The sequence below is a fragment of the Carassius carassius genome, chromosome 10 (genome assembly GCF_963082965.1).
Source record: "Carassius carassius chromosome 10, fCarCar2.1, whole genome shotgun sequence".
In the NCBI taxonomy this organism is placed as follows: Eukaryota; Metazoa; Chordata; class Actinopteri; order Cypriniformes; family Cyprinidae; genus Carassius; species Carassius carassius.
This window is the reverse complement of record NC_081764.1, coordinates 33737340-33881518: the sequence shown is the minus strand read 5'-3', so window position 1 is coordinate 33881518 and position 144179 is coordinate 33737340. Positions and strand designations below refer to the sequence as shown.

At 36.2% G+C, this 144179-nt stretch overlaps 4 protein-coding genes and 1 pseudogene across 7 annotated transcripts in view; 2 read left to right on the top strand and 3 right to left on the bottom strand.

The window, feature by feature from the left end:
- LOC132152204 (disks large-associated protein 4-like) overlaps window positions 1-17518 on the bottom strand; it is a 132769-nt gene extending 115251 nt beyond the window's left edge. For 3 of the 4 annotated variants that reach the window (XM_059560994.1, XM_059560995.1, XM_059560997.1), the window contains exon 1: window positions 17308-17518. The gene's annotated coding sequence lies outside the window, so the exon portion shown is untranslated. The remainder of the gene's footprint in view (window positions 1-17307) is intronic. The other variant, XM_059560996.1, reaches the window with a different exon arrangement.
- A 26448-nt stretch (window positions 17519-43966) lies between these two features.
- Window positions 43967-80994, top strand: LOC132152203 (uncharacterized). The gene is made up of 23 exons (XM_059560993.1): window positions 43967-44308; window positions 56138-56335; window positions 57234-59136; window positions 59934-60107; window positions 62271-62394; window positions 63281-63374; window positions 63492-63578; window positions 63651-63767; window positions 63919-64014; window positions 65040-65188; window positions 65505-65643; window positions 66983-67105; window positions 67274-67468; window positions 68585-69615; window positions 71496-71745; window positions 72954-73043; window positions 74066-74296; window positions 76792-76962; window positions 77040-77217; window positions 79484-79600; window positions 79675-79884; window positions 80316-80497; window positions 80657-80994. The coding sequence occupies exons 1-23, from the start codon at window positions 44306-44308 to the stop codon at window positions 80696-80698; spliced, it is 5904 nt and encodes a 1967-aa protein (XP_059416976.1). The 5' UTR covers window positions 43967-44305; the 3' UTR covers window positions 80699-80994.
- Window positions 80995-83442: 2448 nt separating this feature from the next.
- On the top strand, window positions 83443-94863 carry LOC132151449 (protein-glutamine gamma-glutamyltransferase 2-like). The gene is made up of 13 exons (XM_059559545.1): window positions 83443-83520; window positions 85584-85791; window positions 87893-88111; window positions 88239-88357; window positions 89253-89381; window positions 90170-90350; window positions 91093-91228; window positions 91395-91498; window positions 92271-92510; window positions 92593-92868; window positions 93299-93459; window positions 93539-93675; window positions 94556-94863. The coding sequence occupies exons 1-13, from the start codon at window positions 83443-83445 to the stop codon at window positions 94704-94706; spliced, it is 2139 nt and encodes a 712-aa protein (XP_059415528.1). The 3' UTR covers window positions 94707-94863.
- A 2459-nt stretch (window positions 94864-97322) lies between these two features.
- Window positions 97323-111027, bottom strand: LOC132151448 (V-set and transmembrane domain-containing protein 2-like protein; annotated as a pseudogene).
- Window positions 111028-125959: 14932 nt separating this feature from the next.
- Window positions 125960-135751, bottom strand: LOC132151389 (protein-glutamine gamma-glutamyltransferase 5-like). The gene is made up of 14 exons (XM_059559503.1): window positions 135664-135751; window positions 135060-135239; window positions 134038-134280; window positions 133387-133505; window positions 132549-132677; window positions 132289-132466; window positions 131606-131741; window positions 130673-130776; window positions 129901-130140; window positions 129239-129271; window positions 128942-129148; window positions 128167-128330; window positions 127332-127465; window positions 125960-126434 (listed from the first exon to the last, which is right to left on the bottom strand). The coding sequence occupies exons 1-14, from the start codon at window positions 135668-135670 to the stop codon at window positions 126284-126286; spliced, it is 2025 nt and encodes a 674-aa protein (XP_059415486.1). The 5' UTR covers window positions 135671-135751; the 3' UTR covers window positions 125960-126283.
- Window positions 135752-144179: the final 8428 nt, after the last annotated feature.

Below are 144179 nucleotides of genomic sequence, written 5' to 3'. Positions count from 1 at the left end.
TTTATAATAAAAGGCAAGCCTAAACAAATGTAATTAAAGAAAAAGTGAAACTTTTATTTATTTATATAATAAAAATAAACTTCTGTCATTCAATCTACATGGCTGACAGCTCTCATAATGCGTTAAAACATGCTGGAAATTTCACATGCTGGAAATTTCAAATGCTACATTATGATGTTGTTACTCATTTACATTTATTAAATTAGCAGACTAACGGATGAAGGAAAAACGCAAGCAATTTACCATGAACGAGCATATAAATTAGCAACTAAGGCTACGTTCACACTGCAGGGCTTAATGCTCAATTCCGATTTTTTGAAAAAATTAGATTTTTTTGCAAGGCCGTTCACATTTCCAATTAAATGCGACCTTTTGTGATCTCCTGTGTAAATGTGAAATGACCCAGAAGTGACCCGCATGCGCAGAAGAGTACTCAACGCTCAACGACGTCACTCGTTGTTTGCGGAAGTAGCTAACGTTAAACATGGATGTCAACAACAGTGCAGTCAACAGCGGAGCTCTTTTTGCAATATTAAAGTTATTTTCCCAACGGAGCCAGCACAATTACAATCTTCTCGTTTTAAGAAGAAAATTAAAAAGAAGGAGGAGAGCAAGGTTTTTGGCCATTGCGTTTTGTGGAGCAGTGTTTGCAACGTCGGTACAGAGAAACGTGTGGGTGCGGAATCGCAGCCAGGAGTGGTGGGATACTGATGTGAGTGGCTTCACTAATACATAATTCATCAGTTTATCTTCTCGTTCCCGCCTACTTCAACGCAGACGTATGACGTTTGTAGCGTATCAATGACGTACGGGTCGGATACATGTGGCCTGGCCGTTCAGACGGAGGTCGCATTTCAAAAGATCGGATACGTATCGGATTAAGGACCACATACCCAAGTGGCCTGGGTCACATTTGAAAAGATCGGATCTGTGTCGTTCAGACTGTCATGAAAAGATCAGATACAGGTCGCATAGGGACAAAAAAAATCGGAATTGGGTCATTTCAGCCTGCAGTGTGAACGTAGCCTAAATACCTTTTATAACAAAAAATACATATTTTTCATTTTATGCTTACACTGGAGCTACAATGGTCTTTTCAGAGAAATGTTCATGTTTGTTTGCTGGTGGGTTTAGTGTTTAACTGAACTGAACTGTCTTTTGGGTGATTGTAATAATAATAATATTAAAAATCATAAAATCATTATGAAATTTATGGGAAATTCTGCCATTAAATGGTTATGAGGACATATCATCTCCCAATCATGAACAAACCCAAAGGAAACAAATATTAACTTCATATGAATCTCTAAATATCAAGAGTCCAAAACAAAGCAAGCAGCTCTTTCTTATCTTTTCGAAGGAATCTTTTCATTTGTAATGTTGACATACTGCAGATATTCCATACAAATGCTGATGTGGAAGAAGAGAGGAAAACTAGTGCAGCTGTTGACCTGCTCAGATCGGACACACATGCGTGATGTTTGACCGTCGGATAATCATTACAGCAGCACACAGACATGAATACATTGACCCGTGAGCACCTGTGACGCTCAGAGATTACAGCTGTTCCAGACAAATGAAAATGGATTAATATACCTGATCGTTTCATAGACGGGTCATCAGAGGTAAACAGTAGGACTGTGAATCTTTGGGAAGGCAGTGATTCAATTCGATTCACGATTCATAGGTTTTCGATTCGATGCAAGAACGATTCTTGCCAGTTTAGAACGATTCAATTCGTTTCTATACTCACTTAAATTCGATTCGATTCGATTAAAACGATTCGATTCTGCATTCTTTAAGTGCATTCACAGGATTATTTAAATATTTCCCCTAAATTCTTTAAATGCTTAGTCAGGGGGCAAATTACAGTAGCCTTTCTGGTTAGAGAACCATAGGTTAGAAAAAAAAAACTAAAAACTTTTGTCCACTGTTAAATGCTAGTTTAATGATGTGACATGGCATACGTAAAAATGTATGTAAGCCAAGATTAAAAAAAAAAAAAGCTTTAAGAGTATTAGGTATCAGCTAACATTTTGTCACACCAGGGGCGTAGCCATCATTTCAGAAGTTACAGAAATGTCAAATACAATCATTTTATGTATGTAGCCTATGTATTATCATAATTATTATTATATTTATTTATTTACATATATATTTTTTACAAGGAATTCTCTTCTTTTTTATTACTTTTAATTAGCTGTAAGAAATCTAATACACTGCTGGACAATAATCAATAATTTGTAATCAATATTTTTTTCCTAATGGCAATTTTAGGATTGTTTTATACTGTATATTAGGCTACATTTAATTAGAAATTATTTTAATCTTCTGCACAGAATGAGGTAGAAAATATACTTTTTTAGTTTCTGTACTGTAATAAATGATATGTCAATTAGCACTGCATCATTCATAAATTTTATTTATTGTGTTTTTTTCTTAACGTTTCATCAGTTCATTCTGTTTTTATTCAATTTAGCTGCAGATAAAGGCTGGCACGTCTATGAGAGCGAAATCACTTCTCTTTCAGTGTGAAAACATCTTCATCTCATTTTCACAAAATAAAACGCTATAGTAGCCATTTAACTTTTCCTCTCCATCAGCGAATGATGATTCTGAGAGAAATGTGCCCGATGTCTGTTTGCTAAAGCTACAAACGTTACTTTCATGCATCTGATTATCAGATAAACCTCGCTCTCTTATTTCAAGGTCATCATTAATGCTGTGGTTATTTTAACAGTTTCCTTCGTACATTCGGTTCATCAGCATTGTTAAAACCCATTTATCATTCAATGGATCTGTGCGTATGATTTAGACACTTAAGTTACATTTCTGCTCCATCCATGCAATAAATAAAGCATTCTACTGCTCAGGAAACACCGTCGGTAAGAAGCACAGAGCCATTGACTAACTACAGAAAAGTAAAGCTACTTCACTTTAGTATTACTGGCCATGAGTCCTATAGATCACACGTCAGCTGCGTCAGAGACGAACGGAGCGTGAGCACAATCCTGTGACAGTCTCGAGTGGTAAACAGTGGAGAATGTGAAGGAGAGATGCGATGCACAAACACTGTTCAAGGTCTCCATTAATCCCTGCTTGTAGCAATTTAATGTGTATGTATTTTGATAGCATTGAATCGCTATAGAAATCTCGTTTCTTAGCGTTTTGAATCGATTACGGTCCGAGATTGACGATTCACGATTCAAAAATCATGTTTCAAGGTCGATGCATTTGAATCGTCGGGGTTTGTAATCGATGCATGGAGAAAACGAGTGAATCGTTACACCCTTAGTAAACAGCTCTCAGGAAACACTCACACACAGTCACACACATGACTGCATTAAACATCAACAAACAAATCTCACTTTTCTTGTCAATATTAATGCTTTTGCTTAATAAGCTTCATTCAGCTCAAATCAAATCACTTTTGAATCAACGGCTGGAAAGAAACACTCTATATTAACTCTATTCATGATGGCACCTGAACTTCCGAACTAGCAGCTCATTTCTCCCACTGGGCTTTTCCTTAACCTTGAGAAGCTAATGGAGACACAGATTGTCTTTAATAAGTCCACAAAATAAGGACACAAACACACACAGACTGTAATAAATGAACGTACCATGTGAGCATGAATACATTACAACACACAACAGATACACATACCAAAAGAGAGCAGAACAAACAAACTGCACATAAATTATTCAACGTCCATGGGGGAAATTTAGAACATCTGAAAATAACAACATTCTTAATTTAGTGACATAGTTACAATATGACAAGCCATAAAAATTTGATGAAAGTCAAAATGTGGGAAATAAAGTGTTAGCATTGTGAGATTAAAGTCAGATTGTTTTCTTCCTCAATATTTATCAACTTTAATCTTGTATTGCTGAGAATTGTTCTATTGCTTAAACTTTGTTCTGTTAATTTTGACTTCATTCTCAAAACATAAAAAAATGTATCTCACAATTCTGCGACTTTATTCTCATGATTTTGACTATTCTAAAAATATTTCGACTTTATTCTAACAATGCTTTGACTTTATTCCTGACTTTATTTGCAAAATAAACTGTTTTGTCATAATCTTATTTATTTATTTGCTGAATTATGCTGTCATGTAATTCAGTAAGGATAAATATATATTTTTAAGATATTAGTACTTTTAAATCACAATGGATGCATTCAATTTATGAGTATTGACAGTAAAGACAGTAAAGACAATTATAGCGTTCTATCTATTTCAAATAAATGCTGTTCTTTTGAACTTTCTATACATCAATAAATCCTGAAAAATAAAATGCATCACATTTTTAACACATTTTCTACATTGGAATATTTAGCTTTGCATCACAGAAATAATGACATTTAAAATATATTGCAATATTAATAAACAAATATTTGATATTGAAAATAGTATTAATATTTTTAATTTATTATATTAAAAATATTTCACAATATAATTGTTTTCACTGTATTTTACATCAAATAAATGCAGCCTTGGTGAGCTGAAGAGAAAAAAAAATAATCCTCTGCTCCACTTTGAACATACTAGTGTTTCACTCAGGTCTTTAAAGTGAGATACCTGCTGTGCTGCACAGCTTGATTAGAAACCTTGAACAGCATTTCATATTCATCTCTTATCAAAAAAAAACAACAGTGTGTCAAGGTCAGAGTCCAAGCGCATAGTTGGCAAACATCACCAATTAAATAAATTACCAAGGGAAAAAGATAAGGTTATTTTATCATATGCTTTTCCATCCAAAGTGACATAAATGCCAGTATATTTTGATTTTAATTCATGGATTACTCTGGTAAAGGCATCCCAAACCATTTCAAACAATTAGATGTTTGGTTCTGCTGTAGATTTGTGCATGAAAATCAACTAGCCATGTATTTTCTGGTGAGTAATTTTGTTTCGAATACCCCCATAATTGTAATTGACAGTACACAGATTTAATTTGTGCTTGAGAATCACGAGTAGCCTTGATGTAGCAGCGCATGTGAAAAAAGCCAAAGCCGTCCAATTGAAGATGTCCCCAATCTCTGCGTAATTGGCCTGATTTGTCAAGTCGCACGGCGAGAGAAGTGAATGGAAGTCATCAAACTTTAATGTACTGCTTTTAATATGCTCCCAAAGGAGGGCCGAGCCTCTCAGGAATTAGACTCTGTGTCCTAGACTCGCCAGCGCACAGAGCGGCTCGAACCAGATGATTTTAAAGTGCAGCATGCGCTTAGTCAATTACAAGTGAAACGACTCCCAGTACGGAGGCCTGCAGGGTTCAACAGAGACACGACCTGAAGTAAACAAAATGGAGAAGATGCAAATCAATGGAGCAGCAGTTCGCAGACACTTGAAAGGGCTCATTTCATGAGAAATCAAACCTTCAAAAGAGAAATCAAAAGAGTTGACACACTGTAACTTTCAAAACTTCCCGTCTAAAAGCACAAAAACAGCTAATAAAACATTAACAGCTAACTAAATAAAATAAAAACAGTCGTCTAGTGAACAACTCAGTCTCTTTCAGACATATTTGACTCACAGTGAGTCATGAATGATCGTCCGATTTCATAATAAGCAGCACAGTTATATTAGTGATATTTCATTTGTGAACGACTCATTCATTTGAGTCAGAGCTTTGCAATGAATCAACTGAACTGATTAAACAAGACAAGACTGAATGTCCCAATAAAAACACTTACATAGACATGTATATCCTCTTTCTACTCACTTTTCATCTGTTCATCTATCTCATGCTCTTGTATAACCAAAGCCTGGCTGTTCTGACCTCTCTATCTCTGCCTTCTGTTGTCTGTTTCTTTCATTATGTTCATTTCTCTCTCCATCCATCCATGCATGACAACTGAAGAGCAAGCAGCTACAGAAATCATGCAAAATTTACTATTTATATTGACAGCGATGTGCTGGTAGAAGGCAGAATCTGCGATTGATTTATTAGAGCCACGAGCACCGCAGAAGCCATCACCAATGTGAAGGTCTACCGATGCATCAGTTCACACACACATACAGAAACAAACACACTGAAAAGCCCACCTTGAGATTGAATGCTCATTAAAACGGCACAGGTTCTCACATAAAAACTAATCACATTTGAATATAAAAAGATGATATGTGTGCATGGAAAAGAAAAACCTCTTTGGGAAGAAACTGATCATTTTGAATACCGTTGATTTATATCTGTTCATTTGCATTATAATTGAGTAATGTCATGTCTTGCTTTTGATTAGGCATTGTACATCTGGCCAAAAGCGTAGCTTCTGCATAATTAAATAAGAATAAAATAAACAAAGCCAATGTGCAAACATAAATAAGCCAATCAGCTGATTGTGTCTTGCTAATGTTGTGTTTCTGATGGTTCACAGGTGGCGTACAGCTCCATCGTTAAGCGTAAAAGTTAAAGGAGAAACAAAGAGCATTAGAATGAAATGAAAAGGATTAGGGAGACAGACAATTAGCACAGAAAAATGAGAAAAGATGTTCCCTGTGAACCAGGAACAACTCTGAACAAAGACATTCAGTGTGTTTCTTTTGGATTGCAGTGAAAGGAGATTAAAAGTGATTCAATAAAGAGGCAATTTAATTCAATTAAAGTGACATAAGTGTCAAGAGTGACCCTGTTTACTTACTTAATAAAATGTTCCTGATCTAAATGAACACGATTCATCAGTACACATTGTTCATAAAGTTCATAAAGAACCTGAAACAAACCAATCAATCCACCGATGGCAGTGAGTATTACCCAATCAGGGGCAGAATAGGACGAGTCTTCACAGAATGCCGGTGGGATGATCTGCATGAGATGCTGCACTGAAGACAACTCCGAAAATACGGGACAAACCCCGTCTCGTATTGATTCAAAACGGGATGCGCTATTTTATTCTCAAATATGGGACGATTCCGTATTTTAAGGGACGGGTGGCAACCCTATGAGAAATGCATCACATAATGGAGGTGAAATGGTGAACACTGTTGCATGTTAACCAGGTATGGTTCATGTGGCTCAATCCATTCTGTAGTCAGTTGGGACATTTATGTTTGTCATGTTGTTTTTCCAAGTACAAATGAGATGATCTTATGGATGAAGCATTTGTTCAGAGCTTCTTCAGCTAGTTTGAAAGTGTTTTCTCTGTAGCTCAGATGTGAGCCGTGGTCACGGTCAAACCGATAAAAATACACCTCCATCTCTCTCATTCTGTTTTCCTCGTCACGTCTTGTGTCTCCTCGGTTTCATACTGTGTCTTTCTTGCTTGAGGGCGGCAAGCTTCTGAAAGATTCATTTGTAGCTCCAGGGCTCGTGGCACCTTCATTGCTTTTAGCCAACAATTTTTTACAAAGGGAAGATTTTCCCTTGAAAAGTTCATGTTAGTGAACACACTAAAACTTTAACACGGGAAAACATGAATATGCCTGTCAAGCTGTGGAGATGCCATACACCATGTACATTTATAGTAAATTTTATAGTAAATTATATTTTCTATGGTTCAGGGAATCGCTAACTCTAAAAAAAATATATATATATATTTTGAAGAAAGTTGGGGTTCAAACAGGTGTCTCGATATACCAGTATTGACGATAATCATGATATTTAAATAATGAAATATCGTTATCATGGTAATTAGGGGTGTGGCAATATACAGATTATGGAGCATTAAATAAGTTTAGTGCATTTTCATGTAGTGAAAAATCTTATATTGTTCAAACAATATTGGACCCCACTGACTCTCATTGTATGAAAAACACATACTCCAAACAATTAAGACCTACAGTTAAGATATGTATTTGAATTGCATATAAAATTTACATTCATTTGAATTACACAGCTTTAACTAAATTTATGAAGTAATTAAACATTATCAAACTTAATGTGATGCATGCAGTATTTGTCAGTCATACTTAAATGAAACTAGGGAGTCAACAATACCATTTTTTCTGAACCGATCCGATCCGATCCGATACTGAAAATTCTGAGTATCTGCCCAGTTATTGAAGTTTATTAGCCTTTTTTATTTTGAGTGCAGAGACATTATTATAAATATTTTATTTTGGGTTCTGCAGAAGAAAGAATGTAAATGAGTGAATAATTGTCATTGTTTTGTGAACTATGTTATGAATATACACACACACACACACACACTGAGAGAGAGAGAGAGAGAGTTAGAGAGAGTTGTGGTTTCCCAATTCACTCTCAGGATGCATTTTTGATAATATCACTCCATCTGAAAAGGTACAGAATAAATAGCACTTATTAAGATTAGGCACAGGAGAGCAGGATGTTTGACTCCGCCAATTTGGTGTTCAGTTTAATTAAATGCCTGAAGTAGTCAGGCTGCATCCCAATTAGCATGCCATTATAATATGTGCAACCAGGATTAGAGCATCTCAAATAACACTACACTGAAAACAGTACGCCAAACATGTCCAGATGGCACAAAAATTTAGCGGATTACTGAATTATACATCCATGCATGCTTTTTGAGCTAATATTACCCAGTTTTATTGTGATTTGAAGGAAATATGTGACAGGAAATGTGATGCCAAATGTTGCCAGAGCCGTTTTAAAAAGTGAACAAAAGTGAAATAGAAATTCATTTTTAAGTAAAGATCTAACACTTACATGCAAACACAGTATGCAGCAAGGCACAATTTTCAAACATGGCAGTATTTCCAAATACAGACGGACTGTTAGTAGTATGTTCTTGCTCAGAGTACATTATTTAAGGCTAGGGATGTACATGGATATTGATGCAGTTCAAGGTAATTTAACAAAGCAGTTTGGTTTTTAATTAAACACTCACATCCACAAATTCCAAACTAATTTTCCAAAGTCATTTCCAGGATACTACTTTCTAAAACCAGAATTCATTAAACAGTATTCTTCTGCACAATAACAACAAATATCTACGGAAGCTTGTTTCCCACCATGGGATAAAAAATACAAATAAAAGTAAGTAATTGTACATTTTTTTATATATAAGTTGTTCCTTGCAATTCTGATATATTTTAGTATCACTGAGATACTCCTATAACTTTTTGTAATACTTTGAATTATTTATTTATTTATTTTCATTTTAATTTCACTTAAAGTTTTAGAAATTGCGTGATTCTTAACATAATTGTTTTATATGGAAGTTTATGTTCATTTTTAGTTTTAGAATAGTATTTTAGAATTTATTCGTTGTTTGTTTATTATATTCAAATTTTTATATGGCTTTAGTTATTAATAATAATAATAATAATAATAATAATAATAATAATAATAATGTAAAGTAATACATGTGACGTAAACGTAAACTGAAGTCTGGGTTTATCTCTCACAATTCTTATTAATTGTTAAATTTTCAGAATTGCGAGAAAAAAGTCTGAACATGACGCAGATAAGACTCAAAAGGATCTTCATATAAAAATATTTATTTTAATTGAAATATTAATACTGCAGAGTTTTTGTGATGAATGGTCTAATTGAAATGAAAGGTACAGTAAGCAATTTCTGAGAAACGCTGTTGATATTTGAAATCACCCATACCCAAAAGACTCACATCTTGATAGCTCCGCCTCCAAATTCACAAACATACAATGCAACACAGGCTGTAACACTGTGATGACTTCAAAACGCTGATCTGCTGCTTTAAGCCACCTGATACAGCAACATTAGCTCATCCAATGGCATGAGTTTGGGGGCGTGACTATCTGTTTGTCCAACCAATGAAAGATGTTTGGGAAACCTGTTTAATAACAGTCATTAGTATTGCAATTACATTTGGCATTTATGACACAATTCACCTGTAAATACTTTAATGAAATAAGAAAACATGATCATGTTTGCAAGAAATGAATTTTTATAAATATATATATTTTCTGCATTATGACATTATTTTCATAGCATTTTGCATTATGATAGCATTTTCATAGCATTATTTAAAATGCCGTCCTTTTGAGCTTTCTGTCCATTAAAGAATCCTGAAATATAAAACGAATCGCAGTTTCAACAAAATTATTCTGCACCACAACTGTTTTCAACATCAGAAATGTTTCTTGAGCAGTAAATCATCATATTAGAATGATTTCTGAAGATCATGTGACACTTAAGACTGGAGGAATGATGCTGAAAATTCACAGGAATAAATAGCATTTTACAGTATTTTCACACAGAAAACTTATTTCATATTGTAATAATATTTCATAACATTACAGTCTACTGTATTCTTGATAAAATACAGACAGACTTGGTGAGCAGAAGAGACTGTAAAAAAACTAAACAAAGAAAGACCTTAAACTCTTGAACAGTATATACAGTACGCATCATATATACATAAATGTAAATGCTCATTTTTTGAGTGATTATGCAGAGCAGGATGAAGATTACCAAACGGATATCTGAACAGCGGATGGGATTTAGGTGCATTTTGTGGACTTTATAGTCCATTAAATAACTTGATTATGAATTAACAGTATTATATAGGTCTATGTTTCTGATCACAAACCATGCAGCAGCTGCAGCAGATGCGATAAGAACAACTTCACTGTAAAACAACAGCTGAGCTACTGAGCGAATCTGAGCTCTACCAAAGCATCAAGCATCAGAAACACAGCCGAATCAACTTTTGAAGCTTGCAACTAAATTATGTATTTACCAAACCAAGCCTCTCTCTCCCTCTACCTTCTTCAAAAGTGTGATTTTTCATTCAGTGCTAATTTGAGAAAGACAAACAGCTCGGGGCTTTCAGGACAGCCTGCTTGACATTTTCACAGCTTAAATTATTCACACTTTTGACAATACAGCCGACAGCCCAAAAGGGTACCGCAGCTAAATGAATAGAGCGTGCTATTTTCTCTTTTCTTTCTTTTTTCAGTTTCTTTTCTCTTTTCCTGCTCATATGCTTCCTTCTGTCTATCAAGTATATATTCCTGCTTGAAATACGGGCTGTATAGAAAGGTCAGAATCACCGTATTTCACCATGTGTCACTACAGTATGTACTTTGAGTACTTTGCCTTTGAGCGAGGAGGCACTATATAACAGGACATGAGCTGTGATTTCTGAGCTATAAAGCCAACAGGAAACAGCCCATTACTTCCATAATGTGATGCATTTGAAGATGCATGATGCAAAAGCAGTGAGTAAATAGTTATGAATAACATTATTTTGGGGCTAAGTGACATCAGTCAAAAAACAGAGTTATTTCAGAACTGGCACAATTTCCCTGTGATAAAAGATTATGGGAACAATCTTTTTTCTTTGAATAATGTGCAATATGGAAGATGGTTTCCACCACATGATGATTAATAAATATTTAAATATGCATAGGTAAAATAAACAGAGGTAATTTTGACTTCACAATTCTGAGATTTTTTTTCTAGCAATTCTAAGTTTATATATACCAATTGTGACATTTATTCTTATAATTGCGAGTTTTTGGCTCTTATTTGCAAATTATAAATTCATAACTGGAGAGTTTACAGTATATCTCAGAATTGTTAGATATAAAATTCGCAAATTAACTTTTATTTCAGTACATTTTACAATGACAAGACAAATTCAGGATAGCAAGAAAAAGTCAGAATTGTAAGATGAAAAAAGTCACATTTTTTTTTATCTCAACTCATCTCAATACATAGATGTATATGTAATAGTAAGGAAAAAAGTCAGAATTCCGAGATAAAATTTGCTATTACTTTTTATTTCAGTATATCTCACAATTCTGACTTTTCATATCTCAATTTCAAGTGATAAACTCATAATTGTACGTTTATAGTATATCTCCCAATTCTAACATTTTTCTCAGAATTGTGAGAAAAATTTGCAATTGCCTTTTAATTCAGTACATTTCGCAATTCTGACCTTTTTCTTAGTATTGCGAGTTTATATCTCACATATTCAAGTTATAAACTATTAATTGCAGGTTCATAGTAAAACTCTCAATTCTGATTTCTGAATTCTGAGATAGCTCAGAAATGCAAGAAAAAAAGTCCAAATTGTAATATAAAAGTTTGCAATTGCCTTTTTAATTACCATTTAAATTTTTTTTATCCCACAGCAGAAACAGGCTTCCATAGGAGTCTGACCAGAAAAGTGTATTAAGAAAATAAACTGGTTCAGTTTGATTTCATGTTGACTTTAAGCAAATTTCACCATGGTGAAGCATCTTTTAGTGCTATTGTTCTTCACGCTCTCACGCTCTCTCTCTCACAGTGCAGTGGGGGTTCGAGAGGAAGATTGTGTCATAAAGAGAACAGAACACAGAGTTTCTACTCATTTTTTGCATCTCTTTTTCCTCCCGATTGATGCAACACATGGAAATCATGCAGCCGATCTCCAGAACCAAACACTCATCCATTTCTGCAGATATTCAATACAAGGAAGTGCATGAATAATGTAGAGGCCAGCGACGCTGTGCTTTATCAGCAGGCCGCTTCTGCCCATATAGTGTTATAGTCCCAAAGACACGTCCTTCACTCTCTTTCATGGCCAATTAGACCTATTTGTCCTCCCGTATGTAGGTTAGAACCATCAGAGCTGTGATTTGTTTTATATAAAAATCACTGCTGGGATTTAGAAGGTCATTTGAAATCTGAAATAGCTTGAGGACAGCATTTTCTCTGGGGTTTGAGTGACACATCAGAGAGCACAGTGACATTTAGGAATTAATGTAGTGAAAGTCTTCTCCGCTGATGGATTTAATGACGTGACTCTTGAAAACAAAAACACAAAGCTGCTTTACTGACGTCTCTGAGCTCCTCACTGCCTAATGCCTACAGAGACAGCTGCCCACTGAAACAACAGCTTTCATCCAATTCTATTATTTCCAATCACATTATTTGAAAGTAATGTACTGTATGTACATGTATGTAATATATATTATATTAGATATTATATATATATAAATTATATTAGATATTATTTATTTATATATTATTTATAGATGAATACTATTAGTAGTAGTAATGATATGATAAGTAATATGTACTAAGATTTTTTTAAAGAAGTTAATACTTTAATTCAGCAAGAATGCATTAAATTACTTAAAAGTGTCAGTAAAGATAATTTATAAAGTTATTATAACATATTTCAATTTCAGATAAAAACATGCTGTTCTTTTGAACTTTGTACTTTTAAAGAATCCTGAAATATAAATTTCAGCACAACAGTTTTCAACATTATTAATAATCAGAAATGTTTCATATTAGCATGATTTCTGAAGATCATGTGACACTGAAGACTGGAGGAATGATGCTGATGATATTTAAAAATATATTTACATAGAAAATGGTTAATTCAAATTGCAATAATATTTCACAATTTTACAGTTTTTACTGTATTTTTTATTAAATAAATGAAGCCGTGGTGAACAGAAGAGTTTTCTTTCAAAAACTTATTGACCCCATATTAAACATTGTAGTATTTTAATGCATGCATACTTAAAATTATTCTATGCATTTATAATAATCCTGAATTAAGCTTTTCCACTGAATGCATTACAAACATACTTTGTTTTAATCATAAACAACACTGCAGCAATATATATATATATATATATATATATATATATATATATAGAAATATAACTTATTTTGCCATTCTAAAGAAGCTCATGCAAAAGTCAGTTTATTTGTGTACCAAATGATTTACCCAAAACCATGTTTATCATTGCTAAAGTGAAGCTCATCGCTGATTGGTGAACATTCTTTAGTGACGTGCAGCTTTGACTCTTAAGCTATCATGCCACAAGACATCAATTGCCTCCAGTTCAGCTTCTCTCTTTTCTTTTTTAGCACAAGAGCATATTGAGGTCACTAAAGCAGTTAGGTGGGGCTTATTCAGGCCAATAAAAAAGCCTCCACACACACACATTTACTGAAATAGTGCTGCTAGAATGAATGTTAATTTGGTGGCATAAAGACACAGCTGGTACTGCGAGACGTGAACATTGTGTCACATTCAGCAGCGAGCGCACACAGAGAGAGCTCTCAGCCTGAGCCCTGTTTAAATATGAGTTAGCGCTATTGAAAAGGCTATTGATCTGCCAATGATTAGCAGTCCATTCATGGCCTTTGCTGTGGCTGTTGGCCCTCGCTTCCTTATTGACTCGCCATGATGGACTGACTTCGGCCCATTCAAGAGAAACCCGTTCACAGTGGGAGACTGAGATAAGACTGAAACTTCACTGCTGTTTGAGGGCTATCGGTTGATAAGATTGTTTGGAGGTTTCTAAAGAAAGCAAGAGTCAATCACTAATATAAATGTAAAACTTGGAGTCCACAGTAGATTGAGGATATACTTTAAGACAAAGTTGTACTGTGTTTAGATCATGCAACAGATATTGTGCACTAAAGTGAATACACTAATGCATTTCTACATTTATTTGATCTGGATTGTTTCAAAACATGGCAATGTGCCTACATAGGCAACATTATTATTTAAAAGATACCATTAACATGTTTCAGCATTAGTTAATGCATTAGGTATAATGAACTAAAGATAAACAACATTTTTGCATTATTTATTAAACTAGTCTAATGTTATGCATTATTATTAAATGTTAATTCAAGTTTGTTCAGAATAAATTCTAAATAAATGTTAATTTAGTACATTAAGTAAGATAGTCTCGGGCAATCTTTTACTTTATTAAAACTTTATTTTACTTTTTATTTGTCCAGTGATGTTTAATAAAAGAAGAGTTTGTTTATTTGAACATTTTACAACCTGGATATTTTAGAAAAAATGATTAATTAATTAACACAGATTAAACAAGATTAATAATTGTTGTAAAATAATTGTTCATTATTTAATGTTAATTGCTGAATTGCTGAATGTTAACACATTGAATCTTATTGTAAAGTATTATGGTTATAACACTTCAGATTAGGGAACACGTATTCATCATTAACAAAGATTGTGTCCTAATAAACTCCAAGTTTGCTGCTTATTATTAGTAAGTGAGTTAGTTAAGTAAGTTTAGTTATGGGGTTGATTAAGGGATCAAATACATGGTCATGCAAAATAAGGCATTTATACATGCTTTATAAGTACTAAGAAAACGCAAATATGCTAGTAATATGCATGCTAATAAGCAACTAGTTAATAGTGAGAACTGGTCCTTAAAATAAAGTGTTACTAGAATTATCGTGATCATACATGCCATTCCCCCCAGACACATCCTGGCTAGGATTTCTTTATTGGCTAAAGTATCCAGGTTTTGGCTTTATTTTTTAGTTTTCATTCTTGCTTAAGGTAATGATCGAAAATAGTTTGACCAATAACATACATGCATTGTACATAATCGACCAGTGGTGGCACGTGAGAAGGTGGGATCTATAGAGAACCAAATCTAATGCAGCACTGAATGCATCTTTTACAGAGAAGGCAAACACAGAATGCATTTTAATATAATTATTGTACATATATAAATAAGATTATTTCAATTAATTGAAACAGACTATATTACTTAATATTTGTGTGTACAGTTTTTAGAGTGTTGCACCATTATCTTCATAACTTCATATCATCATAACTCTGTTAAAATCAATTGTGCATCCAGTTTCCTGTTTGCTTCATGTGAGATACTATGTATGACACACATTTGTGCTCCAAATCTGTCACATAAGATCCTCCATTTCAGTAAGGATGCATGCAGATGATAGACAAAAATGCAGTGCACTAGGTTGTAGAAAAGAGCTTTTGTCGGTGGAGTTAAAAAAGTAAAAATAAAAACAAAGAGATAATATTAAGAAACACGGATCAGACAATGTGAAGAAAGTTTGTAGACTGACAATGCACTTCATTGTGCTCTACAATATGTCTTGTATTCTGTGTATATTGTGTGTTGTCTAAACTTTTGTATTATTGTCTTTTTTCACTGCTTATATGTGATACACAAAATGACCTTTCTATTTATTGTTGTCAACATTAATACTGAATCAGTGCCAGAACCTGCAGAGAAACATAACTTCATTCTCCCATATCTGGGCTGAATAACAATAAAATGAACATGAACGTGCATGTATTTGCAAGTGTCCCTGCAAAAGAACCTAACTTTTAATAGCTAATAATATAATATAGTTCCAATATTACTCAGATTAAAACACTAGTATTACTAAAAAAAGCATAAGATGAGGAATTAAGCAACAATCATACGCAGTGCAGTATAAAGCCAAGATACCTAGGTCTTCTGTGAGCATCAGCCTGTTATAGAGAGCACTACAGAAGACACGCACTGCACTAGATAAAAACTCAACAAATGAGAGCTAACACAACAATCTGAGCAGATCTGATGTATTTCTGAAGATGTTAAAACTTGTTGTGCAACACAGTGTTCATTTATAAAACTTGACAAACTTTCAAGTCATGCATAGACAAAAAATAAATAAAAATAAGTATTTTGCTTTAACAAATTCAGTTTTTTCCAAAAGGCAGACATTAGCAAGTAGTTGCTGAAAAACAGGCCAAATAATGCTTATATGAACCTCCTGCGATGGCTAAACAACACTTCTGACAATATCACACTCTATTTTTGCACCCTATTCATAGGAAGCGACACGTCAGTGTTAAAACTGCACATATTTGTATTCACACAGTGCTTTTTAGCAATGCAGACATTTTATTCTGGTTTCTACTGAAATTGTTCTTGACCTCATTATGGAAATGTTCCAGCTAGAGGTCAGGAGAGCATCTGAAACCACCTTTCAGCCTCAAACCGGCTTTACAATCAACATCCGTGACTCTCCAGCAGATACACAATATGAATTAATGTGGCTAGCATTCTTAAACAGTCATTTTCGTTATTTAATAAAACCCAAGTCTACCGCACACTAGAAAGTCATTCAAAACTAGAGCATAACCAACAATTATCACTTTTATAAACGCAGTTTTGACGACTCTGGGCCTGTGTTTAAACCTGGGTATATATAAGATAAGACTGACAGACAGTGGCCATTTAGGAACTAATTTCCCTTCAATAAGTGCTTATTAGCTAAAATGCATCAACTACATGACTAATAACCTCATGGCTGTGTTTCAAAACCCATTGAGCGTTTCGACTCAAAACAGACCTATGATTCCCAAAAACGCCTTCTATGTAGTCAGCTCACTAGGTTTTGAGGCACAGCCCAAGCCCTCACACTGTATTCCAGCTCATCAGACAGAAACACATAGGCACACTTATAAAACAACAGCAAAACACAGATACTGACACACATCTTAAATCAAAATGCACGCATAGCCTGACAGACTCATGTTATCGTCAGCATCTGATCTGAGACTAGAAGGTTCAGCAGATCGAGGAGTTTTACCTCAGATGGTTTCCGTCGCTCTTGAGAAACATTAAACTTGCCAACGCCGCTCTTCGCCTCAGTGTGAGCTCAGGTCTGTGTGAGATCAGCAGCACAGGAAACACGCCGCATTTCTCCTGAAAATCACTTTATCCCCGGCGAGCGCGAAAACAAGCCACTCTGAGCTCCATCACTGCGAGATTCATCCGCGTGGAAAGCAACACAAACACTGAGAGGGAGAGGTGCGCGCGCGCGCGCGTGTGTGTGTGAGTGTGTGAGAGAGAGAGAGAGAGAGAGAGAGAGAGGGAGAGAGCGCGCGCGATCGAGATCAGCACCACGGACAGCGACCCCATTCATTCAGTTCAGACGTTTAGCAAATAAATAAAACATGAGTAATAAAATCGGTAACACTTTACAATAAGTACATTTATTTACAATAAGTGAACAAACAATGAACAATACATTTATTAATCTTTGTTAATGTTAGTTAATAAGTCATTCATTGTTAGTTCATGTTAATTCACATTGCTTTAACTAATGTTAACAGGTATAACTTTTGATTTTAATAATGCATTAGTAAATGTTGAAATTAACATGAACTAAGATTAATAAATGCTGTAGAAGTATTGTTCATGCTTAGTTCACGTTAACGTAAGTAGTTAAGCAACGTTAACCAATGATCTTTATTGTAAAGTGTTACCAAAAAAATCTACTTTTTTATCTTTATTCTTTTTTCATCTTCAAAAGCTTGCTAATAATATACTTTTTAATGGCATATTTGTCTCAAAAAGTTAAATGTGTTGTCGTCTTAAAATTTTCGCTCTTCAGTGGAATGCAACAGACGTTTTGATAAAAGTAAAATATTATATTTCCTAAAAAAAAAAAAAAACAAAGAAAGAAAAGACTCTTCATTCTGACAAATTTCTAAACTTGCCTCTCAATGGCACATAAAATTAAAAACTCTTAACCGGCCACTTTTACATGTCAGTAACATGGTCTCTTCTTTTCTTGGTCCTGGGCAAAAGTGATCTTCATTGTGTGTTCCAAACCTTATACTGAAACAATAAAAAATACATGGCAGAAAGAACAGGGGGGACTCTATTATAAGACAGAAGCTGGAGCATTTTAATGTTTGTACATGTCAAGCTTGAATTAAACTGTTACACATGGGACAGAACACCATGCATGCACTCTTTTTGACAGACTCACTTAACATATTAATAATAGTTTGTTCTGTATATTTAACAGTCTCTTCTTCAGCTGTAGAGTGGAGTGGAACCAGAAAAAACAAAAACAAAAAACTTTCGTCTTTATTTACCAGCAGAAGCATGTGACACATATGCCGAAGTCTTCTGGGAGGAGATGTTGGGAATAATATGTCAGCTATGATCTGAGGCGGTGACTGAAGTATTTGACTCTTTTGAAGTGATTCAGATGCTTGATGCATCTGGATGCAGTTGTTATATCAGAGTGAACTGGGTTAAAGTAGATGCCTGAATTAAGTGCACAAACAAATCTGAACAACTATATCAGTCTATTTCCAGAGATCCTGGAATATTGCAGACATGTACCACTAACATGATACTCTTTCCATCATTAAGTGTCATGTTGGATTTCCTATTCGTATTGTGTGACAATTCTACTCTGCAACTAAAGTAAAAAGAGTACTGTATGCTCTGGTTAAGCCCAGAGACGTTAACTTATCAATTATAACTTAAAATTACAATAAAAAAATGAAGATATTTATAAAGTGCGAAAGTTACTATCACATTTTAAGCATCTTTTGAAATGCTATTACCACAATGATTGGTAATATTAGCAAATGATGTGTAATTTGATTTTTTGATCAAAAAGGATGAACGTTTTAGCAAAATACAAACGCCGCAAAACATCCCAGAATTAATCAAATCCATTTAGCATGTTTACAGTTTGTGCTCTAAAATGATGCCACTTTCCTGTTATAATGTCACTTCCTCAAAAAGTCAAAATAAATAAAATAATAACATTAAAATAAATAATAAAAAATAATATATATATAAATAAACAAAAAAATCTGCGGCTGCAGGACATCACTAGTTTCTCACACTGCGCTGGTGTGATCTTGATTCACTCTTCAATAATCTCTCCTGTAGTGAGTTTCTTAGCCATGACTTCCCAAAACCATGAAACTTCCTCCTCCACCTTGGAATGACTTCTTTACACACTCGGGGTTCAGTCTTTCCCCAGATCCTTGTGCGCTGAACCAACGAGCAATTCCAGCTGCAGTGCTGAACCGATTCCCCATTGAGAGTCACTGCATTATCCAGTCTTCTAGTGCATTTGTCTATCATGGATGACCAGCCTTTTTGAAGGACTTAAATGAATTAGGGTCATTGTAAAGCTGCAGTATTCCAGAAATAACAGATCTGGAATGATAGGCTTCTCTTGCAGTGGCTTCCCTTCGACCTCCTGGTTATCCCTTTAGCCTTCATCTGGACTGTGTCCTGTAGTAGGGTTTCAGTCACATTAGAGTCAGTGAAAATTAGAGAAATGCTTCCAATTAAAAAGGGTATATCAAATAATTAAGGAAATTAGAACCAGGTGCCAGATTAAAACTAATAAATTGGAAGTATCTGTGAGAGTTTTATTTTATTATTATTTTTTTTAAATATCTCATTTAATTTTTTTTATACTGTGCTTTATAACACCGTATAAGAAAAATGCTTAAAAAAACTGCCCTTTTACTCCTGTTAGGATAACTTAAAATAGGACTAAGCATTGACCTCGAAATGTAGGAAATTGTAGGTTGTTCTCTAATTTTGATCTCCACTGTATATGTAACATACCATCAAATGATCCAGTTAAGGACATTTGCTGTAAATGGAGAGATTAAAGATTAGAGAGATTGAACACATGTATGTCTGCTGCTCTTCTATCATCATGAAGGATTTCGGAGAAGCGTTTAGCCCCGAGCTGCCAACAGGCATCTGACACTGCAGTCTACAGCTAGTTGCTTCGGATTTAAAGTCTAACAAGTGGTACATTTTTGCATACTTATCCTTTACACTCCCTTTTCTGCAGAAGCTAATGGGATGAAGCGAAATTCAATCTGAACCTTTCTGTTTGAAAGAACACATTAAATCCAAATGCCAGTTCTGTCCTGAACCACACTCTTACCCAAACTGCCCTCAAACTTTCACTCTAGTCTGGATTATCCTGAAGTGACCTGAAACTTCTCATATATGAATGCATTTACGTAATAGCTTAAACTACGCATCTCTTTTTTGCTGAAGGCGATTATTAGAGTGATGGACATTGAGCTACTGTTCAGATTATATGCACTACTGCTAATGATAAAGAAATACAATGAGAAATTAATACGTTTTATTTAGCGAGGATTCATTAAACAGATCAAAAGTGACAGTAAAGACATTCATAATGGAAGATTTCTGTTTTACAAAAATGTTCTTTCCTGCTGTTCTTTAGAATTTTCTATTCATCAAAGGAAATAATTATCAACGTTTCCACAAAAATATTCGTCAGTACACTTGTTTTCAACATTGATAATAATCAGAAAAGCATGACTTCTGATGTATCATGTGACTGAAGACTGGAGTAATGATGCTGAAATTCAGCTTTGCATTACAGGAATAAATTATATTTTAACAATTGTGGCGAGTGGGGCGGGGCCGAGGGACGTGGGAACAAGGAGTGAGGCCGGCAATGATTGGGTAAATCAGGGACACCTGCGACCCACCGCCGGTCTCGAGTCCCACGTAGGAGATGGAAGGATATAAAACTGGAGCGACGACAGTGAAGGACGAGAGAGGACCAGGCCTGGGTTTTAGTTGTGTTTTGGGAAGGACGAGAGAGGACCAGGCCTGGGTTTTAGTTGTGTTTTGGTTTTTATTTGAGAGCACCAGTCGTCTGTGAGGGCCTGGTGTGCTGTTTTGTGTTTATTTTTGTAATTAAAATGTTATTGGATTGTCTGCCGGTTCCCGCCTCCTTCTAACCGATGAATAGGTAGGTTTAATTCTTTACAGTGGTGCAGAAGCCCGGGAGAAGGAGGGACGCGAGGAGGATGCAGCCATGGACGCTCGAGGCGGTGGACTGGAGCGAGTTGCCGGGGACGGGCGAGCTCGCTGCCGTGAGGGAGCGGAGGAGTCGGCGCCGTTCGCCAGGGGGCCGGAGCCTGCTGCCTCCGTGAAGGAATCCGGAGGAGCAGGGAACGGGGGACTCCTGCCGGCTGCCCAAAACCGGAGAAGCCGTCGCCGTCCACCAGGTGGCGGAGGGGTGTCGCGCCGTCCGCCGAGGGCCGTCCAGTGCCACCGCCAGGCACCGCGGAGGAGATCGCCCAGCCGGTGGAGGGCCGAGCAGCAGTGCGTCTGGGAACCGGAATTATTATTTTTTTTCCTCTCTCCCCTCTCTGGGGGGGGGGAGTAGAGCGCAGTCTCGAGGGTACCCCCCGGCCTGCGAGGGGCGATGGGGGTATGTGGCGAGTGGGGCGGGGCCGAGGGACGTGGGAACAAGGAGTGAGGCCGGCAATGATTGGGCAAATCAGTGACACCTGCGACCCACCGCCGGTCTCGAGTCCCACGTAGGAGATGGAAGGATATAAAACTGGAGTGACGACAGTGAAGGACGAGAGAGGACCAGGCCTGGGTTTTAGTTGTGTTTTGGTTTTTATTTGAGCGCACCAGTCGTCTGTGAGGGGCTGGTGCGCTGTTTTGTGTTTATTTTTGTAATTAAAATGTTATTGGATTGTCCGCCGGTTCCCGCCTCCTTCTTCCCGATGACTAGGAAGGTTTAATTCATTACAACAATATATTCATGTAGAAAATTGAATTTTGAATTTGTAATAGTATTCCTCAATTTTAAATTTTGTACTGTATTTTGATCAAATAAACGCAGCCTTGGAAAGCAGAAAAGCTGAAACTATGGAACATAATAGCATGAGGTAAGTGGTGATCTGTTGCTCTACATCCAATAATCGATCTTTTGCTCACACTTAAACATGCACACACACACACACACGTTGAATTCAGGAGTGTTTCACTGGATAATCACTGCAGTCAGTGTAAACTGTGTTGTATCTGCAGGTATTGAGAGTTGAGCTGCATCTCTCTCTCTCTCTCTCTGAGGAAGAGTGTAAGTCAGTAATCAGTGCAAACACTACCACACCAATTAATGCATTCAAAGACAAAAACAAATTCAAACAGATTCAAAAACAATTAGTTCAGTCCCACATAGCTACCTCTAAAACAAAAACAGTCCATTCAAACATTTATTTTTTTGTGCTTTTGTTTCTGTTTATCATGCAGATTTCTATTTACAGTATTAAAAAAAACTTTGCTATGCACCATGAATATTGTCATCTCTTATGACAAATTGCTTGTGATGTTCTTCATTTGTAAAGTGCTTTGCATAAAAGCATCTGCTAAATGAATAAATGCAAATGTAAATTCTTAAAGGGATAGTTTACTCAAAAAACTTTACCCAATAAACTTCTCTCATCTTTTTCTCACCCTCATGCCACCACAGATGACTTTCTTTCTTCAGATGAACACAAATGAAGATTTTTAGAAAAGAAAAAAAATCAATCCATATGAGGGAAGTGAAAGGGAAGTGAGTTACTCCTTTAACTGATGTAAAATCTCTTGAATACACAGCTTATTGCTTTAATAAAATACAACAACTGAAAAGTGATAAAAGACAAGTGTTCAGTAAACAAATGCATTAAATAAATATGTATATATTTTTAGAACAAACAACTTTATTAACCTAACTGAAGAATATTTACAGTTTCTAAACCACTTCAAGACTTTAATGAATGGTGCATTTATCAGAAGTTCTAAGCACAGATCATCTAATTAAGTAATTAGTGAAATTCTCAGTACTGTAGATGTTTATTCACAATCAAATATGCTTTGTTTTATTTGTAACCAAACTCTTTTAAATGTATTTTTAGCTCATCAAAGAGGGATGAGGGGTGATGTCAAAACCACATGAAGAGCTTACGTGACGTGGCATCTGATCGGCAGATGGTTGTGAGACACATGAGAACATCCATAGATGGGAACAGCTGCCATCCGCCAAATTCAGCCCAAATCCGTTTAGAAACAACAGCTCAAATGATCTCAAACAAACTACTTTACAGTAGGTTCATGTTTTTAGGATGAAAGATAAAGATAACATGGCCTAACTCCATATAGATTACACTCAGATTACTCAGACAGGAGAGAGAGAGAGAGATCAGGCAATGACCACGTGCATTTAAGAGGTTGCATTAAAACAATATTTTTGGAGCACCACTTTCAAAATGCGACCATAATTGCAACCATGGGATTAATAAACACAAAATACGGCTGGATAAAATTACTCGAGTGGAATAGTATTGTAATATTCTAGAACCTTTCGAAAAGAAAAGAAAAAAAGCTTCATGAAAGTATAATTTATCCCTTCAGATTACTGAAAATGTGATTCACTTTTCTTGTTCGCAAGACAAGAAATTATTCCTTTACACTCCATTCTATCTGAATGTCTCTCTCAGGATATCATATCCACCGTAAACCGGAGAAGCATAACAGTAGTATTGTTTCTCCATGAGCTGTCAGATCATTCGAGGTAAACCAGCTCTAAGCATTGTTTAATATTTCACAGATTTTAGTAAAAATGGGAAACATTCACATCTAGTAAATCATGACATGCTGTAAAACTGCTTTAGAAATAAAAGCTAAATACACTGACTTCTATTCTCAGCCACAGACGGCATATGTTTAAAGTGTTTATATGATCATTGTGGTGTTTTATTAATCTACTATGATCTATCTGAGATAAAGCTATGCTTAAATGCCAATATAAAATCTATGGTTGGACACGGTACACATCAGTCAAGTGGTCTCATCCATTAAAGTAAGCGTTTTTCCAGACTTAACTAACTTGTAAGGGCACTTTTGTAAACTCTCACCAATTCATAATGGGTCATTAATTGTCAAGAGATTGTCCAATTTACTCTAGGAGCCACAATGAAATCCCTATAGCTCAGAGATTAAACCACATTGGGCCTTGAAAATTAAGATGACAAAAGAAATCTTTGCTAAGAACCAGAATCTAATGGGATATTAAAATATTTTTAAATACTTCTTGAGTTACAGCCATGCAAACTTTCTGAAAAGTGCTATTTTCCCATTTTTGAATGGTCCCCATTGGCATATAAAGCAATAAGCACTGCTAAAGTCAACAGATTTTACTAACGGAGCTTCCAATCTCTGTGTAAAAATAACATGATGCTGCCATCTTTCTGATGTCATTTTACACCCTGTAATTTGGCTCCGAGTCACAGGTGAAAATAGTCATTTTGACCCCCATGACAAAATAGTGGATCACATTTTATTTAATTTTTTTATTTAAAAAAAATAAAGTTTTAGACAGGGAAAATTCTGAAATTTGTCACAGAATGTCCCTAATGCTATTGCCACCTAAAAGACCTCTTAAAAGGTCATGATGTAATTTTGTGCAATGACATCAAATTCACAACTTCCCATTTTAACTGGTCCAAATAAACAATTTTTAACATGTAAACTATGCCTAAAACTTTTCTTCTGCTGAATTCAGGAGATGTGCATCTGGTTGAACATTGGTGCTTTATTATATTGCTGATGCAGCTGTTTTATGAAGGCAATTAGTCATTTGAAGCTTTGATTTTATCGTGCTTAAGAACATGCTTTACCTCAAAATCAGCGTGAGCCACATTCTCTCACAGCTTATTGCTCTATTTAAGATATATATTTTCATTCTTTTACTTTTAAGGATGTAATAAAAGCAAGGTTTTGACAGATTTAACACCTGTTTTCACACAAATTGCTATTGCACATAAAAGAGCACTTACGACTTCACAGTTTAATATTGCACAGTGACATCACAATCATAACTTTGCATTGCTTATTTCTTGCCAGCTGCTTGTAAGACCGACCAAATCATCCATCTCGTCTTGTTTCACGGTTTGACTTTAAATTGCTCTCTCCACACCTCTTCAGGAGCTTTCAGAGGTCTCTGTGCTTTTCTCATTAATTATCACCTCCAAACATGCACTTTTGCAACTTCAAAACATCTATTCTCAAAGCCACAATTCACACGCATGCCAGAGCAAGAGACAAAAAACACAAAGAAAATGTTTTTTTTAAAAGAGCTTCCAGTCATTATGAGATGATTTCAGGAACATAATGGAGACATTATTGGTTTGAGTTTTCTTGAATGAACGTTAAATGACTTCCTGTCTTTAGATTAACACAGTCCAGACACTAAACTACTTCTGTTAGCAGATGAGTGCACTGCACACTGAGAAGATAATTAAATATGAGTGAAATGGCTTGGTACTTATAGCATATAGGATGCTTGGATTTGATTCCAGAGAAAGGTGTGTGTGTGTGTGTGTGTGTGTGTGTGTGTTTGGACTGAATGGACTGCAAAAATGAAGACCGTTTCCAAACACCAAGGGACCATGTATTTAATCAAAAATACAGTAAAAACAGTAATTTTGTGAAGCATTATTATAATGTATAATACGTTTTCTGTGAATATCTGTTAAAATGTAATTGATTTTTGTGATAAAAAGCTGTATTTTCAGCATCATTCCTCCAGTCTTCAGTGTCACATGATCTTCAGAAATCATTCTAATATGATGATTTACTGCTTAAGAAACATTTCTGATTATTATCAGTGTTGAAAACAGTTGTGCTGCTTCATATTTTTGTGGAAACGTTGATTTTTTTTTAAGATTCTTTGATGAACAGAAAGCTCAAAAGAACAAAATGTATTTGATTATATATATATATATATATATATATATATATATATATAGCAAGAAATAAAAAAAACAGTCACTTTTGACAAATTTAATGCATCTTTGTTGAATAAAAGTATTAATCCATTCCAAAAAAAAAAGAAAAAAAGAAGAAGTACTGACCCTAAACATTTGAACAGTAGTGTATAAATTAAATATATTGCAAATACATCATTTACAACAGATATTTTAACAGTGGCACACATTTTTGGAGCTTGTAAAGACATTAGATCAAGATGGAAGAAAGTACTTTAACTGACAGACACATTCAACATTCTTCTGAATCAATAAATCCTGTAAATGGCACGACCGTCTGTTTCCTCTCTGTCTCTACACATTTAATAGAATGAGAGGGTCGGCTTGCACTGTTGTCCACCGCAGGATTAACTGGGGAATTTTAAAAAGCAGATTATGGGAGGATTTTGGAGCAGATGAGACTTGTTCGGTTCTCCTCATGTTCCATTAACTAATTGTTATGTCTTACCTCGCATGCTCCTCTGATCACACCGACACCTGGTGCATGATGGGAAACAGGAAGGAAAGAAAGTGGAAAAAACAACCGGAGAAAGCAAATCAGAAGAAAATACTAGTGCTTTGAGGCAGAGAAAAAATATGAAGTTAAAGTCTGTGTAAGTGAAATGCTGCATTACAGAAGCCTTTCATGAAGTCGTAACATTCGCCTGTGCACAAGAATAACATGCATCATAAAGGTCAAAACAGTAGATGCTAAAACATACTAAACAACACAAATTCTAATGGAAAATTTGACTGCAATATTATAATAGGGCCAACATTGCCAGCTCGGTTTAGGATTATTCCTCATTTGACTCTACAGTATGTTCCATGTTTAACCAGCTCTATTTGTATCCACATGTTTACCCTTTTCCAAAAAATGTTTCCTCATCTATTTATCATGGAAAGGGAATGCATATTTTGACTAGGTTAAACTCCGGAGGTACAGCTTTCTGAAAATCGCAATTATGTTACATAATTCACTATGGTGTAGAATCTGTATCCAAACTAAATGTGCATATTATTATGATTACAAGAACTCGAGGGTTAAAGACATGCAAGTATATTTTTAACCACAGCTGCACCGTCAGAATGAGTTTAACTAACCGAACAATCAGTTAGCAGGACAGTCCACTGCACGCCATCTGGGATATATGTGTCATCTGTTCTGCACCATGTACTCCACATACTCTCTCTTCTGGGGGTGCATGAAGAAGAGTTCCCATTGGTGGCTTTCCCTCAGTGCAAGCGTGGCCACCCAGAAAGTAATTCAGCTGAGGGAAGGCAGCCAATCAGAGCTCTTCTTCTTGCAGTCTCCTAGAGGCACTTGACACATACATGCATTACAAACTGATGCACAGTCTGTTACACATTTTATGTGAAAAGTACAGTATAATGCTCCATGCATAAGGTTCAGGGTCTGAAACTAAAAGGTTTCTTTCTTATCCTTTTTTATTTTTTTTAAGCAAATAGGTAGTAAAAGAAGGTGCATTTAGAAAATGTGATTGTCATTCTCAGAAGGTCAAGCAAAAAATTCTACATTTTTCAATCCTGTCCTAAGTTTTGGTTTATAGTTATTTATAAATGTACATTTCCCATAAATCTAAAATAATTAACAGGACAGAATAGTAGATGCATTAAAATTCACAAATGCACAAAAAAGTTTTTAATTGTACTTTATCTTATGATAGAATAACTGATCGCACATGTAAAGTCCCTTTGGTAAATGGCTTCTTGTGGTAAAAACAAAAAAATAAATAAACAAATACATAAATATAATTTTACAGTGATGTAAAGGAAGGCTGTTTCCGACACACACTTAAAAAAAGTTAGAGTCTCAATAAAAATTGAGAGATATAAACTCACAATTATGAGAACAAAAAGTCAGAATTCTGAGATAAAATGTTGCAGTCACCTTGTAAATTTCTTATTCTGTGGCCGAAAAAAATAAATAGAATTGTGAGATGTTAACTCAGAATTGTGAGAAAAAGTATTCTGTCAGAATTCTGAGTTTATATCTTACAATTCTACCCTTTCCTGAAACAAAGTCTTTTTACATATTTTGATTATGTGGCAGGAAAAGGCTTCCATTCAAATGTCAAAAGTCATTCTGTTACCATCATTTTATCCTCTCCAGAAACATTTGGAACATTATTTCATCTAATTTCCACACTTCTGCACAGACAGCAGGTCATTAGAGGACAACACTATCATACACGGGTCCTGTATAGTATGAACATGACCCATGCAAACACAAGCAACTATATTCAGATTATTTATGAAGTTCGCCACAATCCGAGGGATATAATTAAGCCTGCCTGCGCATTTTACACTAAAATCAAAGGAATTCAAATTTCAAATTAGGCCAATTATCATATGCACAGGCTTTGCATAAGCCAAATAAGTTCACTATTCACGCACTCAGATCAAAACATTCACCCGGTGTACAAGAGAGAAACCGCAGGCATCAGTGAGGCGTACAGTAGGTAAACAAACTCAACTGCTGCAGTGAGCTGATTACTGAATAAAATAATAATCAAAACAAACCGGAAAACCAATAGTAATGGTGATCGCAATAATTGCAACTACTACTTATTCTACCTGACCTTATTCTACATCCCCATCTTACCCAATACTTAAATCTAACATCTACCTTACTAATTAAGCAAATAAAGAATTTATTGAGAGAAAAGTCGTAGTTAATAGTTAACAAGTGTTACCTATTCTAAAGTGTTACCAAAAATGGATATATATAGAAGAAAATTCCAGACTAATTTCGTTTCACTTTTCCAAATATGCACGAGTACACACACCCACCCACACACACACACGCACACGCACGCACGCACACACACACACACACACACACACACACACACACACACACACACACACATTTTTATTTTACAGTTTGAGCAATAAGCAAAAATTATGCTTGTGTTAGCAAACAAGTAAAAATAACAATGTAAATAACTTGCCTCTCTTCTCCAAATATATAAGGGGGCAACAGTGTAGCAGAACATTTTGCAGAGTGTTTGAAAGATTTGAACATCTCTGAAAGCACAAAACACTACATCTATTACAGGACATGAAGCAACCCAAGTGCAAGCTGAAGACAGGAGGAAACTTCAGCCTCAGCCGTTTATTCACAAGACAACAAAAGATCAGAGAGTTCCCAATTCAGCACTTAGCAGCGCTGGTACACAAGACATGATGACCTACTTAAGCCTATGATACACAGGCCAACTTTCTGAGCAATGCTGAATGAGACACAGGGCCCACGACCGATCTAAAGTATCCAGACAGAACTTTGTTGCCCACTCTCAACAGGAAAGTGCCCAAGTTACATTGCTTGAAAAAGTTGCGCGGCAACATTACAAAAATAAAAATAAAATACCTATGTATCATCACATTTAGAGTTTGGGCTCGGAGTAATTCTTCATGCTGGTCATATAGTGGACAATATGATAATGCAATGCTAAATGCAATCAGGCCAAGAACTCTTGGCTGCGTGTTAAACATTAGCAGTGCTCGCTAGGACAGTAATCACTACTAATAATTAGGTTAGTGATCTGAACAAGCTACAGCCCTAAATATTTAAACACTGTTAAAAACACCTTATCAGCTGCAAAGCAATGCACTAAACACCACTCAGAATATCTTAGCGACTGCATAGAAACTCCTTGGAAACCACCCACAATACTAGAGTTGTACATGAGAAAAAAAAGGGAAAAAAAACCCTTTAATTTTGAATATGTAATTCCTCATTCTGGACCTGACTGGTGTAAATGTCTGCTTGACAAAATTATGTTGAATACGGTACTGCAAAATGGAAATAGTGTAACAGTCAATGCTTTGTTAGTATGCATTAAAAGCAACCACATAAAACCATTCAGAACATCTAAACAGTGACGCTCTGCCAACAACCTACACCCCAACAGCATAACATTTTGGTAATGAGTTATGCATGGGGGGAACACCTTAACAAGCACGTTGCAACACCCTAGCTACCACATAGTAATACCCTTGGGGACTACCCCCAACAGAGTAACATTGTGGTGGTGAGATGTGCATGGGCAAGAAACACTCATTTAAATATGTAGTCGCTCATTCTGGACTAACTGGTGTAAATGTCTGCTTGAGAATATGATGAATATAGCAGTGCAAAATGGAAACAGTGTAACATCTCAATGCTTTGTTAATCATTTCCGTTATCAGCCTCATTGCCATAACAATGTATATATATCACTACATGGCTCCTGTATGCTGACGAATGCAAACAGGTCACCTCTCTTTCTGCCTATCTGCAGTGCGTCTTTAAAGAATCACCCACGGCTAGTGTGTGTGTGTGTGTGTGTGTGTGTGTTTGAGCTCTCCGACGACTCTCTGACCCAAATTCAGCTCCTCTCCACCCAGCAGACAGGTGGAGATTGGCTACGCTAGGACTGTGCCGCAGTGTTCCACATGCCATCTTAAAGCAGCTATATTTATTCAAAGGAGGACACTGTGCTGCATTTCCTCCTGGAACTTCTGATAAGTTGATGCTGGGCTAAACGGGCCACAGAAACCATCAGGGAGTCTGAATTAGGCTGAGTCACACACGCACAACCCGCTGGTGTGAACTCTGAGATATGAGACAAAAACACAATGTTCTCTTCTAGTCCCCCTTCTACTTCTACTCAATATATGATCACATGTTTTATTCAGAGGTCTTCTGCCACAGAACAAGGTCTCGTCTTGATTTGCACACATTACACATTCAGCACCCACACACAAATAAATAAACCTCTGTATTCAAACACTGCACGTTCATTCACTCTTGTCTGAATGAAGCTTTATTTCTCATAGAAATGGTTAGGAGTTTTGGGCCATGCTCCTAATGAGAGCTGTTGACTGTACATAGTGTAACACATGGCTCCATCCAGTGTACGACAATGGTACTACAACCACTAATAAATAAACATTTACTGTTCGTAGGAGGTATTTTATTTGACCAATGATAGATACGTGCAATTAAAGTTCAATAACTAAAATAATTAAATCAAAAACCCAAAGAACTGTTTACTTTAACTTGGGAAAACCAACCAACCCGAAAACTAAATAAAGTCCTACTGTTCTTTTAATGATTTATTAAAATAAATATATAAATAAAAAACAACAGTATCTCAACAGTACACTTCTCCCATGGCTGTAAAACTTATTAAAAATGCTTTATAAACTATTCTCTAACATTACATTAACATAATGAAATTAACAGAAAAAGTAGGTAATTTTAAGCACATAAAAAAAATCACTGTAAGTCGCTTTGGATAAAAGCGTCTGCTAAATGCATAAATTTGATTTAATTTTTATATTTAATTTAATTTTAATTTTATTTTAATTTTTGCTGTCTACAGTTAGAAACATACAACATTATCATTTTGACATAATTGTTTAAATTGATGTTCAATTATGGAACCTGTTTCTGCAACAGAATAAATACTAGAAAATATATTTGCGACTATAAATGTTTCCTTTTTATTGTTATTGTTGTAGATCTCAACGTAACAATATACGTCTAACATGAACACGTAAAACAGTTTTTTCCCCCTTTTCTTTTTTCCTTAAGTATTCCTCCAGTCACTGTGGCCGCTCTCTCCCTCCACTCTCAGTCTCTCAGTCTCTCTCTCTCTCTCTCTCTCACACACACACACACACACACACCTGTTGGCTGCAGCAGCACCTGCTGTTGTTGTGTCACCTGTCCGTCACACACACGGAGTACATCACTACAGATCACAGTACATGTGGAGCTACAGAGAACAAGTCCAGAAAACTGCCCAGGGTGAGTGAGAGCGTTTCTCTCTTTTACTCTCTCTATCAATGAATGAACAAATATACAAGTGATGCTGAAGTGTGTTTATTTGAAACCAGCAGAAGTATCAGTGCTCTGTTAGACAGTCAAGTGAATGTGTGTTTCTTAGTTTTGTCAGCCAAATGGTCAAAACTGAAGAGTGCTGATTGAAAAACTGAGAGAAAAGCTAAATGTTATACATAATATGCAATCACTCAACAGTGTCTCTAACAGTTATTCATATTGCAGTATTGAGATAGAAAATCAATTTGTGCTTCAAACGAACTAAAATATTTAAACTAGTGGCCTTATATGTATCTGAATGCCATTCAGGTCTGCTGTGACACTGAATATTAATATTAGCTCTCTATAGTATCTCAGCAGAGATTTATATAGTTTCTGTTCAATCTGTGATTCATGTGACAGACAAAAGGGGGCGCTGCACAGATTCATTTTAATAAATCATTCTAATAAATGCAATATCTTTGTAGATGTATTTGTAATACATTTAATGCAGCAATCAGCATCGATGCTATTTTATTGAAACCAAAAATGAAAACTCACATGCTAAAGATTATTTACGAGTCATTCTGTATAACTTCCCCTGTGGAACACATTAGGAACTTTTTAGTGTCTGTCAACCTCCAAAAAGGACAAAACAAATAAAAAGGACCACTTTTATAATACTTTTTAGTGATTTTGTTCTTATTCTCCTAGGAGCTTGACAGACACTGTTGACCCTCTATTACTGTTAACACCTAATAATAACTAAACATGCAGTAAAGCATCAGATCTAAAAGGAGAACAAATATCAGTATATTATTCCTTTGCTCAGAGATAAATCATGTCTCTCTCGCTGAGAGCATAACGAGAGCTCAGTAGTCTTTAGAAAGGGAAGGCCCAGGTTTATGTAATGCAGCTGCAGCTTCTCAATAAACCCTATCAATTCATTCTCACTGAGAGACTGTTGATTTTAGATCCAATCCATTCAGTTCATGTCATTGCATTAAAACTGATTCTGTTCTACATCAGTACATTCTGACTGAGCTCTTTTCTTCTCTGACTTATTAACAGAAGACACATAAAACACAACCGGGTGCCGAACACAGATGAATAATTGGAAAAAGAGCTATTCATATGGATGGGTGTACTTATTGTGTGAGAGAATATTACATTAGCTATGAGCAGACAAGGCACAGGTTACAAAATTTAACCAGTCCCAGAATTCAGTGCGACAAACTGTTAAATATAAAAGATTATGTGCGAGAAATGAGATTGTCAGGTTTCCTGACATTACTGTTCAAAGTTTTTTTTTTTTTTTTGAAAGTCACTTCTCTCATTAAAGCTGCATTTATTTGATAAAAATACAGTAAACAGTACTATAGTGAAATATTATTATTACAATTTAAAATAGCTGTTTTCTATGTGAATATGTAGTAAAATGTAATTTATTTCTGTGATGTGCAGCTGTATTTTCAGCATCATTCCTCCAGTCCTCGGTGTCACATGATCTTCAGAAATCAAAATAATATACTGATTTAATGATCAAGAAACATTTCTGATTATTATGTTGTAATCAGTTGTGCTGCTTAATAATTTTGTGGAAATTGTGATACATTTTATTTTCCATGCTTCTTAGATGATTAGAAAGTTCATAAGAGCAGTGATTATTTGAAACAGAAATCTTTTGTAACATTATAAATGTCTTTACTGTCACTTTAAATCAATTTAATTCATCCTTGCAGAATAAAAATATTAAGAAAGAAAAAGAACATCTTACTGAACCCAAACTTCTGAAAAGGGAATTGGATTGTTAACATGGGTAAATGTAGTTTGAACAACATGAATGAACCTGATCTGATGATCTAACATTAACAAAGAATAACAAATGCTGTAATAAATTGTTAGTTCATGCCGTCTAATGCATTAACTAATGATAACAAATGAGACTTTAATATAAAGTGTTACCAAGAATTCATTCAATACAGAAAAGTATTCCTAAAGAACAGTTTAAAATGTCTAATTGTCCATCGCTGCTTCTTAAGAAGAGAGCTATTTATAGGAATTGCTACCAAATCGTTCACTTAAATGTTTCTATTTCAGTCGGGATGTGCCCTTAAAAGGCAGCCACCTGTATAAGGCAGCTTATAAACCACCAACATGTGTAATACAACATTAGTATACCCCTGCTGAGCAAACTATGACTGCTATAATGACAGAAGCCATGTGGCGTTAACAAAATGAATATGGGTGGAAATTCTGCTTGTTTCAGGAAGGCGAGGTCAAGTTTAATCTCTCGTCTGCTGATAAACGTCTCTGACGGTCATAGAGCCAGACTTGATGTCAGTGTTATCGGCGGAGCCATGTGGGTTCACGCTCATGTCAAGTCTGCAGCGTGTGTTTGTACAGGAAGTTTAGTCTGACTGGCTGAAGCAGTAATGAGTGTTATCCTGCCTCTATGCTTGTTATCATAATGTCATACAGACACAGTGTGTAATTCATGTCTGGAGGGAGAACGAGCTCCTGGAGTGCAGTGTGATGTTTTTGTGAATCCTTTATGAGTCATTTGTTCAGGACACAGACTTCGAACCAAAACACTGAAGAATATCAAGGTGAAACACTGTTCAAAACCCCTTCCATATTTCATCACAGACAAACTGAATAATCAACAAGAATAACACAAACTGAGTTTATCGATCTTGGTGAGAAGTGTGTCTATTTGAAAGACTGTTGAAAATAAATAAGGATCGATGAAGTTAGATGAAAACAGTAATTTCAGAACTACATGCACTGATGAATTATGCACATTTTGTTAAAGTACTGTAAATACCCAGCTGATATAATGTTCATTTATGTTATGTTATGTTCTCAAAACATTAGCACAAAAGATATTATTTGGAATTGGACATCATTCATGGAACATTTATTTAGTCGGACGTTTATCTAGATTTTTTTTTTTAAATGCTACTGCTGGTTTTAGAAAGCTCCAAGAACACAAAAGTAATGTTGCCATAATGTTAATATTGCAAAATTGTAAATTGGAATGTTCCCTTACCATTCGCATAACCAAGAAGGGAAGAGAATCGTTTTTTTTTGTTTATATAAATAAATAAATAAATAATGGTTTTTGATTATTCAGAACGATTAAAAATAAATGTCTTGATGGGAATGTTAGCAAATGATTCACACAGCATTTTTGTTTTGCCTGTTTCAGCTTTTCAGAACAGATGATACTTTTTGAACTGTTTTGTGATTTTTTTTCTTCCTTTTATTGAATAATTTTCTGTCAATTTTAACTGATTTCCAAAAGAGAGATGGATGACATCAGATTAATAGGAAAGTTGTTTTGTAAGCTGAGTTATTACATTTTGATTAGAGATGCACAACATTAAAATTCTGATGTAATAAAAAATTCTGATGTTTTAATTAAAATTAAAAATGTAATATTTCATGTTTAAGGTTGCACACAGTGTTAAAAGAAGCACTAAACCACTCACATCTGTTGGTCACATGAATATAACACCGTGTATGAGAAAGTTTAATTTTGCACTGGATGTGATGGCTCAGCATATGAACAAATGGAGTTAGACAGAGGTGTGTGTGTGTGTGTGTGTAGCTCTCAGACCAATGACTGATAACACACTCAGTGTAAACACAGCAAATCTACTCACAAATAAAGAGACTCAGCAGTAGGTGTGCTCGCCTGAAACGTCCAGACATTCTCTCACACACACACACACACACACACACACACACACACACACACACACACACACACACACACACAGCTAAACTTAAGCAAACGCTCAGAAAAGAGATGACAGGAATGGCCTTCTCAATCTGACAAACACATCCACCACACACTCACTTGTGTTTCTTTCATGGTCATTAAAGTGATAGTTTACTCAAAACAGAAAAAGCATGGGAATGAATTATTATTTTATAAAAACCCTAAAAACCTGCAGTTTGCCATCAGCCAGTGGAGGGCACTGTTTTACATCTATCCTTCAGTAAAATCACAGCACTCATGCAGACATGAATTATATGTTATATTGGTGTTGATAATGCTGTGTAAGCATGTAAGTAAATGCATGTAAGCTCACTCATCATGTGTCTGCATGTGGATCGAGAATGTCCTGTGACTCGAAGCCCCTCGCCTCTGATTCAGTTTCCTGAATCTTTGTACAGACATAACTAGTCTCAGCTGCTCTGCTCTGCATCTGAGATTCATTAAAGCAGAGAAGAGGAGGAGGAGAATGCAGTATGACAGAGTCACTCATTTCTGCTGCCTGATCAGGGTCAGTGTGCTCTGGAGTAGTTCACACGGCATGTCCAGAAGCGACACTATATTTTTATAATTCTTGCGTAAATATTATGCAGTTTATAAAGTCAGATAAATTGATAAATTGCAAAACAAAGATATAAGAGTGAATTTTATGAAATCCTGTCAAGAACCTGCCAAGAGTTATATTTAAATATATATATATATAAAAAAAATAATAATAATAATAAAATACAATTAAATGCTGCACAAAGAAATAAATTTAGATTGTTTTATATATATATAAAAACTAAAAATAACTTCATGTTTTAATTAAAATTAAAAAGTACAAATATTAGCATGGTGGCAGCATTTTTATTTACAGTTATTTCATAATAATAATAATTTGAAAAACATCTAATTATTGCATTAACAGTAATTAGGATGGCAATATTGATCTTAATTATAAAACGTCTTTAAAATAATCTTAAAAAGAACAAAAACAAAAACATAATTGTCCTTAAATGTCTTTATTTTCTTTGTCTTTTCTTTCTCTTTGATTGTGGTGAGAAACATGACCCAGACACTTTCTAAACTTTCCTAGGTATAATATTATAATCTAAAATGAGGATGTTGAAAACAGTTCATGTTTATTTGTCATCTACCTTAATGTCATCTGTCATCTTAACCAGACTGTCAACACACTTCTATAAACAGTCCTAAAGCCAGCCGTGATGAACTACCTCATGCATATACTGTACATATTACAATTTTGAAATACGTAAAGGTCAAAGTCAAGCATTAATGTAATGTGATTCAGTCAGCAAACCACAACTACTAGCAACATTTAACACTGAAAGCGTACTCAGTAAAGCATTATTCATATTCAAGAATGCACAAAATCAAAGGGTGAACAGCTGCTGTAGAGTGTCAAAGGTAATTTAGACCGAGCCTCACATTACATCTGTGCTTTATAAGCATTCCCTCCGGCTGATAGCGTATACAGGCATTCATATTAAACACACACACACACACACACAAACACACACACACACACACACACATTCATACAAAGGATGGAGATCAGCTCTAATTCCATTTTACATTTTAAATTGTTGCAGATGCAGCTCAGACTGTCTGGATGTGCACTCGTGCTTGTGTGTGTGTGTGTGATTGGATGGTCCAGCCGTGTGTTTGTCCTGAATAGTGAATGCATGCATACTTCCACCACTGCTCAAGGGAATAGTATTTCTTCTAAATTCAACAGAGAAGAAAAGAGAAACATAAAAGATATTTCAATAATAATCGATTTTATTTCTGTATTCCCATATTATGGTCAGCAGTGGTGTAGAAATACACAGTGAATTTAAATGTGTTTGCTATGATTGGGACATCTTGCTCATACTATATTTAAATGGGGTGTGTCATACACACACACACACACACACACACACACACACACACACACGGAAACATTATTCAGGTTCTCTGTTGTGTCTCTTCTGCAAACAAAGAAAAATAATTTAAAAAAAAATCACTGTAACTAGCGCTTTTGGGCACTATCATGATAATAATGCCATATCTTTCACTTAAGAATCTTATACAGTGCTATGCTTTATAAAAAATAAATAAAAAATCCTTTTTTTTTCTTTCTACATCAGAGTTTCATGTTTAAATCAGTGTGTTACTTCCTTTTCATTATTTGTAATTATTTTACAATTTTCAAGATGCAGGTACATTTTTTAAGTACATGTAAATACTAATACTACTTTAGTAATTTTTGAAAGGTATTCACTATTGAAGCTCTAGGCCTGTATAGATTTTGTAAATCATACTAAAATGACTTTCTGTTTCTAGTTTGAGTACAGTGGTTTCTCCTCATACACACAGAAGGATGTAAATGGATTTGACAGATGAAGCGAATCTTTGTCTGCTACTGAAATAGATCCTATGAAAAAACCCTTTCACACATTTATTCATGCACTTCTATTGTCTCATTATTGAAACTGAGAAAAGACTTCCATTCAACTACACCCTACTCCACCCAAATACACACACACACACACACACACACACACACACACACTATCATGATGGGGACTTTCCATTGACTTCTATGTCATTTATCTAAAACGGACCCTTACACAGACTTTCTGCATTTTACATTTTCACTCAAGCATTATTTGATGTTTATCAATCTGTTTTAACATAGACATGTGGACTAAGACATCAAAACACACCCACGTTCACTCACACACACACACACACACACACACACACACACACACACACACACACTATTGAACTAAATTGACTCAACATCAAACTAAACCGAGCAGAATTCTTCTGCTTTAAAGTGATTTTGTTCTTTGCAAAACTCACACTGTTATTGAAACTGAATCTGACATTATTGTCTTCTGTGGAGCTGTTTATAGCTGAAATCTAAGTAATTTCACAAATTAATGAATGATTTAATTGCAAGACTTTGTTATTTTCCTGTTTATTTCTGCAAACCTTTAAAACAACATGTATTGTATAAAGCACTACACACACATGCACACACCCTGGAAAAAAAGGTCCAAAAGCTGTCACTGTGCCCGTATCCTTTTAAAAGGTACTAATATGTATAATTTAGACACTAATGTGTACACTTTAGGGACAAATATGTACTTTTACGGTACTAAAATGCATCTTTTAAGTGTAAATAAGGTACAAAGATGTATCTTTTGAAAGTTTTTGGACCTTTTTCTCTGCAAGTGTGCTGTGGCTGTTTGTTCTGCTGTGATGATTTCAGTGGGTTTATTATGTCGGCGTGACGAGGCTAACATAGTATTATTGTTTAAAAGTTTTATCCGTGAAGCCTGTATAATCATTACACTTTCAAAATAAGCTTAACTTCCAGGTCAAGCATGTCAAGCTGATCTCAAAGTCAAGGTTTACCAAAGTTTGTCTTGGGGCTTCCTTTTCTAGTCTAAATCCAAGAGAGAATCTTCAACTTTAAATGCCTCAATACACCACTAAGAGGTCTTTGCCTCTATAATATAAGCGTCTTACATGCTAGCAATGTGCAAAATCATGCTAACGGCATGAAAAGTCATGCTAGCATCATGTTAAGACCTGATTAAATCATTCTAGCAATATGTCAAACTATGCTAATAATGTGCTACAACATGCTTAATCATATAAACAACTTGCAAAACCTGTTAACATGTTAAGACATGCTAACAATCATTCTAGCAACATACTAAGCCTTGTTAGCAACTTATTAACTCTTTGAATGAGAAGGTGTGCAAACTTTTGGTCTGTACTATATATATATATAACTAAAACTAAATCTGAAAAAAAAAAAAAAAAAAAAAAAAAAAAAAATATATATATATATATATATATATATATATATGTATATATATATATATATATTTTTTTTTTTTTCAGATTTAGTTTTAGTTATTTTAGTACATCTAAAAATAAATAAATAAATACAAATGTTGCCTAAAAGCTGAAATGAAATAAATGTTAGTATTTTTTTTTGTTAACCTTTATTCCATTTCAAATAATGTGTTTTTAGAGTTTTAGTTAATTAGTTAAGTTTTAGTTTTAATCCTGCTGATTAGTGGATTTTGTGCTTTTCTTTAAAATAAATAAATAAATAAATTAGAAATAACACTGACTGACTTCTAGAAAATCATTTCTCATCACTTAACATAGTGAAATGAACAAATATAACTGTCTCCAAACCATACAAGACTTTAACATTATATGTGTTACAATGCAAGCTATACAATCATTTACAGACATTGTCTGTGCAAAGTTACCCCTCTAATAAACCCTCTATGATTCGACCACAATATGCAAGGATACCAGAAAGGGATGCAACCTAACTAACTGCATATAGCTAACATAACATTAAACAGCTAAATTTCTAACCAAAAGCACTCCACCTATAGTAAGCAATGCACATTTACCTGCCCTCCACAAAAAGGATGATTTAGTCAGTTTATAAATCAAATAACATATATTTCAGTGTGGATTATTATGTACAATAGCTTGAATAAAAATACTAAACTGCACATTGTTGCACATCCATTTACAAGCTTTAAAATATTTTCATCTTTCATATTAAAGTGAATTCTGACTTATAGACTTTGATTTCATGGATGCAGTGATGCTCTCATATGTCCACATCACAGTTCAAAAGCTTCAGATAACGTTTCCTCACGAAACGCTGAGGATAAAGCAGAAACAGATGATGGTGATCAGGTTACAGAAGTGTCTGGCTCTGCTGTTTAGGGATTAAAAAAGAAAGTGTGTGAGAGAAAGATAGAGAAACAGAAGAGTAAACGTGTTAAAGACAATGAACACAATACAGAAAATCTGCTTGTAAACCATCTTATACTAGTTCACATCACTCATTCACTTTTCAGGTTTATTTAACACACACACACACACACACACACACACACACACACACACACACACACACACACACACACAAATCATCCACAGCTGTCTCTATTCCAGATGTGTTCTTCATGCTAAAACTGATATCTAACTCATTCTTCTTCTTCTATTAGCAAAATTTTTCCATCTGTAAAAAAATGGATTGATTTTACATTCCTCTTAAGATTTATTTTTAAATAATGTCTGTGGAGCACTTAAGGAGAAATTTAGCAGAAATGTTTTCACCCAATAGAAATGAAGGATATCCAAGGGTTGTCAAGCATCATAATTGACAAAAAATTCCATATAGTATCATATGGGATATTGTTATGATATGCATTTTTTGTATTTTTCAAAGTTCTGTATAATTCAAACCATCTGATTAAAAAGATTTACAGAGAAAAATAGATAAATCTTGATATGATAACATTTTGCTATCTGTGGAGCTTGACAGCACCTGCACTTCATTACATCATTGCTGCCATTATTTGAAAATCAGCAGTGTGGACAACCTGGTAAACATCACTGAGGGTGGAAAAAAGTCAAACTGAAGTGACGTGGATGAGTAAATGATGAGAAATGTTCAAAATAACATATGATCTTTGGATTAGTGCTGATCTCTCAGGGATTCACTCAAATTATACTGGGACTGTAAACACAATGTACTATGTGCATGTATTTACATATCTATGAGAGAGGGATTATTGCTTTGTTTGTGAAGGGAAGGCATTAGAAAGCGAGGGAGAGTGTGTGTGTGTGTGTGTGTGTGTGTGTGTGTGTGTGTGTGTGTGTGTGGGTGGGTGGGTGGGTGGGTGGCTGAATGACCCTTAAATGAGGGTCAGAGTCAGACCCCTGCAGGTCCAGCAGCTTCAGGGTGTTAGCTGGATTGAGGGTCTTGTGTTCAATGCTACAGTCCAGATGAATATGCAGGGCAAAGAAACCACAGGTGTCTCTCGCTCTTTAAGATCTAACAAGAAGCATCAATCCTTCCTCTCGGCTTCCTTCCTGTTTTTCTCAGCATTATGATCAGAGCTCAACTGCCTGATGGCCCGGGGTCGGTGTGAAGGACAACCAAACCAGTGCTGCATCAGTACAAAAGTTTATTGAAAGTCTTGCCAATATAAACATTCAAGCAATTTTAATCCATTCATGCCCATGCAGGAATACCAGAGTTTTATTTTGCTTGGACAAATACACACATTAAAAAAAAAGAGAGAGATGAGTCTTGGTGAGTATCCACGTAAACAAAGATGTTAAGTCTTAAGAGAACTGAAACAGTTGAAAAATAAATGGGTTGTGTATCATTATATTAGATTCATGCATCAGGTCTTAAAGTGACAGCAGCCTAACAAACCTTCTAATTTTCGTCAAACAACAAAAGACAAAAAATTATCTAAATCAGTTTTTGTCATTTTAATGATGTTTAATCTATATTTAAAATTACCTTTATGCAGTGATTTATGCAATTTTTATACCTGAATACTACTGTAGTGAGACTACACGGAGTCAGACATACCGATGCGCATAATTGTTTTATTGCAATAATTTTTTAATTTATTTTAATAATGACTGTTCAGTTGCCTTTAATAATGTTTGAACTTTATATTAGGTTACATGGGTCTAAAACAATAAAAACAATATGTATTTTATATAGAAAAAAACTACTGAAGATTTAGAACTACTGGAAAACAGCCTTCAAAACAATCCAACCGAGGTGCGTATACCAAAAAGTAAAATACTTGGAATAAAATCCACACACTCCACAAAAAATCATATGCAAGATAAAAGTTTACTGAGAAGAACAAGGCAACATTATTTTTTGGTGTTGAGCCCTGTTATATTTTTTTTGTCCCTTTCTAAAACATTATATTTCAATAATAACCCCACTTTTATGGTGTTTGCTTAGTCAGCCATTACAGCTACTTTCACACATATAATTAGTGATCTGAACAAACCTCTTAGTATTAACATTGGGTTTGTAACTTATTCTGTATCTGCACATTTTGGGCAGTGTAAATAATAGCTCTTTCTGCTTGTGTCATCTGTGAAAGGTCTTCTATCTCCAGACATCTCAGCTTCACATGGCTTAGTGTTTTAGCAGGCTTTGATCAGACCCTTTCATTTATGATCATCTGATAAATGTTACAACATTACAGAGATCTTTCTATCTGCTCATTCCCACCAAATCTCTCTTTTTCTTCTTGACTCATCTGTCCATCAGTCTAATTTCTACACAGTACATCCAGAACGGCATTGAAGTGTTTCTGACCCTTTATCTTTATTCAGCAATTGCAGAGCAACACAAGGACTGTATTATCCTGTGTCCTTGATGTCATCCATGCAACGCTCCAGACTAACTGGTAAAACCATAATTCTTTCATCATTGTGTTTAATGTCTGGCCAGAAACATGTGTCATATTCTGTTGTACATGTTCGGTTGGGTGGAGGTTTGTTTAAGTCAACATGAAATCACAATGGACACAATTTTTTTAAATACTTGATTTATTGCAATTGATTTATAGATTAAATATAGATTTTTATAGTTTAAAAAAAAAAATTGTTTTGTTATAGTTTTAAAAAAAAATTATTTTGTTATTGGACTAAAACTATTAAAGACATTTCACATTACAGAAGTAAAATAGGTAACATACAGTGCAGTACAAAAAGGAAGAAAGAAAGAAAGAAAGAAAAAAAGAAAGAAAGAAAGAAAAAGAAATTAAAGAGCTGAGTGGTCTTTAAGAACTTTAACAATACATCACTTAAGTTGTTCCTTTTACATTTTTTTTAAAGAAAGAAAGAAAAAAGATTTGGTTTAAAAATAAAATAAACTGCTGTTGGTCACTGTACATGTCAATCAGATGGTGTCTTCCTGTCTAAGTGGGCGGTTCTTGGCTAGAATAAGCTGCAAATTTGACCAAACCTTCATGCCAATAGTTAGAAGTGTGTGTGTGTGTGTGTGTGTGTGTGTGTGTGTAAGTAATGGACATTCCTTCTACGAAACCGTCTGTTTTCATCCGTCAGTCTCCTCCTGAGAGTGTCTCTCTGTGTATAATACTCAGGTGTTTGTGTAACTACACATTCCAAGAGCCTCTGTATATTTCTGCCTCTCCCTCTCTCTAGAGTGTTTAAACGAGAAGAAACTAATCTGTACAAAGGAAATGAAAGAATTTAGGGAGGCTTTAGTGGTCTCTTTGTTTGAGTGTGTGTGTGTGTGTGTGTGTGTTAAGGGAGGTCCTGATTTGCCACTGAGAAAAGTATGAAAAGCCTTCAGGGGGATTTCCTCCGAAAGAAAGACCTCCTCCTACTCTTCTCTGACCCTTTACTCTCTCTCTCTCTCTCTCTCTCTCTCAAGCACTTTACAGTCGAGACAAAACGGTGCATTGAGCTGACGACAGACTGCTTGACACTTTGCATTTCTCAGCAGACATCCTTCTCTTGTACAAACTTGCAATAACTTGCTAAACAATGGCTGTAATCCACATTAGTCCAAATCTACCAGCCGTCTCAAACTGGACACCATGGAAGCACCTCTGGATATGAGATTATCATGGGAAAGCTGCATTTACCACTCCAGAACTAAACTGGGAAGTCTTCTCTACTGGAGGCACAGATCTTAGGATGACAACTTGGTAACCAGGATTCAGTGGTCAAGATGGTAAATAAGACTCGTTTATTTATGTTTTTACACATGGTCTGTGTTGTTGTGCCACTGACCTACTGAACCAATGATAACTGGACTACTGAACTAGTGATAGCTGACTGCTGTTGTACTGTAGGTGACCATAATTTAAGTCCTTTTCATGCATTAATGTTCATTTAGGTAAAAAAAAGTTGTCACTTTTTAGACTTTGTTTCTGCAAAAGTTTCTTTAGTTTGCATCGAACTCTTGAAGTTTGACTTAAGTTATGTTACTGATAAAAATGGGCATGCTGAAGTTTTAATCAGCGTTTTATTATGGACTTTAAAAGACTTGAATGTGGTGAGCAAGATGGACTTGAGATCAGTCTCTATTTTCTTATTTATTTGATTCTAGCGCTTGGTGTGGCGATCTTGCAGTAAGAATAAAAATGATTTATCATTCGCAGTTGTTTATAAATGAAAAACCTCCTAAATGTTCAGTGTGGTCTCAGATATTTCTTGAGATCCTCAGCCTGACCCACTTTGAGCTTTGTCTCTACAGTATATTGATGGTTTGTTTTGCCTCTCTGAATGACTGATGGTGTTTGGCTGAGAGTTGAAGCTTTATGTTGTGTTTTATTTGAGTTTGAGGAAGGTGTGTTTAATCTCTGATACTGCAGCGATTTACACACTAAAGAGAGCAGATCTAGGTGTGTTTGATGCATGTTTGAGGATTCAGACCTTTGGAGTTCATGGCAACTGCAATATAAACCTGCAGAGCAGAAACCAGTCTACACTCCCTTTAGATTATTATATTGTTTTTACTGTATTTATCTGCAGTTTCACCAATGTTCAGACATGTGGTGATTTTCCGATATTTCTGGTTTTATTGTCAAATGAGAAGTGTCAGATCCCATTTATGGTCTTCACCGACAACATAAAAACTTCACAACAGACATAAGTGAGCTCTGAGACTAGTGATGATATACTACCAATCAAAAGTTTGGGGTCAGTTAAAATAAATACTTTTATGTAGCAAGGATGCATTAACTTGATCAATAGTGACAGAAAAGACATTTGCAATGTTACAAAAGATTTAGAAAACATGTTTAATAAATGCTGTTTTCAAATAAATGCTGTTATTTTATACTTACTATTCATAATTATGAAAAACATGCATGATGGTTTCTGCATAAATATGAGGCAGCACACCAGTTTTCAACTTTGATAATAATCAGAAATGTTTCTTGAGCAACAAATCAGTATATTAGAATGATTTCTGAAGATCATGTGACACTGAAGACTGGAGGAATGATGCTGAAAATTCAGCTGCACATCACAGAAATAATAATAACAATAATAATTTCAGCTCTCTCCAAACTTTTGAACAGCAGTACATGCTGTATAGAAGCTGTAGTGTTCAATGTTTATTTGCCAAATTTTCAGAGAGAAAACTTAAAGTACACCACTCCAAAAAGTATTGTACCTCTGTCTTTTTTGTTGATGTTTCAATACATTTATCATCACGCTGCAATACTTTCATCTCAGTTGGTTTGGTTCAAAGCTTAGAATTTATTACAGAATGGTGTTGGAAAAAAATAAACACTAAATATTTATTTTTGTAGGAACATCGATAAAAGTCTACTTAATTTTAGCATTAAAGTGCTAAATTAAAACTCCCTACTGTAATTTTCTCATCTACACACTTTTCTGCATATGACATGCACAACAGATCGCTAATGTGACATTTAAAAGCATGTTACAGTAACACACATGGCTTTGACACTAAATACAAACATAGATGTGATCATGTAACATTACCTGACAGGTTGTAATATGCATACAGAAGTGTTGGGACGTCCTGTGAGAGTTGTTTGGAGAGTTGAGCAGGCTACTTACCTGCACACTTGATTTCTTGTGCAGGGGTTCAACTGATAGCTGTTAAACTAAACTCTCACATTCATACACATACCACAGTCACACTGTGCTCAGCCTGTTGCAGCTCTCACAGACCTCCACAATCAATACTGTTGTTTATCAAAGAACATTGAACTTGAGTACTATTCAATATGTAGCCTACATCTAAACAACATGTCGCTGATGAACACACTTTTCACAAAAACAAACGTGTGTGTGTGTGTATCACATATCATGAGTAGTAAACATCAGCAGTATGTATAGGTAAATTATTTGGTATATTCTAATTTGACTACACTTTAAAAGAACAATTAAATTGTTCACGTTTTTGTGATTTAATTTCATTAGACACCATTTTTATTATACATTTTAATCATTCAAAATCATGGAATTGTAAAAGAAGGAAAATATAGGGAAAGATAAAACATTTAATTTGGGCCTAAATTAAAAGCTAGCTTATTCTGCGGAGTTTAATTGTAAACAAACAACTTGTGTTTATTTTAATATTTGTTTATTTCTCAGGGTTTAAACACATGTGAAATGCATTTGCTCCCTATTAATGGCATAAAAAAAATATGAAAAATATTGATACTGAATGATATGGAAATAAATATTGAGGTAATACTTTTATCCTCCAGCCTTAGCACATCACTTAGATAAAGTGATTATCTAAAAGTGCATATTTACAAATCTGCATTTCCATCACTTAGTCACAATGCATTCTGGGATTGGTATACAGTACTAATGATGCTGCATAAGGATTTGGCTAAAGTAAGTTTTAAAAAAGCCTTTACATGAAGAATGTGCCTATGAACACCTAAAACACTGCCTATGTAGGGAGCGCACTAAGTTTTGGATTAAAGCCCCAGTGTGGTTTTACAGATTTGTTTTGGCATAATAAACAAGTGAGTGTGTTACAGCTGTTGAAAGACTGTCGGTGTGAAGCCTTAAGGATAGGAAATAAAATAAAATGGAAATAGAAAAGTTTTTTCTTGTAACTCTGCAAAGTTAAAACATCATTTTACTGAGGGTGACCACCCAACATCTGACATGTCATAAAATATATTTTAAGGGCTTTTTATAATCATCAACATACTGTGACAAGACTCTGATGTTTTGTGCAGTTTCCCCTCAAAAGAATCAGTCCTTTCTGACCTCCCCTTGAGTTGATGTCAAGCGCACAAAGAGAAATCTGAAGATTTACGGCTGTTTGCTACTAGCATGCTGTTCATCATCCAGATGTTCCCAGTCACGTGATGTCACAGTACCCTACAAAACATCCTGGAAAGAAAGGGGTTTTCTGAACGGCACATACACTGGGTTGCCAGATCTTACTGATTTTAAATCCAGATTTTTAGGGTGTATCTGGCCAAACTGTGGTAACATTCTCAATTCTTCCTTTCACTTTTCCACCTGACGCAATGCTTCAATCATTCTGAAGTTCAGGGAGCCGTAAGCAATCCGAGCATGCATGCTATAGAGCCGTGATACCTTCATAGACTTTCATGTGTTTTGGGTTGCCAACATTTATTTTGGAAACAAGTCCTAGGACCCTCAATCAAAATCAAACGAAATATGATATCCGGGATCATTTGGAGTCAGTTTTGCAGTCTTGGATCGCAGCGAGAAACCAGAGAGCATTGCTTCATCAGCAGGGCATACTGGAGAGAAAGTTAATAAAATATATAAGAGCTGTAAAAAATAAGTTGGCAGCGTGCAGAGACAGACCTGCAGATGTCTGAGGAGATGGCTGTTTAAGGTTTAATATGCTCTGGAAATAAATGCTCAATCAAGTGCTGCTAGAGTGTCTGTGAGAGATTCATTAATGGATAAATGGATATGAAAGAGATATTGGCAAATAAGCAAAGTATGATGATAGACAAATATGTTTCTTTATTTGTATTAAAATCCATGGAAGATTTCCATTCCACAAAAGGTTGTTTATAGTGGAAAAAGGTTCATTAGATTATTAAAATGTTGGTCCATATGATCTTATATTTAGGGAACCAAAAATGGTTTATGGCATCACCACGAAACCCCCTTTTGTAAACTTTATATTGTGACTTTAGGAGAACATCTACAGACTTGAGCGCCATATTTAGTGAAATGGTCTACACTTGAAGCATTCATTGCATTTGTATACACTTGCATTAATTCCATTAAGGCTTAATATATGTGGCAAATAGACTGCAAAAGATGCAAAGAATCCAAGAAATGTATGAAGACAATTATGAGCCAATGAGAGATTAATTATGCAGTAGAGATGGTGCACAAATTAAGCCATATCAGAATTCCCTTTTTTTAAATCCCCAAATACCATTCTATTCTATTCTATTCTATTCTAATACCATACTTAAATTTGATAAAACTGAATTCAAATACTTTTTTAGACTTTGAGGACCTGTGGGATCCTGCTAAATGTAAATCCATTTACATATTTATATATTATGTGCATACCTAGATGAAGCAGTACTAACTGAAGTACTAAAATAATTTCATTCTAAAACAAGGCATGCAAAGTAAATGTTTTATACTGTAAGGTCCGCACACTTGGTCAAAGGAAGGTATCATTTGCCAGAGGTTATGACTAATACTATTTAAAAGGGTCGCCCATGCTTACCATTATTTAAATAGTATTTCTGTTTAGTCCCCTACAGTTACCCATGTACAACTTAAAGCCCAAAACAATAATCAGTGGTTATGCTAGAACTCTTTTTCTAGCCCCCGACAGTTAAATAACTACGTACAACTTAACTAAAGCTGAGATAATAACCAGCGGTTATGACCAGTACTATAACTAGTCCCCCATAGTTAATGCAACGAAGTTCAACCTAGCTAAAGTCAAGCAGTAAGTCAGAAATCTAGAATCTCAGCTGATGTGCTCCATGCTCCATCTAGTCTAAGATCTGATATGCACTTAACCCTAGACGCAGATTTGCAGAAACATACACCTTCACTTAATCTACTTGAGAAAAAAATTTCAGAGTAAGTCAGAATAAAATAAAAATTTAACAATTTATTAACAGTCAGGTAAATATGTATTATGCCGATTACATAGCCAATTCAAAACAATATAAGGCATCAAATTCTCAAAAGGTGAATCTAAGAGTTAGACGTATACCAGACTTTTAGTAAAATACATAGTACGAAATGTGTGAACACCCTTCATTCCACGGGTTCATTCCAGCTACAGAAGGCCCTGATCCTTTTGCTGCAATCCTTAAAATACAAAACCAAGATAAAACATCCCCCAAATGGAGGCATGTACAAACAATTGGAATTTGCATCAACCCAGGCCCCACACCGGAGTAGTTTACACCTCAAAGGGAACAGAAGGTAATTTACATGAAGACTCTGAAAAAAGGGCACTTCTGATATACTAAGAGCAAAATATCTTAGGATCTGTACGTTCTTTTAAGATTTCGACCATTGGACTACTTGACCTGAGACTATTCAAATAATACCAAACATGGTTGAAAATATTACTTGTATTCATGTAGAACATTATACTATTGGCCATTCTGAGTGAACCAAGTGGAGGGAGGATAGGTGAGGAAGGTGATGAGAAAGAACTGATAACATATGTGAGAGAGGTGTTTCGGTGGGGTGTCTCAGAGATGCCAGTGTATGTTTGTATTGTCTGTTTCTCAGGAGATCAAAGTATCGTAGTTTCTTTTATTCTTACAATAACAATGGATTTCAAGTTAGAAATGAGCAGGATTGAAGTCTAGCTTGTGATAACATATAGATTTGAAGCTTGCAGTTTAGGCTCTGTTTGTTTCCGGACATTGTTTTTATGAAGTGCTTTCACTAATCCAAGTGTAGACAAATTACACATTGCACCAAAAGTGCTACTGTGAAAGTAATCTTAGAACCACTGAAGAATCTTTATTTTGAAAACCGCGTTCAGATAAGTGAGTTAATCGAGGAGTAGTTTGTCAGATGTTGTAGATGTTTGTATGATGAGTGAGGGCCATGGTGTGAGAAAGCTCCATTGAGACAAACTCCCTCTCTAAGGACTTAAAGCACAGTGGCACAGAGACAAAGACAACACTGTCCTGAAGAGGGAGGAGAGGAGAAAGAGAAGGAGAGCTGCTGGGAGAAACAGATCACAATTACTGGAATCTGACAGCTTGAAATAAGAGACTTTCCAAAGCTTACAGATAATGAAGAATCCCGTTTAGGTTAGATTAGTGTTTATCTCAAGAGTGCACATGGACTTTCTAACCTCAAGAACTTATACTTTTAAAATTTTTCTGTTCTTTGAGCAAGACTGAAGTGATTACAGAGCTTGAAAAGAAGGATTTAAAGCCTCGGAGTGCCTCTTTTGTCCCATGCCAAATGCACAAGTCAAGACTTCTTATTTGAGCACATAATGTTTTCAAACACTGAATGACATATTCTTTTTTGCATGTTTTTCATTTTGGCCCAGTGGACTTGAACTCCAATAAAAACAGTAGGGCTGTAGTCAACCAAAGAAATGCTTAGTCGACCAAAGTCCTGTCCTGCGCAACGATCAGTCGACTAAAAAAATAAATAAATAAATAAAAAAGACGCGATGTTTTGCATTTTGATTGAACATTTATTAAACAATTGTCATAGAGTATTTATAAAACAACAACGAAAAAACATCAATAATACATAAAACTATAATAATAATAAAATTATTTGAAAATTAAGTGATTTTTTTAACTGCAAAGTGAGGAGCTCACGTCTGGCCACTGACCGGATCCCTTCAGTAATTCCACCGAGAGCATGTTGACAGCGTTGTCCGTTACCACTGACACCCGCTTCTCTGGTGGAATGTGGTAAGCGTCCGCGACTTCAGTGACATTTTCTCCCGTGTGCGCTGCTTTGTTTCTAACACAACGCTATTCATTTTACAGTCCGCATCGATAAAATGGACTTTAAAGGCAGGGTAGGTAAAAAATTTTTTTTTTTCCAAATTTGTTTAAACTTTATTTATATATCAATACATAATTAAAATGTAAGTACTCTGAAAAAGAAAGTATAAAAATCGAGTGTCTGTAGGCCTCTCATGACTGTTTTAAAGACAGCTCATTATTTCCATTCACCCCACCCCCTCCCTTCTGGGCTCCTTCCAAAGCCTCTACTACGGCTCACTAAGTAATGTTATGTTAGCTATATTACGCAGCTACATGTGCTAATGACACATGCTTCATGAAAAAATAAACAAAAAAATATGTATGATCAAAATACAAAAAGAAAGATTTACCTGTCCATACTTTTCAGCCTCTTGAGTTCCCTCAGTTCTCGCCATGGTTGCGAGAGAGTGACAGTCGCCTAAGCCAATCCTATGTTTCGTCCTGAATGGAAAATAATGAGCTGTTTAATACAGATAAAACGGTCTAGAGTCACTCGATTTTTATCGAGTACTTATGAGTACTTACATTTTAATTATGCATTGATATATATATAGAAAGTTTAAACAAATTTGGAAGAAAGTTGTTTATAAATTTTTTACCTACCCTGCCTTTAACTGTCATGTATGCCTCCATTCTAAGCGAAGATCAAAAATCAGATGCGAGACCTACAGCCAGGGAGGATTGGAGTAACGGTTTTGTCATTTTTTTTTTTTTTTTTTTTAAATGCAGCCAGACAAAAGATTTAAATTCCTTGGACATTTTGTCGACAAAAGCCAAAACAAGTAGCGTTCTAACTGAATGAATACAGCAAACCTACCTATATTCCTTACTGAGCGCGAAGCAGCAGTGCAGCCAGCCACAGGTACGGTTCCCGAGTGTTCACGTGGTGCGCCAAACTCTGGCGCTGTTATGTCTAAATTAAAGCATTTAAAGTTTGGGATAAAACATAGGCTAATTATATTTAGAATGTAGTAATATATAACTGGTAATAAAAGGAATAAATATCAAGGAGTAAATCAATGAAAATTTCTTCATTGGTGAAAAAAAAAAAAAAAAAAATATGCAACAGGTCGACCAGTATAAATGTCAGTCGACCAAGAGGTCATCGACCGATTAGTTGAATAAATGACTAAAGTTGACAGCCCTAAAAAACAGCTCCCTTAAAACACACTTTTACACTCTTTCTAGTTTCATTTGTCAACTAATAGAATTCTGACATAATATTTTGTGCAAAGTTTCACCCCTATCTGATTTCCACCAAAGGCATTATTTTCACACCCGTGTTAGACACATATGCCCATGCACAAACAATTATACAACTGTCATGAAAGCATTAAATCAAAATGCATGCAACTGGCCATCTGTTGGTGTATATGGGGGAAGCCCATGTAAATGAACCTCTTCAAGAACCACACCTAATTTCTAAATAAAGTCTAAACTCAGTCTGTGCATTTACAGTTGGACTCCATGTCTAAAGACTATGTCTAAAGTTGACGTTACAGCATTGACTCTTGGCTATTACAGTCAAAAATGGCCTTTACATTTTAGCGCACTAAAGTTCACCAACCCAGGCATGCCTGAAACCTATACTTGAAATGTAAAGTACTTGCACAGAAAATAAAACCTCCTTGGCCGTGTTTTGACTTTGTACATGTAGACAGATACTTGCAGGGCAGAAGGCACTGTGCTTAAAATGTAAGATTCTTTAAACAGGGACCCAAACCTGACATGATGTAGCAATCCTGTGCTGGAAATGACATTTTAAATATTTTTGGAATGAAATGGTCAAAATAGTCTTGTTAAAACAAATTTCATAGCATGCATTTTATATCCTAAATACACAATAAAAATGTAATTTACAATTAAACATTTTCACACTTTTTGCATAATGAATAATAATAATAATAATGGTATTAGTAATGATTACATTAATAATAATGACTGGAAGACACACAATAAAAATCTTAACTGACATTGTTGATTCTAGGGCTAGTGCGAAAACTATTTTTGGAGCTTCGAAGCTTCAGAAGTAATCAACACCAAATGTTCGAAGCTTTGGAGGGAGTGGCTGAACATATTTTTCTCTCTAATAAATGCAGGATTCTCTGTGTGTCTGTCTGTTTTCATTTTTATTATGTCGAGAACAGTCCATCCAATCGTCTTCACGCGTGGCTGGTGTGTTGCTGCGTACCCAAGGAGTGAAGTGTCGCATTTTGGTGAAATATGGACACGCCACACGTTCAGAATTAATACTCTTTTAATAAACTACAGAACAGCACCGCACGCTGATGCCAGGTGTTTGAAAAAAAAAAAAAATAATAATAATAAAATAATAATAATAATAATAACATGTGAATCTCAAAATTGAAAATCGAATGCCAACACACAGAACGAATATTTGAATAATCAAATATTCTGGTCCAGCCCTAGTTGTGACTTTAGTAAGTGTGTAACCTATATTAGTGATGCTTTCCTTAGCAAACCACTAAATACAAGACTCCAGGGAAACAGGTTGTATACGGTGCATTTATGAAATCATCTGCAAAAAGCTTCAGATTTAATGACAGCTGAGCTTTGGTGTGTTTCAGACATTATTGAAGCTTACAATTACCTGTTGACCTCTGTTTCATGTAATTACAGAGAGACGTGTACACTGCCAAATGAAAAGAAGTTTTAGCAACAGATATTTATGTGTAGATTTAATTGAGAGTTGTCACATCAAAACTGTACTGCTGAAATCAGGGTTCTTGCAGGTGAGAAGACAGACATCATTTTTTAAGTGCTTTAAAGTGTTTCTACACACATTAAAAAAGACCCTCCAGATATCAAATTAACTTTCCAAATTTCAGCCAAGGGCTAAGGGTGATATTTACAATATCACTGAGAAACACTGAGAAATGCAATTTACATTCTCCTGAATGCAAATACCAAACTACAGGAACAATGCCAGGCTCCAGATATCCTTCATTTGGGACCCTGAGGATTTGTTAAATGAAGTTTGACTTGGATGTGTTTGGAAATCCGAGGTGTGGACAAGTAACAGGAGACGTAACGGGGGTTAAACAGAATGATGGGCCCAGAGCCATGAAAAGACAGTGATCTGCACCATGCAGATGTGTTTACTGAAGAAGAAAGGCTAAGGATGAGAAAGTCAGCCAGAAGAAAGAAGAGGTTCCACATGCACCCGAGACGGACCACCCAGAAAAAGACGCAAGCTTGGGCCAAAACTACTTTGGTTAATGATTAAACAAAAAGGCTATTGCGTCTTTCCACAATTGTTCAAAATTATTAATCATTAAACACATTGTGGAAGGTCCTGTTATAATTCTGTTCAAGATCATAAATCATAATGCACACTGAAGATTAGCTTACAATTCAAATGGCTTCAAATCACTGCAGAAAATATCTAGCAGAAAATGTTGAGAAGGTGAGAAAGTCTAGTGCAGATAAACACCAGTGTGTGTATACTTCTTTGAAGAGCAAATGACAAAGCAGACATCTAATGTTTGTATCATTCAATGACTCAAACTGGGGATTATCTGGTAATTCAATAAACTGCAGAATTGGATGAATCATTCATGTATAGAAAATACATAAATAAAAAACTCAAAATGAAAGTAAAACTTTAAACTAAAAACTAATACAGTACTGATATAGCACTGACACTTTATAAGTTTTTTTCCCCTAAAAAGGAAGGGTGTTGTTTATGCTTGTGTTTTCCGAAGCAGACATAAACTTCCTCTTTGAGATCACACTGTAATCATCTTAACCAGGAAGCCACTACTTCTGTTAGGCTAAAAAATTAATAGACTAAACATACAACTTAACATGGCTAAAGCATGCATTTCTCAATATGGTTAATCATTGCACTAGGCTTCATAAAAATTGTTTTAAACATGCGGTTTAAGAGTTTCAACCTCTAACTGGCAGTACACAGTTATCCATTCTGGATCCATTTAAGGTTTAAACCAAGGTCATGTAGACTGGAGGAGAACAGATTTCACTAGTTTTCCAGACACTTTTCCCTGTGCTTTCCCCACATCTGCTTTGTACATTATTCCAATTCCGACACATGAAAAGTGAACCCAACATCCTCATTATGGAGGACTGGCTAAGAAAAGAATATGAATGTTTTTATCTTACACACATCCTCGGTCCATAAACACTTGCATTGCGATGTGGGGATCAGCCGTGGTCTAATTGGTAGAGAGTCGGACATTACCCAAAGTTCTTGGATTGTGTGTGTGTGTGTGGGGGGGGGGGGGGGGGGTACCGGGTTCGAGTTCACGGTGTGTTTGTGCGCTTGAATGGGTTAAATGCAGAGCACAAATTCCCTCACATCATGTCACTTTTTTTCAGCCCATGCGTTCTATGTTCTACCTTGTATTACCTGTATGCTAATAACACAAATCTGTTCTGGTTGAGGTAAACCATCTAAAATAAGGTGTATCTTTCTTGGACAAAACTCACACTTTCATGTCCCAGAAACATTTTAAGCACAATTAGATGGCCACTAAAGGGAAAATAAACAGGAGAAATTGTAATACTCATTATGGCTTGTGTAGATGCCTTTCTATCTAAATCACCTTTGTTCAAAACATGAACATTAAGAAGGTAAACAGACTGACTGCCTCTTTAACTGCAAGGTAATATATATAGGGTATACAGGATACAGTAGCATTGTGATTTCTTCCATGCATATATGATAACCTAGCCCATCTCTTCCGCTTAAATTGCCTTAGGCAAGAGACACACTGCCTTCATATGGTGGACAACAGAATGGAAAATGTGGATTTAATTAGGCCAGAACAGTGAAACCTTGACATGACACAAGCTTCATTGTCTTTTTGTCTGGTTCTGTAACAAGTGAGATTTAGGAGGGGTTGATATTATGAAAAGGTTTTGCCACAGGCTTTTGACAACAACCTAATTTTTACATCTGTAAACAAAGCATTTAGGGATAATGCACAATAACTGCTGTATCGTATATCATGTTATATATTTTCATGCAAAGATACAGTTATTAAGCCTCACAAATAATTCTCTCTCTTTCTCCACCTCAGAACCCTTCCTCTCTGGACTGGTCCATTCAGAGCGCCCTGTCATCTCTTTTCCCTCCATTTGAAGCTACCGCTCCTACTGTTCTCAGCCAACTCTTTCGTACCATTGAGGAACGTTACCATGGAGATGCACTGCAGTGCCTGCTGAACTTCCTCATCCCAGCCAAACATATCCTAGAGAGTGTGCAACAAGCTGCCTGTGTGAGTACACCACACTAATCACAGCTAAATAAAATAATAATAAAAAAGGCCATCAAAATTCGACAGTGCCTCAGTAAAAGCCAACCATCTAAAATGACCAATAGCCTACCTACCATGTGATTTGTTTCAATTCAACAGTTTAAAGAAAAAAAATCATCCTAAAATGAAAGCATTTGCATTATTTACTCACCCTCATGTCATTCCTAACCTGTATTCCTTTTTTTATGTGGAGTACAGAAGGTTGTACATAGTCCAAAGGCTTGCATGCTATAATCCAATGAGATTTGAGAACTGAAGCGAGGAGAAAGAGTTTTAATGAATAAATTTCACAATTGCAAAACTACCATTTCATCTTATGTCTGGACAAACAGCTACTCATGCTCAAAACAAATGTATTCCACACTTTAACTTTAGCATAAAGGTTCAGAAGACTTGGAATATAGGTTTGCGTGGGCTACTTTTATGATGCATGACAGGTCATGCTCAGTGTATGCTTTCAGTGTATGGAAAAGGACAGTGAGAATGACATAGGAGTAAGTCTATTATGTATTTTCATGTTTGGGTGAACTAAGACTTAAAGGGTAAAGTATGTTAGCATTCAGAGCAAGATGAAAGCAGTTTCCTGTGCACACATTTCTTCCATGTGGACTTTTATGGCACAGATCCCACAAGTTACTTTTCCTTGTCCACTCAGCACAAGATTGTTTTGTTTTATCTTCAGAAAGAACAAAGGCCATTCGAGACAGCTTCTTCTGAAGGGGATTCAAGAATGTTTGCGTGCAAGCCAATAAACGGCATCAAGACACAAGCTATTAAGGATTTTGTGGTTATAAAATCTGTCAATCCAAAATGATCTGCAAATCAACTAACTAGCTTTACCCTTTCTTTCTCTCACTAGGCGTCATACTCCGATCTCCTGTTCCGGTGTGAGGGTTGGCCATTGTGCCTGAGAGATCGTGTGGTGATCCAACTCGCCCCTATCAACCCTTTACTTCTCCGACCTGGAGATTTCTACTTGCAGGTGGAACCTTTTGGAGAACAGTCAGCCCGAATCATCCTCAAAAGTCTTCTTGTGCCGGAAGACCTCCTGGGGCAAGAGAATCTGGCATTGCAAGCTGGTTCCAGGTTGCTGGAGTGTCCTGCAATTGAGGGGACTCCCATCCCTGAGACATCTTATCCATGCATATTCACAGAGTCTTGGCTAAGGGAAATAAATGAGGGACGTCATGGAAATCCTCTATGTCAGTGTGTGCTTTCCTCTGACAATGGGGTTGTGAAGGTACCTTGGACTGAAGTTGCCAACCCAGAATTCCTTGACAGGCCCAAGTCTAACATCTGGAATGAAACAAAGACATGCTCAACTCCAACTCTCCGTGTAAATGACATAATAACCGAGATTTCAGAGAATGTGTCACAGGGACCTGTAGGCCTCTTACCACTTAAGATGGAAACTACAATTCTTCCAGCAAATGATGGGATGGCAGTTTCTGTCCAGCTAGTGGAGGGTGGCAGCAGATTAGAGAAGGTTGACCAAGGACATCCAATAAGCAGTTTTGCTGGAAAACCTGTTGGCAGGGTATCTCCTAATACCTGGGACAGCAGGCACAACCGAGAGCTGGAAGGAGAATATGTGGATCTGTTGGAGTTCAACAAGGAGAAAGAGACTTTTGTCCTCAACAAAATAGCAATGCCAACAAAACCACTGGGCTTTAAGTTAGTCACGACGGCTCAACCTGCCCCAAAAAGTAGTGTTAACCCATGTGAAGAGAACTGCAATCATTGCATGCAAGACAAACTCTCTGAGAGCATGCAAAATGATCCAGAAACTAAATGCAGGTATAGGCAGTCTTACATGGCAGCCCTCCGAAACCCTGTGAATTTTGAGAAAGCAAGTATGCTGCCTTCCCTAGATGAAACAAGGACAGATGTAGGGGAGGCTGAGCCAAGCTGTGAGGGATATGGAGTTGGCCTTAGACTTAAACCTTTGAGTTGTACATTTGGCCAAACACCAAACCAAGCAGACAGAAATTCGATGCAATCCTTTGAGGACTCAGTCCAACAAAAGCAAAGCCCAAAGAACTCAAGTCAGAGCATATCTCATGACTGTAGTTCAAGGGAGAATGCAGAGTCCCTTGACCAACATATGACCCAACAGATCCCTAGCATGGTCCAAGCAAGACAACAACACAAGTCATTTCTCACTGGGCAACAGGATTTCCATCAGATTGTACTAGGAACTAATGCATTACCTGACAAAAGACAGCACTGTCTGAACAACTCTTTTAGACAAGATTCATTTCAGTTGCGGATTAGTGCCCACAAGCATGCCAAAACCCAACACTTACCCAAAATGGGACTCAGGGCTTTACCTGACCACAGTGGTCACAGACAAGAAGCTAATCTCTGTTTGCAGGGTTTCAATCCAATACAGCAATCACAAAAACAGCTAACACAGGCCTCGGAACAAACACCTCCTCTATTTCAGCCCCAGTGCAGTCAGATCCTGTTCCAAAATGAGAACAGGCCTTTGGATTACAAAGTCCTCTGTGATGACAGACTCAGTGGAAGAGGCCCAGGTTCACCTGCACAGGTGATCAAAGGTAAAAGCAGGTCTAAATCCCGCCCATCCTCTTCAGTCTCGGAAATAAACAGAGAGTGTCTGCAATCACACAAGCTGACCAATAGAAGCCGCAGTGATGTCTATCCAGAGATCATTCCCATGTTGCCTCCTGTCCAGGGAATAAAACACACAGCCAATTTGGTGTCCCCAAACTTAAACAGGCATCAAGAAGCAAGAAAGGGTAAGTAAAGTTAGACTTATGCATGTTAAAGGGACTAGTGTTTCTGATTTGTTACATGCATTTTGAAGAGGCGTATACGAAACAAAATATTCTAACAATTATTTACTGTGGTTCCTTGCTTTGTGTGTCAACTAATTGCATACAGATTTTACCCCGCATCTCACTTTGTTGTCAAAAGAACATCTGAAGCAACTTTACGTCTGACCAACATGCTGTTTTTTAGATCTCTATGCTTAAATGAAAAGCATGTTCAAACATGACTGAAATGAACAGTTACAAAAACTAAACTACTATGAGGCCATGTCTACTTGCCACCCGCCATTACAAATCAACTGATTTACAGATGACCTTGACCTTGGTCATTTGCGGAGGAGAAAATATAACCTTCTGAAAGGTCATCTTAAAAGAGAGCAATATGACACTGGCCAAAGGTCAAGAGTATGCATAGCGTTCCACAGGGGAATTTCTGCAGTCCTTCATCTGATTACTTTCTTTAGCAGAACAGAACAAAAGCATTCATGAGGACCAAGAGCAAAGTGTAGGGATCAGAACTAACTACACCCCCCCCCCCCCCCCCCCCCGTTTTATGGGGAAACTGTTAGATGTCTTTTTAAATGGGAAGAGTAGGGCAATGGCTTTAGTTTTTTTTTTCAAGATTTTCTAAAAGTGAGATCAACAGCTCCATCTAGCTGTGACACACATCTCTTCAGTCATGCAATAAGTTCATGATTTAATAATCTTTTGTGTTGGTATACATACCAGTGTTGAAAATAAATGTAATTTCCTGTCTTTCTAAGAAGTCTACACATCTGTAAAAGCTGTAATCCCAGCTGTTAATGGAGCAGTGCCCCTGAAATCACATGATGATCATCTCTTGACCGACCAGCCTGAGAATGGAGCTCAGGTGAATTTATTTTCCCAGGACTCCACAATCAAGAGCCTTCTCCAGCTAGGCATCATCTGTCTACCAGGTATGCCTCCTAGACTATTTTTAATTTGAATTTATTTTTTGTGGTGTAGTGTTTAAAGCTCAGGGCTAGGACTGATCCATGCAAAGACTAATAAATAAACAATTGTTCCTTTGAGCAAGATTTGTTCACTCAAACATTCAAATTTTCAAATTTACTGTGTTTTATAGACTAAAATGAAATAAAAACAGTCCATACATCTTATGACAAATGAAACCAAGAAAACCAAAAGTAAAATTTTTTAATTCAATACAATAAAAGAATCATCAGTGACTAATGACTGAATTTAAGTCAGTTCTCGCAAAAGACTATTTTATGACTTCAGAAGGCTTGTAATATACAGTAACACAACTTGTATAGACGTACGGTTATCATGCTGTTTTATATAAGCTTGACAATAATATTCCATCGAGTTTGTAAATTCTGTCTAACATCTCAATTTATGTTCAACCAAAGCAAAACAACAATTCAGGGTACAAATGACATGAGGGTACAAAAGAAAACGGCATAATAAAAAAACAACATAACAAAAGTCTTGATCATGATTTTCTACTGTATGTGGTGGTTGTATCATCATGATTAAAGGGATAGTTCACCCAAAAATGAAAATTATGTCATTAATAACTCACCCTCATGTTGTTCCAAACGCGTGAGACCTCCATTTATCTTCGAAACACAGTTTAAGATATTTTAGATTTAGTCCGAGAGCTCTCTCCTGTAGTTCTTTCTGACAGTTCTTCAATAAACCGGTTGAAGAAAAAACGCTCAACGTAATGGTGTCATTGGCGATGACTGCAAGCCTTCGGTTTACCTGGGCTCATAACATTAGCACAGAATCAGTTCAGAATCAATCATCAAAAGAATTTGTTCGGTTCAGACGCTCTGTGTGCTCTGTTTGCTTCACGCTGAATCACACATGCGCAGTATCATCAGCTCCTCGGTTCTTCTTATCTGGCTCGGCTAGGTGTTCATCTTCAGTTCTCTCTTCACAGCAGTTCAGTCAGTGTACTGTTTAAGTAAATGAATTACTCCGGATATTGGTTTGTTTGAACTCAGAGGAAGTGTCAGCCACATTAAAAAAAGTTAACAGCTTAACTCATTTGTGGATTAATGCGTATTGGAGACGCAAACCGTTTAAAATGATTCAGTTCGATTTGGTGAACTGTTTCAAAAAGATCCGTTTACATCAAATGATTCGTTCGCGAACCGGATATGACAAACTGCTTTGTTTTGAACTGTCTTACAACAGACACAGAAGAGAAGACAATGCTGAATAAAGTCGTAGTTTTTGCTATTTTTGGACCAAAATGTATTTTCGATGCTTCAAAAACTCTAACTGACCCTCTGATGTCACATGGACTACTTTGATGATGTTTTTCTTACCTTTCTGGACATGGACAGTATACCGTACACACAGCTTCAATGGAAGGACTGAGAGCTCTCGGACTAAATCTAAAATATCTTAAACTGTGTTCCAAAAATAAACTGAGGTCTTACGGGTTTGGAACAACATGAGGGTGAGTTATTAATGACATAATTTTGCAAATTGGACGAACTAACCATTTAAGTACATTTGTTTTTACTTCGATCAGGGAAATGGTGAGCAAATAGGCAGGCTTTTTTCACTTACCAATTTACAAGAAACTATCAGGAAAAACAACCAATGTTAAGTTGACAAGAAAATAAATAAATATAAATATATGTAAAGTATTCACTGAATACCCTGATTGCTTCAGGGGGTCTGAACCATTACTTAAGTTACTTTTGCTAACTTTACTTTCTAAATGACTTCTAAATTGCTTCTAACTTTTTCTACATGCACATATGTTGCACATTCCACTCTAGATAAAGCTAAATGCATCAAAAAGGAATTCTGATGGCAGGAAACAGGAGAAGTTCTGACTCTTTTCTAGACAGTTTTTGATGACTGACAGTTTGACAAGCCTCATGTAGCAGTTAGCATGCAGCCATGTGCAATCCCAATACAGAAGATGCACTACTTTTCTGAGTGTTTTCTCCAGACAATAGTGATGTGCTTTCACTCTTAAATTATGTCATGTTTGTTGCTAAAATGACAAAGCCTTTACATACGCACAAAAAAAATCTGATCATTCTGTCAATTAAATCGTGTTGTTTTAACTTAACATGTTTTCTTACCAATACCAGGCAGTCGTGACAGAGTTGGCCGGGCTGTGGTTGAGGTCTACGGGGGCAGGAAAGGCTGGGCGTCTTCTCAACTCTCTCCTCAAGAGTTTTGCAGACTGTTGCTTTACCTGCACTCCATTCCCAGGTACCAAATAGAGAGCAATCTTCTCAATCACCATAAGAGGGCAGTAAGAGTCAGTGAAATGCATTGCTGACATGTACTCAGATGTGAAACGGCCTCAGTAACCTATCAGGCGTGTTTGTACCTGAATCTGAGTCGATTTTGAATTAAGAAATATAACGTATATATATTATGCTATATTAGGACATGTATGTAATTTAATATATTTGATCAAATTAATAATTCTAGAACCAAAATGAGGACCGGGATGAAAGTAAATAACAAATTCATCTGTTTAATGTTTAAGTATATCAGTCCGCTCATCCGGGTAACAGAAACCGGCACTACTTTCTCACGTTCATACAAATGCAATAAATGCAGGACAATTGTTTTGTACAGTACGTGGTGATGATGTATATATTTTTTTTATTTTAATAAAAATGATTTAGGTTTTTTGATTTAAACACAAATCAATATTTCATATCCTTGTATGTATTTATTTATTTGGTGAGTAGGACTAGACCTAATAATGTACAATCAGTATCAGCCAGTTATTATGCCAAAATAAACCCCAACTGGGTGATCAGGACGATTATCTTTTATAGTTCATAAAGCTACATTATTACATATTATATTGCTATTTATTATATAGCGTCATCATTGTCAGCAATTGAGCTGATATTACATCTAGTATTTCCATCCTATTTACAAATGCTGAAAAATACACACGTTTAAAAAAATGTTGATGCCGGTTTATTTAAATTTCTGTATGATTCATTTTTTTTTCAGTTGGCTGAATTACTCTTAAATATATTTATTCCTTCATTCCTTAATTTCCTATTCAGATGAATCCCAGAATCATATATGATGTAACATAATGTATGTACATTAATGATGTATGTTTTTACAGGATGGAGATCAGAGAGCTGGGACTGACCGTAGTGATTGACAGCAGGAAGTGCCCTCTGCCCTCTGTGTTCTACAAATCACTGCTCATGGTTCAGGTGAGGATCTGCCACCACCAGCAACATCAATGCAAACCTGTCCATTAGATGCCAGTCAAGAGTGCAATAGTAGTCACACACTATTCCATATGTCTGGTGTGTGCATGTGTTATACAGGAGCAGGCCCTTCATGCAGTGCACACTATCTTGATGCTTGTTGATAAAGATGCAAATCCTCGACCAGAAAAACATCTTGGTCTACAGGTAATTAACACTCCCAAAAGTAGTTACAGGAACTCCTTTGGCATTTTATAAGTGCACGATCATTTCTTTCAGATAGATGTTGTGACGTCATTGAAAAGTCTTCATAAGACGGTTGATGGACAGCAGTTGACCTCTGACCTTGGCGGAAGCTTCCCTTACAGTCATGAAGAGTGGCTACAGTTTCACCAGGTTAGGAGAAGAGCAGTCACATAAACACCAAGTAATGCCCTTCCGAACGATGTCTTTAGTCTTTCAGTGAATACTGGCACACTTAATGTGACGTCCAAACAGATTTAAAATGTAGAATTTCTAATGTGTGTTTTGCATATGTATCTTTCAGAAACTTTCTCTCTTTCAACTCGACCTTCAAGCAGCATCTTCATTACTGCAGACTGCAATCAGAAGACTTGATGTTAAAAAAACAGACACCGCAAAGGTAATTTCAGAAAATCTACAGGAATACAGTACACATGTGCATGTTTTTTAACATTAAAGCTAGAGATGCACAGATATTTAAATTTGAACCGATACGATAAGCCAGTAATTATTTTCAAATTGTGTCAGAAAACTGAGACATGTCAAATTCAATGCAATTTTGTCTAAATAAAAGAAAAATCAAACACTGCAATCAATAATTTGGAATTGCTACAAATGATAAAATTTAAAGTGTGAAAAATATATGTATATTTTTTGATTACTAGTGTTATAACACTATTACTAGTGTTATATATATATATATTATAACCTTTAAGTGTGTGTTAGCAGTTCAAATGGAAACTAGGAGCACATCCAATATAGCCAATATCAATAAATTAAAAAAGCAAACATTCTCTAAAATCCAACCTGTCCTCCAACCACCTGTCATTCGATCCCAGGGAACGGATGTGCACGAAAATGTATATGCTCAATAAATCATAATTTAGCATGATTTCTGTGAGGGTTAGGTTTAGGGGTGGGGTTAGGTGTGGTCATTCGAACGAATAAGCCACCTAGTAAAATATGTAGGAAATACTGTGAGATCGGTGTAAAAAGCCCACACATTGCATTTAAATAAACGTGCGTTTTGATTGGTAATGACGTTATACGTCATTTCATGACGACAGACGCAACGCGATACTGTCATTATTTTTACGCCTGCTACAGGGCGCGTAACTTTAAAACGTAAATATAGGTCGTAATAAGGTGCTTGCACAAACGACCTATATGGTCGTTTTTTGTTGGAGGACAGGCTCGTTCAGGAAATGATTACATAACAAAATGATTATAAATGAAAGTAGTATCAAAAAAGATTTCTCACATTTTTCTGCTCATGATGATGATTATAATAATAATATATATATAATTTTGTAATTGCAAAAATTGCAAACTTCATTTTAAACAAATGCAAAATATAATAGCTCATTTATTTAAGTTGACCTCCTGAGGAACGGTGCTCCCAAACTAACTAAATCAATTGTTCAGGATGTCCAGTCCTGCATCCAGGAGCAGAGGAGCTCCATGAAGATGGTGCTTGAAGACACACGATTGGTCGCCCTCCAAAGAGAAGGCGGGTCTATTCTGGCCAGGATGAGGAAGGAAGAGTCTAGATTTGCTCAGTCTGAAGATGTCAGGTATTTCCCTCAGTGTGTTTGCATCTCAGTAGGCTCGGTTTAGTCACATTTGATCAGGATTAGAGCTCAGCTCCGACCATAATGTTTAGTTAATCCTATTTAGCCAACAGCAAGAGCCTTTAGACACACACTGAGCTCATTTAGAACACCCATATATGATACAGAACACAAACTATATGTGAAAAATATGACTAGTACTCTATATTTACCATAAATGAATTTAAAAGCAAAGCGTTACATTTACAGTGCACTTGCATGTTTTGTGCAGGTGCTAAGAGCACACAACACTTCTCTGTGTCTTTTCTGTCTCCTGCAGGGACTCTCTGGAGTCTGTGACGTGTCTGTATAACCAGGTGGAAGAAGCCGTTCACACGCTAGTGATGAAATCCAACCAGTCACTGCAACACCTTGAACATGTTCTTCTGCTGAGAGAAGCAGAAGACTCACTCAGCACAGTATGCATTACATCCCGTCATGACAGATAATAAGCACAGCCCACAGAAAGTGCTTCAGCACTGAAAATAACACAAGACAAACATTGTGCCGCAGGGAACAATCAGGCAGTGTTCGACGGGCAGACAGTCTCAACCTTCATAGAGAAACATAACATCATCATGCTAAATAAAGCGATCGAAATTGCTCAGCTCTTGTAAGAGAATGTTTTGAGAAATGGCTGAAAAGACCGGATATGACCAACATGAAGTTTCATAAAATTCAGGCTTGCTGGTCTAGATGATGGATAGACATTCTGTTGTGAGCAAGTTATGAAGAAATGTTGAGATGCGACAGCATTTGTGGCCCAATTTACCACCGAAAATAACTTTCGCTCTTAGTTAAAAAACATAGTGTTAAGGCACCAATAATGAAAGTCACTAAATGTTAAAATGCACCATTCAAACAGATATCAGTAAGACTTAAAATTATGTTATATCCAACCATGTCATGAGCACGTTAAGATCTACTCACTGAAATTATATCTGTTATGCTTAACTAGATACTGTGTATTAACTAGATTAAAAAAAAAAAAAAAAACGAATAAGTTGTGCTTTTAAACTCTCAAAATGCATAGTCCCCTTTGCTTATATTTGTAAGTTACCTTATTTTTTTTATTTTTTTGGGGGTAAGAATATTTAATAAGGTCTCTTTTGTTCATTTTAGTTCATGCATTAAAGCAACAGATCATGCAAAAATGAACATTTCTAAAAATGTGCTCACCTTAAGATGTAGATGATGTAAGATGTAGATGAGTTTATTTCTTCATCAGATTTGGAGAAATGTAGCACTGCATCAGTATCTCATCAATGGATGCTCTGCAGTGAATGGGTGCCGTCAGAATGAGAGTCCAAACAGCTGATAAAAACATCACAATAATCCACAGGAATTAATATCTGGAGGAGCGAGTCCTCTATCCATAACTTTCTCCATTGAAAAAGTCATTTTGTCTGAATCAGGAGAGAAATATGCACAGATCAAGCACTGTTTACAGACCAAAACAGCCCAAAATAAATATGTGGGTGGATTTTGATGTGACAGACAACAGACGGATGGGCTTTTTCACTGGAGGAGGTGCCGTTGAACTGTGAACTGTCCATAATGTTAACAAATGGAATCCGTCATTTAATGTAAACTAAGGGATGAGTGAAAACAGTTTTCAGTGATGATGTAGCACAGATGTCTTCTAAGAGGTCTGGCTGGGTCCCGCAGCTCTTGAAGTGTCTTCTGTGAGCATAAATACCATCAGTTCAGCTCTTTTGATTCTTGTGTGTAGTTAATTGTTGCTCATGTTGTTCACAGATCCAAAAATGGTGTGATGCAGAGGAACAGTCATGGCAGAAAGACAAAGATGACACAGAGAAAACTCTGCTGAAGATAGAGCAGAGACTACAAGACGTTCAGTCTGTTCTTATACATGCAAAGGTAACGAATCCTTGAGACATTTACTCAAATATAAAGACATATGTATAGATATGATATGAATCATATGGTACGGGGAAGTGCTTTCTTAAATAATAATAATAATAAGAGGTGAAGGTTTTCAGACATCTTTCAGACATTGCGTAATGTGTGCAATTTCTTTTTTTCTAGGAGAAAAAAGTAAAAGGGATGTCGTTGATAAAGGAAGTGGAGAGGAAAAGCAAAGGAACGCACTATCCTGAAACTGAGGCTTTTCGATGTAAAACCATCACTTTCAAAACCAACATGACCGGGTTTCTCTTGAAAGCTGAGGAGCGTAAATCCGAGCTGGAGATGTCTGTCGATCTCTATCATTTCTGTGAAGAGGTTCGTCAACAAACACAGACAATTAACCCATTTTACTTCTGCAGTGTGGTGTATTTATTTGTGAAACAAGAGGGATTTACTGAAAGACTTGGAGTAATTAGCAAGGGTTCCCACAGTCCTGAAAACCTGGCCATATCAGAGAGTTTTAAACTGTGTTGGAAAAGCTAATGGAAAGGTCATTACAAATTATTAATCAACAATTGTGGGAACCCTGGGACCAAACAAAAAGAAGAAGTGTGTATTAAGAAAGTGCATTGGATCAATTTAAATTTCATGTTGACTTTACAGAGTGAAAGTAATAGTTTAATCAATCGTAAAAAAAATAAAAAAATAAAAACACAGTTAAGAGTTTGTATTCAATAGAATGAAAGGACAACTTACTTAAAAGTGTGAATGACAAATTCATAATGTGAAGATAGAAAGTGTGACGTGTCTCAAACCAGTTGCGAAGAGCTCATTCATTTGTTATGAGTAATCTAATCTTTGGTTCTGCGTCCATTACGTTTTAAAGAAACAGAAAATAATCAAATTAAGTGCCTTTTATTTGTAAAGTATTTAATTAACTGGATTATCCAAAAATGTAATATTTATTATATATTTAAGATTAAATTAATTAGTCATTACCACATGATTACATAATATAGTCTAAATAAATTCCATTCCAATACCAATATATGTATCTACACTATGATGCTGCGGGAAAAAACGTTTTTTGTTTTTTTTTCTAAGATTTATTTTTAGCCTTTATTTTGATAGAACAGTTGGTAGACAGAAAGTGAAGTGCATGAGAGAGAGGGGGCGTCTAAAATAACTCTTTTATTATTATTAATATTTAAAAATTTAATTTATTCCTGTGATGCAAAGTGGAATAGATGGCTACTGAAAATTCAGTTTTGATCACAGAAATAAATTACAATTTATAATAGATTAAAAAAAAACTTTTATTTTAAACTGCAATATTATTTCAGATTTTACTGTATTTTTAATCTAATAAATGCAGCCTCTGTGAGCAGAAGAGACTTCTTTCAAAATCAATACAAAATCATAAAGTCAAACTGCCAGCCTCTTCCATTACTATCTAATAGCCTGAAATGACTTTCATCTTTTGTTTTCCAGGCCTCATCTCTTGTCAAAGAGTGTATGGAGTATCTAGAACACACAAAGCCTCCCATGTGTGTCTGCTTGAGTACATTGCAAGCTTTTGAGGAGCGTTTCAAAGACTTCTCGCTCCAGCACTTTCAGGACAAGAGCTCGGCGCTGCTGGAGAGAGACCTGGATGGGATCTGGATGTTGAATGCGGTCTGGGCTCAATGCCGAGACATCAGACAGCGGCTCACAGAGATACTGCAGGCCTCTTCTAGAAATCAAAAGCCTCTGGGATCGCCACAAAAGAACAGTGTGGCGGCGAATCCCGATGAGGCCCACTTTAAAGGTGCGACCCTGAGCGTAATTACAACTAGCCATGGAGAAAATAAAGGCGACCCCCAAACAAACTCTGCTGGGGGTCATACTGAGACTCGAAATAATCACGCTGGACAAGGTGATAATGAGACCGTGACGCATTTCGACCTTCACTGTGAGCCTGTGAGGACAGAAACATCTCCGTCAAACTCTGAGCCGATGATGACTGAAGAACTGCATGTTCAGGATCTTCAACACTCATTCAAGCTCAAAGATGAAGGAAAATCCTCCACATCACACAATGGCCATCAGTTGTACTATCACAGTGACAGTGATCTCAGAAAGTCAGGCCGGGTCAATGAGTTCAACCGTCCACATTATAAAGCCCTGGTCCGCTCACATAGTGAAGGCTCGTGTTTGCGATTCGCCAGTGATAATGTTTCTATGTGGAAATCCAATGCTCCAGTTAAACACAAAGCCCAGACATGTGCAGCTTCCTGTCAAGAGAGTGACTCAAGCAGAGCATCATGGGATGGACGGAGCTCTAAACTGTCTCACCAGGACAGCTTCTGTTCCAGCTCTTCTGGACTGAGCCAAGGCGACGTCAACGAGAAGTTCAGCAGTGACACCGGATCTGACCATCAGAGCTTGATTTCACCGGCAACACAATCAGATATTGTGGTCAGAACACAGGACGAGTCCATCTGCAGGCCTGACTGTATGCTGGATCACAGCTACACTCAACTGTGAGTCAAACACAACATATATCCCATGCAACATTATTTTAATGAGAGAGATACAGGGTTGCATTTAACTTAAGAAACCTAATGGAACTATTGCCACTAATAGATTTTGCGATCAACTTCTGCTCACAATGCTTTTGAGAAATGAGACAGACAAGAGCTGGACAAGTCAGGATGTGAGGGAACGTGTCATTATTTGTATCCATCAAGTTCCAAATTCCAAATTCAAAGAAAATGATCAACTGAGATGAAACACCTTTAATTAGAACCTTTAATTTTAACCCAAAATGTAGTTTACATTACAAATTCAAAATGTAATATATTAATATCATTAAAATAAAACCATTTTAATATTGCAATAAAACATTATTTTATAAAAAAGTTTAAATTAATTAAGTTGCAAAATAAAAATAATATAATTTTAGATATTATTAAAATAAAATATTTTAATACTATGACAAAACAGCATTCAATTAAATCATTAAATATGCTATTATCCAAAAATATAGTTTTCATTCCAAATTAAACAATCATTACCAAGTGATTATTAATATTTAGTATATTTATTATATTAATAAAATAAATCATTTTAACATTATAATTAAACAATATTTAATTACATATTTGTTACATGATATTATCCCAAAAATAGAGATCTTATTATAAATTCTAAATACAACAATTATTCTAATATATTTTTTGAATATTATTAAAATAAAAGTTTCAATATTATAATTTAACTTTATTTAATAAACAAGTTTTCATATTATATTATATTATCCAGTAATGTAATGACGAAGTAGAGGCAGTCGGATCCATCTGCAAGACTTTATTGAAGCAGGTATCAAACCAAGGATGCACAGAGCATAAAACACTAAGGTAGCACGAAGCAACATGCAGCGTGGTAAAACAACACTTCACAGAGAAACACAGAACCAGGCAGTCCAGATAAAGGGGGGATAATGATTAACAGGTGGATATGATGATGCTGATGAGAAAACCAGACAGGGCTGGAAACTAATGATAGCAGAAGGGAAGGATGGGAATTGCAGTCCTAGAACTCAGGTGACAAGGAGCGCATGAGACCGGAGAGAGGTGAAGGCGCGCGCTCAGTGACAAGTAACATATTTTCGCTGCAAATTCTAAATAAAATAATCAATATCACATGACTATTTAATATAATTTTTATATTATTAAAATAAATAGCTTTGATATTATAATAAAACATTTAATTAAATAGCATTAGTTTGATATTATCCATAAATATAGTTCCCATTATTACTTAAAAATAAAACAAACATCACCACATGATATTTAATATAGTTTTAATATTAATACAATTAAATAGTTGAAATATTATATTACAATTTTAATATTATAATAAAATATATTTAATAACATTTTTAATATGATATTACCCAAAATATCGTTTCCATTATAAATTCAGTTTTCATATTTTTAAAGCAATATTTACTAAAATGGTATTATTATAATATTACATAATATTATTTCCATCAAAAATAAGTAGATATATGTGATTTATTCCATTACTGTAATGTAAGATATACTCAGCTCATATATTATACTCATCCACCTCGTTTATTGCATAAAAACATATTTGCTGCTTTGACTGCTTTGACATAAGAAGGAGTTTGACATAAGTTCTGTTTTTCATCAGTACAGCATTCTGAAACATGTCTTAAACTGAATTGCACAAATGTGTACAGGCACTAAAATGTTGTCAGATTTTGAAATGTTTACCATCCATTTATCTGTTTGCCTGTTATGTATTTGTAATTGTAAATGATGTCATTATTGTGGAAGAGAACAGGGACCATGTCAGACAGCAGCAGTGAGAGATGCGTTATGTTTTTGTTGGACAGTAAACTCCAGCGCATCATGGAGGAGCTGCTTCAGACGGAGAGAGAGTATGTGAGAGCGCTGGGGTACGTGGTGGAGAACTACATGCCGGAGCTGGAGCGTCCCGACGTGCCTCAGGACCTGCGCGGACAGAGAGGAAGCATCTTTGGGAACCTGGAGAAGCTGCGAGACTTTCACCAGCATCACTTCCTTCAGGAGCTGGAGCTGTGTCTGAAGGAGCCCTTCTGTGTCGGACGCTGCTTCTTAAAACACGTGAGCGCTCCGAGCAGGACACAAGTTAAAACTGCTTTCACAGTTTCAAAGCTCCACACAGAACTATTTTATAGAAACCCATTAATGCAGCATTAACGGACCCAGAAACGAATACATTTGAATAAAACACCATTTATATTTTGCATAGTAAATTAAGCCTCGATATCTGTAGTTTTTAGGCCATCATAAATTTAGAAACATTAATATTTGTTTGCATTATTTGAAAGACAATTTAGATTTTTTTTGCGAAAATATATATATAAAAAAAACTTATTTTCATAGCTGAGCAAAAAAAAGATTTTACTTATTGTAAAGTTTGTTTTATTTGTACTGTGTAAAACAAAACAAAATTAGTAAAATGATTAGAATTTGAGGGGAAGATGTGTTGTCAAATTCCTGCCCCATTTTTTTTTTATAATTTTAAGAAAGATTACTTCAATGCAAAAAAAAAAATATATATATATAGATAGATACATTAGTCAAATTGCATGATTATTGCAATGGATGTTACACAAATTAAAAAAAATAAATACAATTCTTAAGGAACATGCTTGAAAATGTTTGGCAAAAAAAAATGATATATTATTTAAATTGAACAATGAATATTAAAATAAATATATATATTTAAAGAAATAAAATACCTGGATGCTTTAGAGATTTTGAGGCCCAATGTCTTAAAAATATTAAATATATATTACTTTAATGCACATTTTCAATGCACATTTCAAAACTGTAATGCTAATTTTTTTTACATTATTCAAATTGCATGAATATTACAATGGATGTTACACAAATTAAAAACAAAAAATCTTAAGGAACATGTTTGAAAATGTTTGGCAAAAAGTAACAATAACTGATATATTATTTAAATTGAATCATGATCATTAAAATAAATATATATTTAAAAAAAGTAAAATACTTGGATGTTTTAGAGAATGCAAAAATATACTTAAAATAATAAAATATATATTACTTTAATGTACATTTTCATAACTGTAATCAAAACTGACATTATTTCAATGCATGAATATATATATATATATATATATATATATATATATATATATATATATAATCTGAAATTAAATTGGATGCATTCCAGGATTTAAGGGAAAATGTGTTTGTTATAAAAATGTTATATATTTATAGAAAGAGACAAAAGCCCTTGTTTGCATCATTGATTCTAACACTGTATCTCTCAAATTCAGAAAGAAAACTTTGGCCTGTACGCATTATACAGCAAGAACAAGCCTCGCTCTGAGAGACTGCTCATCGATCACGGGAGAGAGTTCTTTAAGGTGAGATCTTCCTCCAGAAATGTGATGCTTTAAGCTCATTTCATTAGTATTCGGATGAGTTTGAATGTATGCTTTGTAAAATATGCATGTTTAGTCAGACACAGAAATGTACAATTTCAACATAACACATAAATACTTTTTGCATGGCACAACTTTAGAAATATAAAACAATTTATGTTGCCTTAAATTACTACAATTACTAAAACTAAAATGAATTTAGCTTTGTAAATTAAAGCCAAACATAAAATATTTTTAAATATAGGAATAAAAGGAATACAAAGGACAAAAGCATATAAAACATTAGTAATTCAGTGGCATAACGATACTCTCATTTATTAATAAATGACGGTGAAACTTTGCCAGAGAAAGGCATTTTTAATGACAAATGTATTTATAAATGAAATCCCAAACATGTCATTTATTACAAATACAATGAATTCAATATTCTTTGACCCCTAACAAAAGCCTCTAATGTATTATGTACGTAAAGGATCTCTATCCAGCTCCTTTCTGTTCATTCTTGAGAAATAATAGGGAAAGATTTCACCCAGAAAAGATCAGAAAACAAGATTATGAAAGAGTTTATCTGGTAATGCCATATGTCACACATCTAAAATAAATAAATAAATAAAGTAATGGGCAAACAGGAGCTGGAACGTCGGCTGCTTTGGGAAATGTCGAGGTCATTCTCTTGGAAACCCATCTCCTCAGGATAAAGCTTTCATTGGTCAGAAGTTTGATTTTGCTTGAAATTAGTGGCATGATGATTTGCATATTTCAGAATATTTTCCATGGTCGCATTTCCAGACAGGACACACCTATAACAAATATTCAGTGTTGACTTTACAAAAATCAAAGTCATAATAGCATAAAGCATACAAGATGATACATAAAATGTCCTCTTTAGACATTTATTCATGAGTTTAACCTTTACATTCAGCATGTGCTGAATCAGTTTAAAGTGTGTGATACTTCCGATGCTTTATCTGTGTATAATTGTAGTTATATGATGTGAATTGCAGCGGAAGCAGCAGCTGCTGGGTGATAGGATGGATCTGTCCTCGTATCTGCTGAAGCCCGTGCAGCGCATCAGTAAATACGGTCTGCTGCTGCAGGACATGCTGTGTGAGTGTGAGACCGGAGCACACGCAGGACACGAGCGGCTCGAGATACAGACCGCGCTGAACATCATCCAGCTCCAGCTGCGACATGGAAACGACCTGCTCGCCATGGACGACATTCAGGACTGTGACGTGAGCGCTATCTTTAACAAAAACTCATAGCATCTTCAGTCATTTACGTAAAGCTGAAATAAAGTCAAATAAAATGTTAGATAAAAAACTACAATTTAAAAAATTTGAAATGCTGCTTTAAGTACAAACATTTTTAATTTTAAAATACTAAACTAATATAAAAAATACTTTAAAAATATGCTAATTATAGTCATTACTGAATACTTAAGTAATTAATTGATTTTGATACATTTTTAAGTAAAATAATATTAATAATAAAATAAAGATGATACATAAAATATCTCTTTGGACCATTATTTATTCATCTTTACACTCCGTACCTGAAGAATCAGTTTAGGGCTTTTTAAGTGTAATGCTTCTGATTATTTTCCTCAAAATGGGCTTATTAATTCAAGTAATATAATCTATAAACTATAACATTTTTCAGTAATTAAAATAAAGCAGAAATAAAGTAAAAAATGTATATTAGATTAAAAAAATTCAACTTAGGAAAAAATTACTATTTTATATAATGCCTTGGCAACTATATGAGATAAAGTTCTAAAATTACCTATTTATAACTTACTCATTTTAGAATATTAAACTAGTATAAAAATATAAATGAAGTAATTTAAATAAAATTAAATATCAAAAATATGTATTTAAAACATATTGAACACTGTAAAAAAAAATTTTTAATTGTAAATCTAGTAAAAGCCGGCCCTGCCCCCAACTAAGTTGAATGTTGAATGAACCAGTGTAAAAAAAAATGCATGTTGAATTAATTGCATCACACACACAAAAAAAATGGTGTGATGCAATTAATTCAACATGCATTTTTTTATACTGGTTCATTCAACATTCAACTTAGTTGGGGGCAAATAAACTTAAATTTTCTTGTTGTCTGGAAAAAAAATATTTGAAATGGCAACAACTACTTTTTACAGTGTATAACAGTATTTACATAAAACTGGAGTGTGAGAAATTAGAAAACCCCAAATCCACTCTAGTTTACAAAACTAGGCCAATTTCTTCTTAAATCTTCTAATTTAGAAATGCATGTCATGGCAAGTGTCACTATTGCACATTCTGAGCGTTAGTGATTTGAGATGATTTATTAAACTTCAGCGTCTAAAAAGTTGAGAAACGGTGCTGCTACTAAACAGCCTCATGATTCTTACCTGGTAAAATACAATGAACTTGAATTGAAGGAGGGACCCAAGCAATCTTTAGAGAACAGAATATCACATAGATATGGATTGATCCTTTTGTCCTGTAAAACACCCTAGCAACTGCATAGCAGCACTAAAGTCCACTAAAGTGTTGTTTTGCATTATATGGCAAAACATATTTGCAAACTAAAAGCTGACTGAAATAGAGATATATATATATTTTTTAGAACATGATGGTTAGGGGGAGGTGAAGGCGAGTTTTGCCCACATAACACACTGTCTGTAATTAGAAAGATAAATACCTTCGTATTGCATGCATTTATTTTCAGACTGCATGCTTTAAAAAAAGTGCACTAACTAGTACACTCCCTCCACCTGCACATCAGTTACTGTACTCTTATGTAACATGAAAGTCTGAAACCTTTTAGCTGAAAGGTTTAGCCGTGCTCTTCTTCTCTGTCACCCCACTGTTATTTTTTAATGTTTTTGACAGAAGTCTCTTCTGTTCTCCAAGGCTGCATTTATTTGATAAAAAAAAAAAAAAAAAAAAAAAACAGAAATAACAGTAATGTTTTTACATCACTGAGTCATACTGTTCTTTGATCATGTAAAATGTTTTGCTAACGTTCTCTGCATACATTTTTTTTTCTGTTTCTTGCTTTTTTTATTATGATTAAATTATGATCAAGTTAAATCTGATAAAAATGTGAGCATGAATATTTTTTGTGAAAATTAGACACATTTAATTTTTCAGGATTATTTGATGAATAGAAAGTTCAAAAGAACAGCATTTACTTACAAAGAAATAGCTTTATAAATGTCTTTATTTTGATTAATTGAATGCATCCTTGATTAATAAAAGTATTTATTTTAATTATTATTTGAATCTTCCTTATACCCCAAACAAATCAGCAAATTAGAATAGAAACTGAAGGAACATGAAGACTGGGGTAATGATGCTGAAAATCCAGCTTTGATCACAGAAATAAATTACATTTCACTATATATTCACAAGGAACACAGTTATTTTAAATTGTAATAATATTTTGCAATATTACTGTTTTTATTTTTGATCAAATAAATGTAGCCTTGGTGAGCAGAAGAGACTTCTTCCAAAACAATCATAATTATGCCAAACTTCGGTTTTGAAGGTGAATGCAAGCGTCTCGATATAAACTTGATGACACTTTTAACTGTTATTAAAAGATAAAAATAGTAAAATAGTCGTTTAGTATAAAAGTATCTGCCGAAAGCATTAATGTAGGCCTGATTTGGTGGTCAAATTCAGCTCACTCCTCATTTGCGTGAGATTGATTATGTGATGTTTTGTTCGTGTGAGTGCAGGTGAATCTGAAGGAACAGGGCCAGCTGATCCGTCAGGACGAGTTCATGTTGACCTTCAGGAAGAAGAAATGCTACCGTCACATCTTTCTCTTCCAAGATCTCATACTCTTCAGTAAGACACGCAGAACAGACGTCGGGAATGACACGTACATCTACAAACAATCCTTCAAGGTAAACCATAACATGACGAATCACTGGACAGCTCAAAATAGAGACGGCTTTCCCTTTAGCTTTCTGTGCTCTCGCAGACAGCAGACATCGGTATGACCCATAATTCTGGTGACAGCGGGCTGTGTTTTGAGATCTGGTTTCGAAGGAGGAAGTCACAGGACACGTACATCCTTCAGGCACCGAGTCGAGAAGTGAAGGAGAACTGGACCAGAGACCTGGAGAGGATCCTGTGGGAGCAAGCCGTCCTCAACAGAGGTGTGATATCCTATTTTGTCTTGATTAATATGAATTATGATTATAGTCAGTTGCACCGGTGTGAATTAAATTAAGGAGCGTTTAATGCTAATCCACACTTTCTTGCTCTAGGTTTTATTTTAATTCAGGTTGTTGCATTGCTTGAAGGGATAGTTCAGCTTGAAATAAACTTTCTGTCATCATATACTCTCCCTCAAGTAGTGTTAACACTTTTGAATTCAATTCACTATCAACTAGTTGCTGATATGCATGCATATTACTAGCAAATTGGCTATTTATTAGTACTTATAAACCACATATTAATGCCTTATTTTGCATGAGCATAATCGTGATGCCTTATTCCTACCAATACCTAAAGATAACCACTATAAGAACTATCTTCCTAACTATCAATATGCAGTAATTAGGAGCTTATTGGAAACTCTTAATAGTGAACGTGTGTTTCCTAATCTACAGTGTTGAACACAGAAGAAGATATTTTGAAGTCCCCATTGACTTCAATAGTATTTTTTCCTATATTATGAGGGCCAATTGGGACCAACACCTGTTTGGTAACCAATATTCTTCAAAATATGTTGAAAACACACATTTTGAAAACAAATTACTTTAACCTGTTATTAGATTTGACCTCTTATTCTCTGAAAAAAAGATTTGCTGGATTTTTGCAAATCAATCCTCTTCAAGTGCAAGTTAAACAAACAAATCCCTAACTGAGATTTAAATCGTCAAAAAGGATTGAAGTTAAACTACTGTAGGTTTACTGTAAAGCCTTGATTTTATGCAATTATTGCTGCAATACACTCGTTATCTTGGGTTCTTAAAACCTTAAAACCTCATCACCTCATTGAGAGCCAGAAATATGAATGTGCTAAAGTTTATCAAGAACTGCTGAAATGTGATCTTGTATGTTGAGGAATGTGGTAAGGAGTGAAAGGGGAAATGATGAATGACCGAAGCTCACCAGTCCACAGCTGCATGCATTTATTCCTCATTCCCTCTCACCCCTCACGGCCTCCGCACGCATTTCCCGATAACAGTCCTCCCATTTGATGTGTCCCATGGATGTTCAACAGCTGTACTTTTCTTTAGAATTGGTTGCACTGTTGTAAACTTGCTATGAGTGATTGCTTACACACCTCATGAACTAACATTTCAGCAGTTCCACTGTAATTCAGACCAACATTTTATTCAGAAAACACGTGCATTGATGTGTTGATGAATAAAATAGTGCTGTTCTGTGCTGACAAAACATACAGAATTCATCAAATCCATTAATAATATTTCCTGATGTTTGTGCTGTGACTTCTTAAAAGGTTTTTTTTTATGTTCTTGAAAAAATACTCTTTTGCTCACCAAGGCTGCATTTGATTAAAGTAAAAAAAGAGTAATAAAAAGAGTATGCCAGACCTACATTTCACTGCTTGTTGTATGTCATATAACTTGTACGTGACAAATAAAATCTTGAAATATTGTAAAATATTATTACAGTTTAAAACAGCTGTTTTTTTTATGCGAAAATATTCTTAAATGTAATTTATTTCTGTGATGCGCAGCTGAGTTTTCAGCATCATTCCTCCAGTCTTCTTCCTTCAGATTTGCTGAAACATGAAGGGTCAAGATTATTTAATGAATAGACATTTTTAAAAGAATAGCATTTATTTGAAATGTTGCATCAAGCAGCTAGTTTGTTATCATGATAAACTAACATGATATATCTTTAAAAATGGTGAGTTCTACGTTTTAACCAATGTATTAACACATATATGGGAATATAAACAGTGAACAAAATTATGAACGCAACACTTTTGTTTTTGCCCCCATTTTTCATGAGGTGAACTCAAAAGATGTAAGACTTTTTCAATGTACACAAAAGGGCTGTTTCTCTCAATTATTGTTCACAAATCTGTCTAAATCTGTGTTAGTGAGCACTTCTCCTTTGCCGAGATAATCCATCCACCTCACAGGTGTGGCATATCAAGATCTGATTAGACAGCATGATTATTGCACAGATGTGCCTTAGGCTGGACAAAATAAAAGGCTACTCTAAAATGTGCACTAACTTGGCAAAGGAGAAGTGCTCACTAACACAGATTTAGACAGATTTGTGAACAATATTAGAGAGAAATAGGCCTTTTGTGTACATAGAAAATGTCTTAAAACCTTGAGTTCAGCTCATGAAAAATGGGGGCAAAAACAAAAGTGTTGCATTTATAATTTTGTTCAGTGTAATAACCCCCAGATTGTGTGTCTGCTGATCTTCACACAGAGATCCGTATGCAGGAGAGGGTGTTCATGGGAATCGGACATAAACCCTTCATGGATATCCAGCCCAGTGAGATGGCCATCAATGACCGAGCCATCAACTGTGCTCCGACCGGACGAGGTGAAGCACCTTTCATGATTAAACGCTGGGGATCCTGAGAAGTCGATCTTATTTAACTCTGTATGAAACTGTAGGTGGGATTCCTGTCCTCCGGTTGAATTCCTTCGGCTCGGCAAGCTGTACATCGTCCTCTGGAAGCCAGTCATCCTCTTGCTCTGGGTGGGGATCCACGTCTCCTGTGGGTCATCTGATCGCTCCTAGAGGAGGAGATGTTGTCCGGTATGTCCACGGGATCCTGGAAGAAGATGATTTAGTCCAGGAGACTGTAAACCAGAGTGCACTGGGTATGTCCTTCTTCACATTGACTATTTTGACAATGTCTAATTTGAAAGTTGTGGTCAATAGAAGTGCAATTTAAAATGTACATGATTTCCAAATACACATTCCTGTTGTTATTTTGAATGTTTAATCAGTCCATGTTATTAAAAAACTAACTTCAAAATAATTCAAATCGATCTGATCATTTGCTTTTGACATCACTAAACCATCTTATTATACATCCTCTCCAAATGCACTGCAATAAATAAATAGCCTTTCTTTTAAAAAGTCTTTCTTCCTCAGTATTTTTGTCTTCCAGTATAAATATCTAAACATTCTTGAATCAGATACAGAAGCAAAATGAAAGTCTTGTTTTCTGAAAAAACATATAAAAGTTAAGTTAAGTTATTCAATATACATCTGCCAGTGGGTTTAGAAAAATCAACTTGTGTTTCAGGGGAGAGTTCGGTGTCCTCAGGAGAAAGTATTAGTTGCTTCAGCAGTTCTGGTCACAGCTGCTCGTCTGTGATTGGTGGAGACTGTGACCACGCCCCATCTGAGGTGACAAAGCCGTTTGCCCAAAAACACGAAAGCAACATTAAACCCACTAACCTACCCAGGGACCAGCCATGTCGTAAAGTACGGCCTACAAATTCATCTGTTTTGTTAATATCTATAAAAATTCAACATTGTACATCACAATTTTGGACAGATTTAAGCTATTTGCTAATTTCAGTTGAGTTGAGATTTGCAATATCGTGCATATTTATATTTTCATTCACTCTTTGTTCTTTACAGGTTCAAGGGTCAAGCGTCGTAGGAAAGTCAACTGAAGTATAGCTTATCATTTGTATTTATACAGTAATAACGTCACGCTTTTTATGTTATCATACCTATGGGACATTATCAGTCCTGTGAAACTAAAATAAAGTTTATTTTTATTTATTTATTTCAGTGTGAGTGTGTAACATTAGTTCATGGAACTAACTTTTAAATGTCACACCTGCAGACTCTTGTTTCTTTGTTGTTGTTGTTTTTTTGCTTGTATTTCTGTAATAATTAGCCTTTTTGCACAGGTCATAAAACACAAACCGATGTGTAATCTTTTAATAAAACTGATTTGATAAAATAAACAACTGAAGAATTGTCAGAAACTCTCTGGTGTTCATAAAATAATTTAATTGTCAGTGTAATGATTCAAAATGAAATGCTTTTAAAAAAAGAAGTGAACTTATTCTGTGAACTTTGAATGCAAGAGAAATAGTTGTTTATATTTAAATAAAAATTAAAAAGCCATATTAGGAAAAGAGATGCTGATCAAATATAGTCACTGAATTTATGTAGAATTATGTCACAATTCTTAATATTCACTGATGTTTGTGCTGTTATTTGATTCACAGAAAGGATGTCACTTCCTGTAGAATGGTGTTATTACAGGACTTGCTTTTGTTAAAGTTAAAGGGTTTAACAGGATTAATTTTCATCCTCAAGAAAACATTCCAATTACAGACAGAAAAAAATAATAAAAAAACTGAAGAAACACAAGAAACGGACCATTTTTCTTTGTAGACGTTGGAGAAGTTTTTCATAGCAGCACTCAAAGAAATGACAAAACACACATCCACTCAAACTAGAAACAAATATTTAAAGTTTACTTCATTGTGATTTTGTGATTAAAGATTAAAAAATAGCCTAATATTATTTAAAAACGATACAATAGTGAGGTCAATATTCAGTTTAATAAAACAATATTATACTGTAAAGAAAGTGCAGAGAACGAGTGAGTATGTATGTCAGTTGGGCTTTTTTTTTTTTTTTTTTTTTTTATTATTATTTCCAACATTGTACATGTAATAATACAATATAAACAAATATTTCACACTCACATATAATACTCATTATGTATTACTTAAAAGAAAGGAAAAAAAATAAAACAAAATAGAAACAGAAAGAGGTATAGCCTACTTGTTTTATCAAAATACAGAGGAGGAGTTTAAATCTTTGTAGATGTCCATAGTTCTGGTTGCTTTTCGGTTGGAAAGTCCTTGCAATGTTTCAAAGTAAATCTTCATGTCAGCCTTAAAATGGAAGATGTTGGGTATCCTTTCAGACCATTTACATTTGTGTATATAGAACTTACCAAGTAATATAATAAGATTTAACATAAAAATGTAACTCTTTTCTATATCCTTTTTGTCATAATAAAAAATAACATCTCTTTTCTCTATGTGAATTTTAAATCCACTTAACCTATTAAATAAAAATTCCACATCAATCCAAAAGAATTTAACATATATACATTCAAAGAAAAGATGCAAAATAGTTTCAGTATCCTTTTTGCAAAATGCACAAGATTCAGGAAGGTCATTTTTATATCTTTTTAGGAACTGGTTTGTTGGATATATTTTATGTATAATTTTAAAGTATATTTCATAAACTTTATTATTGATACAATATTTGTTATTATAAGTCCAAATCAATCTCCAATTAATATTTTCAAAATGGTCATTCCAAAAGTATTTATTTCGAGGTGTTGCAGGGCAATGAATTAGGCATCTGAAAAATGTATTATTACATTTCCTATCTTTAATATCAACACCATTTAGCAAAACCTGTTTTTTAAACATTGATTGCCTAAAAGGTTCACTACTACCTCGCAAAAGTCTTAAAAAACCTGCTGGTATTGCATCAAAAACAATGCTATATTCTCGTGGAGATATTGGAATCCCAAATGTCTTTAAAAATTCAGTATATGTAAATAAGTAGCCCTCTTTATTTATCAGTTGTGAGACCATTAGAATATCATTTTTAACCCAATTGTCATAGAAGATTGATTTATTCTTATATTTAACTGTTTTATTATTCCAAATTAACTGTTTGTGGGGGAAAAAGTTGTGTTTGTATATAAGAAGCCAACATAAAAGAGCCTGTCTATGAAAATTGGATAGCTGTATTGGGGTATGTCAGTAGGCTACTGACCGTGAGGTCTTTACGCGCGCGTGGGCGTGACGCTTTGACGCGCCGCTCAAGACGCGCGTGAGTGTGAGAGCGCGCGCCGCACACACTGATTAGTGACTGACTGACTGAACACACACAGCTGGAACAGCGCAACATTAACATGGGTAAGTGCATTTCACAATTGGTTCATCAATGGTTTAAACTTTAAGATACTTATGTTTGTCTTAATATTTATTTATTTTACATCACGCTAAAAAAAATTAAATTGTGTAGTAGTTAATAGATTTATTTCTACTTGTTCTGACATTTAAAAAAAACTTAAATGTGTAACCTAATGTACATATATTAAATAATATACTTGAACAAACCCGGTTTAATTGATTTTACCACATGCAGCACATCTTTATACTTATTGTTCGATTTAAATGCATTTATTTTATTAAACTTTAAGGTCCTTTGTTTATTCATTTATTGTGTGGATGTTGATTTTGTCCATGCATCAATCACATTATCTAGGATGAGATGTACCTGCTGTTATTTACTTGTTTACATTACTACTGTATTAATGTATAGTATTTTCATGCTATATTCAGCATAAAGGTTACATTTATTTACTGTAGTTCTTCATGTCCACCCCTAATAAAGCTAAAGCACTGTCTTACACTGGTTTAAGCTTCTCTGGTCTGTGTGAATGGTACACTGGGGTCAGTTATACAGTTTGGTGTTATTATATGGCATGTAATGCATGCCGGGTGTGTGTCAGGTTTATATTGTGAGTTATTTCACTATGTACTGTATACTTTCCACGGTTGCATGTGAAGTTTCTTTGAAGAGTCTTAGTGAACGAGGTTCTGTTTGGCATGCAAACGGTATGTCTTTAGAAGTACAGACAGCTGTTTACCACGTGCGCCACTAAAAATATTTACTAAGAGTCATAATGATTAAAATAGTATGCTTGACAATAGTGACTGAACCATAAATGGAGAATTACAGAAAAGAATTTCATAAGGGAGGAGAATCAAAGACTCATTATTTCTCTCTTCTGGTTATAAAAGCTGCTTTCACTTGTTTTATATTGTTACATATACATTCATACAGTCACTTTGTTCATTTGAATGTGTGATCAGATTGTTTGTGACACTGTGCGGCTGCAGAATACCTGCACTGGTTTATCCTGACAGACGTAAAACTAAACAGAGGTGTGTAAGCCAGCGCTGAGACACACACATCTCTTTAGACCAGGATTAATGCTATGCTAAAGATTACGACAGCGGCTTTACTGATAGAAAACAGAGAACACCCCACTGTGCACATCCCCTATTAAAAACAGGCACACACACACACACACACACTTTCTGCCTAGTTTTCACCTATTTGCAACCTACTAAAGAGAGAAACTCAATCTGCATTCCCATGAGTATCAATGATTTGAAAGTCCATCCATCTCTCTACCTTTCTATTGTCCCAGACAGATAAAAACTCCCAAAACTTTACATGGATAGCACATAACCCAGGTGTGATAAAGACCATCACAAGATTGTACATAATGTATTATAATGATGTCACTGCAGAAATATTGCCAAGGTATTCCATCGCATTACAGTTTTTTGCCCCCAAAACGCTTTAGGACACCAATGAAAGCCTGAAACTAATTTTTTTTTTGTGTTAATTTTAGAGACCTAAAGTGTTAGTTTATTTCATGAGATCCAATGATTCTCAGATTGTCAGAGTCCCACATAATAATAAAATATTTTTTAATTTTTATTTAAGTTTAATTTCCTTGTATTATTTATTTTATTTTAAGTTATTTTATGTATTTATAGTTATATTGAAATCTTTTTATTTTATTAATAATAAAATGAAATGTGAAACTCATATGAAAAGAATTTAAATGAGAGAAACGCTATACAGTAGTCAACATTTGAAGTGGATCAAAACCTTTCATCAAAGTTGTCCTAAAACCTAAACGTGTTCTTGTCACAGAACAGCTTTGATAAACTTTTTTGATCCACTTCAAATGATGATTACTGTACATTGAGAATACAGAACTTAATAACTGTGTCAGCGGCCATGTCTCAGTGAAGTGTCCTTGAAGATGGCATCTGTTATCCATAAACAACATGCTTCACATGTGCCATGCGTTCTCTTTAACAGACGCTCCTATTAAAAACATTCAGGCATTTCAATCTCAACTGAGAACTGAAACACATAGTAATACAATATTGTTCACTGGAGAAGAGAGTACAATCATATTGTTGCTTTTTTATTGTGTACTTATAAACTGACCGTGTAACAAAACACTTATTGTTACTTTTTTTTCAATACACAGCAGGGATAATTGCTGTGCTTTACATGTGTAGGATGAGACTTACTTTAATTCATTAGTCTTTGATTGGATGGCGATGCGTCACTTATAAAACCTGTACATTAAGCTAATAATGAAATGACATAACGTACTCATTTAGTCATTTGTTTAGTTCCTGAATGAATCAATATATGAATGAATCAGTAGAATGAATGATTCAATGACCCATAAAGACAGTCATCTGTCGCCACCTACTGGCGTAACGATGTAACCTGCAGAGAAAATAACTCTGAAATCCACGCAGGTGGACTGATACAAACAGTGGGTTGACTCTTATATCAACACTCTTGAAACACTGCTCAACCAATCAGAAAAAAAAAAAAGCTTTTAGAATAATCATTATCCAAGTCCCGACTGTTGTCCATATCGGTGTGTGCAGTGATGTTCATGCAGTGAGAGCAGCTAAAATCTGTATTCTGTGTTCATTCAGCTCTGGACATCAGCACCGGGGACCTGGCATGTCAGTTCAATAACACGGATCATCACACGGAGCTGAATGGCATGGATCGGCTGATCGTACGAAGAGGACAGGCCTTCACCATCAACCTGTACCTGAACTCCGGCTCTTACCAGCCCGGATACAGTCAGCTGCACATCACTGCAGAGACAGGTAACAAATGAGATATTTCAATACTCCAGCTAACGGAACATTCTTGAAACGTTGAAACGGATTATGTTCTGGCAAGTTTCTATCAAAGTTATGAACAAACGTTTCATTTAAAAAAACTTTAATAGAATTTTCATTCAAAGTTATCTGGTCTCAAAATATTGGCACAAAAGCATTATTTATGCATCATTCATGGAATGTTCTTTCCTGGAATGTTTTAGATGGATTTTCATCTGTGGTTTTTCAAATGTTACTATTTGTTTTAGAGTGCTTTGAGAACAGTCGAAAGGAACATTCCCATAATGTTTGCAAAATAATAAAATGTTATGTTCTCCTAGTATTCGCATAACCCGGGGAAAATGTTTTGAATTCATTAAAAAATAAACCACTATGTTATGAATGTTCAGAGAAGATTCAGAAATGACAGCAATATAAAAAAGTTAATAATCAGAATAATCAGTTCTCTTTTTGAACCCTCAAATGACAGGAATTCCCCTTACAATGTTATATAAGTGATTCCGGAAGCTCGATACAATTGTTCCTGTTTCCCAAAGTTTTGAACTTTCTCAAGTTCATTCTTTGTAAGTAAGGATAAAGAAATGAAACATAAGACTCAACGATTGCAGTTGAGGATGAAGGTTAACACTACAAAGAGAATGTCAGGGCTCTTGTTGGACTTTCTATGTTACAGATTTCGTCATGTGCTGGAGCAGGAACGAGAGATGACATGAAGACAACAGTGAACACAATGAGACACAGCAGCGTGTAAGCGCTGGCGTTCAGACTCAGATAACTCTGTCAAGAAAACAACACCATCTGGCATGTTTAACATACAAAATAAACACAAAACAGCGCGACAGCCGCGCACAAGCAAAAACCAAAACACAAAATAAAGTCCAGGCCTGGTCCTCTCTCGTCCTTCACTGTCGTAACTCCTCCTTTTTATCCTTGTAGTTGGCGGGGCTACCCATCATGATCTTTTCAGAAGCCAGTCAAAATGCCCCGACACGTCACATGTCACTCAGATTTGTGTGAGATTAAAGAATACATCAGAAATGCAATAATTATTTTCTTTCACCCAGACAAACCGAAACGTACCCAAGATTCAGACACTCTTGTTTGTTGTTGTGCTGACAGGAACTTCTAATCACTTCAGTGTTAGTCACACTCGAGCACTTTGGCACGAGTTCACAGGAGTGTTTTTCTGGAGAACTTCCACAAGGGACTGCACTGTGTGTGTTTGTCCGGCGGCCTTTAAACGTGGGGTCAGAAAGAGCTCACATTCCCAGAGATAGCTGCAGATACATACCTGAACACCGTTTAGGACTGAAGCAGAAGGGGAATTTGGTTTGAATATGGAGAAATATTCTGATTGTATCTGTGAAGATCTAACAATGTGTATTTTGTTGACAGCCACAGGGACCTAAATACATGAGCTTCAGATGAAGCAATGCATTTATGAATGTCTTTTTTTTTAAGTCACTTATGCTCACCAAGTGTGCATTTATTTGATTAAAAAAACATATATATTTTGACCATTTAAAATAAGTTTTAAAATATTTTCTATTTGAATATATAAAAAAATTGTAATGCAGTGCTGAATTTACTCCAGTCTTCTGAAATCCTTGCAGAAATCACTCTAATACGCTGATTTGCAGTTTTAATAAACATTTCTGATTATTAGAAACAGTGGTGCAGGATTTTCTGCTGAATTAAAAAGTACAAAAGAACAGCGTTTATTAGAAATAGAAATATTTTGTAACATTGGGTCTTTACCGTCATTTTTGATAATCGGTCCTTGCTGAATAAAAGTATTAATTTCCTTCCTAAATTTGAATTGCACAGCTTTAAACAACTTCTTAACATTTATTTAAAAAGTGAAACATTTAAGAAATGTTTAACTATGTATATCTTCCCTGATCAGTTCCTTGAATGTTAAACCATATTTTGGGTAATTTCCATAAAATCCCTTTGGAAACTATGCAAACACACAAACATTTTCCTTAAACTTGCATCGGAAAAGAGCATTTATCAGCAGTTGATAAAGTAGGATTGGTCAGTAACAAAGCTCATTTTGATTTAGATCATCTTTGATGTTTGCTAGGCCCTCAGCCGGAGGAGCAGTATGGCACCAGGGCCGTGTTCGGCCTCAGCGATAAGATCGACGAGACGTGCTGGAGCGCAGCGGTCAGCAGTCCGTCCGGAGACACTGTTTGTCTTTCTGTGTGCGCCGCTCCTGACGCTCCCATCGGCCGGTACATCCTGACTCTAGATGGACGCATCCAGTTCGACTTCATTTTGCTCTTCAATCCCTGGTGCCCAAGTGAGTGAGAACAGATGCGTTTAGGTGTTCCTCTCGCACACGCCTTAAGCTTATAGACATGGATATCTTGTTCTTTATATGAACTGATGACAGAGACAGATGAGTAAGATGTCTGTCTGATTTACAGGAGATGTGGTCTACATGGACAGTGAGGAGAAACTGGCCGAGTACGTTCTGGCCCAGGATGGGATCATCTTCAGGGGCGATGCCAAATACCCAGTCCCTTTGGCCTGGTATTTCGGACAGGTACCAACAAAAAAACAATCACACGACTGCACATGTTCACAATCTAGCTGCGTTTGATATGCTGATCTCACCTCCTCAAAACACAAACAAATGGGTTCTGCTCAAAAGACTATCTTACACGTGACAGTCCAGACATGAATAACATTTCAAATTTGTGTGAATCCAGCAAAGCCTGACGAGAACATTTCCAAATCAGTGTTAGTTTAGTATCATTACTGTGTTGGTATTTTCTGTTTATATTTTAATTAAAGTTTTTGTAATTCTGTTTTAAGTTGTTGTCATTATTATTATTTTTATTATTATTATTTTCATTATTATTATTATTATTATTATTATTATTATTATTATTATTATTATTATTATTTATTATTATTATTTTATTTCAGTTTGTTTTAATCATTTTATAAATTTTTCAGTAATTATTGTTTTATTTTTGTTTTCATTCTAATTTTAGTTAAAGGTTTAAAAGTAAAAAAAAATTCTGTTTTGTTTTAGTGATTTCAGTACTTCAACTTTAACCAAGTTAAAATCTGAAATTTTGCTTTGGCAACTAACAGAATTTTTTTTTAATAAAGTTGTAGTTGTTGTTTTTTTCCATCTGATATATTGTACAGTATTTCATGTTGGTCGTCTGCTCTTCCAATAAAAAAATTGTAGTTGATATTGAGATCTCTTGTTTTTGACTGAAGACTTCTGAGTGAATTATTGTGATTCTGTGGAGACTCTTGTGAGATACTGATTCAGATCATCTGAGCCGGCTTGCTGTATCTCAGATTTGTTGTTTCTAAGAGGGAAATACTTTTTGTGTAAATGTTTTAGTAACGGCTACAGATTGTAATGTGCAGGAGGGCATTATTTGCACATTGATTGTGACTCTGTTGTGTTTGTCCTGTAGTTTGAGGAGGGCATACTGGACGCTTGTTTGAGAATCCTGGACATGAACCCTAAACACAGAAGGAACCCTGGGAAGGACTGTTCTGGACGCAGAAACGTCATTTATGTCACAAGAGTGCTGAGTGCCATGGTCCGTACTCTAACACACACACGCTGATGAAAAATAAAAAGTCGGTTGTTAATTAGATGGAACTGTTTTCATCAAAACTTTACAGACTTTACAGAAGTGAATGCAAGAAGTGAATGAAACATACTCTACTGTTCAAAAGTTTGGGGTCAGTAAGATTAAAATTTAAAATCAATTAATACTTATTACACGCATTAAATTGATCAAAAGTGCCAGTAAAGAAATTTATAATATTACAAATAAATGCTGTTCTTTTGAGCTTTTTATTCAGCAAAGTATCTTTAAATACAAAACGAATCACAGTTTACACAAAACTATTGCACCACAACTGTTTTCAACATTGATAATAATCAGAAATGTTTCTTGAGCAGTAAATCATCATATCAGAATGATTTCTGAAGATCATGTGACACTAAAGACTGGAGGAATGATGCTGAAAATACAGCTTTGATCACAGGAATAAATTATATTTTACCATTTATTCACATAGAAAACAGGAATTCTAAATTCTAATAATATTTTACTATTTTGTACAGTTTTTACTGTATTTTCTATCAAATAAATGAAGCCTTGGTGAGCAGAAGAGACTTCCTTCAAACACTTTTTAACAATCTTAGATACTTTAGTAAAGTATACAATGTTATTATTTTTTTAAATCAGTAAAACAATAAAAAAGCTGTGAATTTATATCCCCCACAATGCATCAACTTTTTGACTATATTGATATTAATCAGAAAAGTTTTTTTGTAGTTAGCAGACATCAAGAGGATGTTTTCTCATTCCCTCTGCAGATCAACAGCAATGACCGGGACTACGGCGTGCTGGAGGGCTGCTGGAAGGACACGTTTGACGGTGGCGTGAGCCCCATGTCCTGGAGAGGAAGTGTTCAGATCCTGAGGACATGGAGCAGCACTTCCTGTCTGCCGGTGCGCTACGGCCAGTGCTGGGTGTTTGCAGCTGTCGCCTGTACAGGTATCAGATGATCCTATCAGAAGATGCAGTGCTTCTCAGATGCTGAATGCATACGATAAAATGCATCTACCAGTGGTTCTCAGCACATATCCAAGGGGGCCGCATGATGATTTAAAAAAGACAATTAAAGCACTCTTTAAAATCTAAAATAGAGGTGTTTCCTCATCAACTGGGTTTTTTTTTCTCAAAAAATCAAGAAAATCTTGATTTCCAGACCTGCAGAATTCATGGAAATTAATAAAATCTTTAAAAGTCATATATAGTAGCCTATAGTCACATATGACTGGAAATAAATCATATAAATTCACTAGTCATAAAGAGTGTGATCCCATAAGAACATTCGGTTCTTAAAACATCTTAACATGTTGCTACACATATTTTCCGTAAATAAAAAGTTTATGGCATGCAATTATGAGTCTATATCTCACTTTTCTAAATTTATATTCTGAGCGAAAAAATTCATATTTTTTTAAACCTGAGGCAGAAACAAACTTAGCTTAGTCTGATCTACTGTTTCTTTACACATTAGAAAAAGTGTAAATGTTACTATTTGGATGCTATATAATAGTTTTACCTTTTTTTGTTAGAATTATGCAGTTCAGTCATTAATTTGTTTCATTTTAAGGACATATTTGTTACTTTTGTAAAATGAACAGTTTTGGTTAAGTCTCCAGTCAACTTCTAAAGCAAAGCCAGTGGAAAAACAGCACTGGGATGAAACAGTTCTTGTGTTTTTCCTCAGTGTCTCGTGCTCTGGGAATCCCATGCAGGGTGGTAACAAACTTCTATTCCGCTCATGATACCAACAGCAACCTTGTAATCGAGCGTTATCTCAACGAGAAGGGAGAAATAGACAGCAGCACCAGAGATATGATATGGTATGGAGAAGCACGTCTTTTATCTAGTTTTAAAACACTCATATAAAAATAACACATGCAGAAAGCGATTTGTCCTTAAAAACCTGCATTTAAAAACACATATCTGGACACTTACAGTATGTGCATGTGATGTTATTGGACATTCACCAGTGTTTATCTGCTGTAGGAACTACCACTGCTGGGTCGAGAGTTGGATGATGAGACCCGATCTCCCTCTGGGTTTTGACGGGTGGCAGGCGAGTGACCCGACGCCGCAGGAGAAAAGTGAAGGTGTGCAGACGGCTCTTTTCTTTCTGTCATACTTAAAATCAAACATCCTTAAAGGAATAGTTCACCTAAAAATCTAAATTCTGCACAGCAAAAACTACATTCTTAAATCAACATTTATACATTTTTTTTTTTGTTGTTGTTGTTGAAAAAATATATTCATATTTAGTTTATGCATGAAACAAGAAAATAATGATTTAAAGAATTTAAATTTAAAAGATATAAAATAATTAATTTTTGAATTTTTTAGGAAACAAAACTTGAAGTAAAACAAAAGTAGAAAAACTATTTAAGATATAAATTTTTGTTTTCTGGAAAATGTATCAAAATTAAGTGAGTTTTTGCATTATAAACGAAAACATATCTGCCAATAAGAAACAAAAAATAATCTTGTTTTCCCGTTTGAATAAAGTTCATTTTTCTTACCCCATTGGTAGATTTTTTTGTTTTAAATAAAATGCTTGCTTAGTCCTAGTACCTTTTCAGAAAAAAATAATAGTAATTTTGATTCAATCTTGATTTAAGCTTGATTTCCATTTTTGTACTGGAAAACAATATATATATATTTATTTATTATTATTATTATTTTTTCAGTGTGTCATTAATTTAATCACCCTCATTTCAGTATATTTCACGTCATATATTGAGTGATTTAATCCAAGTCTTGTGAAGAGATACGATTGCTTTATACGATGAACAGATTTGAATCTTATTTAAAGATCTTAAATAAATAAAGTAAAATAAAGCAGCTGAGAAGTGTCTTCCTGTCTCTCAGGCGTGTTCTGCTGCGGGCCGGTTCCTCTGCGGGCAATAAAAGAGGGTGAGCTCACCTTTAAATACGATGCAGCGTTTGTGTTCGCGGAGGTGAACGCAGACTTAGTGCACATCCTGAAGTATAACGATGGGAGCACAAGGAAAATCGTTAATGAACAAAAAGTGGGGCAGAAGATCAGCACCAAGAGCGTAGGCCGAGATGAGAGAGAAGACATCACACACCTGTACAAATATCCTGAAGGTAGGGAGACGCAATCAAGTCAACTTCCATTCAATAACCACACACATGAAGAGGAGGTTTATTTAGCGATAACCTCTTCCAGGTTCTGTGGAGGAGAGGCAGGTTTTCAAGAAGGCAAACCACCAGAGCAAGCTGCAGCAGCAGCAAGCGAACCCTGGGCTGCAAATCACCATCAAGCTGTCGACTGGGATCAGGAAGGGCTGCGACTTTGACGTCTTTGCAATTGTGACCAATAACACTGAGGAGGATAAGAAGTGCCATCTGGTGTTTGCGTCACGTGCAGTGTCGTATAACGGCGTCATCGGGCGCGAGTGCAGCTTCAAAGACCTTCTCAATGTGGAACTGGCGCCTGGAGGAGGTGAGCGTCTGTGCTTTCATTACTGCACTGCTCTGTGTGTTGATGTGTGATTCAGCGTGAAAGGTGAATGCATCTACATAAGCAAGCTCTATTTTCTGCAGAGACATCTGATAAAAACATACTAGCAGTGCATTGGCTGTGCATACGCATAAACATTTACATATGCATGAAGTGCGGTTTTGGCCTTGGTAAAGTCATTGTTATGCACTGGCTAGAGTGCATTGGTAGAGTACGCACACCTGAAGACCCCAAGCCAGAACATCTGCTTTTATAAAGCTGCTCACACTTGCTGATGATCAGTTAATCAAAGGTTTTTAATAAGCAGTGCCTGACTGTTACTTTTCCATTTCGGCCTAGTTTTTGTAATTTAGCATTGTGTAGATGCTTTGTGATATGCATGTACTGTAGTGTGTGGTGTGTTTGTTCACAGAGAGGAAGGTTCCTCTGAGGCTGAACTACAGTCAATACTGCAGCATTCTAACGGAGGACAATCTCATCCGTCTGGGCGCTCTGCTGATCGACTACAGAACCAAGGAAGCCGTCATGGCCATGCGTGACATCGTGCTGGACGACCCCGAGATCAAAATCAGGGTACGACCACAGGATCACAAGTGGACATGACAATGGGGATCAGATTCGTGCTGATGTACTTTATGTGTGTCATTTCTAGATTCTGGGAGAACCCAAAGAGAAGCGTAAGCTGGCGGCGGAGCTCACCCTACAGAACCCGCTGCCAGAACCCTTAAAAGCCTGCTGCTTCACAATCGAGGGTGCAAACCTCACCGGCGGCAGCAGCATCACCGAGAAGTAAGAACTCAACAGCAGTGCTGCGTGTCTTCAGAAAAATGTGAAAGCAAAAACACTAGCCGTGTTTCCATTCATATATAGTACTTAAATGCACACTTTGGGATCACTTGAAATAATGCTATACAATTCAAATATAGTCAAGTCTGATAATAACAATATATATTATAGTATTATTTAATATTAAATGATATTTTAAACATAATTGATGTGGATTTTTATTGAAGATGTGTACATACATTATTTTAAGCAGTAATAGCAGCGGTAACGATTATATTTTTTCAAAGCCACATTTTGAGATATGACATGGAAAAACGCTAAATGGCTGCAACAAAATGCAAATACAGTTCACAAAATGCACTAGTTAATACCCAATAATTATGCAATTATTGCAATAATAATTATAGCAAGCACACTAAAATGGGTTTAGAAATCTTTACACACTCAGAAAACCGCTAGCAGATTTCACCAATAATAACAAAAAGTAATACTGATTACATAAAAGTATAAAGACTGAAATACTCCAGTTATCTTTGAAATATAATGTATAACAGTGCAGAACAGGATCGTTAAATGAAATATGGATCTAAAGTAAATGTTTAAAAATTCCACAATCCATAAAACGTACAATTCATAAAATTTGCATAAGCTAAAATGAAAACATTTAACATTTGCGCATCAAAATAAGTCAGTGACTGAATATTTCACTGTCAGACCATAATCATCTGTTTCAGCATTTTATCAAAACGCCCCACAATCCCAGATTTTCAGAGTGGTCCTCTCACTTTTAATACCGAGTGTACATTTAAACACAGTGAGGATACACTTCTTTGCTAGTGTCTGTCTGTTAGATTTCTAACGTGTAAATATTTATTCATCTCAGACTGGAGTCACCCATCGAACCCGGGCAGAAGGCAAAAGTCAAAATCTACTTCACTCCCACTCAGTCTGGCCTGTGCAAACTCGTGGTGGATTTTGACAGTGACAAGCTGGGCCACGTTAGAGGATACAAGAACGTTATCATCGGGAAGTGAGACCCTTCAATGGTGGACAACGGAATGTGAAATCATCTATTTTTCCGTGCACTTGACAGTATTCACAGAGTATTAGGTTATCTTTTATATACTGTATTTTTCTAAGAATGTGAAAAGCCAAGCTGAGCAATATGCAACAATAAATGTCGAGAAATTTTAGGACGCTGAAACATGCACATTCCTGGATGTGTTTGGAGCCACATTGCATTGTGGGAAATATCATGCTGTAAAATCACAAGAATGAAAATGATGCATGCAAGAGTTTGAGAAAGTAATAAGCAATTTTTATTCCTATATCTTTATATTCGTCTGTGACTTCTTCATTATAAAACAATTACACCATTACATTTTTAATCTGTTTTCATTTAAAGGCTCTTGAAAAGTGTAATAAGGTTATTTTTCAAAACTGCAGTAAATTTGACTTTCAAAAAGTGACACTGTTTGTTCACATTAATCATGCACATTTATGATTAAGCCCATTGAATGAGTGTCCACTATGAGTTTTTTGTAAAATTCTGATGCCCAGAATGCTGTTATTAACATGAACACTAGAAGATTATCTCAGCACATGATTATTCATTTGCCAACACAGGAAGTCAGTCAGACAGCATACAGTTACTGATCACACGCTCCTTTCCCAAACACTGTTGCTAGAGCTCATAAACATTTACAAACAGCATTACAGACATCTGGCAACATATTCTGGCCACGTTCCCTGTTGTTTTATAACAGATAATAAATGAACTCATACAACTGCATTTGATCCCAGTATGTCCTAATGTAAATATAACAGAAGAAGCCTACTGCAGATGCATGCAAATGAACCGCCATGTGTATTTATGTCTTATAATTGCATTTTAAAATGTATGAACTTTGTCATTGACCCATATGTATGTTTGAAGTTTGGACAGAAAATATCAATTTAAGTGAAAACATAGATGATAAGGTTGAAGTAAGTCTTATGCACTCCTGTGTTAAAGTCAGTCCACAGGTGATTTACAGTGAAATATTGTAGAACGAGATAAATGGTCATGATCACTGGAGGTTTTTTTTTCTTGATAACTATTTGGAAACATAAAATCTGCAGTCAGTTTTGCTCATACAGATAAGAGTAATACTGTAAATCATTAGAAATTGTAAAGGGTCTACTTTTATTTGTGTGCACACTCAATATTAACAAAATGTTGTGGTTCTTTTAAGAACTGTTCACTTAAAGCATTTTTTTTTTTTTTTGCAGAACCTAAACTGTTCTTCTATGGCATCACTGCAAAAACACATTTTGTTTCAATTTTTGTGGTGAATAAAACAAAATAGAAAATATTTTTATATTAAATAAATTATGTTCCTCGGAAGGCTTCTCATCACATTTAGGCGCCAATAGTATAATTTTAGTTTGAAAATAAATCTGAAGAGTATAGGGTTTATCCTGAGGATGGCAGTGTTGCATCATGCACAATTTACAGAAGAGCCTGATAATAAAAATAACATGAAAAAGATATCTTATCTCTGAACAGAAGAAAATAAATCAAGCTTCAAAAGCATATTTTCAGAGTTTATAAAATATCATCACAAAAACAGAGTTGAGCAAATAACAGCAACTATGTTTATTGTTTATACGACTTAATTGAAACTTGATAATATCTTCAGAAATTCCTTAGTTACTGCTTCCATACAGAAACATCAAAGCAGATATACAGAAGATGTATCATTGCATTTCAACTGTTTGACATTAATGGGAAAGCCCATTTAGAAATCTAGCTCTAAGTCTAATAAAACACACACACACACACACACAAAAAGTCATTTACCATCTTGTGCACAACACATTTTTGTCATGAAAAAAAATTTAAACAAATGAAAAACACATACAAATAAAATGTGAAGGAGAATAGATCAGTAAAGTTAAACATCACTAACACAAATAAAATATTACATTTAGACCTTATCTGTCCTTCCTTGTTAGTGAATAAATTTATATTTCTGCCTGCAGCTAAATTCACCCTCTTCATTTCTCAGTCATCAATAATCACCTCTCGTTTCTGCTGCTGTTTTATTCATCCTATTCTTCTCCTCTCCTTAAGATAACCAGATGACCAAAAAATCAGGAGAGGCTACTTAGACAAACCTGAAACAAAGAAAACTAACGTTTGCTGACCTCCTAGTGTTTTTCAGATGACCAGCAAACAGAAATGGTCCCAAAATGAGTAAGTTCAATTCTAAAAGCTATTTAAATAGGTTTTTGAGGTTTGAAATGACACGTGGATGAGTAAATGATGACAGAATTTTCATTTTCAAGGAACACTATCCCTTTAAATCTACCGAGGCTGGTTTCTTTTGATGGAAGCAGCACAAACTAATGTAAAGACTCATTATGTGGGCAACTTGTGTCAGGATATGGTTCATAACATCAGGACTGTTCTAGTTTTACTTTAGAACAGTTTGTTGTCTCTCTTCTCGTGTGCAGTCTTCAAATCGCTGCTCTCTGATTGCGGTTTCTTTCCCGCTCTTGTCTTGTTCCCCTCGTGGATCTGATGATGATCCTCTTCATGAAAATGATGGGCCACCTGCCACATCCTCTGCTCTTCTTCTCTCTAATGGTGGCTCATCTGATGGTCTTCAGGCTCTGTGTTCTTCTTCTTCTCTTCGTTGGTCTGTGTTGTGGACGTCTGGCTGTACCTGCAGATACGCCTGAACTCTGTGCCGCTGGGCTCGGCTTTCACTGAAGTCAATGACCTGACACTTGTACGTTCCCTCGTCTGAAGGTCTGACGCTAGACAGACGAAGCTTATGGGAGATGTTGCTGCCAACCACTTTTACCACCTAAAACAAACACAGAATATTATTATTGAACAAGAACATTTAACTATCAGAGAAAGCAAGTCCTTCTAAGCTAATTAAGTTTGTGAATTAAGGAAACCTATCATGCTTATGTGCACCAATTAAAATTAGTCCATACTGAAGAAGGATGTTTGGAGAGACATTGAGACAGATTCTCTCTCAATACAAAATGAATGAACATGGATATACAGACAGGTAAAAGCCCTTCAAGGCCTTTATTTTGTAAGTAATTCAACTCTTGTTTGTTGCTGTCATTGATATGAATAAGAATTAATGAGATAATTAAATTACTGCAGAATTACTAAAAATATATTTTAAAGAATAATCTTAGTTTGATCAGAATGTGCTGATGTGAATGTCGAATTAAAACAAATGTCAAAATGCAAAACTCACGCTTATTTTAGTCGCCCCGTTTGGTGTGTTTTCCTGTGAAACCACTTGTACACACACATTCAAAATTAAAATTAAGTGCTATACTGAATACATTCTTGAAAAAAAAAATCTGTCAATAAAAATACATAGCTTGAATATTAGGTAAAATAATCAAATTTATTTAGAATTATTTTTACACATTTTAGAATACTTTTTTCAAAAAAAGTAATTAAATAAATTATATATATATATATATATATATATATATATATATATATATATATATATATATATATATATATATATAATATAAAATCTGATCAAATAAAAATAGGCTTTCCTGATTGGTTGTCCATGCGGGTTACTCCGCCCCCTCTCTGCTGTGTCTGGTGTACCACCACTGGATCTCCAAGGAGACGGAGGAGGAGCTAGCGCCTCTGAAGGAGCAGGCCATCTCCACATCATCTCCAGCCTGTGAGACCACGTCATGAGGAACCTCAGTGAAAAGAGCTGAAGAGAAACAGAGATTTTAAAAACTACACTTGAGACTGCATTTTATGAACCATTAGTCATCCTGCTCTCTCTTATCAGCTACTGGTTCCGTGAATCTCTTCACAGATACTTTCAGTTGTTTGTGTGTGTGTGTGTGGGGGGGGGGGGGGGGGGTGCATGTGTTTGTTTAAAGGGATAGTTCACCCAAAAATTCTGTCATTAGTTATTCACCCCTCATGATGTTTCAAACCCATAAAACCTTTGTTAATCTTCAAAACACAAATTACGTCATTTTTGATGAAATCCGAGAGCCTTCTGACCCTTCATAGACAGCACCACAACTGACACCTACACTACAAGGCTCAGAAAATTAGTAAGGACATAATTAAAAAAGTCCATGTGAGATCAGTGGTTCAACCTTCCTTTTCTGAAGCTATAAGAATACTTTATGTGTGCAAAGAAAACATAAATAGCGACTTTATTCAACAATTTCTTCTGTTCCGCCTCCATTCACGAGAGTACCATGATGCATTTTTAATAAAAAACTATTATAATATCTCAATGATACTAAAATAACTTAATATGTAGTCAGGATTTAGTTTGTCTGTTTAAATGGTTCAGAAATTGTTTCCAACATGTTTAGGCTGCCTGAGCCAGAATGGCCACAAAATCATACAAATATAATTACAGAAAATAGGATATAATTAAAAATCGCAATTAATTTGAAAAGTAAGTCCCGCTGCAAACAAAGGGAATAAAATGAGGCCACTGTAAAGCCTAAACCACTTCCCTCTCTCTGTCTGTGGGAAGACAGACATCACAAATCACACATTCATGAAGGTTGACATTAATATTCTTACTGTGGAGAGAATCTGCTCAACAAATATATGCACATTTGATTGCACAAAAAAAAAAACAGTTTTTCAGCTCTTCAAAAGGATGCAAAAAAAATAAATCCAGTACATACTGCTTGAATGCATACATGAAGTCACTCAATTAACATAATTGCTTATAAACAAAGATTGTGAAAGCAGCGTTACAGAATTGACTTTATTTTGTATTTTTTTCAAAACTCTTTCTGTGAGCCACTAAAAACAGAAGCAAATTTTAAAACTTTGTTTTCAAATTTTCTCATTAGAACCACTAATCATCATAATCTTGATTGTTTAAAAAAATTAAGAACAATTACAAAAAAATTTAATAGAAAATAGTCCAGACGGAGGGTTTAAATACCCACCGCATATGTGCATGTCTGTGCTGCATTAGAGTCACTCTCCATTTCAGGAAATAAGCCGTACTTGTCTGAATTGCAGGCTTGAAAGAGACTAATGCAATTCAAGCAGAACTGAAGCACTGATCCACTAAGACTTCTTACACTCTGAAACAAGCCTCATCTCATCTCCTGACACTCCACACGTCTGCTGTATGCTTTCTGTCAGGCTGCATATCAGAAACATTTGTGCATTCATTTATATATCTATAATCTATCTGTACCGTGTAACTTTGTGCACTGCACTGGAAATACAATGCATTGAGTTTTGTATTGCATTGTACAATATATGTGCATAGAAGTAGATAGTATTGGACATTATAAAACTGTTCTGAACCTATTGAGCAATTAAGAAACTGTTATAAAATGCAGATAAACACGTGGTAGATGTTTTTTTTTAATTAATATTATGTAATATTGATATTATTTGTCAAATTTTAATTAAGCTATGAATAAAATATAGCTGATGAGCAAAATTCATAGCAAAAAATAAATAAATAAAAATCCTTCTTCAATGTATGCAGAAATGTTAATGCAACATTATATTACAATATTTAGATTTATTCTTCAAACTTTTAAGTGGTGAAATTTTATATCATTAACAATAACTACAGGAATCATTTTGATTAAATCATCAATAAACTGAGTAACATTTTATGAAAACTTCACACAATGGTAGCCAATTTAGGATATTTAACACAAACAAAGAAACAGCAGGTGAAACTGTTGAAAGATAAAGTTTTGAAGTAGAAAGACAGAAATGGTCTTTTCTTGCGAAATATACTCCAATAATCTTTGTTTAATAGTGCAACTGAGCCACTTTGGTCTGTACACTATGTTTTACATTGAGATTTTAATACATTACATGTATATGTTATATGTAATATATATGTAATATTACATTATATGTAATACCTGTGTCATAGCCATGTTATTATACAGAGTTGTGTCCTGATATGTCACAAAAACAAGAGCACACACACCATATAAACATATTTTCCCATTGCATCTTGATTATTACTCCCTGATTTCTGCTCTTTGTTTCTGTAATGAGAATGCAAACCTTTTCCATCTGTTTCCTTTGATTGGAATGAGAAAGTCTGTGTGTCCTACAGTTTCTCTAGTCTTCAATATGCACAGTCTCCAACTGGTTATATAAAGGTAATTATCCAGAGTCTAAAATGCTGCTGTGTTATAGTCTGAGAGCAAATGTGCCAAGCAGTAACACAGACTCCATCATCTCTCTCTTACATCCGTCTGTTTAACATATTTTGATTGCTGAAGCTGTATGTGCTTCATCTAACCCGTGGATCACCTGTGGAAGCAGTTTGTCTCTTGAGAGAAGTCATTATAAGCACTGCACGATTGATGCTGGGATTTTTGATTGCTCTTTCTATCACTCAAACGCCATGACTTTGTGTAAATATGAATTTCCAATGCAAATGAAAAAAACAACCTCTGTTGGAGCTAATTTTCTTATCTAGCTTTCTAATAAACCTTAAATTGTATACTAATTATATTGTTGGTTGTGTGTAGTAAGTTGCTTTGGATAAGTGTATAAAGGCATAATTTCATGTTTTCTGTATTTCTGTAATTTCATGTAAAATGTGCACAAAACAACCAGAGAACTACAAATTATTGTACATTCAGCATTTTCATTTCGGAGAGCTTTATTTGAATTGGCAGCTTTTCTACCCATATAATCTTTTTGTGTATTTATTTTGTTGATGTAGCCTATTATTTTTGAATAACATTAGTGTTTTTTTTTTTTATTGTATTGTATATTATTTTGTATATTTTTTTTCTTTTACACTGCCTTGAGAATCTACCGTGCAATAAACAATAATCAAATACAGCAATAATAATTATATTAAATTTGTACTGTATATGTAAGCAATAAGGTGCTCGAGGCATGCTCTATTGTCAATAAGTTAGGCACATGATTCACCGCAATCACTTCAGCCATGACTTATTCACTGTTACTTTTTTTAAGTTCGTTAAATGCTGTCCTTCTGCTAAAAAAAAAAAAAAAAATTGTTCCTGACAGTGTGTAATGACGAAGTAGAGGCAGTCGGATCCATCTGCAAGACTTTATTGAAGCAGGTATCAAACCAAGGATGCACAGAGCATAAAACACTAAGGTAGCACGAAGCAACATGCAGCGTGGTAAAACAACACTTCACAGAGAAACACAGAACCAGGCAGTCCAGATAAAGGGGGGATAATGATTAACAGGTGGATATGATGATGCTGATGAGAAAACCAGACAGGGCTGGAAACTAATGATAGCAGAAGGGAAGGATGGGAATTGCAGTCCTAGAACTCAGGTGACAAGGAGCGCATGAGACCGGAGAGAGGTGAAGGCAGAGCCCCCACCGTGACAGAGCCCCCACCCTGCGAGCGGCTCCGGAAACGAGGACCTGAACGACGGCAGGGTCTTCCACGGGGTCTTGGAGCGGGACGATCTGGGTGAGTGTGATGGTAGGTGGTAAGAAGAGCAGGGTCCAGGACGTCCTGAGACCTGACCCAGGAACGTTCCTCAGGGCCATAGCCCTCCCAGTCAATCAAGTATTGCAGTACCCCGCCGCGATGTCTGGAGTCCAGGATGTCTCGTACCCGGTATGCCTCCTCGCCTCCGACCTCAATTGGGGGAGCCTGCACGGAACCGATCCCCTCCTGAGCCTCCTCTCTCCTGGGAGCGGCAGCGGGTCTGAAAAGACACATATGAAAGGTGGGTGAGATTCTATAATGTGCTGGGAGAGCCAAACGAAATGAGACCGGAGTGATCTGTCGAAGAATCTTGAAGGGCCCAATGAAGCGAGGGGACAACTTCTTGCTTGGGAGCCTTAAACGCAGATCACGGGTGGAGAGCCACACCCACTGTCCAGGCCTATACCGCGGACCCTCACGTCTCCTACGATCCGCATGAAGTTGAAAGTGGCGGATGGCACGTCGCAGATGGACATGAGCGGTATTCCAAGTGGCCTCGCTGCGTTGCAACCACGTATCCACTGCAGGGAGGTCTGACGGCTCTCCTGACCACGGGAAGAGAGGGGGTTGGAAAACTAAGACACATTGGAAGGGCGTTAGACCAGTGGCAGGCTTTACCAGGGAATTTTGGGCGTACTCCGCCCAAACCAAGAATCGGCTCCATCCTGTTGGTTCTCGTAACAGTATGTCCGTAGAAACCGAATGAGGTCCTGGTTCGCCCGTTCAGCCTGACCGTTAGACTGCGGGTGGTATCCAGAGGTGAGGCTGATGTTGATATTGAGTTTGGAGCAAAGTCCCCTCCATACACGGGAAGTGAACTGAGGGCCACGGTCGGAGACAATGTCCTCGGGGAGACCAAACAGACGAAATACGTGATTGAGAAGTTCCTCCGCAGTCTGCATGGCAGTGGGTAGACCCTTAAGGGGAATGAAATGACAGGACTTGGAGAAGCGATCCACGACTGACAGCACTGTGGTGAATCTCTAAGACGGAGGTAAATCCGTTACGAAATCCACAGCGATGTGGGACCACGGGCGCTGAGGAACTGGAAGTGGCTGTAAGAGACCGGCAGGTTTAAGGTGGGAAGATTTGACAGTGTTACAGGTGGAACATTGATGGATGAATTTGATAACATCGGCCAGGAGTGTGGACCACCAGAAGCGGTTGGAGACTAACTGTACAGTAGCAGTGATACCTGGGTGTCCCGCGCTGGGTGTGCAGTGAACCCATTGAAGCACCCGCTCACGGAGCTCGAGAGGCACGAAAAGGCGGTCCACAGGACACTCGGCCGGTACAGGAAGAGCTTGTTGAGCCTCAGTGACCTCAGAGATAATATCCCACTGCACAGGTGCCACGATCAGAGTGGGAGGTAGGATGGGTTCTGGCTTGGTGATTTCGTTGAAATTCTCGAACTGACGAGACAGAGCATCAGCCTTCCCGTTCTTGGACCCAGGTCTGTACGTGATCCTGAAATTGAAACGGGAGAAAAACAGTGACCAGCGAGCCTGGCGAGCATTCAAACACTTGGCAGACCTGATGTATTCAAGGTTTCGGTGGTCTGTGAGGACGGTGAAAGGTTGACGTGCCCCCTCCAGCCAGTGCCTCCATTCCTCCAGGGCAGCCTTCATGGCTAGAAGCTCCCGGTCACCCACATCATAATTGCGCTCTGCCGAGCTTAACTTGCGGGTGTAAAAGGCACAGGGAAACATTCTTGCAGGGTTACCGTGACGTTGGGACAGGATCGCACCCACTCCAGTGTTCGAGGCGTCAACCTCCACGACGAACTCCCTCTCCGGGTCTGGATGATGGAGGATGGGTGCGGCAGTGAATCTCTCTTTTAGCTGATTAAACGCTGCAGTACACTCAGAAGACCATCGGAAGCGCTTCCCGCCCTGGAGAAGAGATGTGAGAGGAGCCACAATGAGACTGAAGTTACGAATGAACCTACGATAAAAGTTGGCGAACCCCAGAAATCGCTGTAACTCCTTCACAGAAGAAGGTTGAGGCCAGTCCACCACGGCCTTGACCTTGCTGTCATCCATGAGAACCCCCTCAGCACTGATGACATATCCCAGGAAGGTGATGCGCGTCTGATGAAACTCGCACTTCTGAGTTTTGGCGTAGAGCTGATTCTTAATCAAACGTTTGAGAACTGCACGCACGTCCCGTACATGAGCTTCGAGAGTCTCTGAAAAAATCAAGATATCATCAATATAAACAATAACCCTCTGATTCAGCATGTCCCGGAAGACCTCATTAACGAAAGACTGGAACACAGAAGGACTATTGGACAGCCCGAAGGGCATTACCCGATACTCATAGTGGCCAGTAGTCGTAGAAAAGGCCGTCTTCCACTCGTCACCTCTCCGTATGCGAATGAGGTTGTAAGCGTTCCTCAAATCCAATTTGGTGAAGTACCGGGCTGAGCGAAGCATCTCCAGTGCTGTAGGGACTAAAGGCAGAGGGTATCGATATTTCACAGTTACCTCATTGAGACCACGGAAATCGATGCAGGGCCGAAGACTCCCGTCCTTCTTCTTGACGAAGAAAAACCCCGCAGACGCCGGGAATGTGGAAGTGGTGATAAATCCTTTAGCAAGCTGTTCCTCAATATACGCTCTCATGGCCTCAGTCTCCGGTTGCGAAAGTGGATACACACGGCCGTGCGGGGGAACGGCTCCAGGTAGAAGTTCAATGGCGCAGTCACTGGACCGGTGCGGGGGTAAAGGTGAAGCCTCTCTCTCGCTGAAAGCCTGAGCCAGATCATGATATACAGCAGGAACTCCTTGCAGATTCACTCTCTCGGGGGAACTGTGGCTAGATTCAGGACCATGGAGAGCAGGCAAGCAGTGGGCGTGACAGAAAGGGGACCATTGATTGATTCTCCTGTCGACCCAGGAAATGAGAGGGTGTTGTCTCTCCAGCCATGGCAATCCCAGAATCACAGGATGAAGGGGTGAGTTTATTGAGTACAACTGAATTCTCTCCGTGTGACGAGACCCGAAGTTGAGCGTCAGAGGCTGCGTGATGTATTGTACCTCCCCTGTCCCCAGGGGGCATCCATCCAGAGCGGCCACAGCCACATGAGACTCACAAGGAATGAGAGAGATATTTTTAGACAAGGCAAACTCCAAATCGACAAAATTACCAGCGGCACCAGAGTCAATTAAAGCTCTTGTTTCACAACTTCTCCCATTAAAATACAATGAAGCTTCGAGGGTGAGACAACGTGGAGAATTAATCAAAGGACTCACCGCAGAGGTATCACTGGATCTGGGTCTTACAGGACATGAAACTCTCTGATGACCGGCTTGGCCACAGTACAGGCATAATTTACTCCGCATCCTTCTCTCACGTTCCTCTGTGGTGAGATGTGTGAAGCCGACCTGCATAGGCTCGTAATCCGTGCCGGAAGGGGGAGGAGTGAAAAAGCTGGATGTGAGAGGCGTGCGTCGAGAGCGGATGAGATTGTCGAGGCAAGCTCCATAAGTTCTCCGAGGGACATCCCATCATCGCGACACGCCAATTCCCCTTGCAGATGCGTTTGCAGCCCCCTACGATACAGCAGTTTAAGCGGTGACTCTGTCCACCCCGTCTGCGCTGCCAGGGTGCGGAAGGAAAGCGTATAATCCGCCGCGGTGGAATTCCCTTGACTTAATGTGAGGAGTTGTTCCCCTGGTTCCTTGCCGCCCGCGGGATGTTCAAATACCTCTCTGAATTGAGACATAAACACATTAAAGGAGGGAAAGGTATGATGACCCCCAGACCAGAGAGCAGTCGCCCACTCCAACGCCCTCCCGGTGAGTAGTGAGCAGATGAATGAAACGCGGGACGCGTCATTGGGATACAGCTGGGGTTGCTGGCTGACGAATAATTCACACTGCAACAGAAATCCTCTACAGGCAGCTGGTGAGCCATTAAACTTCTCTGGTAGAGATAATTTGGGATTGCATGCAGCCATACTCACGCTTGATGTGACGGGCACAGGTGCAGCGGGAGCTTGAGCTGAATTAGCGACCGCGCTCTGCAGAGTGAGAGTATGAACAGACCTCACAAGTTCTTCGGTGAGATTCGTTAACTTGGTCAGCTGCTGTTGGTGTGTGAGTAACACAGATGCCTGGGAATGAACCTCGGAAGCAAGACTCAGGAAGTCTGCTGGATCTTGTGGTGGTGAAGTGTTCTGTAATGACGAAGTAGAGGCAGTCGGATCCATCTGCAGGACTTTATTGAAGCAGGTATCAAACCAAGGATGCACAGAGCATAAAACACTAAGGTAGCACGAAGCAATATGCAGCGTGGTAAAACAACACTTCACAGAGAAACACAGAACCAGGCAGTCCAGATAAAGGGGGGATAATGATTAACAGTTGGATATGATGATGCTGATGAGAAAACCAGACAGGGCTGGAAACTAATGATAGCAGAAGGGAAGGATGGGAATTGCAGTCCTAGAACTCAGGTGACAAGGAGCGCATGAGACCGGAGATAGGTGAAGGCGCGCGCTCAGTGACAGGCGCGCGCTCCGTGACACAGTGGCAGTCAATAATACTACTTATGCTATGCCCCAAAAAGTATTGTCTTTTTTTTTTAAGAAAAATTACATACTTATAAAGAGCGGGCATGTTTTGGGACATACCGTAGTTATTAACAAATCATACTTCTCCTTACGACTGATTTCCCAGGAACCTTGTCTTGGAATGTTCCTTGTTCTTCATGAAGATGTGTTTCCATGGAAATGCACTAAAGTAATTTCATGTACATAATTGCATGCTGGTGCAATCAATTCAAGTTAATTATGCATTCAATAATTGTATTATTTTTTATTAATTCTGTGAAATTAATTACCTTTTTGCTCTAATACAACCCGAATTCCGGAAAAGTTGGGACGTTTTTTAAATTTTAATAAAATGAAAACTAAAAGACTTTCAAATCACATGAGCCAATATTTTATTCACAATAGAACATAGATAACATAGCAAATGTTTAAACTGAGAAAGTTTACAATTTTATGCACAAAATGAGCTCATTTCAATTTTGATTTCTGCTACAGGTCTCAAAATAGTTGGGACGGGGCATGTTTACCATGGTGTAGCATCTCCTTTTCTTTTCAAAACAGTTTGAAGACGTCTGGGCATTGAGGCTATGAGTTGCTGGAGTTTTGCTGTTGGAATTTGGTCCCATTCTTGCCTTATATAGATTTCCAGCTGCTGAAGAGTTCGTGGTCGTCTATGACGTATTTTTCGTTTAATGATGCGCCAAATGTTCTCTATAGGTGAAAGATCTGGACTGCAGGCAGGCCAGGTTAGCACCCGGACTCTTCTACGACGAAGCCATGCTGTTGTTATAGCTGCAGTATGTGGTTTTGCATTGTCCTGCTGAAATAAACAAGGCCTTCCCTGAAATAGACGTTGTTTGGAGGGAAGCATATGTTGCTCTAAAACCTTTATATACCTTTCAGCATTCACAGAGCCTTCAAAAACATGCAAGCTGCCCATACCGTATGCACTTATGCACCCCCATACCATCAGAGATGCTGGCTTTTGAACTGAACGCTGATAACATGCTGGAAGGTCTCCCTCCTCTTTAGCCCGGAGGACACGGCGTCCGTGATTTCCAACAAGAATGTCAAATTTGGACTCGTCTGACCATAAAACACTATTCCACTTTGAAATAGTCCATTTTAAATGAGCCTTGGCCCACAGGACACGACGGCGCTTCTGGACCATGTTCACATATGGCTTCCTTTTTGCATGATAGAGCTTTAGTTGGCATCTGCTGATGGCACGGCGGATTGTGTTTACCGACAGTGGTTTCTGAAAGTATTCCTGGGCCCATTTAGTAATGTCATTGACACAATCATGCCGATGAGTGATGCAGTGTCGTCTGAGAGCCCGAAGACCACGGGCATCCAATAAAGGTCTCCGGCCTTGTCCCTTACGCACAGAGATTTCTCCAGTTTCTCTGAATCTTTTGATGATGTTATGCACTGTAGATGATGAGATTTGCAAAGCCTTTGCAATTTGACGTTGAGGAACATTGTTTTTAAAGTTTTTCACAATTGTTTTACGCAGTCTTTCACAGATTGGAGAGCCTCTTCCCATCTTTACTTCTGAGAGACTCTGCTTCTCTAAGACAAAGCTTTTATAGCTAATCATGTTACAGACCTGATATCAATTAACTTAATTAATCACTAGATGTTCTCCCAGCTGAATCTTTTCAAAACGGCTTGCTTTTTTAGCCATTTGTTGCCCCCGTGCCAACTTTTTTGAGACCTGTAGCAGGCATTAAATTTTAAATGAGCTAATTAAGTGGATAAAAGTGTAAAATTTCTCAGTTTAAACATTTGCTACGTTATCTATGTTCTATTGTGAATAAAATATTGGCTCATGTGATTTGAAATTCCTTTAGTTTTCATTTTATTAAAATTTAAAAAACGTCCCAACTTTTCCGGAATTCGGGTTGTATTACAGGCTACACTGTTCTACATGCATAAACGCATAATTGCTTTATACTGTAACCCAAAGGGTGAATGCTTTTATGTGTAATAATGATTTATTTCTTACTAAGTTTGATAGATTAAGCAAAATTTTTTGCATATTCACGGTTAAAGACTGTAGTAGAGTGCCTGTATATACAGTAGCTGTCAGTATAATGTGTATTTTAGGATGACTGGAACACTGTATTGACCAATCAACCTTACTGATGACTTTACAAATGACTTTGCAACAGTTTTTGACATTTGCAAAACTGGCTACCAATAGTTATGGGAGAAATTAAGCCCTTTGAAACTTTGAAGCAATTGAAGCAATCTCTCAAAATGATTCACTGTTTCAAAGTCCTTAAAAAAACGACACACTGTGATGCCTGCTGCTCAAAACGGTGGAAATGCAACTAAAACTCAGTTCAAACATGGATCAAAACACCTTTTACAAACCAATTGCAATGTTTTATTGAAAGCTTAACTAGTATATGCAATTAACAAATCTAATACCATTGAATATGAAGTGTCTGTATAAAACCTGTTATTTCATTCATTTGTGGGGTATTTAGTTTTTTTTTTTATGGAGAGTTCATCAGGCTAAGAATTACAACTCTTCCTTTTCAATTCTTGTTTTCTGAAATGTTTGATAGATGCTACGAATCACTAGTTCGAAACAAATGATTCACAAATGTTTTGAAGCTTTACAAAAGCCTTACCAAGACACCATAACATCATAAAACATACTAAACTTTGGATTCAGACATGCTTTTTTGCCTTCCTACATATGTACACAGTACATTTTTCAGATTTTTCAGTCTTCACTGCACCTAAAGTAAATGGCATTGCACTTTAAGCACAGATCTCACTACCTGCAGAGATGCAAGCATTACCTACTACAGCGATTCTCAACACTGAATGATGGAAGTGAGTGTGTGTAAGGAGAAATAATGAATGAGAAATAAGGAAGTTGTTGACACCAGCTTGATATTTGTTCTTTATCACTTCAACAAAGGGTTGATTGGTTTAATCTCAGCTGGAGGAAGACCTCCATACAGATGAAGACAGACAGCAGAGGTCAGACCCAGCTGGACCCCGTCTGAACAAAACCCCCTGTAGACATTATTAAACCAGCTCATGCTGACCTGAGATATGGAGAGAAATCTCAAGTTCTGTGCAGCAAATCTTCCCATCAGACATGTTTCAACACACTGAAGAGCACATTAGATTTTATATCCCAGTTAATTACATTTACTGTAAATCATTATACTGCTTTGGTTTGAACAGATCAGTGCTGCATCAAATTCTACAATTAAAAACTGAAATTTATTTAGAAATATAGATGTTTGGTCAACTTTCTCTCTTTTTTTTTAATTAAACATAACATGTTTTTAAAGCTTAAACTGACTTAAATTTTTTACTTTTTTCCTCAAAATTCTGAGAAAACACATCCGAAGTCAGAAAAAGTAAGAATTGCAAGCTATTAACTCGCAGTTGCAAGGAAAAAGTCAGAATTGTGAGTTTATATCACAGTTCTTAAACAGCGGGGGAAAAACTATAATAATAATAATAATAATAATAATAATGACCTTTTGATCACTTCATATTTTTTAAATGACAATTTGTGACAACTAGCCCCAACCTGAATTATGAAAAATACTCATATTTATTTAATATTGACATGAGAACACGGATTAAATTTTTTTTTTTTTTTTTTTGTTCTTGTATTTAATGAATGTCAGTGTGGTTTTATTGTGTTAATTTGTTAAAAAATAATATTTTACATTTAGTTTAGAGAACAGAATTCGAAAAAAAAAAATGATTCTATTTAAGACCGTTTTAAACCCAATAGGTGTTAACTACATCACTGCTGGATAAAACACGCATATGAAAATGCACTTTTAACGCAATACTTGAACGTTTCTGGAATATATACTCTGTGACAACTTGCCCCAGTCTGTCGTGTAGTCCGATGTATTCACATGATTGTATTTGTTTTAATTTGGAATGCATTAAAAATACTTAATGACATATTTCTGTCAATACCATGTAATTTATCATAGTAATACAAAAATAATATTAATCTGTTCTGCCTCTAAGCAACTTCAGATTTCAGCAAAAGAAGATCAAAAATTATTGAGCTTCCTACCCGCTCCGTATGATGCCCCAGAAATGTTAAGTAGGAGCTCGTTTGAGACACATCGCACCACACTCAATGCCGTTCCGTTTGTTTACGTTCCTCACACCTACCGTTTCCAGATACGGGATTGCCCACTGCAAAATTCGCACTGATTTGAGCATAAAGTCCCACTGAGTGTATAATCCACAGCATCTCTCCAAACGAGCCCATTCCTGCTTTATGCACTCATCAGATCCTGCCGGAGCAGGGAGAAGCACCCGGCTGCAGCCTGCAGATCGAGGCGGGGCTGCACCTGGGGGCGAGGTTGCACGTGCAGCCCCGCCCCACACCTACTCTGATTGGTTCAATCGTCTTTCATAGACATACATGATAGGAAATGTGTGCGTAGTTGGTGTAGGACGAAGAATGCGGTTTAAAAAGCTAAAAACGCTGTACAGTTTTATAAAGCCTTCATAATGCACAAAAAAAAAAAAAAAAAACATTAGCCGGTAACTCGCCATGCCCCTGAAATGATTGTTTTGTTAAATTAAGCTGATCTTTAGGCTAACATACGAATATAGTAAATTAATTGGGTTGATTATCCACAGTAAGACGATCAGGTCTTCAGATAGAAGAATGAATTATGAATTAAATAATTTTAGAAAATTTGATTATTTCATATCATCAGAGTATGAGAAAGGAAAATGAAGGGGGTGTATCATTACGGTTTTAATTTATATAGCATGACAAGACAATTATTGTTACATATAATTATCCATCATGCAGTTGATAAATGTCACTGCAATATTCTAATGTGTCTGCCCATTCAATTTTTATGAAACTTTTAATTTTCTTTACTACATTGCAAAACATAGACTTTTTCTCCCCTTTATTTCAGGAAAATATGCTGCTCCTCGTTATTTGAAAGAGAAGAAATCGATAAACTTTTATTTCTATCGGCCAGTGATGATTCAGAAAGGACATACCTGTAAACCGTTGCTATATTAACAAACACAATTTCATGATAATTGTGCTCTTATCTTAGTGCAGTCTCACAGCCACTGTCAAATATTGAGATAAACTTTATAAAGTTTCATCGAAATTAAACGCTTTGTGTTCGTATTCTGTGCTCATATCTGCTTGTCTGTGAATAGAATGCTTTATTAATAATTTGTTTACTGAGTTTGGTCTTTTTAAAACATTGTTTTAATGCATAAAGCCACGTACTTTCACGTTAAGCGTGCTTTTAGAATGTCCCAATTATTCATTTCAAGAAGAGTAAACTTGCAGCAGCTAACATCTCTTGATTCAATAAATCAGACATAGTGAGTCAAGTTAACAATAAAAAACAAGAGTTACGTATGTAACTACGGTTCTATGAGTTCTGGATGACCGCCAGAGACGGTGCTTCCCACTGAATATTATCTCTCTTGCTCATGCACAGGTCGAGTCTAATAACAACAAAGTCATCACATGACCAGGTACGTCAAGGGGATCCCCTCTATTTAACCCCGTGACATCCTGCAAACTGTCTCAACAGAATCTTCTCGCTAGACTCCGAGTGACAGGGTGCTCTGGCGGTCATCCAGAACTCATAGAACCGTAGTTACATACGTAACTTTCATTCTATTTCGTTCTTACTGACCGCCAGAGGTGGTGCTTCCCACTGGATGGCTCATAACAACAAGGTCACGAGGAGGCTATTCCTAACCTTAAGCCGAAGTTTAGGGTCCCAACAGGACTGCCGTTTCCATAGCACCAGGGGTGGCCACATTGACTCTGTAGTATCTGGAGAAGGTATCAGCGGAAGACCAATTAGCCGCTGCACAAATGTCCATTAGAGGGACACCTTTTAATGCTTCCCAAGACGTTGAGATACTTCTCGTCGAATGGCATTTTATGCCGGCTGGCAATGTCATGTTGTTGGCCTTATACGCCTGGACAATGGCCTCCACCACCCAATGTGACAACCTCTGTTTTGACAGAGGCTGCCCTTTTCTTGGCCCGCCGTAGCAGAGAGAGAGTTGAAAAGAGTTGGTCTGACTGTCGCAATTTCTCTGTGGCACTCAGATAGCCCCGAAGGGCAAGCACTGGACATAGTTGTTCCATTAGATTGCTATCTTGTGTGTCAGCCACAGAATGATTGAGTGCTACCAACTCAATTGGTTGATTCCTAAATGATGTTGAGAGCCTTTTGGGTAGAAATGAGGGGTTAGGCCACAATGTCACCATTGTTCCATCTGCATTCCAACGCATACAGGACGTATTGGTTGACAATGCGTGGAGCTCACCAACACGTTTGGCTGACGTTATTGCCAAAAGGAATCCTGTCTTTATTGAAAGCCATTTCAGGTCACAATGCTCCATTGGTTCAAAGGGGTGTTGTGTAAGTGTTCTTAAAACTAGACTGAAGTCCCATGAGGGCATCCTAACAGTTGGAGCAGGGTGCAATCGCTGAGCACCTTTCAGAAAGCGGGTGATTAGAATATGTGACCCTAGTGATTGATCATTTATCTTTACATGCTGGGCAGAAATTGCAGCCACATATACCTTTAGGGTAGAGGGAGCCCTGCTATTGTCTAGAAGGGGCTGCAAAAAACATAACACCATTGGCACCGGGCAGTGGTCTGGGATCAACCCTCTTGGTGTACACCAGTCCGTGAAAAGCTTCCACCTACAAGCGTAGATATTCCTGGTGGAAGGTGCTCTAGAATTCAGGATTGTGTTTTGCACCTTAACATCACAAGACTTCAACAGTAATTCTGGCTCCTCACTGGCCAGACACAGAGCTGTAGCAGATCTGGGTATGGGTGCCAAATCTGCCCCTGCAACTGAAGGAGCAGGTCCTGCCTCCTGGGAAGGCCCCAGGGCTCCCCATTGAGAAGCCGGCATAACATTGGGAACCAAGGTCTGCCTGGCCAGTTCGGTGCCACTAGGAGCATCCTGTGGTGCCCTTGAAGAACTCTGTGGAGAGTTGGCAGAATTAAGGGGATCGGGGGATAGGCATACAGTAGAAGATTTGGCCAGGCATGTGCAAACACATCCTGACCCAACGGGCTGGACTTCTCTGTCCAGGAGAACCACAGGGGGCAATGGGTCGAGGTCTCTGAGGCAAAGAGATCCACCTGTGCTCTGCCAAATTGCCGCCAAACCATCTGAACTACTTCTGGATTGAGTCTCCATTCTCCTGGCAAAGGTTTGTGGCGAGACAAGAAGTCTGCCACCACATTCAACACTCCCGGTATATGCATCGCCCTGATGCTTGTGAACCGAGGAAAGGCCCATGTCAGAAGGTCTTGTGCTATTCTCAGAGACTTGCTGGACCTTGTTGTGCCTTGATGGTTGATATGATATACCACTGATGTATTGTCCGTTCTGATGAGAATATGCCGGTTCAATAGTGCCGGCGCAAAGTGCTTCAGAGCTAATTGCACTGCTTGTAGCTCCAGGGCATTTATGTCTTTTGTGGCTTGCCCGGGCTTCCATGACCCCCTGATCATCCTGTGTTGCCACACTGCCCCCCGGCCAACTAGCGAAGCATCGGTCTGTATTACCTCTCGGCGAGAGGGAATCACACTCAGAGCTACCCCTTTCGTCAGGAATGACCTCTCTTTCCATGGTTTCAAGGTAAGGAGGCATCGATCTGTAACTTTGACCAGTCTGCTCCTGTGCCATGTGGGGTTCAGGTGAAGACTGTTTACCCATCTCTGATAAGGGCGCAGTGAAAGAAGGCCCAGTGGTATCAACGCAGCTGCTGCTGCTAGCATGCCCATCAATCTGAGCAAGACTCTGAATGGAAGCTTGATCTGTTTCCGGAAATGCCGGAGAAAGAGCAAGATGCTGACCACCGTCTGAGGTGATGGGAATGCTTTCATTGATCTTGAGTCTAGAGTGATGCCTATGAACTTCACCGACTGATCTTCATAAGTTTTTCCTTCGACCTGCAATCTTTGCACGTATGCGAGAAGATTATAGGGACAGTTTGCAGGATGTGACGGGGTTAAATAAGAGGGGATCCCCGTGATGTAGGCCTACCTGGTCATGTGATGACTTTGTTGTTATTAGACTAGACCTGTGCATGAGCAAGAGAGATAATATTCAGTGGGAAGCACCGCCTCTGGCGGTCAGTAAGAACGAAATAGAACTGCATTATAGTAAAGGCTTTGTAAAACTGTACAGCGTTTTTAGCTTTTTAAACAGCATTCTCTGTCCTACACCAACTAAGAACACATTTCCTATCATGTAAGTCTATGAAAGACGTTTCATCGGGTATGAGACCGGGGCAGTGAAAGTCACTTTGTGCGTGTGCAAACTAAACATTTTCACAGCTTTTAGGCAGAATTAAGATTTAGATTTTAAGATTTCAACAACTTTCTTACGTTTTTGTTTTGGGAGCCTGTAAGTTAGAAAATATGGCGGATACAGAGACTGTTTTAACAGTAATTGTTCATTTACAACAAAACTAGATAATTTCTATATGATCGTATTATAGGGTACAACAGCATCTTCGTAAAATAATAAGAAAAGGAAAACACACCTAATTTACATTCTTTATTCATCAATTTGTAGGAGTAGAATTTAAAAATCTTACAAAAAATAAATGTACATTGACATCTTTGCTCCAACCAAAGTGACTTGAACACACACTTTTGACTTTCCCAGGAATACTTGAATGCACCATTACATCCAAGAAAGTCTGACCTATTATTATTAGCTGACACACCACAGTAAATTGCTGTTCACTGCATGTTTTTACACACACACACACACACACACACACACACACACACATATACATATATATATATATATATATATATATATATATATATATATATATATATATATATATATATATAATGAATAAGTTCCATGTCCCAAATCAGTTTATTTCAGTTTATGCAAAGCCCTATAGTATTTATTTGAGCAGCATACGCATTGCTTTACTGTTCATTGCCTCCATTTGAGTGAGCCAGTATTCTATAATCTTACAGACAGTCCAAGCATATCTAGCAGGTTCATAAATATTAAACATAGCTGTGAGGCTGAAGGAAATGGAATAACCTGTGCTTAAATAGTTGAACAGGCATCACAAATGGAAATCTGTCTAGTTCTCACAGACATCAGGATCAGGTCTGAGTACTTGTGTTCTTTTGCCTTTTCTGACATAGAGATTATGTTTAACATGTAAATGGAGTGGGTAAAAAAAATGGTTCAAATGAGGAGATACTGCATTAAAAGTTGGCTACAATCATGTCTCTCTTTTGGTGAAGGGCAAGGCCAGCACTTTCACAGCTGCTAACCTTGAAGGTGTCTTCATGCTTTCCACACAGTAAACCTTTGGAAAACACGATTTAAAGCTCAAATAGAGAATATAGATTTTCTTAAAGCCGGATCCTGACTGGCTTCAGCTTTCACGTTAGAGCATGACCTGCGGCTTGCAGCGTTGGCTGTTTTGAGATTATATTTTGGTCTCAGAGCTTAATTGATCAATAAGATAACTGATTGGCCTGCTAGACAGCCGTGCTGTGTTAATAGGTCAGTGATTAAATGAAAAGGTCCAGGCACATGCTGCATAGTCCCAAGTGTTACAAACACACCAGTCTACTTAGTATGCTTAGTCTACTCTAAGGACTAACTCCTCTTCTACTTCTCCTTTCTCCAGCGATTTTCCGAAGACCCAGATCCCGTGTGTGTGTGGTTGGTTCACCGTCACTCCAAGACATCTTCACCCAGCCTGCACGGATCCATCCATTCACTCATCCCTCACTACCTGCTCCTCTGCTTGTCTGTTCCAATAAACATCTTTATCTGTTACTCCTCAGCTTCCCGAGTGATCCGTAACACCAAGAAAAAGCAACAAACTTAAAACTAAAGAAAGCACAGTTTATTTATTTGGAAGTCATTGCTATTTTCAGTCTTACAAACACAAAAGTTTGCTTTCTACTTTTTGTCTTGAAGAATACTCTTGCTTGTGTTGTGAAGTGCACACTAAATGCATGCTTTATCTCTGGCGGTGTTTCAGAGCTGCAGCAGATGGGATTTCATGTTGAGTGACGGAAGCTATGGAGCTGGTTTACTGGCACACAGTCCTCTTCTCTCTGCTCCTGAAAGCCATGTTTGTCTGTTCATAAGTGCCAGTTGTGAGATGCCAAGACCCAGACAGTAACGTGCGGTGAAATCTTGTCATGGGTAGGCTGTGACCTATCAATGTGTGGAATATATGTTCATATATTCATTCAGTTAATTTAGCAACCCAAGTTCATATCAGGCATCATCAGATCGCTGCCTGCATTCAGCAAAGTCAGTCATGTGAGGCTAATGCACAATCAAATATAATAATCAAATTAATGGACACATCTATCTTATGACTTATACAACAAACAAATGTTTTGTGAGGGACACAGAGAAGGAGGCGGCGCGGCAGCCTAGTCAGTCCATCAAAATGCGCAAACGCGCACAGACAGCCACGGCGCACACACACACACTTTTGGTCTGGTGACGGCGCACCAGGCTACAGTCAGAAAACATTGCGTCAGCAGTACAGCTTTAAAGTACAAAAACAGCTTATTCGCTCCTACAAACTGCTAGGCGCACACACCGACACGCAAGTATACTAGATGCTAGTATTCGGGAAGCGCGCTGATTGAGTGAGAGCGAGTAGATCACGTGACATGAAGCAAGCTCGGTCTCTGCCTCAATGTTGATAATTCAAGACAGCATGAGAACTGACTGCGCATGCGCAAACCTACATAAACTACGTTCTATGGACCAAAGAGGCACCGCTCACCTCTGCCTCAATGGCCATGGCTTTTGAATTTCCTGCATGAAACAACGGTTTTTAGGAGCAAACAATGGCAAAATTAGTATATTATGTGTATTCCTGAAAATCTTTGTTACAAAAAATAATATTTGGAATAAAATTAATGCAATTAATAATGTGGTGAATTAATAAAGCTCTTGGAATTAATAAATGTAATGTCAACATTTCCTTTGGTGAGGCACTGCCTACCCTGCCCTGACCGCACGTCCCTGGACCCAGAGCACTCACTGCTCACAAACGGCATAACAGGTGCAAAGAGAGAGTGAGGTGAAGCCATGCTTGAAATGAATAACACTCGCTCCTGTTCTGCACTTCCAGATGAACTAAGATTTAATGCAATTAATATGCTTCCAATGTAAGAGAAAGTATGTTATATATTTATAAAAGCAGACCAAAAGCAATATAAGACTTTCAGAAATCTGCTCTGGTCAATTATCTGGGGAAAAAAAGCTCTGAATATTATTTTTTATATATTTACTAATTCAAAAAGGGACAATGTATATTAATCAACATTCAAATAAATGTAAATATATAGCGATTTTCATCAGTAGTCCCTTGATGTTTTTAGGTAAATATTATTTCATAAATGATATGAATGAATGATAGTTTGTATGAATAAAATATAATTCATAATGATAACATTAAAATTCACATTGATGTAATGAAATCTGATGCTCATGATAAGCTGAAGTTGACACTGAGCTTACATGAGGATGTCAACTTGAAGTTTGCTGTAATATTTTATGTAATATTTTAGATATTAAATGTTTGAGCAGTACAGTGTATTTGAGTCATTTTTGTAGATCACTTGATGTTGAGATTCTACTGTCCGAGACATAAGTTGCCTTCATTTTCTCCCAGGACATTTTTTGTTAAGTTTAACAAACATTTCCTTTAATCTTAAAACACAACACAATGCAATGAATGTAATCAAATATGCATTGGCCTATATTATATAATAACATATATTGGGTCTTGTTTTATGGAATTTTCTTCAAGTGTAAAGTTACACAACCACCATAAGGTCTTGTTTCTATGCCTTATTATTATATAAGAATTACAATTATTCAATTCAGATTAATTAAATTGAAGCTAAAGGGATCTTGCTTTGTGGTTCCTGAGCTTTACAGCATTGAGAGTGAGACACACCAACAACACATCACCTAATTCATCATCAGTATTCACTATTGCTTTTAAAGTTTGTGCCTCATCAGCATGTCATTGAATGAGTGAGAGGAAACCAGATTCATTATGTCATATAAGCAATCTGGTCTCCTAAGAGTGCTGCTTTTATGTGTTCACTGCCTTCATAACAGCAGGTATTTCACTGGCAGAGTAATTGCACTTGAGAGGCTGAGAATGGCACAAAGTTTTCTATTGCTTTTTCACATATTACACAAAGGAGCATTTTAGTGGTGCAATTTACAGCTCGAGTAAAATAGACAAATAACTGGACAGGAAATGCATGCAAGAAGTCTTTGTGTGTTGGCTGTAACATCATTATGACATCCAATAATGAACCATTACAGCACAGAAATAGAATCCAACATCAGAGCATTATGAAAACCAATCTGTTTAAATGGATGCATAATTTTTGGTTCGGCATGAGCCTTCCTCAATATGACCTTCCATCTTTTATAGTCTGGAATTATTTTTATAGATGGAATTAATAAAAAAGAAACACACACACCACACAGATAATAACAGAAACTCTCTCAAGGGAAGAGAGCAAATAAAGAGGAAGCCGCCACAACAGTCTGTGGCAATAAAAGCAACCCGACTTCATTAGCCAGTGTGTTTGGAAGCACTAATGGAGACAAATGACTGCATGGGAAATCACTTCCAGCAGAGGCCATATAAAAAGAGAAATGCTTCATTCTAATGCACAAGGAAACAAGTCCAGTCAGTTAACACGAGCTGCTTACTATCACTGGTAAATGCAGCACCAGAGACGACTATCAGTGAATGATAATGTGTCAGCTGTGAACAGACTAAAATGAGGAAAAATCAAAATCTGCTTTTGTTTTAAAAGCAGTGTATACTGAAAATACATTTATTTCTATAGGTTTCTTCAATTACTATTTCTTTTAATAATGACCATAAATTATAAAGTAGTTATCAGTGTTAGCAAATAAGAATTATGTTGGATGAATATTTATTCACACGAGCATGCATCTTGTACACAAAGGGTTTCAAACTACTGTCTCACTGTCTTTATTTGTCCCATCAAGGTTTAATTGTTTTTCTATTTTAATGTTCTGGTGCTTCTTTGAAAGAATTGGTAATAAGTCTAATATAAAACTCAGACTGACTGACTTTCATTATCTGAAATAAAATAAGCTCTAGCTGAAATAAAACAAAATATTAAACAAAACTTAAACTTATTTTATTTGAGCTATTGCCAAGACATTTCTCATTTTCAATTAGTTTAACTTAATAAAATAACTAAAGGTAAAACTGAAATACAAATTCAAAAAACTTATATAAAAAAAGGACACAACAAAATGACTATAACTTTAACTAAAATTAAAATGGAAAAAAAAGTTTAAAATGATTTTAGAGACTAATATAATAATTTGTTCTTTCATCTGAAATAAAATGATGATGTTTCTGTAAATTCTTAATGAATGAAATCTGCAGCAACATTAGTCTAACATGCAGAGCCATTTAAAGTATTTGCAGTTATCGTGAGCACCTCTGCTAGTTTGAAGAGAGGTTTTTCATTTCATTCTCTTGTTATGAACCTCTGGAGTGAGCAGTGTCATAATAACTTGGGTAGTGATATTATTGTCTTTAAACTGTGTTTCAGCCTGGCTAATCATGGCTTGTCTCTGTGGCCAAATAAACACTGCTTAAACTCTGCATGGGGTGATGATGGAGAGCAGAACGATGGCTTATTTTATAATTGTGAGACAATTTGTGACTCTGGAGCACAAAAGCAGTCTTAAGTCTCTGGGGTATATTTGTAACAATAGCCTGTTAAAATTGTTTAAAATGATTCACAACTCACTATCCCCGGTTTCACAGACGAGGCTTAAGCTAGTCCCAGACTAAAATGCATGTTTGAGCTGTTTCAATAACTTGCCCTGACATATCTTAAAATATATCCGTCATTGTTCTGTGTCAAGATGCACACCTGTAATGTTTTCTTCTAATGCGTTTTTGTCAAAGTTGCTTAAATGTCTTAATTTATTAAAATTATTTATAAAACCAGGCCTATATGTTCAATAGAACATCTCTGAAAGTTCAAAACGTCAAAATATAATTAATGGATAATTATGGAACATTCTGGAAAAGTTACAGTTAAATGTTCTCTGAAAATTCTAAAAACATAGTTAATGTTAGACGAATGTCCAACTAAAACATTTTAAAAAAAATATTTCATGAATTATGCATAAATAAAAAAATAAAATTGTCTAAATTTAAAAAAATAAGATTAGTTTTAAAGACTATGATTCTATTAGCATTCTATTGATATTGTTAGAAATGTTTGTTCATAACTTTGAGAGAATCCTTAAAGAACATTCTCTGATGTCTCGGTGGTTTCTTTCTGAGTAAAATGTCAGCAAAATGACATGCACTGTGATCTGTGTGCCGCTGCAAATGTCTAATTTAAATAAGATACAGTGTAATGAGACGGAGAAGGGAAAGTGATCCTGACGCCTAATCAAAGAGATAGAAATGTTCGAGGCAGGTTGACTCTGCGAGAGCCACTCTATAACCCTCCTGTGAATCATCTCATCTTAATGTGCATTTCAAACCCACACAATTATTCTAATTCACCATAGCAACAGCATTAATGAATGTCCTTCATAGAATCAAAGTGATACAAAAGATGAATCTTGCATGTTATATTCAGGTGTCAGAGGGATCGTGCCATGTCATTTGCTTCCCTAAATCATATTTTACACAATTTCAGCAGGTTTTTCTCAGCTGTTTTAATGCATTTCTCCTCCCTTTTAGAAGTCTATAAGCCTGTTTGGGTTTTTTTCATCCTAACTAATCATAATTATATGTTTAGCTGCATTTTTATTTGCATTTAGCATTTTCTTCCCATGCTTTTTGTACAACACACTTCCAGTTGGGAACCACTGATATATTGCACATTGACTGCTCTTAGTTATGTATACTAAAATATCTGCATATACTGTATTTTATTGCATAGCATCAACAAAATATAAAATAAAATAAAACAGCCTTCAAAAATGCACCAGTACCAAAATGTGCAACTCTCCAAAAAGAGATACTAATCAAAATAAGTTGTGTTAGAGAAACTCAGAAAGCCTTTAAAACTATTTCAGTCATGAGCGCACGGATATAACAGCAAGGAAATCCGTTGAGGCAGCTGACACATTGTGGCTGTTTACCGTCACACCAGAGATGATGATCATGTGCAGAAATGCTAATTTTATTCAGTGTAGGCGCCAAGAGCCACTTCTCTCTGTCTCTCGTCTCTCTAACACTCATGGAGCACTGTTATGCCTCCAATGCCTCTGACTATGGAAAAACATCAGCTTTCAAGTCATCCCGAGTGAACACAATGTTCTCAGCAAACTGCCATACAAGCAACAATTACATACAGCTGGGAAATAAGACTTCCCTTTACACAGGGAATGAATGAGAGTTCCTTATCAGATGAATATGCTTTGGATATGTCATTGATTGTGTGTGAGCAGGATTTATTATTACTTTGTCCAAACAAAGAGGGGATTTTTCAGGAGGATTTATTTTTAAATAAAAATCTCCCCCAGAAGGTAACAGACACTATTTAACTAGTGTCTTCTGTCTTCATTGCAAAAAAATATATGTTCATATACTCTACTATTCTGTGCTGTTTATTTTTAAGGCTATTGGGCAGATGATGAAAAACCAGCAAACCTTAACCAGAAAACATCATTCTGATGTTGATTAAAAGCATGATTTAAAAAATAATATCAGTTTGCTTTGGACTAAAATTCACACTGTTCTTGTGTCATATTCCCAAGCTGCTGTATAAACTTTTTTACACAGATTTTACACTGGACATCAAGTGATGTCCAATCATATATAGTACCAAAAATAGTTTATTGTATCAAAATCTATCTTAAAATCAAACATTGAAATGCATTACTATTATTTATTTATTAATATTAAGCTGATAGTTTATGACACAAAACAAGGTTGTTGAGGGCATGTTATACAACATGTCCATGTTTATGTATAGCTTCTACCTAACAAATAACAGATTCAATTGTATTGTGTTGTCTTGTTTGATTGTAGTACACACGAGTAATGATATGAATAAATTAGCAGGAAAAACAAGGTCTGATATTTGTGTGTGTGGTGTGTTATAATGGTAATGCAGTCCAGGTGCTCTCTAAAAGGCCGAACTGCGCTCCACTTCCAGCAACATGAGAGATGGTGAATGTGGTGATTTAGTTCAGGGTATTTAAAGTTAGTCATGACATCCATCACTGGGACCAGAAGAGGTGCAGGGCACCATCCGTTCTTCAGCCATTGTGTGTGCACTACAGAAGAGCAGCCACAGGGGGAGCCAGAGGTCTGTAACTCCTGCAGAGAGATCTGCATGCATGCATGTTTGCATGGTAGTTGCTCGGCTGGTGCATTTGAGCTGTATCCAGCCATCCTTACTTAATAAGCACCTAAGGGTAAACAAGAACACTTCTATTCAAATTTCAATATAGTAGAGCTATAGCCTTGTACACTTGCATGCTGTGTCCAACATTGAGCTCCAATTCAAGCCCTTAATTATACCATGACAAATTAAATGCATGTGATGTTAGATACAGAAAAAGTGACTGGTGTGTGAGCGCCTGAGGTTAAATTACTGCTTAATTTAAATAACAGCTCATGTCATTTTCTCATTCCGCTGGATGGAAACAATTTTAAGAGGAAACTCGCTGCCTGCTGCCTACAAAGACAGCATGCAAAAGATCCAGTCAGTATTCAGTTCAGAAGGTAGATCAGCACCTAGAGCGACCTCTACAGCCCTGAATGTCAGTGGAGACCTTGTCAGCTACACAAACCCTAGAGACAGATCCCCTGTGAAGACCTCGTCAGCCAAGACCACAAGGACCACAGTCTTCTGCTCAATCTGACGTGCGTTGCAGCCTGCAATTAAACCACACCATGCTGGTTTGGTCTGACCAGAAGAGAACTGGCTCCCAACTGAGCCTGTATTCTCCATTTCTGTTACCAAAGGAGTTTTGGTTCCTTGCCACTGCTGCCTTTGGCTTGCTTAGTTGGGGATACAATTTCTGGCAACATTGTTGACTTGAATGCACAGACACTATTGGAAGAGAACTGAACTGAGTTGGACGATGATATCACTGAATCAACAAAAAATTGACTTTAGCTTATAAACTATTCTATTGTCCTCTTGTATTTTCAGCACGTTTTTCTTGTTTAATACTGTAAAGCTGCTTTGACAAAATCTGTATTGTATGAAGCGCTATGTAAATAAAGGTTACTTGACTTGACTAAAAACAAAACCTCATAAGAGAACTCAATGCACCACACAGACACTCTTGTGAAGTGCACTGGAGACAATAAAAGGCCATTTCTGCCATATGAGAAAAAAAATCATGCATTAGTAAATCATAATTATGAGATAAAAAGCTGAAATCAAGTCATAATTGAAATTATGATGTCATGAAGTTTACTTAAATGTCATAATAAAAATGACAAAAAGTCTAAATTAGGAGATTCTAAATCATAATTATAACAATAAAATGAAAACTAGAGCAGCTGAAGTTATCACAAAAAATGTAGTTAAGACATAAGTCATTATTATGTCTAAAATCATAATTAATATTATTAATTATAAAACATATGACAAAAAAGTCAAAATTATGTGATGCTAAGTGACATAAATCAAAATTATAAGATAAGTCAAATTTATTATAAGACGTTTAAATTATAACAAAAGTCAAAATGACTTTTCAAAATTCTAAATTTTGACAAAAAGATGATGCGATACATGAGATTATGGAAACTAAACGAGAAATGAGTAAAGAAGTATTGCTCAGAACTAAAAGATCACAAATGTAAAGACCATAATTCAAGTATGCACATAGAAGTGTATAGATGTTATGCAATTCCCAATTCATTTTAACAGAGCTCGACTTTAGCATGTTGCAAAGCTAAAAGCACAATGCTTAATTAACTTTAGCAGACAACAAACTTTTGTCAATCATTTTCACTGTACAGTGAATAGATATAATATTTTATACACTATACTTACTACAGTGTCAGTTACAGTAAATATAGCACAGAAACACGACAGCATCATTACACAAAGACATGCATGGTTTGTGCGTGTATATTAGTGAATAACTTTCCATGGAATATCTGTGATGAAATCTCGCCAGCATTGGCAATTCAGAAAACACACAGCCACATTCATTTGGAGTATGTGAAGATTATGAAAAAAGTCAGTTGCAAATGCTGAAGATGTGCCTCGATTAGACCAAATGTAAACATGTGATTAATACCACAGCAGTTTTACATATTACAACTACCAAACTGTATTTTGTTCCTTTATTTTAGTTTGAATTGGGTCATCATTAATAACTGTCAGTTAAAACTGTTTTACAATGTCATTTAGTACTGCCTTGTGTCATGCACATGCATACACATTCTGTTTTGGGGGGAAGCATGCAAACTGTGGGATATGTGCATGTGCATAAGACTTACTGTAAGAGGAGATAAGATAGATAATGCACATACATCTGTATAATAGATATTATTGTTCCAATTACATTATTTAACTGGTATTCTGAACACTTTACTGAAATCGAATTTGCCTCTGTAAGTCTACCTGTGTTTTACAAAACATTCATAACAGCATATCTTCTTCTCTCCTGGTGCAAATTGCCACACAGCTCAAAAATCATCATGCTTTATATTTCTATAGTTCATGTTCAGTTTACATGTTCATCATACATGTTGTTCTAGATCATTCCTGTTTGTTACTGTTATTTTCTGTTGATGCTTTCTAGAGGGTTTGTCAGTTCGGCAGAGACTGGAACACAATAGAGCCGCAGCACTGAACTGTTTCCTGTTACTTCATTAGACAGACCAATAAATGCTCTATATCTGCTGTCAGAGGAGAACACAGCAACAAAACCCCAGAATCACAGAATAAGACTTTTTCAAAAGATTTGTGTCTTGTTTTCCAAGTCCAGAATCTAAACATTCTTAAATAAAGATATTTACTGAACTTGAGAAGCAAAATGACGAGATAATACTTTTTTTCTGAAAAAGGTATCAAAATTTAGTAAACAAAAAATTAAAAAAACATACTTCAAAGAGGAAACTTATTTTGCCCATGTCAGATATATATTTTTAAGCAAAAGAAAATCACTTAATTTTCATATATACAGTATATACTTTTTTTTATATAAAGCAATATTTTATGCCATATTCTTCTTTAGTCACTTCACATTAATTTATAAATGATTAATGATAATTATTTTCCCCCATGCAATTGCATTAATTTGTGGTATTAGCATCACTGTTATTTTATTTCATAAATATTAAGAATGTGATAAAATTAGACCTTTTTATTATTATTTATATTTATTTATTTTTCAAGAATTTTTTTTTTTTTTTTTAAAGGCTGAGAATTAATAAGAATAGCATTAAATACTGCTTCATGTGGAGAGTTCACAATAATGTCTAAAGGTGTTTCACTCTAAGATGCTTGAACATTGATGGTCTTGAATCCGTGGAGGACGGTGGGTGGATTTGTCAGCACTAAACTAGCATAAAGCATCTTGGAACCTGCCATCCTGGGAGTGAAACTGATGGGCATCCTCATGGTTTCTCGAGGCTGGATCGTAATCCTGAAATATAAAGAACAGGACATTTAGAGCAAAAACAGGCAAGCATCACTATTACTGCTGATTTTTACAGAGGTTTGATTATATATAAAGGGGGAAAAATGCATACACAATGAAACTGAAATAACCTAGGATTTTAGCACTTCAGAAATGCTGACTGACAAGTGTGTCACTTTCAATATACACCGCTGTAGTGAAACAGATAATAATGTAGAAAATCTCAGAAACAACCCCTCCCAGTCCACACATGAATCTGTACTGTATGTAGTCAACTGTCTGACGCCCATCAGTGTCTCGTTCACACAGACTCACTTCTCAGGTATGTGAAGTAAATTTATCATGTAAACATAGTTTCTGCTAAATGTTGCTACAGTAGAATCTAAATAAATGAACATGGGATCTTTGTTTAAATAGTAGGAATCTTTCTATTGTTTCAATTAATGACAATGATGCATAATATGGCTTTATTGTAGTAAAAAAGAAAAAATGTTACTTGCATTACTAAATTTGGAAAGGAGTTGACAGATGTCAACATGACATAGTGGGACATAGGTGTGGACAGAAATAGACAAAAATGAGGTTTTGTGTGTGATTTTTTCAATATTAAAATACTTCCTCTCATACAAGTTAATTATGCCAGTAATCGAAGGTCAGTTCACAACACTGACACTTTATAAATATTATCCTGTTTGTTTGAGTATCCCAGCCAGCCCAACTATTCTATCAACGAATGGTGTGAGGTATGGGCGGAGCTATCTATTTGATTGACCAATGACAGATGGGGGTGTGTTTGGGAAACCTGTTTCAAAACAGTTATTTCCCTGTATGATTATACTGTTAGTTTTTTTTTGGTGATCGCTCAGAAAAACCGTAAAAACTGAAATAAAACACTTCATGTACCTTGTTTGAAGCTTCTGCTCCAAAAGTCCTGAGCAGGCTACGGTCAGTTCACCGCTCACTGCTGTGCTGAATGGGTTGGTGAAGGTCACGGTGGCTACTTGCTGTGTGTTGATGATCACATACTCATTCTGAATCTGAGAGACAACAAATAGCTTTATTATTATTATTGATTTATAACTTGTGTATTCAGATATGCGAAATATCTTGATAACAGTTTACACATGAAGCCTTTAAGTATAATACACTATAAAGCTAGTTATACAACATTTGTATGTTGCAATGCATGATACATTTCCATAAATAAATGACAAATTAAAATGTATTATAATATTTTGACAGTGGTTTGTGATACCCGAACAGAATAACAAGATGTAAGCTCAGAAATGTGAGATACATACTCATAATTCTGAGAAGCAAGTAAGAATCTAAGATATAAAGTAACAAGAATACAGGTATTTAATGTATTTAATGAATTATCATTTCTAAAGGTGTAACAATGATTAAAGAAATATTATAATGTAATAGTTATTAATAAGATCATGCAATGCATTTCCAAGACATAGTTGATGCAATAAAAATACTTTTATAATACATTATATAAAGGCCTCAAGTAAAGAGTTTCCAAAATCTTTCCAACATATGGTTTTGGATTGATGCATGTCTTTATTGAGTTGATCATAGAAAGAATCTAAAAATGGCCAAATTTAGTCATTAAAAACAAATGTCTTATTATTTCATCTTATTAACTGCATTGGGATGAAAGGGGTTGTGGAAGTCATGCTGACTATTTTAAGCAACAATATTAAATGGCAACATGAATTGGGTCACTATATACCTGTACATTGAGGGCAGGGCTGCGGATGTTGAACTCTTCTGATGCCAGCACTCTCTCCTGAGACTCCACATCCTCTATAACCACTGCCAGGTTAACCATAAAATCCTCCGCAGCCTCCTTCAGCATGTAGTCCTTGAAGGAGATCTCATGTTTTATAGTCAGAGCTGGTGGAGTACAAGAAACAGGATTCAGGCACTTGACCTTTTTAAATAGTAAATGAATAGTATGTATTTCATGATAAACATTTCAGACAGTAGTAGGCTACATTTTTGCCACGTGATTTGGTGACGTGTTTTAATTTTCTGTAATTATTCTTATGAAATGAGTAAAAGATTGTGATTACTTCAAGGTGAAGATCGGTACGTTGCATTATGGGGGTTAAGGCCAGTTTTGCCAGAAGATAAAGACTGTACAGTTTTATAAAGTTGATCTGCTAAAAGCTAAATTTGTCACTGTATATAATAGTGCATAGATGCATCATTTAAGATTTAATGGGGTGTTTAAATCTATCCATTTAAACTGATCAATCCATTCATGTTTCTTTTATGTTTTGCAACCTTAAAAGACTTTATAAAAAAAGAAAAATAGAAATTTTGGTTATACATTTTAAGCTCATTTTAAGTCATTTTTGCTGTTCACTATAGTTTAGTTTTATTTAAAGTTTGATATGACATTGCAGCACAAAACCCTGAAATGTGTCAAACATACAAATCCTCCAAGACAATCATTACTTAGTATAAAACGAATAAAATGCAGGTGTTTGAAAGACTCTTACTTTCTTTCGGGCCAATCTTCACGTCGTCATGAGCCTCCCAGAAGGTTCCAGTGGGATTGCGGTTGTACTCCTTGTTCTGAGCGTTCACGTGTTTTTTCAGCAGTTTTGGAGCGGCCGCATTGTTAGTGATTATGACATTGAAAGAAATGTTTTCTCCGACTACAGGGGCTTTCAGAAGCTGCAGAGAAACTGCAGTGCCCTTAGAAGCTGCATGGAAATATATGTTAGATCACTGCTTTCATTTATATGACTCAAACAAACATACAAACAAAAGGAAAAACAAATGCTAGAACTTACCCACTCTTCCTGTAGCACCTTCACCTCTTCGGACTGGAAGAGAGTGTATTTTTAAAAGCAGATTAAAAAACAACATGTAAATAATAATCAGGAATATTTACATAAAAATATTTTCAAAACTGGACATATAGGTGCAAAGTTTTTTTATTCCTCTCTGCTGTCTTTTCACTCTTCCTTCTCAGTCTATATGTATATATGTAAGGCATTAAAGATTTATATATATATATATATATGTGTGTGTGTGTGTGTGTTTATTATAACTGTTATATTCAAAGAAATGGGGTCTTCCTTCTCAATATATTGTATATTAGTGATTAGTGATTTATTGTCTTTCCCGTTATTTATCTCTTTTGTTGAAAAGCATCAATAAAGGCAATGAGTTAATACGGAGTTAACTAAAAATGTCAAAATTGATTTTAGTTGACATTGAGTTAATTTAACAGTTTGTTTGTCACGTGTTTTTATGTGAAATTGTTTAGTACAACCATTTTTTTCTGGTGATTCTGATACTAGTCAGCTTACAAAAATGAAAATCTTTAATGCCTTACCATCAGCACTCAGAGCACGAACTGTGCTTTCATCTAAATGTGAAAGAATTAGATATTTGTATGAAACTAGCGGTAATAGCAGTGAGTATTTCTCTCTCTCACTCTTTCTCTTACCCTTCTCAGTTTTGTATTCAGACGTGATGTCCTGCATAAGCATGGATCCTGGACGTTTGGTGGAGATCAGTTCTCCAACTCTTTTTTTATCAATGCTGGTTGATAATATCTTCCTGTCTTTGATGATTATTGTACGCACATCGGCATTCACTGCTGCATAAACGAATGGCACATCGTATTGAGCATCCACCTTCTGCTGATAAATGGCTTTAACAGCAGCAGGACCACAGCGGAAAATTCCTGTGACAGAATATTAATGTTTAAACAACAACATCAAAAAATAGCATGCTATGTAGACAGCTCACTAGGTTTTAGAACAAAGCCCACAACACCAGTACTAACCAACATAAACCCGCAGGGCCGGCCCGCGGGATAGGCGGTATAGACAAATGCTAAGGGTGCCACTCATCCATAGGGGTGCCAGAATGAGTGAACGAGTGATTTTTTTTTTTTCTACATATTTTTTTTAATAATAGGCTACTATTTAAAAACCATTAATTCGAAATACTACCAAATAAAGCAAAAAAAAAAAAAAGTCCGGCTCTTCAATCTTCCCCCGCCCATCGAGTGCTTGAAGTAGCATATATATATATGCTAAATCATGAACACAATGACAGGGTGAAATGGGCTGTGATGCATGGGGCGCCAGGTAAAATCTTGCCTAGGGCAGCAAATTGGTCAGGGCCGGCCCTGTAAACCCGCCTATATGAAACTGGTCTTTCAGCAAGTTTCTACATGTGTTAGCCTTGTAAACATCTCTGTAATGACAGACCTGCGCTCCTCTCTTGTGGCGTGGCGTCGAGAACCTGCCATCCGTCATAACCTTGACCCAGATCAGGCCTCTTCATCCAACTCTCCACCCAAACATGGAAGTTCCTGAGAAAAGGCCAACCACTTTTAACTCGCGTTCTGATGGATTAAACATGAATGAATTGTTCCTTTTTAATGCAAACAGATCATGATTACTTTTGTACTGTAGCCTAATGATGGTGCTGACGTGTTTACCGAAGCATAAGGAAAAACATTATGGTACTAAAAATGTAAAACGTCATAAGAAATTAATAGTTCTATTCTGCCTTAAATTGATTAAAATAGGCCGTATAGACACCACAGTATTATGTTACAAAAGATTTATATTTCAAATGAATGCAGTTCTTTTGAACTTTCTGTTTATCAAAGAATCCTTCAGAAATGTTGAGGAGAAAATCAGATTTGTGAAGATCATGTGACACTGAAGACTGGATAATGATGCTGAAAATTCAGCTGTGCGTGAAGCGACATTCAGCCAAGTATGGTGACCCATACTCAGAATTTGTGCTCTGCGTTTAACCCATCCGAAATGCACACACACAGAGCAGTGAACACACACACACACTGTGAGCACACACCCAGAGCAGTGGGCAGCCATTTATGCTGCGGCGCCCGGGGAGCAGTTGGGGGTTCGATGCCTTGCTCAAGGGCACCTAAGTCGTGGTATTGAAGGTGGAGAGAGAACTGTACATGCACTCCCCCCACCCACAATTCCTGCCGGCCCGGGACTCAAACTCACAACCTTTCGATTGGGAGTCCGACTCTCTAACCATTAGGCCACAACTTCCCCTGTGCATAACAAAAATCAATCACATTTTACAATATATTCACACAGAAAACTTTTAAATACTACTTTTTTTATTGGACAAAATAAATGCTTTGTAGTGTATCTCACCAGATGCTATCCCTGCTGATGGACAGTTTCTCCCCCATCTCATTGTAATATTCCTCGATCACCATGTTCCCATCTGTGTCGTGAGCGGAGTTGAAGTTGGTGATGACTCGAGTCGGAATTCCAAGAGCTCGCATTACTATCACACAAACAAACACATTTGATATTGATCATCAACATCACTAATTAAATTAAATTAAAGCAGCAATTCACCCAAGAATGAGATAATATGCTCTTTCAACTATTTTTTGAGTAACACTTTAAAGCACATATGATAACATTGAAAAATGTGGGTTCAGTATCTTCTGCTCACTAAATCTGGATTCGATTAATCTAAAAATACAGTACAATCAGTAATATTGTGAAATATTATTAGAATTTTAAATATCTGCTTTCTATGTGAATATATGTTTCAATTTTATTTTATTTCTGTGATGCGCAGCTGTATTTTCAGCATCATTCCTCCAGTCTTCAGTGTCACATGATCTTCAGAAATCATAATAATATACTGATTTACTGCTCAAGAAACATTTCTGATTATTATCAATGTTGAATATTTGAAACAGAAATAATTTATATTATAAATGCCTTTACTTCAACTTTTGATCAATTGAATGCATTTAAAAAAAAATCTAAAAACACACTGACACCAAACTTCTGAATGTAATTATTGATATGTGTCCCACCTGTACACATGACAGCAGCAAACACCCAGCACTGTCCGTATTTCACAGCCCTGAATTGTGTTTCTGCCCACTTCCTGAGAATATCTGCGCTGCCGGACCACTGTGAAGGGTTGATGCCACCGCTGTAGTCACCTGACCAGTTTCCCATTAACACCCCTTTATCATCATTAGAGTTCACCTGTTTAGAAAGACAGAGAGACTATATTAATGCATGAAGAGAGAGAGAGTGCAGAGAGGAGAGAACGAGAGCAGATCCTCACCATCGCTGAGATCACACGGCCGATGTACACCGGACTGCTGCGGTTCTGCAGATCTGTTCTCATGTCCGCTTGATATTGAGGACTCAACTGCAGCAATTTCATACAGATGTCCAGTATCCCTTTTTCATACTGAAAACACATTAATGCATCACAGGAGTTAATGTGAAGTCATGTTCAATACTGTGCTGTCAGTCAATTATAAAGGTAAATCAGTAGCTAAATTTGAGAGGTTGAAGATCTGAATGTGAGAATTTCTCATATTAATATTTGTATTTTTAAGTTGAAATTTACCCTCACAGCTCTGATGTGGAAAGCTGAATCTTTCCATTTGCACACACAGACTGTGATCTTGGAAGTTGTAGATTAATAGTAACAAATGTATAGAATGACATTCACACAAAGAAAATGAAACATAAATGTTTATGACATATTTACTTTTGCACTTTACTTCAGTTTCGCTGCACAACATCAAGTCAGCACTTACAACCTCTAAGATCTGTAAGTAGAAGTTCAAATCCTAGCGCCCAGACTTTTGCTACTCTTCTTGCGGTATTCCTGTTGCAAAACTCACTTGTGCACTTGTAGATGCAGATGTGAGTGAGCAGAGCCGGGGGCAGGGCTTTAGTGCAAATTAATACATTTAATTGGTCGATGCCCGACCAATAAACAACGCCTGCTATCGCGACTTGCCAAGAAAGACATATGTGTTTTATGCATATGTAACAGTTATTTGTAAAACACTTGGCGTTTTTTACTGGTCAAGTTCTCACATTCAGATCTTCAACCTCTCGAGTTTAGCTACTGATTTACCTCCATAGTCAGTGATCAAACATCTCACCTGATCGAATGACCAGGGTCTGGAGACCATGTTACCAGGGCTGCCTTTAAACAGCAGGCCGAAATCACTCCTGACATATTCATTCCTCAGATCCTCAGCCTGCAGGAACACCGAATCAGCTGCAGAGAAACACAATAATTTGTAGAAACACAACCAATTTTTACTAAAGTAGTGTGTTTATGCACAACGTAATTGTGTGTGGGGCCCCCGTAGTGAACACTGTTTTCTCCTGTGTTTTTAAATTTTTTTGTTTGGGTTTTAAGTTATTACTGTTAAATGTATACTTTTAAAATGTAGTGTACATTGTACCATGATATATATATTTCAGTAGTTGCCAATGTGCTTATTTTAACTTTGAATGAGACCTTTGGATCAGAACAAAATATAATAATTTTCTATTAAAATTTTCAAGTGTTTCAATGTAAATCTTAACATAGGTTATGCATTTTGCTTTTTTGTGTCGTGGATGATTTCTCAAATCATGTGTCTTGTTGGGAAGAGGTGTGTGCTTCTTTTAGTTTTCTAAGCAATCAGACTTACAGGCGTAATATATTGAGTGATCTGGATTATTAAGCAACACCTTATAGGAACCACATAGCAGCAAAAACCTCTCCGATTTCCAGCCTGTTCTCAAGACCACACAGCACTAACCTTGGCACCAGGGGTTGCAGAGGAGCGTGAACTGGCCTAACAGATATGTTATTACAGTCCAGCGAGTCTCAACCCTCAGCTGGAGTGTGTAGACGCCGACAGAAGCAGACGCAGGGCTGGACAGTGATACAGACAGCACACGGGGTCCAGTTGGGTTCGGTACACGCCTCTCCAGGAAGGCACTCCATTGAGTCAGAGAGGGCTGTCCGAACGAGGAGACCGGGACCTCCACAGACAGAGGACCTGCAGAGAGGAGAGGGTTTAGGAATATCAAGATTTTCAGTGGGGTGTTGTTAGCGCAGTGGATAAGACGCATGCCTTTGGTGTGAGAGACCCCTGTTCGAATCCACTATGAGACACCAATGTGTCCCTGAGCAAGACACTTAACCCTTAGTTGCTCCAGAGGCATGTGACCGCTGACATATAGCAATTGTACGTCGCTTTGAATAAAAGTGTCCGATAAATGTAAAAAAATTTAATGTAAAATGTCAATCTTTGATGAGCTCAATGGCTGTAGTAGCTGTACGATAGTCTCTCTACACTGTAACATTTGCATATATTGCTGTAAAAGTAACTATATTACTTTTTTATCGTATATACAGTGTATGTATATATATATATATATATATATATATATATATATATATATATATTTTTTTAGTAATATATTGTTTTTATATTTTCAAATCTTAAATTTAGTTCAAATTGATTTATTGAATGATTGATTGATTGGATTTCTTCATAAAAAAAACATGCAGTACGTGACTTAACCTGATTTAAAAATGATAAACAGACTTACATCAATTTTCATCATAATGGAGGCAGAGTGATGTATTCTTGCCCTAACCCTACACATCACACAAAACTTTCTGCATGTAAAAATTTTCAACAAATTAAAAATAATAAAACACCATTTAGTATTTTTAAAGCTTTGGTTTACAAGGACACAGGAAGTATGTTTTACCCATGTCATTATACACATCTGTGTATACCAGAACACACACACACATGCTCAAACAAACCTAGAACAATTCGGAAGATCAGTTTTTCCTTCATTGGATCAAATGGTCGTCCATCATAGTTCATTAGGACTGTGAAGGCCTGTCCTCTCCGCAGAACCAGAGTGCTGGAGCTCAGACCGTCAGTTTTGTGCTGGATCTGGTTTTGTGTCTGTTGCAGGTTGATACTTTTAAACTTGATCTCTGTGTAACAAATGGTCAAATTATTTTTGAGGCAGCTGCTAGTGTTTTAATGTAAAACGATAACTAATTTTAAAATTGCAAATCACAAAAAGGCAATAATAGAAATATTTCAAATTACTTTAAAATACTTTTAAAAATATAATTATATAAATTTTCAATCATTTTTAAATGAGATGTTCTAAATTAACTGTTTTAAGCAAATAAAAATAGAACTGAATAATGTTTAAGTGTTTAAAGTTAATAGCAATTAATTAATCATTTTAATAATAGAGTTAATATTACAGTGATATAACCTGATTATTTTAAGAAAGGATGCAAAATGCAATCAGCTAATAAATATGACTCAAATACCACTTATTGTAAAAGGTTTAGCGAAACATCTTGAAAGTAAAACAGTAAAAAAAAAGGAAAATTACAAGCTCACCATCCATGATGCTGTGTTGTGGTTTGCTGTTTGATTCAATCAGTTTGTTTATTGCTCTTATATTGCATCCATCTGTCCCTCCCTTTCCACAAAACTTGTCAGACCACATTCAATTGAAGTTATGAAATGTTACAAGAACCAACACCTCAAACAATTAGACAATCATATATAGGTGATGTGTTTAAGCTGGAGGATACAGTATGTGCAGGCTCAGACATCTGTGATCAGCACCATCAGTTTAACCAATTACAAATGAGAAAATAATCAAAATTAGGGAGCCATCACAATTACATGTTACAAGATCAGCCTTCAAATCCTGCAATACTGAAATATATTTATTACTGATGTCTTATTCCTATGATGCTGTATATTTTTCATGTCCTTATCATAATAACGTATGCTATGTATGTATGTTCATTCTTTCCATCATTCCTTCATTCAACAGATCTTTCTGGTCCTCAACTTGATTGGCTGAGCCATTTGTATCACAACACTTGCAGCATACCTCACAGAAATTATCAATAATATAATAATAAAAAAAAAAAAAAGATATCTAATGTTTTGTCAAGGAATGTAGTTTTAACAGTTAAGGTGATAATGTACAGTAGTTTAGATGGCTTATTTTAATGCTTAATCAGAGCACTGCCTTTGCACCCTTGACTGAATTGCTTAGCAACTAATGGCTATTATGGTTTATAAGAGTGCATATACAGGTGCTGGTCATATAATTAGAATATAAAAAGTGAAACTTGTATATTATATTTATTCATTACACACAGACTGATATATTTCAAATGTTTATTTCTTTTAATTTTGATGATTATAACTGACAAGTAAGGAAAATCCCAAATTCAGTATCTCAGAAAAAATAGAATATAAATTAAGACAAATAAAAAGAAAGGATTTTTAGAAATCTTGGCCAACTAAAAAGTATACAAATGAAAAGTATGAGCATGTACAGCACTCAATACTTAGTTGGTGCTCCTTTTGCCTGGATTACAGCAGCAATGCGGTGTGGCATGGAGTCGATCAGTCTGTGGAAAATTAAATCTGCATCTCCATAAAGTTGGTCAGCAGCAGGAAGCATGAAGTGCTCTAAAACTTCCTGGTATACGGCTGTGTTGACCTTGGACCTCAGAAAACACAGTGGACCAACACCAGCAGATGACATGGCACCCCAAACCATCACTGACTGTGGAAACTTTACACTGGACCTCAAGCAACGTGGATTGTGTGCCTCTCCTCTCTTCCTCCAGACTCTGGGACCCTGATTTCCAAAGGAAGAGCAAAATTTACTTTCATCAGAGCACATTACTTTGGACCACTCAGCAGCAGTCCAGTCCTTTTTGAAGCGAGACGCTTCTGATGCTGTCTGTTGTTCAAGAGTGTCTTGACAAGGAATGCGACAGCTGAAAACCATGTCTTGCATACGTCTGTGTGTAGTGGTTCTCGAAGCACTGACTCCAGCTGCAGTCCACTCTTTGTGAATCTCCCCCACAATTTTGAATGGGTTTTGTTTCACAATCCTCTCCAGGGTGTGGTTATCCCTATTGCTTGTACACTTTTTTCACAAATCTTTTCCTTCCCTTCGCCTCTCTATTAATGTGCTTGGACACAGAGCTCTGTGAACAGCCAGCCTCTTTTACACTGAGCTTTTGTGTCTTGCCCTCCTTGTGCAAGGTGTCAATGGTCATCTTTTGGACGACTGTCAAGTCAGCAGTCTTCCCCATGATTGTGTAGCCTACAGAACTAGACTGAGAGACCATTTAAAGGCCTTTGCAGGTGTTTTGAGTTAATTAGTTGATTAAAGTGTGGCACCAGGTGTCTTCAATATTGAACCTTTTCACAATATTCTAATTTTCTGAGATACTGAATTTGGGATTTTCCTTAGTTGTCAGATATAATCATCAAAATAAAAGAAATAAACATTTGAAATATATCAGTATGTGTATTATAAATGGGTTTAATATACAAGTTTCACTTTTTGAATGGAATTAGTGAAATAAATCAACTTTTTGATGATATTCTAATTATATGATCAGCACCTGTATATATGCGCCTCAGTATACATATCTATGATTCTTCAATAGCAGTTTCATTAAGCATTAGATAGAAGTGCTTGTATGTGAAGACCCATAAGAGAACACTCGGTCAGTTAAACCATCACAACAAACATTCAGCATGATTTCAAAAACAACAGATTCCAGCGGCAGATCGCATCTTATTTAATAGAAACCAATGTCAGCTGCATTAGGTACGTCTGTGCCAAAAGATGTTTCAAAAAAGTGATGGGGACAATATGGACCCTGGCAAAAAGTGGCCGGGACATGTAAATTACATGCAACAATAAAAATACCAAAAAAAAAAACTAACTCTAACCATCTTGGCAATTATTCACGTAAAAACAGTCAGTTATATCTTCAGTGTATCTAAAACAGTGTATTACATCAGTGCAGTTTGTCTTAAAGAGACATCCAGGGCCAGATATATGTCTATATTCACACATCCAGGGGAGCCCAAATACAGTAAGAAGTGAAAATTACTAGGCTATTTATTCTATGGTGTATCTCGTGCTTGATAACAACTTACACACCCCAACCTTGCACTCATTCCTGTCTCACCCACTTTCCAAAACAAAGTTAGGCCAGTGGCATGAGAATTTATAATCTGCATTGTATGGGCTGTGAAAAGTCTGCATTTATAAAGAATGACATTGCCTCTTCAGTCACAGAAAGGACCTGAAATCACATGCCCTCACCCACATCTGTGATAGTGAATATATAACTCATGACAGATACATAACGGATAAGAGGTGTGTTGCTTGGTTTCACAATAGGTCACACCCAGATCACTCATGCTTTCTGCCCATTTTTTTTGTTGTTGTTGAGAAACTCTGATTATGACACTCTCCTTAAGTAGGAGGATCATGAAATATTATATAAGACATGTAACAACCTCTGTATTCTTAGTGGGGGGGGGGTATTTTACAGTGTCAGTGGTCCTCACTAATTTCACAAGTCACTAAGAAACAAAGACCTGGCTGTAAATTATAAATAGACATTGCAAAAAATTTATAAAAAAATAAAAAATATGAAAAAGTGCATCTCTGGCACTTACAGCCTAGATGGCTAAAGAACTCTGAATTCATCAAATTTGTTGGTGAGCAGATAATATACAATAAATACAGATCAAACTTCGACAGCCATTAGATGGGAAGCCTTTAACGCATTTATTAGGGGCCAAATGATTAGTTACACTAGTTCCAAATGTAATAAAGATAAACAAAAGTTGCTTGAAATTACAGATTTAGAGAAAATAAAATGCATAGATAAATCCGTACAAAGTAAGCAAAAATTATTAGCCTTAAAAGCTGAATACGAGGAACTTGCCCCACGAAAAGCTGAACGTAGTATATTAAGATTAAAACAAACCTTTTATGATCAGGGTGAGAAACCCAGTAAACTACTGGCCTTGCAACTTAAGAAATTAACTTCAGAAAGAGCTATTAATCAAATTAGGAATGGGAGGGGAGAGATCACAACAGATCCGGCTCAGATTAATGCTACATTTGTATCATTTTATAAATCTCTATACCAAACTGAATTTCCTATAAGCACCTCCACTCAAAATGAGTTTTTGGATGGGTTGGATATTCCCTGTATTTCAGTAGAGGTAAAGATAGGATGCTGGAGCTACGTAGAAGTGGTTTCTATTGCTATTCTTAAAATGAAGGGTGGTAAAGCGTCGGGTCCAGATGGGCTCCCAATTGATATTTATAAAGAATTTAAAGATAAATTAATAGGTCCCTTAATAGATATGTATGTAGAAGCTTTTCAGCGGGATGTCTCCCTCCCTCGTTGAGGAGTGCTCTAATCACTCTCATCTTGAAGCCCGGAAAGTCTCCAGAAGAATCTGGCTCATATAGGCCAATATCACTTTTAAATACAGATGCAAAAATTATTGCTAAAGCTTTGGCAATGAGACTTGAGAAGGTCCTTCCTTTGTTGGTACATTCGGACCAGAATGGCCTTGTTAGAAGGGTGCTCAATCTGGTACACGGTTCTGGTACAATTTTCGTAGATGAATGGAAATTCTATTAGCTGATTCTACTGCAGAGGTACTTATTAACAAACATGTCTTGCAACCATTTAAATTAAGTCGCGGATCCCGACAAGGCTCACCACTTTCACCTCTAATCTTTGTTTTATCCATGGAACCACTAGCAATAGCAATTAAATCACATCCTATAATTTGAGGTATTCATTCAGGTGTTTTAGAACATCGTATTGCCTTATATGCTGATGATACTGTTGCATTTCTATCACAGCTTGAAAAATCTATACCTTCCCTTTTAAAGCTTATGGGCCTGTTTGATGGTTTTGATTAGTAAATAACCCCAAAAATAAGTTCCCTTAGTTCAGCTAACTATGAACCTTTATTGCTGAAGGTTTCTGAGGAAACTACTAGATGGATGACGTCTTTAATGGGAAGAATAAATGTGATTAAGATGAACATATTACCAAGATTTTTATATATCTTTCAGTTGTTACCAATTGCCCCTCCTCCTGCTTTTTTTCCAAAAAGTAAGTAAGCTTCTTTCTAATTTTATCTGGAGTAGTAGGAAGTCTAGGCTTCGACTTTCTCTTTTGTACCTGCCTTATGTCAGGGGAGGGTTACAATTACCAAACTTATTATGGTATTATTGGGCTGCTCGAATGAGGGCTGCAATGTTCTGGTTCTCAAAAGATACGAATATACCTTGGATACAGGTTGAAAAGTTGGACCACAAAAGGCTTGACACTTGACAGCTTTTTTATATTCATTACCCCTTAAGGAACTTAAAAAGAAAACAGACAATCCATTTGTAAAAAAATACAATTTTGATATGGTACGAAGTCCATAAAGTTCTTGGAGAGACCCCATTGTTGTCTTGTTTTTCTCCAATTATGGGAAATGAATATTTCAGCCCAGCTAAAAATGACTTAGGTTTTAAAGTATGGTTAAATAAGAGTATTGTTAGATTGATGGATTTATATGAAGATAATATATTAATGTTATTGACAAGCTGGTGTCTAAGTTCGATATACCCCGCAAACATTTTTTTTTTTTAATACTTGCAGCTTAGAAGTTTTATTTTTTTGAAATTGAAAAATTCTGTACAACCCCCTTTGTTATCCACATTGGAAACTCTTTCCACACACAACTGTTTCAGTAAAGGGCGAATTACCCAGTTATATAATATACTGGTACAGAATCTTAAAGAAAGTACTGAAAACAAAAGGCAAGCATGGATGATCTAAATAAAGCAAGATTTAAATAAAGACATTTCATTGGATGAGTGGGGTACAATGTCTGAAAGCACACCAAACTATATATATATATATATATATATATATATATATATATATATATATATATATATATATATATATATATATATATATATATATATATATATATATATATATTAAAAGACTGCCAGGTTTATAGTGGAGGGGGAGAGATTTGAATAAAGTATGCTTGTATTGAAATGTATGTTATGTTATATTTGTTTGTTAAATGTGCAGTACAATTCAATAAAAATGTGTTACAAAAAACAAAACCAAAATGTTCATCTCTCTGAGGTTGCATGTAGATTTAATTCTAAATTGATATTTTTCTATAATTATAGTGTGGACTGAAGACAACATTTTAAGGCCATATCTGTATTGGGTTGAACAAATCAAGTGTGTATTGATTCTTAAATTTAGTTTAGTTTAATGATTTATAAAGCACATTTAATAACAACAGAAGTTGAAACCAAAGTATTGTACAGGTAAAATAAAAGACTAGACTAAATGTAAAATACAACCAAGTGGAGAAACATAGAAAAAGAAGGAGAAGATCTGCTGTTCTGCAAAGTTCAGCTGCAAGAAGATCAACCATTTCATCTGGACTGACAGCAGAGAAAAAGGGTTGAAACAGCATTTAAGGTCTGGGTAGTTGAATACACATCATTAAAGGGGTGTTTTTTTTTTCTAGGCTTGATTGTGTTTATGGGGTGCAGTCTAACATGTGTTCATGCTTTGTTTTTAAAATGGGTCATATGATGCAATTTCAATTTTTCCTTTCTCTTTGGAGTGTTGCAAGCTCTTCTGATTCACAGCTTGTAAGTACATTATTTATATTTAAATAATTTGCCAATGATTATTCAGACACAAGTTTTGAGCAGTAGAGTAGGCTTGTTTGTTGTTTCTCAGATCACAAATGCAGACATGGTTTTATGTTTACGCAGCACGATACACAATGCGTAAAAAGACAAGTCATTATAATCAGTAATTATGTCCCAACTGGATGCAACAAATGCCTCGTTTTATCAACAGGAATTCTATATATGGCCCTGGTGGTCCAGGTTCCAGAGGAAGAGACACAATAGATTTATGTATACTTAAGCAGAAGTTTTTGAACGAGTTAAACCTGTATGCTGTTTTCTGGGTAACATTGAGAATATCACTATATATTGTTGCAACACCTCCGCCACGACCAGTCTGACGGGGCTCATGCTTATGACAGTAGTTTGGTGGAGTGGTTTAGACCAATATAATCATTTGGTTTTAGCCAGGTTTCAGTCAAGCGAAGTACATCAAAACTATTATCTGTGATCATTTCATTTACAGGAACTGCTTTGGGTGTGAGTGATCTAATATTTATGAGCCCAAACTTTAAAAATTGCTTTTGTTCATTTACTTTACATTTTTCTGGTTTAATCACGATATGATGTTTTCTAGATCCTACATTTAATGTATATTTTGACCTCACTATTCAGGGAACAGACAGAGTCTTAATAGATGTGGACAGATGTGGACAGCACAAGTATTTCTATCATTTGAGCATGTAAAACAAAAGTCATCATACTAGTTATTTGAGAATTGGGTTAATAAGTCATATGGAGCGAAGTGTCTTTATGTTTGAACATTATTCTCAACATGACTTTATGAAGTTAATTGCACTCATGCAACCTCTGAGCCTTATTAAAAATGTCTGTAAATACCTTCACGCCACTATTGTGTTCTGTGCCACCTCTGTATTGCAAATTAATTTTGGAAATACTGATTTTATTGAATTTGTCATGAAAGAGAACATACTTTGAAAAAAAATGCCCCTGTAAATCACTTCCAATATTACTTTGTAAACGGAAATGCAAATTTTTGTTAATGTTAAGAATGTGCTCCTGAATTTTTTTCTGTGCTCTTAATTTTTATATATTTTTAAATAGCAGCAAATACAAATGAAATGCAATACAATCTCAGAAAATAAAAGATACATAAGCAGTCACTAGGGCAGTACTATTACAAAAGGTACATGTATGTACACTACAGGTATTAATATATACAGGTGTATCTAAATAAATAAGAATGTCATGGAAAATATCATTTATTTCAGTAATTCAACTCAAATTGTGAGACTCATGTATTAAATAAATTAAATGCACACAGACTGAAGTAGTGTAGAATTCCTATTTCTATATTATTTTATATTCTTTTATAAAATCATTTTCTGATTTCCTCTCAGACCTTTTGGTTACAATTGATAAATTGCTAAACGTCAAAATCGTAAAAAAGATTTTAATATTCACGTTGATCATATATATCCACACACTCATTGAAAATAACTAAAACTATTCAAAGTTTGTATTTAACACAGTGGCTAAATGAACAAATTACCAGACGCCACCTTATTCAAATATTCCATTAACGTTTAATAGTATTGACTTAATGATTTTCTTCACTGATAAAATTGATAACAACAGAAATACAATAACAAATGTAGATTCCACAGCGTTTAATACTTCAGTTTCATCCATCGCACCCGAAGATAAACTGCAGTGCTTTACAACTATAGGACAGGAAGAGCTCAATAAACCTATCACTGCATTTAAACCAGCAACATGTTTATTAGATCCTGTACCCACTAAATTACCGAAAGAGTTGTTACCTGTAGCAGAAGAACCGCTTCTCAATATTATTAACTCGTCTTTATCTTTAGGTCACGTCCCAAAACCATTCAAGCTGGCGGTTATTAAGCCTCTTATTAAGAAACAAAAACTAGATCCTAGTGTACTGGCAAATTATAGGCCTATTTCAAATCTTCCATTTATGTCAAAATTTTTGAAAAAGTTGTGTCTGCTCAATTGAGCACCTTCCTGCACAAAAAATGATCTGTATGAAGAATTTCAGTCAGGTTTCAGGCCCCACCATAGCACAGAAACTGCACTTGTTAAAATTACAAATGACCTGCTTCTTGCGTCAGATCAAGGCTGCATCTCATTTCTAGTCTTACTTGATCTTAGTGCTGCGTTCGACACCATAGATCATGACATACTCATAGATCGATTACAAAACTATACAGGTATTCAAGGGCAGGCTCTAAGATGGTTTAGATCCTACCTGTCCGATCGCTACCATTTTGTTTATTTAAATGGGGAGTCATCTCATTTATCACCAGTAAAATATGGAGTGCCACAAGGATCTGTCCTA

Coding starts and splice junctions, on each gene's coding strand:
- LOC132152203 (XM_059560993.1), top strand. Junction 56,336..57,233: donor GTGTGCAACAAGCTGCCTGT/GTGAGTACACCA, acceptor TTCTCTCACTAG/GCGTCATACTCCGATCTCCT. Junction 79,601..79,674: donor CTGTGCTCCGACCGGACGAG/GTGAAGCACCTT, acceptor ATGAAACTGTAG/GTGGGATTCCTGTCCTCCGG.
- LOC132151449 (XM_059559545.1), top strand. CDS start 83,443: ATGTCCACCCCTAATAAAGCTAAAGCACTGTCTTACACTGGTTTAAGC. Junction 89,382..90,169: donor CAAGAGTGCTGAGTGCCATG/GTCCGTACTCTA, acceptor TTCCCTCTGCAG/ATCAACAGCAATGACCGGGA. Junction 91,229..91,394: donor AGCACCAGAGATATGATATG/GTATGGAGAAGC, acceptor TATCTGCTGTAG/GAACTACCACTGCTGGGTCG.
- LOC132151389 (XM_059559503.1), bottom strand. Junction 132,467..132,548: donor GCCGTGTGATCTCAGCGATG/GTGAGGATCTGC, acceptor CTTTCTAAACAG/GTGAACTCTAATGATGATAA. Junction 131,742..132,288: donor TGCTGCTGTCATGTGTACAG/GTGGGACACATA, acceptor TTTGTGTGATAG/TAATGCGAGCTCTTGGAATT.